General features: G+C 34.6%; 9 protein-coding genes and 1 long non-coding RNA gene across 10 annotated transcripts; 7 read left to right on the forward strand and 3 right to left on the reverse strand.

Annotated features, from left to right (window-relative positions):
- Positions 1–1,163: 1,163 nt before the first annotated feature.
- LOC108209852 (probable E3 ubiquitin-protein ligase ARI7) lies at positions 1,164–15,598 on the forward strand. The gene is made up of 15 exons (XM_017381003.2): positions 1,164–1,551; positions 4,433–4,557; positions 4,960–5,065; positions 5,151–5,241; positions 5,453–5,625; positions 5,911–6,015; positions 6,107–6,195; positions 7,296–7,403; positions 7,614–7,704; positions 7,797–7,886; positions 9,734–9,781; positions 10,300–10,371; positions 12,863–12,962; positions 13,066–13,189; positions 14,917–15,598. The coding sequence occupies exons 1-15, from the start codon at positions 1,399–1,401 to the stop codon at positions 15,071–15,073; spliced, it is 1,632 nt and encodes a 543-aa protein (XP_017236492.1). The 5' UTR covers positions 1,164–1,398; the 3' UTR covers positions 15,074–15,598.
- Positions 15,599–17,741: 2,143 nt separating this feature from the next.
- Positions 17,742–21,678, forward strand: LOC108206288 (uncharacterized). Its single transcript, XM_017376533.2, has 2 exons — positions 17,742–18,886; positions 21,257–21,678. Exons 1-2 carry the CDS (start codon positions 17,938–17,940, stop codon positions 21,322–21,324), a joined length of 1,017 nt encoding a protein of 338 aa, XP_017232022.1. The 5' UTR covers positions 17,742–17,937; the 3' UTR covers positions 21,325–21,678.
- Positions 21,679–21,834: 156 nt separating this feature from the next.
- Positions 21,835–23,550, reverse strand: LOC108206289 (F-box protein PP2-B11). The gene is made up of 3 exons (XM_017376535.1): positions 23,150–23,550; positions 22,819–22,937; positions 21,835–22,666 (listed from the first exon to the last, which is right to left on the reverse strand). Exons 1-3 carry the CDS (start codon positions 23,465–23,467, stop codon positions 22,162–22,164), a joined length of 942 nt encoding a protein of 313 aa, XP_017232024.1. The 5' UTR covers positions 23,468–23,550; the 3' UTR covers positions 21,835–22,161.
- Positions 23,551–30,488: 6,938 nt separating this feature from the next.
- Positions 30,489–33,369, forward strand: LOC108207015 (probable serine/threonine-protein kinase PBL25). Its single transcript, XM_017377479.2, has 5 exons — positions 30,489–30,950; positions 31,101–31,267; positions 31,392–31,581; positions 31,665–32,056; positions 32,403–33,369. The coding sequence occupies exons 1-5, from the start codon at positions 30,839–30,841 to the stop codon at positions 32,979–32,981; spliced, it is 1,440 nt and encodes a 479-aa protein (XP_017232968.1). The 5' UTR covers positions 30,489–30,838; the 3' UTR covers positions 32,982–33,369.
- Positions 33,370–36,939: 3,570 nt separating this feature from the next.
- LOC108208036 (uncharacterized) lies at positions 36,940–38,289 on the forward strand. Its single transcript, XR_010288754.1, has 2 exons — positions 36,940–37,077; positions 37,227–38,289. It is a non-coding gene; the product is annotated as an uncharacterized LOC108208036 (long non-coding RNA).
- A 929-nt stretch (positions 38,290–39,218) lies between these two features.
- Positions 39,219–43,509, forward strand: LOC108209959 (hypothetical protein At1g04090). The gene is made up of 2 exons (XM_017381178.2): positions 39,219–39,626; positions 41,623–43,509. The coding sequence occupies exons 1-2, from the start codon at positions 39,527–39,529 to the stop codon at positions 43,188–43,190; spliced, it is 1,668 nt and encodes a 555-aa protein (XP_017236667.1). The 5' UTR covers positions 39,219–39,526; the 3' UTR covers positions 43,191–43,509.
- Positions 43,510–43,583: 74 nt separating this feature from the next.
- Positions 43,584–47,103, reverse strand: LOC108208224 (MDIS1-interacting receptor like kinase 1). The gene is made up of 2 exons (XM_017378735.2): positions 44,325–47,103; positions 43,584–44,230 (listed from the first exon to the last, which is right to left on the reverse strand). Exons 1-2 carry the CDS (start codon positions 46,996–46,998, stop codon positions 43,821–43,823), a joined length of 3,084 nt encoding a protein of 1,027 aa, XP_017234224.1. The 5' UTR covers positions 46,999–47,103; the 3' UTR covers positions 43,584–43,820.
- A 3,588-nt stretch (positions 47,104–50,691) lies between these two features.
- On the reverse strand, positions 50,692–57,785 carry LOC108210258 (bifunctional TH2 protein, mitochondrial). The gene is made up of 6 exons (XM_017381565.2): positions 57,364–57,785; positions 57,165–57,273; positions 54,116–54,406; positions 53,611–54,025; positions 53,086–53,352; positions 50,692–51,307 (listed from the first exon to the last, which is right to left on the reverse strand). Exons 1-6 carry the CDS (start codon positions 57,648–57,650, stop codon positions 50,895–50,897), a joined length of 1,782 nt encoding a protein of 593 aa, XP_017237054.1. The 5' UTR covers positions 57,651–57,785; the 3' UTR covers positions 50,692–50,894.
- Positions 57,786–93,823: 36,038 nt separating this feature from the next.
- On the forward strand, positions 93,824–98,510 carry LOC108207322 (cleavage and polyadenylation specificity factor subunit 1-like; the record flags this gene model as incomplete). The annotated part of the gene is given in 9 exon segments (XM_064086821.1): positions 93,824–93,907; positions 93,984–94,049; positions 94,154–94,231; positions 94,929–95,150; positions 95,296–95,427; positions 95,692–95,868; positions 96,746–96,865; positions 96,868–96,933; positions 98,124–98,510. Coding segments are annotated over 9 exon segments (1,332 nt in total), but the record flags the coding sequence as incomplete, so codon positions are not given.
- A 2,595-nt stretch (positions 98,511–101,105) lies between these two features.
- On the forward strand, positions 101,106–124,523 carry LOC108209192 (cleavage and polyadenylation specificity factor subunit 1). The gene is made up of 26 exons (XM_017379975.2): positions 101,106–101,595; positions 102,828–102,971; positions 103,533–103,686; positions 104,938–105,070; positions 105,909–106,054; positions 107,602–107,697; positions 107,809–107,861; positions 109,791–109,922; positions 111,019–111,070; positions 111,156–111,275; positions 111,521–111,652; positions 111,755–111,883; positions 112,147–112,224; positions 113,174–113,317; positions 114,807–114,901; positions 116,570–116,766; positions 117,376–118,157; positions 118,915–118,995; positions 119,072–119,137; positions 119,243–119,320; positions 120,018–120,239; positions 120,384–120,515; positions 120,780–120,956; positions 121,871–122,056; positions 123,293–123,675; positions 124,030–124,523. Exons 1-26 carry the CDS (start codon positions 101,279–101,281, stop codon positions 124,142–124,144), a joined length of 4,344 nt encoding a protein of 1,447 aa, XP_017235464.2. The 5' UTR covers positions 101,106–101,278; the 3' UTR covers positions 124,145–124,523.
- The last annotated feature ends 19,656 nt before the right edge of the window (positions 124,524–144,179 follow it).

A 144,179-nucleotide genomic window follows, 5' to 3' on the forward strand; every position in this document is an offset into this window, starting at 1 on the left:
TTTTATGCATATAGATGGGGTCATGATTATTAATGAGGTTTTGGCCAATAAAAACCCTCTATCTCAACAAAAAATGATTGTTAGTATGTGCGCGCACATGCCAGAAAATGCGTAACTTTATTTATTGAATGCGTATGTTGCGTTGGATCTGTGGTAACACCATGACAGATCATATACCGAATGATACTTTTCGACGTCTTTTAGGTGTTGAGTCTATCTCTAAGAAGATAAGGGAGGGACGTTTACGTTGGTATGGACATGTTCGGCGTAAATGTAACTCAGCACCGGTTCGGAGAGTAGAACACATATTGGTTCGGGGCAAGAGAAAGAGGGGTCGGTCTCATCGGACATGGGCTGATCAATTAAGTTTGGACATGTGAGCCTTAAATCTCACGGGTGATATGACATTAGATAAGAATGATTGGAGACGGCGTATTAGACGTAGTTGAGACTAGGTCTCGTGGCTCATAGAGATTAGGAGGGTTATGGTGTTATGTTTTAAGGGAAGGGTTCAGCTCAGTCATTACCAGATGCATTCGTGCCAATCAAAACTGTTTGGGTAAGTCCCATGTGAAGAAAGCCATGGGCTATATTCTTATTTTAGCACACACTGTTTTATTTTTTGTGCACTAAGCCAGGGGTCTTCACGGAAACAGCCTCCTTACTTTAAGATAGAGGCATGACTGCGTATATCTGCTCGAACGGGATATATCGAGTATATTTGGTTTGGTTAGTTAGAGCATCTCCAACGGCGTTGGCTATAATCGTTGGCTAAATTGGACCTGTAAGACATTATGTAAAATTTGCTGAACCTGCAAGACATTTTGCTTCAATGGTACTGGCTATATTGGTTGGCTATAATTTAAAAATAGTATGTTATTAATATTTTAAAGTGTTAAAATAGAATATATCAGTTCAATATGGTAATAAATGATGTACAATCTTCCTACAGATTTTCTTACAGACCTGTAGAGGTTCGACAAATTTAGCCATCCATAAGAGGTTGGCTAAATTTATAGACAACAGGTGTGCATGGTTGGAGTTGAGTTTTTGGAGCTGTTGGCTAAATTTTTTTATTTTAAGGATGCCAACTCACTTTTTAGCCAAGGGTTTTAGATGGTTGGAGATGCTGTTATGTTCTGATTTTAACTCGAGGGTTTTATACGGTCGGCGAAGTCTTAAATTCTATAAAGAGAAAAGCAGAGGGAGTCGGCAATTAAGGTGAAGTGCGTGGCTCCGTAATTTGGTTGGCACGAAATTCAACACAAAACCTCGATTATACACCTATCCTCAAATTCTATTCGATCACCCCCCTCATCGTCTTCTTCTCTCTTGTATCTTTAATTCTTCGAGAATATATTAATAGCTATTAAATTATAACTCTGCCCTAATTGAAGAATGGGTTCGGAGGATGATATGCACGATTGTAACGATCTGGAGGAGTTTTACAGCAGCAGCGATAATGATGTCGAGAATGATTCCGATAATGATTATGTGTATGATAATGATTCTGATGATGCTTCCCCCAAACTCGTCTCTATTCGCCAGCAGGTTCGTCTTTTTATTTCAATAGCCTCTTTCTTATACTTCTATTATACATGGATGTGTTTGTGTTATGTGTCAGTGGAACTTGTGCTAATTACTCGCTCCGAGAGTTTAATGTGATCTTTAACCATCGACATATAAGAGAAGTTTTTTCGGGCATTTTTTTGCATATATGTTAATCTGAAACGAGTATCAAATAGTTAAGAAGCTGTAGAAGACGAGAAATCGCTGGATTGTCCTTCTTTAAACCTACTGTTTAATAGCTCCACTTGATAAGATAATAACAACTAAAATATGATCATCTTGCCTCTCAGCTGCTCTTTTGCCTCAAGATAACTTTTGACATCTTCATGTGGACCTTTGACTATCATTGCATGTGCCTACACCCTGAGGTGATAAAGTTAAACATGAACAATATGCCATGAGATATATGAACTCAGATATTAAACTATAATGTCTACATTTGTGATATCTATTCAATAACGAATAGTTAGACTAGTCATTACTTTATATGTTCCCGTAATCTTGTTCCCATTGCAATTCATAAGTATTTTGAAAATCCAATGATAAGGCGAATTTTCTATCATAGATGTGATACAAATTTATTGCTAAACATGACTTGAGAACTACTGAACATGGTGGTAAAAGCAATTTGTTACATATGACAATAAAGAGTCAACACAACATTATTATGTCTCGAATAGTATGCACTACATTTAGTATAGGAGATATTAGAATGCATTTCCTTGTCAAAGTTTGTTCATTATAAAGTTAAGGATTTATTTGGATCAAGAATCTCTTACAAATATGTTTTTGTACATCCTAGTGGGCCGAGGATATCACTCTGCGTGTTACTCAAAGAATATCTGTTATATATTTAAATCTGGAAGCACAATATAGTGTTTTAAGCTCAATTTTGATTATGTCGCCTTTGTGACCAGAGCCAGAAGTTATAAACATTCTATGTATGAAATGTTTAGTTGGAACTTAAATATGTATCAGTAATTACAAATTTTTGTTCGATTTACGGAACCTGAAATTTATCACACACAAAAAAAAAACTTTCGACAAACCAATACAATCATCTGACAAACTAATACATATATCTACTATATAAAAATCTCAAAATCTAATTCAACCGATACGCCCTTAGGCACGGCCATACATAACATAGAAATTACATGTGGAAGGAATGGACAGTCAGCTAGAGCAGCTAGTGAAGATAGGGCCCCATTAACCAACAAATAAGAGGCATAGTTACATGCTTAATCAGTTAGGCAGCCTTGAAGATAGAAATGAAACCCCAAGGAGTGGCCTAGTGGTTGTGAAGTGGATAATAAAGTGTCTGGTGATTTGTAGTTTGAGGTTGAGGATTAGATTCCCGTGAAAGGCAAACATTTCTTGAGATTTTTTTATTTTTGTCATGGTCCAATGTTTTCTTCAGCAACAAGAAGATAAAGTGAGAAGAGAAGTAAGGAGAATTTACTTAAAAGTTTGTCTCTCAAACTCTCCACATGTTGTGGATGGGGATAATTGTGGTTGTGGGTGTTTCTCTCAAATTTCTTCTTCCTTGTTTCCGTTTCAATTTTTCTGAGATAAAATTCGGGAGCACGCGAGAGAAACTAAACTCAAATTTTCATTATTTCTCTTCCCTTGTCAAAATCTTTTAACTCAGGAGCCCAAGAGTAATTGATGACATACTCATTTCTAGTACAACAGGTCCAGTTTTAGTAAAATCCAACTTTGATGAGGGTTTATATCTTAAACTATAACCATAAGCCGTATAACTATTCTATTAGTTGATCATAACCGCTGGCATACTTGTTTACGTATACAAAACAAGACCTAATTGTATATGTAAATTTTAGATATAATTATGAATATTTATTTAGAAATACTTAAGATTATATACCTTTTGGGATTTTGAGATGATGGTTACTGGTTAATGTTCTTTTAATAATTCTGAAGTCTTCTCTCCCATCCATCCAAGATAATACAAGAACTTCAGGTCAAATGTGCTGCCAACACATTTTTGGATAGATAGTCTTTCCTTCTCTCCACTAGAAGTGGAAAATGTTAAGAGTTGTCCCACATCGGTTGTAAGTGTTATGTGTATGCAGATATAAATTTAATTTTAACACTTATGGCTAAAGAGAGGGCAAATAGACAGGGCGAGATGGTAAAAGGGTATGAGGAAGCTTAGGAGCGAGAAAGAAAGAGAGTCGTGCTAATGAATCATGCTTATGGTGATTATATTTGATGTTGATAAAATTACTGATTATTTCTTGTGTTAGTGAATCATGCTTATGGTGATTATCGCCTTTCTGGTTGGTTATTATTTCATATATGGTGCAAATATTGTTGCTTTTGCTTAATGATGTAATGTAGTTGCTGTGCAACTGAAACTGTGGCCTAAAAGTGATCATTTACGCTTTATATGTTACTCTTCCCTAAATCGTGATCTCTCGCCTTTTTAAATTTCTTCAAGACTTCCTGTTTGGTGATCTGCTGTCTGTTTAAAATTCAAATTTATGAGCACTCACATTATAATTTTATGTGTAGTGGAACTGGTGCTGAATATTTTTTTAATGATTATTAAGTTAAGTTGGGTATCATTGCTTTAGATAACTATATATTTGGATTATTTGTGTCCTTGTATAATGATATTGCTCTCTACTCTAATCTCTTTATGAACTCACTATTTGGTACTATTACATTGCATCTTTATGTGATTTTCTTTTCTGGAAAGCTTTTGACATTATCAAGGCAAGATTTTATTTTTGACGTGTGGGTATATATGTTCTATTCTATAATGGTTGTTCACTTACGTTATATATGTAGTTTGTCATTGTTCTTATATGGATTTTGCACGGCATTTATGTTGCAGAAGAATTATATTGTCTTGAAGGAAGAAGATATACGACGTCGTCAGGAGGACGATATAGTAAGAATCTCTGCAGTTCTTTCCATACCAAGAGTTGCGGCATGCATGCTACTTCGCCAGTATAAGTGGTGAATCCCTTATATTTCTTATTTACTTGCATGTTCATATTTTTTTCCTATGCCTGATTCCACAAAAAAGTTAAACTTCTATATTTCATTATTTTACTCTCAATATTCTCTTTGTTTTTTTTCTTAAAAATAATTTTGTTTATGGATTATCAAATGCAAATCTCCTTTTACAAAATTTTGATTGTAGCTTTATTGATTAAATTGGAAAGAGGGATTATCATCTGATACTTTGAGGCTTGTTTATGTTTTAACTTGCAGAAATCTGATGTATAGACTGTGACTGGGGATTGTGGAAGTATATTAATATATAACTGTATACCAAATACCAAATATTGTGATATTACTTTTTTTGTATATATTAACTAGTGTCCGTGTATCTGATAAGAAAAATGGACTATGCAGGAGTGTTAATAATGTGCATGAGGCATGGTTTTCGGATGAAGATGGAGTTCGCAAGGCTGTTGGTCTAGTGGAAGAGCAAGCTGTTAAATCTCAAAATGATAGAGAAGTACACAAACCAGTTATAATAGTTGGTTTAATTTGTTGACTCATATCTCCTTTTTCTATTGTTGATGGCTTCACTTTTTTGGCAGCTTATCTGTGAGATCTGTTTTGAACCCTATCCAGTTGATAAGATTAATAGTGCAGCCTGTGGTCATCCTTATTGTGGTACATGTTGGGCAGGTATATGTCTCAGCCGTCGTTAACCTAAAATATCTTGGAGGTCTCTTTTACATCACTTGCTCCAGCTTTCTTATGACTGGTGTTCTTTCTGTTTTAGAACATGGCTAATTAGATTTAATTAGAAAGTCGATGCTAACAGGAACTTGGCTAATTTTTTTTTTTTTTAACGGAATTCTAATTGCATTTGTGTACTTTCTGTTTATTATTTTAGCATATATTAGCACATCTATCAATGATGGGCCAGGATGCTTGACGCTAAGGTGTCCAGATCCATCTTGTAATGCTGCTGTGAGTCAGGATATGATCAATACATTGGTGTCCAGTGAAGATAGGGAGAAGTATTACCGTTACCTTCGTCGATCTTATATTGAAGATAATCGAAAGGTATGCCTCTGTAAGCCTTTGACCGTTCGCTTCAACCTTCATCTTGTAGTTCAAGCCAGGATAAGAATTAGATAATTTATTAGGATGCTAAAGTATATTTTGGTCTCTTGGTTATCATATCCTTTTTTATTAAAGAAGGTATTTGTCCTTGTTTCTCCCACACAAATAAGTACTTAATTGAAATTAATACCTAAGGTACATCTCCGTCCAAATAAGCACTTAAATGGGATATATAGGCTATGCCAAACTCCCTCATATGTTTTTTTTAATATGTTATTTGTGCAGACCAAGTGGTGTCCTGCGCCTGGATGTGATTGTGCGATTGAATTTGATGTTGGAAGTGGAAGCCATGACGTGTCATGTCTATGCTCATATAGCTTTTGTTGGAACGTAAGTTTGTCTACTATTTGTTTGGTTTTGAATATATGATTTACCAATTGGATATGTGTCACGATGTTTAAGTTTCAAAGTGCTGTTGCAGTGTACAGAGGAAGCTCACCGTCCAGTGGACTGCGAAACTGTGTCTAAATGGATATTGAAAAATACAGCAGAATCTGAGAACATGAATTGGTATTAGTACTTCTCCATACTATTTTTTGGAATTTTTTTCACTGGTTATCAAAATTGTGCTTAAAGCACAGCAATTGGGCTTTGCTTTCCGAAGCGCAGAGCAAAGACAAAACCCCTCTTTATGCGCGTTCGATGCTGAAGCCCAAAGCGCAAAAAAGCTATAAAATTGCTCTTTTGTGTAAATGGGTGTTTCAATTAGATCTAACATAATTTTATAAGGTGGCTCAATATTTTATTCTATTCGGCTTCTTCTTAAACCCACTATACTAGACTTCTAGTCATATATACTCCTCTAAAAACCTAGCTGCCTTAGTCATCCTCCACAAAGCACCAGTAAGCATCTTGATCCTGATTCTGATGACGATTTTGATTATTTTAAAGTGAAGAAGTTGATGCACGAACAGAAATTTCATCCACTTCTAAATATATTATAGTACTATGAAACATGGGCATAGTTTTTTGTTTTTAGTTTAGAGATAGTAATTATCATGTCCAGTTATCTTATTACACTAAAATATGTATCGATTAATATAGTGCGCTTAGTTTACAAAAGCCCGCGCTGTGCTTTGCCTTTCTTCAAGGGAGAATCTTACTCTTTGTTGTGCTTTTGGGCTTTAATAGCACTTTTCACTTCCTGTTCGTGTGTTTATGGTCATGATCATGATCCTTTACATTTCAGATTTTTGTTTCCCTTCTTTTGGGAATCCTGCTGATTAGACTAGATTAAGTTTATAGGCCTCTACTTCAATTTTCCTAATCTAAGGATGTGTAGCTGATCTATCTTCTATTATAAACACGTGAAAATATTTACCATCTGTAGGAAATATCCATAGCGGATTAACATTTTGTATTTATATCATCTATATTGATGTCACACACCCGAGTATAAACTACTAGTAAAATCTTATTCTTTTGTAATATATATGCATCATAGAGAAGTCATGCATCATATAGCTGTAGCTATATAAATTGCTGCTGTAATATAATTTATTTCTAGTTAATTACGGAAATAAATCTTCAGTATGTTTGTGTGATTGTGTCTGAGTGATTGAATTTTTTCTGGCTCTGAAACGTTACATTGTTGTATTATTATTGCTCAGGATACTTGCCAATTCGAAGCCCTGCCCCAAATGCAAGAGACCAATTGAGAAAAATCAAGGCTGCATGCATATGACTTGCACACCACCCTGCAAATTTGAGTTCTGCTGGTAAGCATCAGGTCCTGTTAGATGTATTGCATGCTTTTCTTTAATTTACCGTGTTTAATATTTTTCTCTTTTATTATGTAACAAACGTGTGCATTAAGCTTTCACTTCCTATACTCTTACCTGTTGGTTGTGGCACTAGTTTTTATTAGCTTGACAGATACTGATTTTGCCTGTAGCAGATATTTCGTAATATAAACATTTGACATGCAGGCTTTGTCTTGGTGTCTGGGCCGAGCATGGCGAGAGAACTGGCGGATTTTATGCTTGTAATCGTTATGAAGCAGCAAAGCAAGAGGGAGCGGTAAGTTTCATGCTTTGATGTTATTGGACTACTATGTTTATACTGAGAATGAGTTATAATAATCCATCTCGTGCATGCTCTATTCTTCGCAGTATGATGAATCAGAAAAGAGAAGAGAGATGGCTAAGAACTCTTTGGAAAGGTATACTCACTATTATGAACGCTGGGCAACCAACCAATCGGTATGATCAAGTTTTGTCCCTGAATCTTTATTTGGTGCTGTTATACAACCTTATAATATTAAAGCTCCTCCAGATCTCTATTTTGGAATAGTTATTTACTCTTTGCATCATCGAGTTATAATTTTTTTGGCTATATTATAAATGTCGACAACTGATGAACTGATGGGCGATATTTTGCCATTTTGTATTAATATATCAAAAAAATAATTATTACTAATTTTAATTAAATAGGAATGAATGGGTTTTTGTAGTGTGTGCAGCTATGCATTGCGATAATACTTGATGTAGGACAATAATAACGTAGGAAAACAATTAAAGGTAAGTCTGGGTGGGATATCCACAACAAACTCAGTGGTCTAATGACAAAAACTAGGCTGTAATTAGAACCACATGAATTGTCACACATAAGAGATATATTCTCATATCAGTATTTCAAGCCCTAAAAAAAATAAAAGATTATATATCTCCTTACATAGGGGGACTATCTGAAATCTAGATTTTCTCGCGAGTCGCGATATAGGAGGAGAATTCAGAATTAATCCTGAAATTAAGAAAATTACTCTTATTTAGTATATGTTCTGGATCTGGAGGATCTTAAATCTATTCTAAAATCGAGGAAGCTACTCACATTCAATATATGTGCTTGATACCATATTAGTTATTTAAAGAATATAACCAACTTTATCACCTTGACTTTTGCATATTCTAAACAATCTAGGTTAATGGCGAACATCAATTTTCAACTTAATGAGTTGGAAGCAACTTTTTTGAGACATAGATCCTCCAAAGCAAACAATTCATAATTAATTGTGTTGAAATTTGATTTTTGAAAATGGCCTGATGATTAGTGTTGTCGAAAGTGTTATGCGCACCAAGGTGCGAAACCCCCCAGAGCCTAGTTGCGAGGCGCGAAAGCGACGCGTGTTTGAAGCGAGGTGCACATGTTCCAAAGATTTAAAAGATAAATTCCTTGGTCTTTTATGCAAAATTACTTAGCTTTATCACATGAGTTCATAATATATTGAATCACCCTTCTAGGGCAAAAGCAACCCTAAAATACAATATATTGATTCAAACTTAAAGTTCTTAGTTAAGTTCAGCTTGCTACATTGTTACTAGTAAAAACCTTCATTCATCATCTTCATCTTGAAAATTTTTATCCAAATGTTTTTGACATCATAGAGATTCCCTGAATCCCTTCAAGTTCAAATGCTTGTTCTCCCTTCTCTTCTTTGTCCTCATCTATTAAACATCTCTCACATGTCTCCATGAACCTTTAGCATAAGGTTGTTTTTGACTCGGGTTAGGTTTGGAGGCTGATTGTAATTTTAATTGTGACCTAGAGTTAATACAAAGGCTCTCCAATACTAAAAGCTTTGCTCCGAGAAATCAATAGCTGCTGAAGTTAATTGCTGCTGAATGATCTTCAAGTAGGGGTTTTTTCCTTTTTAAAGTGGCAGGAACATTTACTTTATCGGCTTTGACGTTTAATTATGTTTTCGTGCGCCTTGCTCATGCATGATTTCCGAGATTTCTTTGCTCCATCACGAGGACATGATGGTTTCCTAAAGGGGAAGGGGACCTAAGTAATTTCAGAGTCAGTTAAGTTCTGGACTCTGGAGTCTATAAATAGGTGTGATGTGTGCAATTTGAAGAAATGTTGAATGTTATATGAAAATGGAAGTAGCTTTCGCAATGTGCTCTGTCTTGTAAAACAACAATCTTATTCTGCAAAATAACTCGGATCTCTCTCTGAACTCTGTTATGTCTCTTTATTCTCTGTTATATTTTTAATTTATTGCCTATGCTTATCAATGGCTTTACATCTTTATCTTTTTTGATGGCAGTCGAGGCAGAAAGCAGTTGCAGATTTACATCAAATGCAAACTGTGCATGTAAGTGCAATTCTTATTATCTTAAGTTGTGATATAAATATGAATGAGGGTAATTGTATCACATGCGTAATTTATCATCGGTTTTTTACAAGTTCATATTTAATGTTTAATTATTGTGTTTGTATCTAAGTACACGTATTGTTCCACAGTTTTGGATATATTCCCTAGTGTTCTAACTTGGCAGGTGGTTCACATGTAACTCGAACAAACCAAACCTTACAAGGCTAAGAGATATATTAGAATATTGATGCGCGCGCTTCTTACTAAAATCTTTAAATTATGAATTTCAACAAAATAGTCAAGTTATATGTAACAGATATGCATTTTACTGTACAACATGAAGCTTTACTTTGTTAGGAGTATCAGCATATATTTATACTGAATTAGTGTATTGAGGTATCTTGTTTCTTTTGTGTGAACTTTTTGGGCTGCTGTATATCAGTAATGACTTCAATAAATCTATGTTTCCTGACCCCCCCTCCCCCCTCATAACTGTTTTTTTCATTCTTGTTCTCTAGCTTGAAAAGCTCAGTGAGAAGCACAAGGTACCAGAGTCTCAATTGAAGTTTGTAGTGGAAGCATGGTCACAGGTACGGCTGTTGCATTCTGATCAAATTCAAGCTTTAAATCCTCTTATATTCTCAGTAAGAGAGTCCGAATAAAAACCACATAAACTTTTTTATACGATACTCACTTCTCCTTGGCGTGTATGTTAATATTTATCTTCTATGTGTACCTCCAATCATTTGCAAGTTCTTGTAGCCGGTTAGTCTACATCTAACCTTAGTCTTCTGAATATTAACATTTAACAATGCACTAATACCAAGAAAAGCAATATATAGACATACACAGGAAACTAAGAGTGGAAAATATAAACATTATTAGAAAATTAGGGGAATTTTTTGTAGCTTGTGATTTTTAAATAGGAAAATATTAAATATACTGATCATAACCACTCAGAAGTCAGAACTAGTGCATTTAAATCTTGTACTTGAAGTCTATTCTGATTTATGTTATATGCATGATTGTTGAATTATGCTTCAATATGTGTCAGAGGCTGATTTGATGGCAAAATCGGTCCAAGTATGAATGTTAGCCATTGTTATGTGACTAATTAAGGTAGGAAAACTAGTTTTGCATTGATTTCTATATTCCTGTTTTTATTTTGTAAGGCTATATGAAGGGCATGATCCTTCGAGAATAAGATGTATCAAAAACAAATCAGGCATATATCATATATCACATCTTCTTGCTCATGTTTTTTTGTGTGATATCCCCTTTTTGCTTTTATAAATCAAAAAACCAACAATATTCCTTTTAAACAAACAACAATAGATACAAGAATATCTCTTCTGATGATATGACCTCAACTAGTTCTGGTCATATTTGCATCAATAAAGTCTATTCAATGTATCTCCCTCTGAGCGCGATGAGATCACTCAAGTGGTAAAGGCTTATCTCATGTCGTCTCAAGTTTTCGGTTTGATTCTCGCTCACCCCAAGATTTGTTAGAACAGATATTCATTTGTAAGGCATATAAGCCTATTATTCAAAAAAAATAAAAAATGTATCTCCCTCTAAAAACAAATAAAATTCAAACCTTATTATCCATGAGCCACCATCCAGGAGTGCACCAGGGACGAGATATATTGGTGTAGCACCGTCTGCGGTGATCATCTGCTTCCACAATGTGGACATGTAAAGTTAATTTATATATTTGGATTGATTTCGTAACGTATGTTATTCGAAGTCAATCGATCAAGTTCCTTATTTATGCTTTTAGTTCCAAATTTATCAGCCATCATATATTTGTACAGAAGTATGAATAACATTTATTAGTCGTTCTAAATGTTATTTATTATGAGGGCATATCAGCTAGAAACTTAGAAACTAAGGACACTTGTGAAGTTGTAAAAAATGTGAAAGTGACATTTTTCCAAATTTGCACAAGATAGTTTCAGCACATAATGTTGGTTAAACCTTGCCTTACCTTTAACAAGTTTCATATAGCGCCAACAATTCCTCTGGTTTCTTCGTTAGAGTAGAAACTTATGAAGTTACTTAATATGGTATGTTAATTGCAACCTTTTCGGAAGGGATCAAATGATCATATACTTTCAACACATATGATTAAAGTTCAATGCTTTGTTATATGTATTGAATCTTGTTATGCGTATTGGACATTAAGTATAGTGAAGTTCCAATAAGTTGCAAAAATGCCACTGTTTTATTGTAAGCAATAGGTCATAGTTTTTTAGTCGATTGCATGCTTAATGGCAGTATGGCACATTATGCCACTGAAAAGACCAACTGACCAGACTCTTAATACACCCAGAAAAGTTGGCAAGTTGTTATTATATAAGGTTGTCACGGCAGTAAGTTGGGTCGATGGAGGTAGGGCTGGGTTACTTGTCAACAAATAAATAATACTGCCTCCGTCCCAAATTACATGTCCTTTTCAGTTTTCTAGAAGTCAAATTGACCAATTTTTGATTAAATATTAAAAAATACTTGTTTATTATTTTAGAAAATAGAAAGTTACATTTTAAATTAGACTAGATGTACTTTTCAATGGTATAATTTTTTATTTTTTCCAATTATATAATACATATAAATTTGAGTCAAAGTATAGTCAGTTTGACTAGTCAAAAGTCAAAAAGGGACTTGTATTATGAATCGGAGGGAGTAATAAATAATATATTATCACATATAATATATATTATGTAATTGATGTTTACTTTTACACATGACTAATGAGTACTAAACTATTAATACAGTAATTACGGAGCTCCTGGTATGAATTCTTATTGATAAAAATTAAAATATCATTTTACAGATGAGCCTAAACTGAATCTGAAGTGAACTCTAAATAAAGCGAAGTTCAATTTGGTGGTGTACTTGTACTTCAAAGAATAATTATATGACCCAGAACCACCATGAGATTCACTATATGAATATAAAAAAAAACATATTCCTACCATTCGAGTCGAGTGTGTCTGGACACTGTCATATCAGTCCATATGCATATCACGTTTTGCATGATTTGACTGATTTTAACTTGATCAATTTTTATCCTGGCAGATTGTAGAGTGTAGGCGAGTACTAAAATGGACATATGCATATGGATTTTATTTGCCAGAGGATGAGCTTGCCAAAAGACAGTTTTTTGAGTATTTGCAAGGTATATGTGTGTGTGTGTGTGTGTATTATACTAAAGCATGTCACTAGCTGTGTAACATCTGTTCAGGCGTAGTTATCAGCTCATGATTACGATTTTTTATCAGGTGAAGCTGAGGCTAACCTAGAAAGGCTTCATCAATGTGCTGAGAAGGAATTACAGAATTACCTTGGTGACGGAACTTCTGAAGATTTTAATAGCTTTCGTACAAAACTGGCCGGATTGACTAGGTATGATTTGTCTTTAAATTTCTTAGCTGTTAGTAACAGTGCTCAGTCCTGGAAGTGAGTCCATAAGCTCTCAATTTTCGAAATGTTTCTGTTATCAGTGTTTGTTGAAAGTTATATTGGTGATGACCCATTTGAAAGATTGGTTATGGTTTCCAAAATATGCTATACTAGTGATAATAAACCAGGATCACCACTTGAAACTTCTTTGAAATAATCCATGTGGAAAAATCTTGCGGGAAACGAAAGCATGCATAAGTTTAGTGGGTGATCCCTTTTTTGGTAGCTTTCTAAAATGGAGCTCTTTTTGAAAGGAAAGATTTGTTGGATTAGTGAATAGTTGAATATGGCTTCATAAATGTGTTGGAGTAGTGTTGCACCTGGACTGTAAGTTTACTCTAATGGCAATAAGTTTAAGTGGTATTCTGGGGTTCGTTACTGGTGTTTGGGGCTTGGGCAAAGGAAGAAAACACAGGAGAAATATGGGTCATAGTCATAGGTTAAACAAGCTCCTTTTTGAGTCTGACATTGACTCAAGAACTTTAAACTGATCGAGATCCTTGCAAAACAAAAAATTAAATTTCTTATAAACCTGTAAATTTCTTATAAACCTAATGACATATACCCATAACCAGACTTGCACTAGATGTAAATTTTGCTGCGTGTATCTGGAGTTTCTTCAGATCTGTACCTGTACAATACTCGTGGTTGCACCAGATAATAATAAGCCCGTGCCACCTTGCATTATAGTTGATGCTTTTGACTTTAATATGCACTGTGATATGCTAGCTATTTATTAAGGTGCTATCTATGTAAGAAGGAATCATGATGAAGGAGAACCATAGTAGAAGTGATTACTTATCTGTGTAGTTACCTTTATCAATTCAGGATATCCAATTCTTGTCCTATTTGGTACAAGAAAAAGTATTAGGTTAGGAAACAAGTGATTAGTTACCAGCTGTCCTTATGAATTTCAAGAAAAAACAAACTTGTGATCTGTTAGAACGTCAAGGCTATGAACTATGAGAAGTATACCCTAGCTACTGTTGAGAGGAGTCAGAGGTACAGTAATACTTAAAAATACGAGTACATATTTCCTGCTGGCATGTTACTCCTATAATACCATATATTAACTAACTTGATGTTCTTTTTTATAAAATTTTAACAATATTTATATATAACTTATCGGTCGGTCCCTCCAAAATAGAAATCTGCATAGCCAATCAACTCTTTAGTCAATTCTAAAGTTTTTTACTAATATGATTTTGAATTCATTTACACATTTTATTCCTATGCTCAAAGTGAATCAGATTCATTTAAAATGGTTACACATCAAGGATATATCATATCTTCTTGCTCATCTCTTGTTATGCTATTCTTCTCCTTGTACTTGCTGTAAACCAAAAACCAACAGAGTGCAATTTGCTAATTTACCCCTTTAGTGTTTTACTGATTTAAACTATATTTTTATTTTTCAATTCTTGTCCTACATCATATAAGAGCTACCTTATTAATTTTTTGTAGGTAATAGCATATATTTATATTTTTAATTGGTTAAAGCTCAAGCAATTAGCTGCTCATGCCTCATAGTGTTTTTTTGGTAGTAATAACCATATTAAATTCTTTTTGCAAGATTTTATTTAATTTGTGTTTGATTCAGTTTGATTTCAAGAAGCTCTCAACATTTTGTTGACACATTACCTAATATGCTGAGGTGTAATTTGCAACAGTGTTACTCGTAATTACTTTGAAAACTTGGTTAGAGCACTAGAGAATGGCTTATCAGATGTCAACTCGACCGGAGCTTCTAGCATGAAACCTAGCTCAAAGTTTGTTGCTGGGAGTAGCAATGCAAAAAGTGGGAAAAACAGCTCCTCCAAAATATGATTCTGGCAGTTGTATTTGTAATCATTGCATTTATCCAGGTCTGCAACATGATAAACGTGCTAACACTAAAGCTGAATTATTCAAGAATATATACTTCGGAGTTATAGATTCTCATAAAACGAAGACCTCATGAAGCTGAGAAATAGAAGGGTTGGTAAACGCAAGTTCGTCCAATAGTCGTCATGATTGATTAGGCTGTGCAAGCAAGAACCACTCTGTTGTCCGATTTGTAGTTCTCAGTAGGTTGTGCAAGAAAAAACCACTTTGCTTTCTGATTTTAGTTGTCAATTGTTGCGGAAAGGGTTCAAGAATGAAACGCTGGGAAAAGGGGTCGACAGTTGTATATTGTTATATAGTGGTTGTTTCTGTACATAATTTCTATTTGCTTGCTTGTAATTTTTTTCACTTGTTGCATCTGCTCACTTGTGGACATGTGTTGTGGCATTGTCCATCGTGTCAAGAAAATTCTCTCTTTGCATAAATGTGGTGAGGGCCAATGCAATGAAAATCTACTGGTTTTTTTTTTTTTTTTTCCATTTAAGTTTCTCTGTTGATGGGTTTAATCAGAAGAATAGCTGAGAAAACATTAGGGGTGTGTTAAAACATCAAGTATATTATTAAAGTTTATGCTATTTGTTCTAGTTGAAGAAATTGTTTGTAGACATTGCTGGACCTGGAAGATCTGTTTCTTTTGTGATTGTGAACTGGCCCTTGTGTATTCTAGACCTATATTGTTTTCTTATGCCTCACCGTGAATGATGTTCAGACAAGAAGAAAAAGGAATTTGATTATGATAGGTGGACCGGAGACTTTGTTCATGGGTTGATTCAAAAGATTCTAGGGTTTGTTTGAGAGTGTTGTTTAAAATTGCTGTGATGTTAGAAAAATTATAAGAAGTGTACACAGAAAATCATGTAAATGGCGGGTAATATTTATATATTTTGAAATATAATAAAAATAATATAATGATTTTAGGGAGGTTTATAATGAACACTGCCAGTTTTTCGCAGAAATTGAATAACAGCTCTCTTCTAAAATAAGGGAGGAAATGCTCTATCCAAGCTATTTTCAGATCTACAAGATAGTTTTTTACTTTTTGGAAAAATGCTTTCAGACTTAAAAAAATAGTTTTCGACTTTGCAGGAAAAAGCAACTGCAATTATAATGGAGTAGTAGACTGTCAGACTGCTTATGGTGTGTTTTATTTCTTTAAACAACGTGGCTCGTAGTTGTAAATTGTAAGACCATTTCTAACCTATTAAAACTCTTAACTAAAATTTATTAAATCATATCATGAATAAAAATTATAGATAATGTGTGAAATTTACTCCACTCCAACAACATGTAACCTTGTCTAAAAATATAATCAATCAACTGATGTTGACTATATTTGACTATATTTGGCCAACCACTACAGGCCTGTACTAAAATTTGTAGTAAGATTTCGTATCATTTATTACCATATGATAATATACATTCTATTTATAACAACTTGAAAGAATAATAAGTTACTATTTCTGAAATATAGCGAACTAATATAGTCAGTACCATCGAAACAAAATGGCTTAGAACATCTCCAACAGCTTAGCTATATGGTGTCCTAAACTATTACGACATAAAACCCAGTTCCAGCCGAGTCCTAGCAATTCCTTAAAAAGTTAAGATGCCCATTTCATTCCTCATTTTTAAGGATTGCGGAACCATTTCTCATAATATTTTTAAGAATAAAATATTTACTTCTTTCTTTTTTCCCACTTATTCTCTCCTATCTCGTGCTTACAAGTTGAATATAATATTATAATAATAATAATAGGGAATACAAATAGAGAATGCTGTTGTAGTTTCCATTCAATAAAATGTAGTAATACCTTAAAAAATGCATATTTTATTATATATTTAGGGAACATGTTAGGATTCTGCTGGAGATGCTCTAACAGCTTCGACAAATTTTACATAATATCTTACAAGTCCAATTTAGCCAACATCGTTGAAGATGCTCTAATACAGTTATACAGGTAAAGCTGAAAAATCGATTTGCAACCGAACTGAAACAAAAATCAGTTGAATTCTAGGATATTTTTGGACCTATACGAAGAAAAATTTATTAGTTTGATTTAAATATTAAATATGAAGAATTAGAATCAGAAATAAATAAGAGCATCTCCAACAGTGTTGGCTAAAAATGGTTGACTATATTGAACTTGTAAGACATTAGGTAAAATATGTCGAAGCTGTAAACCATTTTGTTTCGATGATACTAGCTATATTGGTTGGCTATATTCCAGAAATAGTAAGTTATTATTTTTTCAAGTTGTTATAAATAGAATGTATATTATCATATGGTAATAAATGATACGAAATCTTGCTACAAATATTACTACAAGCCTGCAGTGGTTGGCCAAATATAGCCAACATCAATTGGTTGACTATATTTTTAGACAAGGGTTTTGTGTGGTTGTAATTTCACACATTATCTATAATTTTTATTTATGGTATGATTTAATGAATTTTAGATAAGGATTATGATGGGTTGGAGATGGTCTAACGTAATACAAAAGTTCAATATGATATATATATACCGAAATTATGAATTTATAAGATGAAATTATAAAGAATAAAATTAAAATAAATTTATATAGTTGAATATATAAAATATATATTGAATTTATTTTTATATTATAATAGTAAAAGTCCAAAATGGAAATTTGTGTGTTAGAATTTTGATCCTTACTCTTGGATTTGGTTTCTGTCATCTCTTTGTACATTGAGTTCTGTTATCACTCTCATCTATCTCTCCCTCTCCCTGTTCCATTTCTCTCTCTCTCTCTCTCTCTCTCTCTCTCTCTCTCTGTCTCACACGCACAATGAAGATCAATTTGATTGATGACACTGCACTCATTGAAACTACGTCAACTAAAAATGTCCTTGAAAAGGATAGAACAATTCTGGGTCTTCGTAACAGTGCTTCAAACAGTATTGTTCGTCAGGAAGTTATCAAAACTAGTGGAACCCACAAGAAAAGAAGCAGCCGCCCACATGTTTGTGGAAATGTCAGAATGAATCAAGAAAATGGTAATGTGGGTTTTACTGAGAGAGTGAAGTTTCAGGAAAATGAAATTCTGGGTTTTCATTGTGGAAACAAGAAAGTGACTAGGGGTTGTGGTCTGAAGCAGCAAGAAAGTTTTGAAGTGGAAGAAAATGTGATGGGGAAGAGTCGAGAAAGTGGACATTTGGGTGACATTGAACAGGAAAGAACATTTCGAGATGATGAAAATGTGGGAAGTAGTTTGAAGAAGCAAGAATGTTATGATGGGAATGGTTTTGAAGAGGAGCCAGAATTGATGGATTTTACTCAAAGGGTAAAGATTCAAGAAAAGGTCTCTTCTAGGAATTGCTGTCTCATTGGAGCTGGAAATATGGGTGGAAATGAGAAAGGAATGTTGGGTATTGATACAAAGCAAGAAATGAATAGCAAGACAATTCAAGTGTGGGTGGCAAGAGGAAAGGTGCACGACAATAATAAAACAACACTTAAGGATGGCAAGGTTTCAACAATTGAAATGTTGGAAGTTCAATCTGAAAATGGGAGTGGAAGGAAAATTATGGGAACTTTGATATGCTACTCAAGGAAACAGATGGAAGATCTGAGGTTTGTTAACATGGAAGAACAGAATAAGAAATGGTGTGCAATTTATTCTGAACTTGGACCTGCTGTGAAAAAAGAGTATGATGGCCTACTTGACTGTAGTCATCATCATCATCATCACTCTCACCTGGATATCAACAGAAAGGTCACTGCCCATGGAATTCTCGGTGTGTATCTCCTTCTTATTTCTTGTGCTCTTTTCGTCGGGATTTGCTTCGTAATTTTCGTAGCTGTGCTTTATTTGGCAGTTCTCCATTTAGGTTTTTTTTGGAGGTGCTATGCAAAATTGTTTATATATGAAGTGCTTCATTATGCAAATACATGTTAAGGATTTATTTTCGTTACATATATGAATTTTGACTGCATGACAATGAAATTATGATGCTGAACTTGAAAACATTGTACAATATGTATCACAAACAACAAAACGTAGACTTGTTTTGTGAGAAAATCTAGTTTTAAGTCGGAACTTTTGTTTTTGCAATGGTTGTGCTAATTAAAGAGACTTCAATCTAGTTTCTTCTCAAAATGTCAATTTATAAGTCAACAGTTTTGTTGCCTAAATTAGGAGTTTCTGCTTGCTTCTTTAAAAAGTTATCACTTTAACATTGATGGTAATATCTTCCCTTGTATAGTCGTCGCCTTGTAATGCACTGTGGTGAAAGTGTTATTAACTTACTCATGTAGGGCCTGTTGTGAAGTTGTGAGGAGTTTTATTTGCTAAATCATACATATTAAGGATCTAATTTCGTTTTTATATTTTAATATTTATCGCATGACAATATACTTGTAATGTTACACCAAAAAACATTGTGTTATGTTGTATCTGACAGATTGTTATCTGGACTCTTTTCAAATATACAGTTTTCTTGACCATAATATCAAGTTTTTCCTTGCTCTATCAAGAGTGTGTGTTATCACTTTTGACAGATACTTTACCTTGAGTCCTTGGTTTGTGTAGTCTAGGCCTTATATAGTATTGAGGTGAAAGTGTTGTTCACTTGCTCAATATAGGTCTAATTGTAATGCCCACCCCACCGCCCCCAAAAAAATCATATTTATATCAATATAATAATAGTATATCTCTAATATACAGTAAACATATTCATGTAATTATAAAAATAAATTCAATAATACGGTGCGTGGCACGGGAACTAATCTAGCAACAACTGAAAATCGAGATAATTGGTGACATAATTTAGTTGGAAGTTGGCCTGAATATGTTAATTTGTAAATCTACAGTTTTTTGATATTTTTCCTGTAATTAGGAAATTCTACCTGGTGTATTAACATTCTGCTTTATCAGTTTGGACACTGTAATACCTCAAGTCCCTGGTTTGTATACTACAGCTAGGCCTTATAATTTATTTGGATGAAATTTTTATTCACCGACTCAATGCAGGGCCTATCATAAACTTAGAAACCAACAACTGGAAGTTATATTTTGTTTTACCAACACCTGAAAATTGGCTGTTTTGTAACAAAAAAATCTGGTTTTAAGTTGGCAACTTTATTTTGGTCTGGGTGGGGGTAATCTGAGAGATTGTTATCTAGTTTCTTTTCAAATAAACAGTTTTCTTGCCTGTAATAATGAGTGTTTGCTTGCTCTATAAGAGTGTGTGCTATCACTTTTGAAATTGATTCTTTACCCTGAGTCCTTGGTTGGTATAGTCTAGGCCTTGCATTGTATTGAGGTGAAAGTGTTAATTACTTGCTCAGAATAGGTCTTAGTGCAATGTCAGACCCCCCCACCCCCTCCATAAAAAAAGAAAATCGGACAAAGACAGAGAAAATCTTATGTGGGAATTAATATTAATGTAGATCATACCTTATCTGATAAGTTTGTAATGCATTAGGTTTCTATTTCAATATGTCAAAGGAATGAACAGATATCATATAAAGTCTAGATTGATGGAAATGGAAGAAGGCGAGAAATGATGAAATCTATGTAGAGTATGGAGTATCAGTGTTCAGTGTAGCTGTTACTTGTATCTGTGTTTACGTAGTCTAGTTGTACAAAAAGTGTTATGGAAGACTTCCAACAAAGGTTATTTTAGGACTCAAACATGAAGGATACTCACCCTGTATGACAATTTACTACTAAGGATACTCACCCTGTATGACAATTTACTACTAAGGTTTCTCTTTGTATTTCTTAAGACCCTCAATTGGATGTACAAGCTGCTTGATCAAACCCTGGTATTTATGATGATAAAATGTTCAATTTTCACATTTGATTACCTAAAATCAGTACGGACATCTTGAGATTTATACATTTAAAATGCAACCAGCTGCGGCTCCTAAACTTTAATTGAATCTCCAGTCTTAGTTTAATTCATTAGTTCGTATACTACCAGTTGTGGCTCCTAAACTTTAATTGAATCTCCAGTCTTAGTTTAACTTTAATTGAATCTCCAGTCTTAGTTTAATTCATTAGTGCGTATACATGGAAGACAAGTTCCACCACTCTCGAACAATATACTTGTTGATAGCTTGGCTGATTTTTCTTAATAACGGTCCAATATTCATCTGTGCAGGTCCGATGGCTGTAAATGGAAGTTGGAACCCCTGGTATCTCTGTGCACCAAAGAAAGGTTTGAAATGATCCAGAAAGTTGCATTTGAAATCCCTTTACTTGTTTACATGCGCTTGTTATACATGTAAGGTTTGGCGTTCAAGTTTGTGCTTGTCAAGTACTACACATAAACACTGCAACTGTAGATATATAGATAGCAGATAGATTACAGTTAAGAAAGAGTTTGTGCTTGTCAATTACTACATATAAACACTGCAACTGTAGATATATAGATAGCAGATAGATTACAGTTAGAAAAGGGTAGTCGCTGTAATGTGATCAAGGGAAGTTACATTTTAGTGCAATTTAGAAGTGGTAGTATATATGCAGCAACAATACCTGTTGGTTGTAGCCTTTAAGATGTTCTTACTTTCAGTTCTGTTCTGATGGATCTTAGTTGACAATGAAATCATTTTTGCCCGATTAATATAATTAATTTTGTAAAAGAAAATATAAGTTTAATAATGTTACATATTTATTACCTTAATATTATGAAAAATGAATGTTACAAAGTCTAGAATTGTATATGACTACAAAATGTGAGAACTTAACAACAAATATTCACACATACTATTTTAGGTGCATAAATTACATGAGCAAGTTATTGTTCAAGACATAGTACAAACATCGAAGCTTAAAGTAGAGAGATTACAATGGAAGAACTTAGAAGAACAGAAACAACTTGTGGAAAAGAACATAAAAAGAAAATGAACAAATGAAAAAACCATACTAGTGACAGTTATAGGTGGATGGAAGGGGGAAGGGCTGGGCTGCCATCAACCTAGAGTAGTTTAACTGCAAACACAATCTAGCTTTTGTAGCCAAACCCAGCCAGCTACCTTATGTTATATATCTTTCTGATCGGGGCTAGTTCCCGCTCTTAGCTCGGATTTCGATGCCTTGAATAATGAGACCACTCTTCCAGTGTCCACCTTTAGTTTCCATCATAGTGATCTCTAATTCTCTATTCTCCCCTTCCTTGTGGAAGTATTGTGCCAAGTCAATTTCCAGCCAACCGTCTTTTCTAACCCTTGGACACCGGGTTTCAACGCCTACAGGGATTGGGATTTGTGGTCGTGGTTGGTTAGCTCTGTTACTATGAAGCAAACTTAACCGCCTAGGAGGAGGCATTCTCACATAATTTGCTTGCAGTCCACCTTCGGGGTCCAGAATAAAAGTGCACTTGACACTTTCTTCCCCGCTTAATCCAATCCAAATTTCTACTGGTTGGTGTTCAAACCCGTAGACTGCAATTGATGGCTTGTACACAAGATAAGCAGTGTAGTCTGTGTCCGGAGACAACAAAGAAGTGTTTATCCTTCCATGTATTTCAAGCCAACAAACACTTATTAGCTCAATTGCCTTGCCAAACCTGCGCAAGAACATGACAAGAATGAGATGATATATCAATATTCTTAGATCTTCTAAACTTTTGGGAAAAGAAATGTAAAATTAAAATTCTTCTGAATTGTGATACTTGTTTATATATATAGATGCATAGAAACAAGAGAGAAATTTTTGGACCTTGATTCCTTATCAATAGTCCACCTCCAGTACCTAGGGGTGTCACCCCACACTATAGCAAGTTCCCTTGCAGCTATCATAAAACATTTTTTCCCGGTCCACTTGTCCAAAGAAAAGCTCTGCAGAATATATATATAGGTAGTAAATTTATATGCATAACATATGACATAATTCAAGAGGGACAATACACAAACAAATAGAACAGAGATGACTCATCCAAACTTGCATATGGTAAGAGACTAGTATTATTTATTATTCCCTGGAAACATAGGAGAAGAAATTACTAGCACCAGAACATATTAATAACAAACCAGGCATGACTAAAAATTACCAGAGTGCCATTATCAATGACCAAAGGATTATCACAAAGAAAAAGATAGAGTTTCTTCTTGGGAGAGAGAGCCAGGTGATCAAGAATGTGTCGGTGAGCAGGCACGGCTCTGGAAATGAGTTGGCTGTAGTCACAAGGTAGAAACCTCTCCCAAACACCATTAGAATCAGCAATGGAACGGAAGGCAGGAGCCACTAGGGCGAGCCTACAGGCATCTGTGGGAGTTGTGTGAGCCAGCGTATCAGCTAAGCATCCTTCAGGTAACATGTCGAAATAATCGATCTTGTTACCACTTTCTTTTGAGGCTTGGGTAGCCATTTTCTTCTCGGGTGTGGAGAGTTTGGGGAAGATGACAGAGGTATTTATAGTGGTAAGGATGAAATGAAATACTAGGTGGTAGGATTTCCTGTGTACTTGTGTTCAGACCATGCACCGTCTTTATGTTTTTTTTTTCCTTTATGTTCGTAACTAATGTATGTCTGTTTCCTTTATTCTGATTTTTACTGGAATCTAAATGATAAGGATGGATACATTTTTTTTTATAAAAATTTTAAATCATATTTAAAAATTTAAATAAGTAACATATTCAACTAAAAAGTATTTTTAATATAATTTTTTTTTGTGAGGTAATAGTAATTAATGTACATATTGTATATGATATTTATCTCCATACATACACTAAAAGATTTATATATAAAAATAATTCAGGTAATATTCACAAAGTATGTGTTTGATGTTGGGAAAAACTAAAACTAATAACACCTTATATATTTTTATCAGAAATACTAAAAGATTCTATATTTTAATAATTTTGATGGAACATGTCATCGTTATCATCATGTGTATACATAATACTTTACATCTAGTTCTTTGAACATGAATTCTCTATATTTTGTGAAAATGGTCAACTATTCATCACTTTTAACTTTATAACAATAATATAATTAAAAAATAATTATAATTATTATATATAAAATGTAATAATTTTAAACATAAATATTATAGTATGAGAAAACATAAGCAGATAAAAAGACAAATTCAGTGTCTCGAGCAGATGATATCACGTGGGTTGCACTGTCAATTTATCCGATAAGCATCGATACTACATAGATAACACCTAGTGTCGACGTAGCCAACCAAATCCATACCACAACTTTTATGATGTTAAATTAAACGATGTAAGAAATGAAAGGGTCAAAGTTTGTTGATATTCGAGTTCCTGTAAATTGGTTTTTAAAGAAAATTATTTCTTATTTTTGTAGAGTTACCTATTTCAACAATGGCTAATTTTATTGTTATTTTCTGATTACATCTTTTTCATCAAATGTTATAAATTAAATATAATATATACTTCTTAAGTTCTTCTCATTTCTTAATAATTTTTTTTCACTGCTCGACACCCGTATTAGACTCTTATAAAACATGGTTCTGTATTTTATTTTAAAATTTTTTTAGTATATAAAAATTCAAATATCAAAGTTTATTCAAAAGAAAAATGATTAAAAATTAAGTTACGAAACTATGTTTTCTAATAGCACACTCATCAGGTAAACTTCCAGTAGGACAAAAGAGTAATATTATTATATAAGTAATTGAATTATCTTATTATGCAGAAAAAAATTTATTAATTCACTTGTAACATTAAGTTAACGAATTTAATTAAATGACAAAAATTGATAAGATTTCTCCGTGTAAGTTTTACAAATTTAAATAAAATTAATGTTGGGGTGAGTAAAGCAACTTTAAATCGGCTCTTTCTTATAAATAATATATAAATTATATTTGAAACGATAGAATACTACACCTGTGATATCATTTCTTATAAATAATATATAAATTATATTTGAAACGATAGAATACTACACCTGTGATATCATTATATGTTTCTATTAATTTATAATATATTAAATCTAAATATGTAACTTACAATAAAAGAAAAGATTGCATTTAGAGAAAAATAATATTGTATTTAATAAACCGATAAAAAAATAAATAGAAAACTATTAATATACACACATATACACACACATCAAATTATTAAAAATAAGAAAATAAATTAAAAATGGCAGAGAAATATATTTATTTATTTATAAAAAATTGAGGTAATGAGAAAGGAGTACAAGATCATAAATTTTCGGTTCTTTACGGTATTTTTTGACATTAATTTTGAGACTTGTAAATTGTATAATAATTTTTTAAAATTTTTTGCGAATAAAACTTTGACGTCAACTTTTTATTAGAAAAATTAACTGAAAAGATGTTATGAGAATATATTTAAGAATTTCAAAATACATGCAAGTAAAGCATTGTGTTTTAAAATTTTCATATTTTTGTTTAGTTGCAGCATTATGTTTAGTTCACAAAATATGTTTAGCTAAAGTAAACCATTGTGTTTAGTTGCACCATACTACAAACTCAAACATAAAGACACGAGTTTATAAAGGTGATTTTGAAAATATGTCACTTACAAGGACTTGGAGTGAAAAGATATTATATGTAAGTTTTATAAATAATCATTTTTTTATAACTTCATTGATAAATATTAATATTTTATATATTATTTTTTTAATTTTAAAAATCGTGACTAATGTTTCACATAATCATCAAACAAAATTCAAATTTTTATTTAACTCATATATGATATACCATACTTTTGGTGTTATTTTCTTCTATGGAATAAAATATTAAAAATCAAAATATCTGTGATAATGTTTGTAATTTAGTTTTGTAAATGCATAATACAATACAATAAGAATTTTGGCAGAATTTTAAAAGTGACAAAATAATTTTGAGCCTCAATTGTTCTAAGTTAATTTGATTTACCTCGTTAAAAATTTTAAAAAAATTATCAAAAATAATGTTTTCATAATTAAACAACATGAGAAAACACTCGATAGCTAAGAGGGGTGTATTCGATTGGGATTTTAATGGATTGTTTTTAGTTTATGGATTTTAATGGATTGTGTCTGATTTTGATTTTGTGCGGATTCTTGATAAAATGTTGCAGAGTTGACAGGATTTAATCACAATACTTCAAAATCCCATTGATTTTGATGGGATTTCAAAAAACTTAAAATACACTGAAGAATGCCGCAAAATCTATCATTTTATGAAATGGAAAAAAAATCCATTAGCATTTGAATACTATTAGATTTTAGGGGAATTATCTTGTATATTGTTTTTTCAATCTTATTTTCAAAAATACTACCTTATCCAATCTTATTTTCAAATCTCTAAAATATTTTCAAAAATACTACCTTTTTGAAAATATTTTCCAAAAATACGGTGGTTGCATATGCAACCATATATGCAACTACAAATCCTGATTTCGAGTTTCAGTTTTCAAATGTCATTTTCGACCTCATATTTGGAGTCGATATATATATATATATATCGACTCCAAATATGAGGTCGAAAATGACATTTGAAAACTGAAACTTGAAATCAGGAATTCAGTTGCATATATAGTTGCATATGGTTGTATTTAGTTGCATATGGTTGCATTCAGTTGATTCTATTGCAATCTAATGGCCCCGCCAGGGGCACACCATACATCCGTTGCTTACAGTTTTCAGTTGCATTTAGTTGCATATGAGGTTGCATTTAGTTGCATATGAGGTTGCATTCAGTTGATTCTATTGCAATCTAATGGCCCCGCCAGGGGCACCCATACTTCAGTTGGAACTTACAGTTTTCAGTTGCATTTAGTTGCATATGAGGTTGCGTGCAACCTCATATGCAACCTAATATGCAACGGAAAACTGTAAGTTGCAACTGATGTATGGGTGCCCCTGGCGGGGCCATTAGATTACAATAGAATCAACTGAATACAACCCATATGCAACCATATATGCAACTGAATTCCTGATTTCAAGTTCCAGATTTCAAATGTCATTTTCGACCTCATCGTTGGAATCGATGTATATATATATATATATATATATATATATATATATATATATAGGCTCATGATCAAATACAAACCAATCTTAAAATAAAAACTAAAAACCACTATTGAAACTCCTTTAAATATTAAAGGCACTCTCCTACACTTATAACCCAGCATAGCAAAACCAACCATCCCCCCATCTGCCCCAGATCTCTCCACTCGTTCTATCTCTGCTGTCATACCCAGGCCAACACTACCACCTACCTCACCGTCCCGATTTCACCATCATCTTCACCAACTCTGTCCCTTCCTCTCCCCGTCATCATTATCCTCGCCATCTCTCCGCCATCACCAAATACTGTACATTTTAGTGATCTGCGCTTGAGAGATTAGTGATATCCGCTTGAGAAATTAGTGATATTTGTTATAGTCTCAAGAACTTGATGAAAACTTCCAGATCTGTTCTTGTTTGTTGATTCTGGTGGTGGTGACGATGGTGAAGCTGGAGGTGGTGGATATGGAGGGGGCGGGGGCATGGGGGATGTGGGGGTGGGGTTGAGATGGCGTAGGTGGAAGTCGAGGTGGATGTATGGCAAAAGTAGGGGCTGAGATAGCGCGCGGAGGTGAAGGTGGTGGTGGTAGAAGTCGAGGTGGAGGTGGTGGTGGCAAAGGTCGAGATGAAGCTGGTGGAAGAGATAAAGGTGGGGTGGTTGTTGATATAGTTATAGAAATCGATGATTTATGTTGTGCAAATTAGTGATATTCGCTTTACAAATTAGTGATTTTCGCTTTATTAATTAGTGATATTCGTGAACTCCAGAGCAGATTCTCAGATTTGTTGTGTTTTAAAACCAAAATCACCTGTAAACGAGAATATCAGACTTTAAAACAGAAATTTTTTGCTTGAAACACAAATAACACGCTGTAGTTACATCTTGAAATCGAAGAAGATGAAGAATTAAGAGAAAGTGGGTTTGTGTTTAGTGCTAACTGTATGTATAGGCGTATGTATAGGAGTTGTTTTAATTGAACGCGCAACAGGTTGCAGTTTTGATGTAAAATAATGGGTTGGGTTTCATTGGGTGGGCTGGGATGTTCTTCATGTGGGCTGGGCCGGTGGTTTTTAGTTTTTATTTTAAAATGGTTTGTAGTTGAGTATGACTCTATATATATATATATATACATCGATTCCAACGATGAGGTCGAAAATGACATTTGAAATCTGGAACTTGAAATCAGGATTTGTAGTTGCATATATGGTTGCATATGCAACCACAGTATTTTTGAAAATATTTTAGAGAAGGTAGTATTTTTGAAAATAAGATTGGATAAGGTAGTATTTTTGGAAATAAGATTGAAAACGTGATTATTAATAAAAAAAAGCCCTAGATTTTAATGGATTTTAAACAATCCCAATTGAATACCATCGGATTTTAAAGCATAATTTAAAATCCCAATTGAATACCACCAGATTTTGTAGCATAATTTGAAATCCCAATTGAATACCTCAGTATTTTAATGAATTTCAAACAATCCCAATCGAATACCCTCGGATTTCATGAATTCAAAAAAATTCTTTAAAATCCCAATCCAATATACCACTCTAAATTTAAAAATCCAAGCATTCAAAATTCAAACTTAACATCATTCAAAATCCAAACTCCCATCATTCAAAAGTCAAGTCTTGAACATTATTCAAACAAACTTAGAATCATAACATAAAAACGAAAGACAGATAAACTAACATAACTTGAACATAAACATGATAACTTGAAAGAGGAATGGACAACTAAGTCTCATCAGAACAAAGCTCAAAAAACAGGAGCATATTTCAATTATGTTATTCTACTATCACCATCAATCTCTGACTCAGTAAGAGATGCATTACAAGTTTTGGGAACATTTTGAATCACATAAAAATTCCATAACTCTTTTCCAAGTTTTTAATCAATAAAACCAAATTCAAAAATCAAAAATCTGGGTCAAGGTTGTTAACATAATTCACAGTTTCCTCATCGATCATCACATTCTCTTACCACATTGCCAACAATCTTCTCTCTTCCAAGCTAGCTTAAACCCATAATAAATTGACCATATCTCAAAGATAATACTACTCATATATCAAATGGTGTTACGTAATTAAAGGGGATGGGTCATTGATATTTAGGAATTAAGGTTGAAAAGAAAGAGAGAAGTGTGCATGTGTGCATGCGATTTTTTAACAAATTATATTTTTTCAGAAAACAGAGCAATAATATTTAATAAGGTCAAATATTTATATTTTAAAAATATGATCAAAGTTGTATATGAGATTGCAAGAATGTAGTTGTTTTTTCACTTACAACAATAGCAATTGAAATTGCATGTATGATTGCACTGAATTTCTAAAAAACAATTATGATTTGGGCAATTCTAAAAGATTCCTATTTGTACCGAATAACAGGGACAATACAATTAATAATTGTGTTTAATTTCATGCATGTATTTATTTTAATAATCACAACACTAAAATTATTTTTGTGATTATGTGTTCTAGAATTTTCCCATTTGATGGTGTAATAAATTAGTAAACAAGGAATGAGCTTAATTTATGGGTGCCTGAACGGGTTTCAAAGCCTTATTTTTGTTATATTTTCGTAATATTTGTGTGATAACCTGAGAAGATGGTGCTGAGAAATGGAGTTTACCAACAGAAAACAAGACTAAGGTGAATACTGATGTTCCGATCTTTCTGTCATCCAATCGATTTAGCTTTGCTTTTGTGGCCAGAATGCGGTCTTTCTTTCATCTAATCGATTTAGCTTTAATTTTGAGGCCAGAAATCACAGAGGAAATTTGACTGAAGCCGGTCAAGCTGCAGATGTGCTGAAGCTCTGGGAATCAAAAAAGCTTTAAGTTGGATTAAGAACCACAAAATGAAAGATGTGATAGTAGAAACTGATTGTCTAGTAGGCAGTAGCTATCTAGCAGTCAGGGGTTCATCAGCCCTACTATCTTACTTTGGTGGAATAGTCGAAGACTGCAGCTTCTTATGGAGGAATTAAAAGACGAAGACTAACTTTTATATTTGTCCGCAAATAAAGTAGCTCACTTCCTACTGAGTTTCAATTGTTCTCCCTCCATCCTTATATAGTATATATATTAGGAGACGGGATGCGATACTTATTTTTAAGATATTTTTTAATAAATATTTGGATGTTAAATTTTTATTGAGAAAAAAAAAATCAACATATAAAATTGAACATTCTCAAAAAAAAATATATAAAATTGAACGAGACGGGAATAAACACAAGTAGAGAAAACAGAAGTAAACTAGAGAAGGGCTGATGGGACTCATTGCATGGCTAGTTAGATGACAACAAACAGAATGTCCATATATATCTCCCTTGTAATTCGGAATTTCGTAGTAAACTTTCAACCACAGGAAATGAAGCTTCTCCTTCTCCTTTTGTCCTCCAACCCATAATGAATTATTTCCAAGCAGGCTAAGCTGGTAGAGCTTAATTCTTTCCGGTTAGGGGTCCTTCAAATCCTTGAAGGGCCCTCGCCAGAATCCTAACACAGCCTTCTAGCCCCTTCACTTTGGTGAATCAAGCTTCACCTTATGAATATATTTACATGTTCTCCCATTGCCTTGGAAGATATATAATTCTAAGGTATTCGAACCAGTGGATATATTCAGGCTCCTGTGGTGCAAACGGTGATTAATCAATTTATCATTAGCGGACAACAAAGGGAAATACGTTACCTAGAACGTGTACATGTAATATTTTGCAGCTAGCGGAAAGAAGGTTTTAAAGATGAGTTGTTTTCCATGTTTTTCGAGTGAAAAATCGGATTCTATTAAAATTAATGAGCTTCCTGTAATTCAAGCAGCAGCCAAACCTGCATTACCATCTTCATCACCTGCAGGTATACATCTGTATAACTTTTTTTCTTTTTTCGGACAATTTAGGCTTATATGCGTTACAAATGAGTATGTGAGAATTGGATTAGTGGTCATTATACATAATGTACTTATCGTTCATATGTAACATGTTAATCTATGTGATAAACAATCAGGCAACGGTAATTGGGGAAGTCAAGAAATCGATGTCGGAAATATTGCAGCAAAGACCTTCACATTTCGTGAGTTGGCAAGTGCGACCAAAAATTTCAGACAAGAATGCCTCTTGGGTGATGGTGTATTTGGGAAAGTGTACAAGGGAACACTTCAGTCTAGTGGTCAGGTATGACTTGTAACCACTCCTCTGTGCCCAATGGACATATCTCTTATTAAAAAACTCTAGATTATATTGTAGTTCAACTAGAAGGTATTTAAGAGGTTTATATATTTGGGCATCTTCTGAATAGGCCGTAGCTGTCAAGAGACTCGACAGAAATGGAATGCAAGGAAGCAAGGAGTTCCTTGTTGAAGTTCTAATGTTGAGTCTTCTTAAACATGAAAATCTACTGGATCTAGTTGGATACTGTGCTGATGGAGATCAAAGGCTTTTGGTTTACAATTACATGCCATTGGGTTCCCTTGATACTCATTTGTTTGGTATATACGTGCATATGTTCGTCTCTCATTTTTACATGAATACGTGTTATTGTCCATATATACTAATTAGCCTTGAATGTCAGATGTTGCACAAGATAAGGAGCCGCTAGACTGGACAACAAGAATAAAAATAGCTGCAGGGGCAGCTCAAGGACTTGAATATCTCCATGATAAGGCGAATCCTCCCATTGTATACCGCGATATGAGAGCATCCAACATCTTGCTGGAAGATGATTACAAGCCAAGACTTTGTGATATTGGGCTTGCTAAGTTCGCACAGTCAGGGAATCCTTCTTGTACACCTCCAAGGGTGATGAACACGTATGGTTATTGTGCTCCAGAGTATACAAGAACAGGGCAGCTTACGTTAAAGTCAGATGTGTACAGTTTTGGAGTTGTATTACTAGAACTGATCACAGGACGTCGAGCCATGGATCCAACTCGACCAGTTGACGAGCAAAACCTAGTATCTTGGGTATGACTCTCATTTTTAAAAGATGAACCTCACTGAAAAATGTTTTACTCCCTCCGTCCCAATTGATTTGTCTTGTTTGACTTTTTAAGGTCGAATTAACCAAATTTTGACTGAAATTTATATATATATAATATTTAGAAAAAACTATGATAAATATATCACTAGAATCTAAATCTATTCTACTTTAAAATGTAATTTTTCGATTTTCAAGATAATGTAGTAATAGTTACTAATTACCAGTTAAAGTTTGGTCAATTTGATCAGAAAAAGTCAAACAAGACGGATAAATTGGGACAGAGGGAGTAATAGAAGATAAGAGTTATTTATGCATGGTATGCTTGAACAGGCACAACCTATATTCAAAAATCCTCAACGATTCCCAGAGATGGCGGATCCACTTCTGAAAGGTAAATATTCACTTAAAAGTTTAAATCAGGCCGTGGGGATTGCTGCTATGTGTCTTGAAGAGGAACCATCAGTCCGCCCTTATATTACTGATGTCGTGGCTGCGCTAACTTTCCTTGAAATGACACCTAAAGACGAAAACAATGTCAATGGAATTCCCGCTCCAGTTCCATCGCAGAAAGGTGAGGATCAATGTGATAAGGACGATAGCATATCTGATCATTCAAGTGAATACAGTTCTTCTGGTCGCATGGATGATCATCATGAAAGAGGAAGTTACTCATCTCACAATGATGATGACGATGACGATGACCTAGAGGAAAATGCAGAGGAGGAAGATGAGGACAATTATAATCACAGTGAAGGTGATAAAAACTATGATAATGGGAGTTCAGACGACCACTACACAGAATCATCAAAATCGCGATCCATGGACTACAGTGAGGAATTATCAGATGATGAAAGTATGTACTCATCAAGTACAAGAACCAGTACTAGTAGCAGAAAGGAGGAACAATGACTGTGAAAACAGAACACAAAAAAGTGAACCATAACGATGATGTTGCTTAGTTCAAGGCAGCTTAGTTCAATGGGAACAACATTAGCAGAGGAGATCAAACCACTGCAGTTTTGTTTACAATATAAGCCTCTGGTAGCTGCAAAAATCTGAATTTATATGCAATCACGTTGACATAAATTAACGTTGGTTTTGATTAAAAACTTAAAAACACACAATGTTTATGATTTTTTACTGTTTCCCACAATTTTGTTTTAATCTAGTGGATGTTTTTGTGTTGCAAGAAAAGCTGGCTCTCCCAGAGTGTCAAAGGATATCTTACTTTACAAAACTCTTGAATACACTAAAAATGTCTTCAAGAAAATTTATAAATGCAAGGTATAGTTATTCCATAGCTGATCGTAACTAGAAAGTGTGGGTGATATCCACTCGGACTTTTCACATGTATTGTTGAGTGATTTGAGAAATTAATGAATATCATTCTGTTTGTGGCATAAAAAAAAATAAGTATCTTAAAACTTCAACCATGGATATATTCTCAATGATGATATTACCACTTCAATTTACCATATCATGTAGTAAATTCTTTGTTGTCATCTTCATAGGTCACAATTGGGTCGACCCTCATAACCACATCCGTGAGTAGGGACTTATTACTTGTCATGTGTCCTCAATAGTCATTATCAAGAATCCACGTAACCTTGCTTCTTTTACCTATGTCTTGCAAACACAAATGGATTAAATTTTGTTTGATACCTAAACTTGCTTGGGTCCAAGAGGGTTTACCGGAAACAGAAGTTTTAACAATCTCCTTCTTAACCGATGTTGGTTCAGGGGTGACTGAACTCTTCTCTTTCCGAGCCTTAACCAGAGTGCTTTTAGGTTTAAAGTTCGGAGTCTACTTCTTAACATTAGGAGGACTATCTGTCAACCATAGTGGGTTTAGGCATGTTATCATTCAAATCAATAAATGCAAAAAAGGATGCATCAACCATAGAGAAGCATCTGGTCATCAAACTTAGGGGTAATCACAAAATGGCATAAACTACACAAATAACATGCACCGTACCAAACCACACCATAAAACGTGCTTTTTATTTTCGTAGTGCGGTTACGATTTAAATTTTTCATAAATTTCACAGTGCAAGTTGCGATTTGAGTTATTACTAGTGCGGTTCAACCATACCGCGCCGCAATTTAATAACATATATAAATATAATAATAATTATTAAATAGAATTATTTTATATACTTATGTAAATTATTTATAATTACGTTATGTTTATATTTGTTAAATCTCTTCAAATAATAGTTAATTATTATTTTATAAATCTAGGATTCCTATTGTACCAAATTTTAAAAAATGATTATATTATTATAATATGACTCTTAGTACTCATTATTATTATTGTTATTATTATTATTATTATTATTATATTTATACTCTTATATATTTTTTAGTAGTTGTGATAACTATGATGAATATCATATAAATTCATCATAAAAAGTTTTAATCATTATATATTTAGATTGTATTTATAATTTCAACTAAAAAGATTTATTCTTAAACATACAAACAACACAAGCCACATGATACTGCGATGTAACTGTTGTTTGATTTGCGATTTTAGAAAAAAATCACATCGCTCGCACCACGATCACCCTAATCATATTCATGACACGTTACATACAACCAATTTTCTAACATGATAAATGAACACATTTAAGTTTGAATGAATAGGCATGTTAAAGACAGAAGTACCTACAATTATTGCAAAATTTTCTTAATGAGAGGGCTTTTGAGATCTTAGGATGTGAGGGATATTTTTTTCCTTCTAGTGCTTGTGGAGCACTAGCGGAGATGAATATACTTATAGTTTCTTTTTTTATCTTTTTCTCTTCGGAACTCTCTAAAGAACTTTAATTGATGTCTGTTGCAATTTTCTTTTCTATCCTTTAACTATTCATAATCTCTTTATTGAGGTAAGTTTAGTTCTAATTATTAAGATTTCAGCTTGGTTTCTAAGTCATCCAATTTAGACCTAAAGAAATCCTCTATCCATGCATCACACTTAACCTTATTATCTAGATATTAATTTCATCCTCTAAGGTTAGTGATTATCAAATTCTTCAAGGTAAGTTCGTCTATACGATTTTCAAGCTTAGCTATCTTAAGAATTAATCTATCATTCTCTACTCCTAAAGCTGAAAAGCTAGTATGCAAATTATACGTTTTTAACCCTAGCTCATTAACAATATTCTTGTACTCCCTCAGTCCCTCCCATTTCTTATCGAATGGGTTGGGCACGGAGGTTAAGAAATATGAATAAAGTAGTTGAAAAGAGAAAGAAAAGTGGGTGAAGTGGTGGGATCCACTGATTTTTAATGTATAAAAAGGAGATAGTGGAGTAAAAGTAGTGTGAAAAGGAAAGAAAAATGGAGAAGTGGTGGGACCCATTAACCATATTTGGTAAGTTTTGAAATGTAAAGAATTGGATGTGACACCCCAAAAAAGAAAGTGTAAAGAAATGGAAAGGACGGAGTACTCAATAGTAGACATGTCAGATACATAGATAACAAGAGGTACATGAGATGATTGAGGTGAAGCCTCTATCGAGTCTACCATTAATACATATGCATGGTTATTCTAGCTTGATTCCTCGTTAAAGTTCGTGTTATTCATCATTTCGCTCAGCAATTTACGTTCTTTCTTTATACTTGGCAATTATTGTATTCAACTTTTCATTTAGTTTCTCATTCTCTTTCTTGAGATCTTCGTATGGGCTCTTTTTCTTATAAGGAACAAATATTTTTCGGGCACGAGCTGTTTTAGGTTTTCTGCATTTAATTACAAAGTACCCAAAATTATTGCAGTTGTAATCATTGCTCTTTGAGCAATAGCTAAATCCCGAAAAGTTTTTTACTCCAGTTCAGAAACGTGTTCTTACTGTTCTTTTTTGACACCTAGATTTCTTTCTGAATTTTAAATGTTTGAACTTAGCTATCATATAAATCATAATTTATCATGAAACCAAGTTTAGAGATTTTGATATTATAAATGATAGACTGTAAATACATACACAAACCAATGCTTAAAATAAAACTATAGAATCACTAAGGTTCTGTTGCAGAACTCTATATTTTTCATAGATTTTCAGGATGTACATAATTTTTTCATCGTTATGTGTGTTCAAAAGTAATTTCAAAATATAATACAAGACAATTTTTTTAATGTGGAGTTCTGCTACAAAATCCTAACTAATAGTAAAAATAAAGTAATGGTTCTAAGGGTTCTCTAGAACATGAACAACACATGCACATATAAACATAGTCATTTAATTTTGGAATAGAACCCTCGGGTCGCGCTCAAGAGAGAACCACTCCTTAAAATAGAACCATAGAACCACTAGGGTTCTGCTGCAGAACCCTAAATTTTAAATAGATTTTTAGGATCTAAATCTAAATACATGTTTTTTTTCATGTTTTTTCATCGTTGTGTGTGTTCAAAAATAATTTAAAAATATAATCCATAGATATTGACATTTTTTTTGTGAAGTTCTGCTGCAGAACCCCAACTAATACTTAAGTTCTGCTGCAGAACCCTGCCTAATAAGGTAAGGGTTCTATGGTTCTCTCTCTAATGGTTCTCTCTGGAACATGACCCATGAACCCTCACCTATATAACATTACTGTGTCACACATTTGACATAATGTCTAGTTCAACAAATCGAGTGGCTCAATAAAAAATATGGTACATTAATTTAAGTTTAAATTTTAGTTTTTTTTTTTGCCGAAAAATTTTAGTTTTTTTTAAATTAAAAGGAAATAGTAAATTCTGTTGTGCAGTTAAGTCTACAATATATCAAATGATATCATAAATTTTTTCTTGAACAAAAATATTGACATTCTTATATTATATATATGAAAAAAGTATTACTAATATTGATAAAGAATAAACTATATTGTATATGTACACAAAACAATCCCGATCAAACACAGAGAAAAAACCCTATCCCTCCGAGCTTCGACTGAATGCATCTAAGCGGCGACGCAATCAAGGGGAATCGCGTTTAGTTAGTCGGATATTCACTAAATAAGAGGTACGTACTCTTATCTTTATGTATGAACATCAGATCACGTATTCTTATATGTTCTTGTTCGGTCTATGTGTTGCTTTGCTTTCTGTTTATGCCTTTTTCTGTATCGTGTTTGCTTTCCTTTTGTTGTTAATTGTAGTTATTTGTCACAGTATGGAGTCATTGATAAGTATATATGTGCATCATCATGGGGAGTTGTCACATGTGCCAAAAGTCGAATATAAAGGGGGCAAAGTTGATTTTATTCTTGGTTTTGACACTGATGTATTTTCATTTAGAGACTTGGATGATTTTGCCGAAAAATATGGTTATAGCCCCACTGACTTGGTTTATTTTCAAACATCTGGAATGTCTATCGAAGGAGGTGTTAAACTATTGTATGATGATAATACTGTAAGAGAAATGGTAGATATTCACAAACCCTTGGGTAGGATTGATTTATATGTTGATCACTATGAATTTGATGAGGTGATTGATGTAGCCCACGAAAGTATTTTGAAAGGGAGTGAAAATGTTGAGTTGGGTGGAAATGAGGAGAATGAGGGGGAAGGCCTAAAAGGTTGCGGAGGAAGGAAGATTGGGAAGGTGGCAACAGGATCCAATCTTCTCAAGTCAAAACTACTGGACCTATCTTGCAGAGGTTTAGTAACCGAAGAAAAATGCATTGCAGTTTGTGCAAATCACCAGATCATAGAAAGATTAATTGTCCAACAAAGAGTCAACTACAAGACAATGATCAAGGCACTCAGACTCAACCACCTGGCAACAAGAAGACAACAACAAGAACTGAGAATGAGGTACGAGTGGTGACTCAAACAGCACAGGAACCGGTGGTGACACAGGATGAAAATCATGTAGTCGCACAAAAGAAGAAGACACCAAAAGAAGCAAAAAGACAGAAAATACAAGTTCGAAGAGCAGTAAAGAATGTTGACAAGCAAAAGTTGCCATTTGTGAAGAACAATGATCCTACAGGGGAAAATACATGCACTGGCAAGGACTGAAAGGAGTTATAACCAACCTTTTGTTATAAGTAGCAGAACCCTTGTTTATTTCGTTTGCTAAATTTTGGTTTATTTGGACACTTCAGCAGTACTTTTGCGCTAAGAGACTTGGAATGTATTTCAGTATGCTTGTTTGGATAACTTTAAGAAATTGGAAATGTATTTGCAAGTTTATTATGAGATGGTGATTTTAAGAATTAATTTTCATTTATTTTTGATGTATTCTGTATTAATTTTATCCATCTACCAGGTACATTAGTTTATGGAGTATATTTATGGACCACCTGCACTTAAAAATTCAAAAAAGTAAATATTTATGTTAGGCACATGTAGAACCTTATTGCTGGTTTTTTAGTGTCCAGGAAATGTGATCAGAGTTTGAGAGGCACGTAACTTGCTTGCGAGCTAACTTGAGGAACTTAGCTGGGTTATAATTTATAAATATATTACATTCAAATACATATAAGCTGGGATAATAACATGTTGCCACTGGTTTTGTCCACGTAAGAAGTAAAAGAGGTGTTACTTTCCACCGTGTCCAATTCACGTGTGCAACGTTACGATTTCCGTTTAATCAAAAAGTCAAATTAACGTTTGTTTCATTATCCATTACTAGAATGATGCATTTGAGACCCCGTTCAAATTGATTAATTTTTTGATATATGAGGCTCACTTCAGTGACTACTTTGATATTTAACCCCATTTTAAATAAAATAAAAAATTTGATCTTTTAAGAAAATTTACATCAGATTTATTTTTAGAATATAAGAATAGACTCGTAAAAGACTTTTGTATATTCAACACATTTATAATAAATTTTAAATATTAAATTCGTAGTAGATGTAGAGGTAGATGTGAGTAGTGTTATAAAAATTTCTCATCCATTGAAATTTTGATATGATTGAAAATTCAGGACTTATAAAAAATTTCAGAAATTTTGGATAGATTTTAAATTAAATAGATGAACCAGTTTGTTCGATTTTCTATTTATCTCATTTATCATGCATGTGAAATAAAATTCATTTTGATATTATTAAAAATTAGAAAATATAGTATATACAAAAAATTGCTGTGATAGTTACTCTAAAAATATTATTGTAGTGTTTAAGTTGCTGCTTGATTACGTATCCATAGCATATAAAATAGCATATGTTGAAGAGTATTTAGAGAGGAGTTTCCAAGATTCTCTCCATCAACAAACGATAACCCCCCTGTTGTTTATTTTTGTTAAAGCAAACTCTTTTTGATTGCTTCCACGTCCTTTTCTCAGCTTATATTTATACTTTTCATTCACAAATTTAATCAATCTCTCTCTCTACTGTTCTCTCTTTAATGGGGTTTTGATCTTTGCTCACAAAACTTACTTGTTTTAATCAAGATCAAAACTTTAGTTATTATTGTTGATAAGAGTAAGACTTGTATAGATTTGACTTAAAAAAAACAGAGAGATGTTTTGTTTGTGCAGGGAAAGTGAGTATGAAGATTTGTGCCCTTTGCAGCAACCACAGCCCTTTTCTCTTCCTAGTCCTACTCCACAATGGCCTCAAGGTATGTTTTTTATGCATCTTTTCTTGTTTTTGTAATTTCATGTATTCAAACTTCTGTTCTTGATCTTGTGATCCTGGTTTTAGTGATGTTATATTAGTGTTTTGAGATATATTAGAGTTAGATTCTTGCTGATTCTATGGATATGCTATGAAAGATCGTTCCATATTGGAGAAGCCCCCCTTTGACTTTTCTGCTCAAGTGTGTCTTGTAACTAGTCAATGTTGTTTCGATTTATTTCTCGACTTGGTCAAACTTTGAGCTTACTTAATTTGCTTAACTAACAACTTAAAACAATTCTGTTCGTGTCCGAGCATAGGTATCTCTTGTTAGTTGAGTTGTTATGGCAGTCATGTTTTGAGTTTTGACTAGTAATATGAGTGATTATGTTTGCTGAGCCCGAATCGGGAAATTGAATATCTCGGAACCTGATTTGCTAACTGGCATCAGTTTTTGGAATTACGCTCAAATTTATTTTTGGTAATTGTCGCACCTTGAAGTATTTGGCAGTTGTACAAGCAGAGTTTCTGTTTTGGGATTTCTATATCTGACCCATCGGAATAGGACTAGTCATTTGCGTGTTCATTATAGGCCTACAATAGTTTAATTTTGACTACTAGAACTTGTAAGGGTGATAATTTCTACTAATATTACCAAATACGGGTTTATTTAAATATCCTTCTCCTCTCTTCTTTACGCAAGTATGTAATCCTTACTTTCTTACAATGTGGAGAGGCAATAAAAAGTTATTGGAACAAACAGAGTGGAGCATAGCAAGGACCAACTTGTGATCTGTTAGGAGTTTAGCGACTAATGACCAGAAAATCAGCTGCATACTATTTTGAAAAAAAAATCAGATGCCAAATAAGGGGTGAAGGAAAGAGAACTAGGATCAAAAACTGGAATTTTTTTTTCGAATGTTGATATTATAGTTCTGTACATAGTAACCTGAAAGCTAAAAAAGAAAATAAGAAGTGCAAAAAGTTTACAAATCAACAGATAGGAGAATAAAGCTATTTCTTAATATTAAAAAACCATTTATGCATCCCAACCGTAGAAACTTTTGATGATCACTTACTACCCCAGGGATAGACATGACATGTATTCATCTCTAAACATGATGTTAGATTAGTTTGAGACTAAATCAAGAAAGAATGGGACTCATATTCGACGACCAATAAATTCCAGGTTCAAGTAGCTTATAATTCAATTCTGGATCCATCTCAAATCTCTATAAAAATATGAGTTGTATTCTTTCTGTGATGATTTAGGTGTGTCTGATTTGTTATATATTGTTTATGTGGTAAAGCTCTTATTTTGGCTTAGGGAAGTTGGTACATTATGGCATATAATAGTCAAATGTTGATTAGAATGTTAGATAATATATATATGTGGTGCTCATAAATATGGAAGATCAAAAGAGGTTATTGTATACAAGAATGTGAGTGAGGGATACACAATCCTTGTAATACATTTACTTGTAGTAAATTTTTGGTTTTTCCCTCTATAAAAGGTTTCCACCTTTGGTTTTATTGGTCGTTAATGAACAATGATTGTTTCTGTATGCGATCCAACATTTTGGAATGAGAACTAAGGTTCCAGGTGGAGATTGGTGTTGAGGTAGGCATAAATTATCTCTCCTAACTGAATAGTAGAGAGTCGTCTTAGATCAGAGTATCTTCTAGACAGTAGCTTCTCACTTTCCGTCTTACATTTGAATATTAGAGATCAGATTTTGAGTTTAGGGAAGGTCTGATTTTGTTTGCCTGGAGGTTTTTTGAGGTGCAACGTTCAGTCGCAGACTTATATACGTAATTGTAGGGCTAAGAAAAAGCATATTTATATAATTTCATGACTTGTAAGCTAATGTTGGATGATTCCATGTTTTTTATATTCAGCGCTTTTTAGAACTGGAATCTGAAAGATTATCCCTCTTGTTTTAATTTTCTATGTAATGTTGCTTAGCACCTGTTCTCAGTTTTATATACTATTTTCCCAGGTCAAGGTTTTGGCACAGGACGCATAAACCTAGGTGAAATTGAAGTTTTTGAAGTCACCACGTTTGAAAGTATTTGCAGCAGCTTAGTACGAAAGAAAGAGAAAGGTGTAACATTTTACAGACCTGTGGGAATTCCAGATGGTTTTTACAAATTTGGTGACTACTGTCAGCCAAATGACAAGCCACTTAGAGGATATGTTCTTGTGGCTGGAGAATTGGCTGCAGATAGACAAGAAGATAAATCTGCTTTAGTTAAACCTCAGAGTTACATTTTACTTTGGAGTTCAGACTCCGAAAACGGAGAACAAGTTTTTATTTGGCAGCCAAGGGCACCTGTAGGTTACAAAGCTTTGGGCTTTGTGGTCACAACTGAACCAAGGGAGCCTGAGCTTGAAGAAGTGAGATGCATCCGAGCCGATCTTACAGAGGATTGTGAACTGTGTAATTTGATGCTCGATACAGTCTCCACTTTGTCTAGTTACCCAATTAAGATTTGGAATACTAGATCCTGTGTAAGGGGAATGTTAGGCACAGGTGTTTCCGTTGGGACATTTTTCTGCAGTACCTACCTAGATTCTGGAGATGACATGAAAATTGTTTGCTTAAAGAATCTTGATTCCTCGTTACATGCAATGCCGAATTTAGACCAGATCCATGCTCTTATAAAACATTATGGACCTACAGTTTTCTTCCATCCAGATGAGGCTTACTTACCCTCATCGGTGGGATGGTTTTTCAAAAATGGAGCACTTTTGTATAGTAAAGAAAAAGCTAAGGGTGAAGCCATCGATTCTAGAGGCTCAAATTTGCCACGTGGTGGAGTAAATGATGGGAAATATTGGTTAGATTTGCCAGATGATGATGAGGCACAAGAGTATATCAAGAAAGGTAATATGGAGAGTTCTTTGCTGTATGTTCATGTAAAACCAGCTATAGGAGGAAGTTTCACTGATATTGTAATGTGGATATTTTGCCCCTTTAACGGACCATCTACTATAAAAGCAGGACTGTTAAATTTTGAAATGAGCAAAGTAGGTGAGCATGTTGGTGACTGGGAGCACTACACACTCCGTCTCAGCAACTTTACTGGCGAACTTTGGTATGTTTATTTCTCAGAACATAGTGGAGGTGAGTGGGTTGATGCCAGTTCATTGGAATTTATTGGGGGAAATAGAGCAGTTATTTATTCAGCAAAAAGTGGCCATGCAAGTTTCCCTCATGCGGGTACTTACATCCAGGGATCTACAAAACTTAATATAGGGTTAAGAAATGACACTGCTCGCAGCAATTATCTTATTGATTCAAGCACGAAGTATGAGATCATTGCAGCAGAATATCTTGGAAAAGGTATTATTAAGGAGCCAAATTGGTTACAATACATGAGAGAGTGGGGTCCTACCATTGTGTATGACTCACGTTCAGAACTGGATAAGATAATGAACTTTCTTCCATTTTTTTTCAAATTATCTGTGGAGAGCATAATAGAATTGTTCCCGACTGAGATTTATGGCGAGGAAGGACCAACAGGACCAAAGGAGAAAGACAACTGGCTAGGGGATGAAAGATAATTGGTTGTAGCAGTGACCTACTGAAGCTACTACTTGTACTGGGAGGGATCTTCCTCTCGCCATTTATTAAATTGCAGGAAATTACAGACTGTGGAAAAGCATATCGAGAAAAGGTATTATAGTAAGTTTGTCATTGTTTGGATGTTAAACTATTGTTGTTGTAGCATTGTGTGATTCAGTGGTAATATTTGCCAATGTATATAAACGTGAACATGTTCTTATACCCCATTTGTATGTATAGAATGTGAAGCTACATGGCTTGGATTGAATGTTTGTACTATGAAAGACTTGTGTTATTACATGAGTTCATTGTTTAAAATCTTTTGTCAAGACCATCTATAGGTAATGTGTTCAAAGCTATAATTTGTTTAAATCAAAAAATTCAATGCAGATAATTTATTGCAAAAGAAATATCATGGCAGGAAAAGATTATATATATACTTCTTTTTTGTGAGGGAAAAAGACTGTACACTTGGTTATTCATAGTTCTAGACAATTTTGAATAACATAACCAATACCATTTTGGACTGATTTGTGTGTGCTTATAGCAGCAAACATTCTAATCTTGACTTGCAATGGTTCCTGTTTTGCAATGATGAGTAAATAAATATATGCACTGTATACTTGTGCTTACAGAAGGCCCATCACTGGTGAGTTGCTGAAAACTGGCTTCTCTCTGTTAGAATTGTTAAGACCCCAGTTAAGAGAAACACTTTTCCTCCTTGGCTTTGCTTCTCCAAGCATTGTTATAATGTCTCTCATTGATGGCCTGTCCTTGGGTAGTTTAGCAGTGCAGATGAGTGCAATTCTGAGAACCAGCAGCATCTCTTCTTGTACATGTTTACATTGCCCTCCTATCTCAGGGTCTAATGCTTCATCCAGTTTCCCGTTGCTTGATGTTTTTCGGATCCACTCCACAATATCCACAGAGTCTCCGAATCCAGGGTCCAATGGTTGTTTCCCAGTGAGAAGCTCTAGTAGTACCACGCCGTAACTGTAGATGTCACTCTTCTCGTCCACCTTTAGTGTGTAACCGTATTCTTCAAACAAAACAGTTAAGATAGTGAGTATAAACTTGAATCAATGGTTTCCAAGGTAACTAGTTCACGAATTTCTTGATTGAATGGAACTAACCTGGTGCAATATATCCGTAGGATCCGGCTACCATAGAAACGGTCTCATTCTTCCTCAGCATTGTTCTTGCCAAGCCAAAGTCAGCAATCCTTGCATCAAAACTGGCATCCAGTAGAATGTTATTGCACTTGACATCGCGATGAATGATTGGAGGTCGACAATCATGATGAAGATAAGCTAGTCCTTGTGCTACGCCAACAGCAACATCGTACCTAGAAACCCAATCTACCAGCATCTTCCCCCTTTGTTTCCCATGCAAGGCCTCGCCAAGGTTACCATGAGGCATGTACTGATATATCATCATAACATCCTTCTCATTGTGAAGATATCCCAACAGTCTCACTATGTTTCTGTGTCTGAGCCTTCCTAAAAGATTCACTTCTGCGAATAAATCATCTCCACTTTCAACATCAGGATCATTCGATCTCCATAGCTTCTTAACTGCAACAACAGAGTGTGGACGATGAGTTTCTGCCTTGTAGACAATTCCACTGCCTCCCATTCCAAGCACATTTGATTCTTTTAAGCAAGTTAGAATTTCTGGACTGGTGAAACTTAGCCTCTGAAATGCTACAAGTCTCCATGGCCACTCCAAATCTCCTTTCTTGAACCAATGAATATATAGATTGCTGTATAAGAACCAGCTTCTATATGCCCATCTTGTAGCAAATAGTATGAGACCCAGGGACACAATCACAGACATTCCAACTAAAAATCCTAGGATAATGTGATGAATATGAACATTCCTTGTGTGCACTGTACTTTTCATTCTTTGAGAAGAACATTGGGGGAGTATTCCACCACAAAGTCCAGAATTCCCCATAAGATCATTTGGATTCATTGTCACTAACAAACCATTGGTTGGTACAGGACCCTCGAGCTTGTTGAAAGATAGATTGAGCATCTCAAGGGCAGGTGAGTTCCCGAAACTTTCAGGAATTCTTCCCACCAATGAATTTCTTGACAGATCCAGGATGGAAAGTGCCGACATTGTAGCTAATGGTACTGGAATTTCACCTGTCAATTGGTTGTTACAAAGATTCAGATTCACTAGCCTCTCACATGAAGCTATACCCTTTGGAATTTTCCCTGAAAAGTAATTGTTTGACAGATCAAGAACTGAAAGAGATGGGCATTCCTGGAACTGGTTCTTGATGCTGCCTGTCAAATTATTATTCGCAGCTGCAAAAGTTTGTAGTTGAGGATTTGAGAGAATTCTTGAAGGCAAGGATGATTTGAGGTGGTTCCAGGAGACATCGATGAAAGAAAGTGACTCAGAGAAAGCAAAATCATCTGGTATATGTCCAGTGAGGTTGTTGTTCGCCATCTCTAATCTTTGAAGTTTTGGCAAGCTTCCGAATCCTGATGGAATTGTACCGGATAAAATATTGTTTTGAATTCTAACTCTAACTAGTGAAGAGCAATTTGACAGACCTAAAGGAATTGCACCAGAAAAAGAATTATTAAACAAAATGAGTTTAGTCAAGTTGCCTAAAAAACACAGCCCCTCTGGTATGTCCCCATGAAATGAATTCGAAGACACGTCTAGCCATCTCAGCGGCGAATGCATCCCAAGGTTCATCGGCAAAGGACCTGTTAAAGAGTTTTTCCATAGTTCAAGAACTTCTAGTTTAGTCAACTCACCTATCTTGTCTGGAACAAGGCCAGAAAGTTGATTGCGCATAACATTTAACAGCACCAAGTTCTTCAAATTTGCAATTTCCTCTGGAATCTCCCCCGAGATTTGGTTATCAGACACATCAAAATACATCAAGGAAGTGATGTTTCCTATTGTAGATGGAATTTTCCCTTCTAAATTGTTCTGATACAGGTACAATGTGGTTAGTTTCTTGAGGTTACCCAATTCAGCTGGAATGGAACCTGTTAAGGTCCCTACTGCCAAATCAAGATACTGAAGATTGCTTAAATTACCAAACACTGATGGTATAGGACCTTCGAAGAAGTTGTATCCAAGAATCATAGTCTCCAGTGAAGAAAGTTGGCCCAGCTCCTCTGGAATCCTCCCTGTCAGATTGTTACCAGAAAGTCCAAGAAAAGTTAAATGCCTCAAGTTCTTGAAAGATTTTGGAATGGACCCCTGGAAGAAACTCCCGCGAAAATCAATGCTCTGAAGTCCTGTTGCATTGCCAAGATCATCAGGCAGAAACCCCACAAAATTGTTGCTGGAAGCATTGACTGCTGTCAAGTTTTCAGCCATCCCAAGTCCACTGGGAAAGCCTCCAACAAAATCGTTCAACGAAACATCAATGCTCTCAAGAAAAACCAAATTTGCCAGTGATTTAGGCAGTGAAGATGAAAATGCATTGCAACAAATGTTGAGTAGAGTAAGACTACTAAGTTGCTGGATATCATCTGTTACATGGCCAGTGAGGTTCATGCTTGAAATGTCCAGCTTTTCGACGAGGCCTTGTGGATTGCAGGACACACCAGTCCAGTTGCAATGCTGAAAACCAGTTTTTGTAGACACAAAAGTCCAGTCTTTGAGATGATCTAAAGGGTCAACTAGACTGGCTTTGATGGATAATAATGTGGATAACTCATTTGGTAATTCATTTGGTAATGCTGTGGAAACTGAAGCATCACAAAAGACAATGCAACAGTAGAAGAAGATGAAGAGAAGTTGTAGATTTGATTGCATAGTGATCCTCTTCATCTATGGACTGGTTTAGTTTTGAGTTGAGAAATAGTAATGATGAAGAATGTGATGCAAGAGGCTGGAAAGGGAGGGTGACATTATACACTGACATGAATGATTTGGTGTTTTCATATTTATTTTATGCAAACCAGCTCAACACATTAAAATTGGTTTTTCATAATTGTGTTCATGTGAGTCAATTATTTGTCTTAATAGTTGTACTTGTACATGTAATTTAAAATGGTTGGAGTATTTGTATTCTACATGTAGACAGCAAGAGACATGCATAAATTATCGAGAAAATGATCAAGTAATTGATTTGTTGTTCTATGATCGGATTTTTATTTATACTAGCCTCTAACCCGTACGAAGCACGAGCTGTTATATAATTCGTAATTTATTGTATAACTTCATATGTATGGAAAAAAAATATTAGTCGTGTGACAGATTAGAGTTTAAAAAAATATGTAATTATTCGTGTTTGTATTGAAAAAAAATATTCAAAATATTATTATATATTTATAATATCGTCATTATAATAAAGCAAACCTGAGGCTCGAAGGTTATATGATTGTGGTGTTTTGGATCGGTTTAAGACTTGTATTTATTATGAGATAGATTTTTAGTGTTGTAGTTTATTTTAAACTTGTACTTATAGGAGATAGATTTTTAGTCTTATAATTGTTTAAGACTTGTACCTATTAAGAGATAGATTTCTAATGTGATTCTTTTTGTTTTTAGCAAGATAATAATATAAGAATAACCAAAAAAACATGACCAAACCAAAAAATAGGAACAAAATTTAGGACTACAAACATGTTGGCTTTAAGACTTGTACCTGTTAAGAGATAGATTTCTAATGTGATTCTTTTTATTTTTAGCAAGGTAACAATATAAGAATGACAAAAAAATATGACCAAATCAAAAAATATGAACAAAATTTAGGACTATTAATTATACCATGTTGGCTTATTATAGTATAGTATAGATTTTTTGAATGGAAACCATTTACAAGTAGCTTAATTCCTTTTAGTAACTTCTTCATCTTACAGTTTTACGGTGGCCGTGAAATTTCAAAATTTGAAATCTTACATTTTACCTTAATGTAAATTCAAAAATGAAAAATATGCATTCCAAAATTTCATTAAAAAATATGGTCCCCCGGCTTCCATCGGTGGAAGGCTCAAATCAGTTAATTACTTTGTTTGCTTCATAGTTTTTAAATAATACTTCTCGGGAAACTTAGATATAAACCCATCGAAGATTTCGCCGTCTCTCTTCCAAGTCGGTGGGTTATCACTCCGATTTCTATTATTTTTGTGCATCTGTTCCAGATCTATTCTCGGGAAAATTTTTAGATCCGAAATCATCGGAGATTGCGCTGTCTTTCTTCTCTGTTTCAATCGGGTGGATTTTCAGTCTGATTTTCTTGTTTTTGTGGTTCCGCTCTCCAGATCTAAGGTTGTTTTCTCTCCCTCGCGAAAGCTTTGTTTTCGCTTCTTCATTGTAAGCGGGTGTCTTGATTTGATGATGCAAGTTTGTATGAAATCGCAGTTGTGATTCATAGCTCAAACTATAACTCTATTAGGGAATGATGAAGAGGGTACCGGTGATTCAACGAGTATGCATGCGGGTACTTGTATTCGTATATATTTTATCTTCAAAATATCGTTTAACTGTTTCTTCATGAGAACAGGCAGGCGATTGTAATTTCCAGTTTGTTCGACTCGATCATAGATGTCCCATGACTTTTTATTATTAGATTAACACTTTTGTTTTAAAAAAAATTCATTAAAAAGAATACTTTTCTTCCTTAAAATCATGTGCTCTTTTCCAATATATTGATAACTAAAATTGTTATTAAAGAATCATTCTTCAATCAATACTCGATAAAACATGATAATAATTTTATATCAAGTAAGTACCCTTAGTATTCTCAAAAAAAAAAAGAAGTAAGTACCCTTAGTTTTAATTTAATCCATGTATATATAAAATTACCAATTCGAGACCACCTATTTGCGAAGTGATGTGTAATGGCCCAATCCAATATACTTAAAAATATGAATGTCATTTATTTAAAACAAAGGGATTGATAACTTATAAAATTTCTCCATAATTTTGTTTGATTATTGAAAAAAACTAGTGAACATGACATTAATAGAAGTTAAATTTAAGCTTACCCAAAAAAGTAACACTAAGACTTATATATATTTATTTTTGGACGACTTAAAATATAATTTTGAATGAATATTAAATAGGCAACATTCTGATTTTTTGTTGTTACAGAACATGGCCTTTCTTTCCAATTCAATGATTATTGAATCAATCGACAAGCATTAGAAATGGTTAAAAATTATGAATGCTAAACCGTGTCTAAGTTAAGTATTTCACTTGAAGCGAATATGCATATTTGCATGATTTGTGATAATGTTATATATAATAATATTGTAATCAGCATGTTGGGGAACAGGCATTGCTGCACCCACATGCTTTTTACTATCACTTTATAGTTAGAACACATTAATATAGAGAGCCAGAATTTTGGGATGTTTGCGGAGTTTCCCTATACAATTTTATTTTTCGAATATTCTAATTATATTTATTCATTTAAAAGAAAATATCGTTACACTTATTAACATTTTTATCATCTATAGTATATGATATACTCCCTCCGTCCCGATCAATTGTATACATCGAGAGACGGGGACGCGGCACGGATTTTAATGTTTCAATAAAACATACTTCTGCAACTTATTTTTAAGATTTTCTTTTTTTTTTATAAAAATATAACATTTCTATTTTTATACAAAAAAAGAAAATTTTAAAAATAAGTTGTAGAACTACTCTCCCCTAGGTAGTTTACCTTGGGGAACGAGAGTTTGACACGCATTCTAATGCTCCTAGAATACATAGTTCTGTAACTTATTTTTTTAATTTTTTTTCTTTTGAATAAAAGTTTGATGTTTGAATTTTTATACATAAAAAGAAAATCTCAAAAATAAGTTATAGAACTATGTTTTATAAGAGCCTTAAAATGCGTGTCGAGCAGTGAAAAAAAGCTGTAAAGAAATGAAATGAGGGGGGCGGAGGGAATATGTTTTATAAGAGCCTTACAATGCGTGTCGAGTAGTGAAAAAGAAACGTATACAATTCTCATTTTTAAATTATAACCAATCAATATATGCAATACAATCAAAGCACAATGTCTGCGTTACATGTCTTACATGTCCATTAAATTTTACATAATGTATTAAAAGTCCAATTTATGCGATGATTATAATCAACCTCGTTGGAGATGCTCTAATAAAGCAATCTTGAATGTATTCTCTCATATGAGTGCAATTTGCAAGCTTATGAACAAATTTTTGGCGTGGAAGGTGCTTGAGTTTAAACTATCAACACCAAAGTGTTTTTCAAATACACGTTTAGGGCACAAAATTTATCTGTCACTGAACTACATAAACCGGTTGTTAAAGGCCGTGGCCGTCTACTATTTATCAACGGAGTATAAACAAAGCTTAAATCCCCCAACGCATAAAAGTGAAGTACATGCCTGTAATTATATATATATTATATATATATTCCACAAATATTCCCCATCAACCTATGACCCATCCAATTATATCTTTCGACTCGGCACCTAAAGAATGATATCAATCTGGAAAGTAACATAGTAGACATTTCGGAACATAAATTAGCTCTGCATTTGGATTATTGAAAGGGCCGTAAAATTAACCAGCTTGGAATACCTTCAGCCGAATGAATGAAAGGCAATTACATCTCTGAATCGCATATCCTCGTGAATAAAAAGTAAGGAGACGGGGACAGACTTTGGGCGCAATAAAACCAGCCACCAAGATTCAACTATTCTATATCATACTTCATATGCCAAGAGTTCATCAGTGCAAATTCTTCTATTTCCCCAAGATAAAAGCATTTATCTCGGCCCAGCTTTCCACTGTGTATAGAGTGCCAGATAGCCCTTTCCAACAAGCTGAGCTTTCTTCTATCCAATTCTTCTGCTTCAAAACTAAGCCAGGAAACAATGGTACAAAGGATACACCAAAATGACTCCCCACTCTCCTGAGGCTTGAACTTGAACCGACCACGATTCCTACATCTGCCTCCAGTAGACAAAGCAAATCACCAACTGAATCTCCAATATAAACGGTCAGTTTTTTTTTGTCACTGCGGCACTCATGCAGGATATCTTTGAAGGCTTGGACCTTGTCCAGTGGAGAGTGAACATTATCAATAATCTCACCAGTAGAAACATGTTCTTCATATGTAAATTCATTTGCATGCACATTCAGATCATCTAAACCCACTGCTCACAATTAAAATCAAGAGAACTCAGCAACAGAAAGAGCCAGGAGCATGTTCATCAATAAAAATTGAAACTAAAGCATGACTAGGACTAAATTGAGTAACACCAGATCTAATAAATGATTGTAATAACCAGATGGAGAGACAAGTCCATATATAGTAGTGCCAACCAAAGCAGAAAACGGCACATTTAACAAAGCTCACAAAAGGGCTCTTCCACCTAAAGCATTGTGTACAATCTGGACCTCTTCATCTCACAGGATAGCATACAAAGACATATTCTTTTTACTAATTAACAAAAAAAACATGTGCTGTATCTTTTTCTAAACCTTCAATTTCTTTCAACGCCATTCTAGCATTTATAATTGATTGTCAAGGGTCCAAACACTGACACGCGAAGAAAATAATAGTGCAAAGCACATGATGGATATCAAGTCCAAAATAGTGACACACAATAACCCATTATTGCGTTAAACGCTGATCAGACTTCCATCAGAGAAGTTATGGTATAGAGAGAGTATAGACTAAAAAGAAAAAAAATCCCTGTACATATATCTCTGGTTCATAACAAGAAAATTTGCGAGACGTGATCAAGAACAAAACTATGCATTTAGAACAAAAATGAGAGAGCTCAAAAGGCATATTAGATCACACGTATACACATATAGGGCTAACTTGCCGCACCTTGCAACGGTGAGGGAAATTATAATGGTGTTAAATCATTGTTATCATTAAGACGACTAGTCGACCCGAGGGTACTCAGATGGCGAGTTCCTCGAAGCTCGACTTGGCGCGAGGATAACCTCTCATATTATGGTGTACCATTGCCGACCCAATCAATGACTATATGCGAGAAAAAGATGGAGATGAAATAATATGATATTTGCTTGTTTTTTTTTTTATTTGGTTGGACATGGTAGATATTTGGTATTCGGATGCCATTATGTAGTTATTATGCTTAATTTTTCTCATTATTCTATTACTTTTGGTTAAAATTATGAAATTGATGTGTTAAATTTATATAAAATCTAGTAAATACATGTATTATAGAAGACTTCTCAACTTTTACGAGTAGTAGGACAACTTGTCGACCAGTCTTCTCAAAGGTACTCAGGGCGCCGAACCTTGACTTGGCTTCGTAATAAACATGTGTAAGCATATAGCAGACATGATCAAAACATTAGGCTGTATACGTAAGCTGACTTAGGACTCTCACCTAGTTTAATAGATTCTATCCACTCATGGTATGTAATCCCCATGTGGTCTGTTATTTGTTCTTTGGGTGTTAAATTTTTATTTTATAACTGAAATTGTCATACAAAGTAAAGGGGGTAAAACTATATCAACAGAAAGTTAAAAATGAATATCTTTTACAAACCATCATTTACTTATTTAAGTCAACTAAGAAAATTCTCAGACTCAAAATCAAACTCTGCAAATGATGTTACCTAAAGGCTGAGACATAGCAGTATGTGTAAGATGAACACATTAATTCTGTGAAGTGCAACATTATAGATCTGTTTCTGTAGAGAAAAACAGAAAAAGAATATCCTGACATCATAGAGAACCATATATATATACTTTTCATGAAATACAAAAAATAAATGATAAAACATAAATTCTAAGTAGACTATCTATACAACAAGGAAATTTACTTGACCAAAAACAAAGTCAACGTAGCAGTTGTAACAAGGGAGGAAAAAATCGATGTAGTGATTAATTACTAACTGTTCAGAATAAGTTATCCTCTTTAAATTTTTGAACTATAAAAGAACATACCTGATGAGAAAGCAGACCTTATGAGATCCCCACACCAACAATAAGAAAGGATATGGACATTTTTTCTCCAATTTTCATTTTCTATTATACTCTGGAAGAAACCTGGGCAACCCTCTTGGAGAATAAGACGTTCCCCAGCACGTTTTATATCATCAAAATACAGACCCTTTAGTACTCCAGATTCAATTACCCTTGTATTTGCCTTTTTCTCAAAATCTGATAGTTGCTCAAGTGCTTTACACAATTCGTCATAATTAAATTTCTCCCCTGCAAAATTACAGGAAGCAAATACCTGATCAGTAAACTGCTAGAAAATTACAGGAGCGGTGCGAGTACAGGCCACCAAAGTGTAATTTGGTCTATTACTTATGTTACTAATTAAATACTGTATCGTGCTATTCCTCCATCCAAAGAGTCAAAAAAATAAGCTATTTGATCTCCTTGCAAAACAGCTTATGCCTATGGCTAAACTAAAAAGACTATCCAACAAAAAATATGATTGTAAATCTATCTATATATAAATACCTATCTGACTGTGCAAAATGGTCTCAATGCACTGTTCATACTCCTCCGTATACTGCCCCGAAAGGACTCCCCATGTGCTTCTGAGGTCAGCTGATGGCATTCGAGCAATCTGATTATACACTTGATCCTGATCAGATCTAGGTGCGGTTACTATTGCAATCTCTGCCAAAATGGCAGAAGAATCAACAACAGTGCACGTCAAGTCAAAATCAGAAAATAACATTAGTTGATATTCTGAGGGATCACATGCTTTAGTCAGGGGAAGAACGGTCGGCTGAAGAAGCGGCTGAGCTGAAAATAATTCCAACTCAAGTTTCATAGCTTGGTAGTACAGATTTTCAATTATGTTAAGTTCCTCGCCTGTCAAAGTAACACTTAACCTATCCAGCAAGTCCTCAGTTTGCAGAGCAGATTCCTGAGTACAATATGTAGGAAAATATAAGTGAATCGAAGGCCTTTAAAATGAATTCTTTCAGAATTAACAGCAAAAGTATCCTTAGCAGACCTGAAATGCATTGCAGGAATAATTGTCGATCCACTTCTTGTAAGGGTGACTATTCTCATTCGAGTCTACAAATTGCTGGAGTTCTTTACCCAAAAAAGCATAGAGTCTCATACAGGGAGTAGTTGCACCAAGAGTATAAGCTGCAACTTTTGTTTTTTCAAAAGGAGTTGCAAGTTTGCCTGGACCTTTTACTCCTTCAACCTTTCCAGAAGCAGTTGCTAATATAAAGTCTGTGTACTTTACAGTTGCCGGGCTGAGGTTAATCTCTTTAGTTGGATCAGAACTCCATTCCTACATGGTTTGTATAGAACCATGAGCATAAAAATTTTGCAAAAATATATTTTACAGTGTTCAAGTACGTTAGAAGGCTGAAATTGTCATTATTACAGAAGCTGCTTCCATTCAATTACACAAGCATAAATGAAATACCACGTCAATCATTATCTACCCAGGACCCCACAGACCAAAAAACCGATGGATATATATTCTACTTGACTGATGCATTAAGCAAGCTTCTTTAACATTATTATTACATAGTGTACAATGTATTTACTGTATAATCCATCAAGCTACGTATAAAATATAGTAGATGGAATCAGAAAGCACAAACTGGGCACTTTTTGAAAGTTACCCTTTTACTGAGGTTCAATACTTTCTTCCCAACAAGTTGCTTCTACAAAATTTCCAAAAATTCCATGTGGTGATTTCATAGTTCATACATGATACAAATTAGAGAAGTGAGCAAATTAGGCTTCTTACTCCAAAGTTCAACATCTTTTGGCAAGTGACAGCACTTTATACAACATACTTCAAATTAATTGTAGCATTAGAGAGTTTCTCTACACATACAAAACTTGGAACTACTTATTAACATGCTTCTCTAATGTAAATATTTCAAATGAACACAACTATAACACTTGATAGCTTTGAGACATGCGGATAACTATATTTTTTAACGCAGGAAATATTACCATTGCCATATGTTAGTAGTAGTAAAAAGAAGCACAAGAGTCAAAGAGTACTTGTACTACATAAAGGATTAAACACAATATAACTGCTGGCTTACTGAGTTGCATGATGTGGTATACAAGAATTCTTACAAAACGATTTTTACACTTGTCCTTTTATCCCCATTGAAAGGAAATCAGGAATATTTATGACTGCACTAAGCTAATATGCTCCAGGACCTGTCTTCCGAAGATAAACGTTCTCACATCAAACGATAAAATATATGACTGCACTTAGCTGGTATGCTCCAAGACTTTAAAAAACATAATCTCCCAAGTATTCATATTAAAAATATAAATTGAGCTACAAAACCTTGAGGGGGGAAATCGAGATAATTCATCACTTGCAAACTTAGCAGATACGCACACATGTTGTGAAGGCTGCTGTTTAAAGTTAGCATTATACATACATAACCACTTGGTTCAATAGATAAAAACTGTTAAGAGCATCTCCGATAGTGTCAGCTAAAATGATACTCCCTCCGTCCCATTGGATTGTTAAGATTTTAGAGAGAGGGTTCGGCACGCATTGTTATAACTTATAACCAAGAGTATATGTTCTAATTATTATTGTTCCGTATACTCGAGAATCGAGATTCTTCCGCATTAATTGATGGCTTTTAATATTTTTGGGAAGAGAGCTCTTAAGACCTTTGTCTCTTGTTCAAAACAAAACATAGTATGGGATTTAAGACTGTGTATCTGTAAATGCTTAGAAACCAAATATAATTTCATCTCTTTTACAAGCATATTAGATATTATAACAATGTAAAGGTTCTTCAGATAACAATCATAACAAATGAAGCTACAACAGTGCCACCAAGATTGAGAGTTTCATGCTTCCTTATGTTAAGATATTTTTCTTAGCACTTCAACTTAAAACACACACACACAATCAAAAACACACATAGCAAAATAAAAATCTAATCGTAAACAAATAAATATGAATGCTATACCCTTCGTTGTTTATAAAAGTAAATGAGACTCAAAATATATATATTTGACAGAGTTACACATATGCTAGCACTTTTTCTAGCTCTGCCGCTTGAGAACTATGTTCCCCACACTTGGGTCAGTGGTGGGGATCCGAGAGTCAAGAGTCAGATTTTTTTTTTAAAAAGAATTAGGATTCTTTGATATGGATCCGAGGGCGGGAACTCGGTATAAAAACTTAACACAAGTAAAAATTTATATTGTTTGGTTATTATACATTCATAAACAAGTGTCTGTTGCAGATAAATCATATACATTTGTATGATTGTTAAGTGGTAGCATAATTTTAAGAAAATAACTTAAATAAGTCATCCATGGCCTTTGCTCTCTATGAACAAGTTGTGAGTAGACCTTCTATATATTTTAGAACTGAAATTTTGCAGCATTTAATTGTTCAGTTTTAATAAGGAGGACTGAACTCGGATCAAATGCCCACACCCATGTCATGTCCAAGTGACACGGGTCTGAGGACTAAAGATGGGAAACCAGGTTCATTATATTGCATGGTATATGCACTGGCATTATAGTCGGTGACATGTTTAGCCTGGTGTAACATTACAATTTAATTAAAGTGGATAATACCAGTGCTTAATTTTGTAAAATGTTATGCAGTTGTCTCCAACACAACTATAAGAAGAAGCACCTATGACATGCTCATAAGTTTATGGATCTGTGAGGGAATTTTTATTTCCGTACTCAGATAAGTAGTACACTGAATGTGATTTGCACACCATGCTCAGTATATGCATATGCATCAAAAATTCAGAGTCTTGATTCCAATACCAGAGAAACTTTAATATATCTCAAGTCTGAAGCTCCACCCAAACACCACAACAGGAAACGATAAAACAGTGCATAAAGTGCAAAACCACATAAAACCAATAGGGCATTCATTCCGAAACCAAGTGCATACTTTCCAACTCAATTCACTATATGGAACAACATAGCAGTCAATCCAACAGTGCCAGAAATTGACTTAATCACACAAACTTTACAAACCAAATAATACATAACAAACGCGAAACTAAAGAGGGTAATTAAGAAATTACTTGAACAAAAGAATCATGCATCTTGAGTTCTTCAAGAACACTCTTCCTCAAATCACTAAAATCAACCTTGGCATCATCATCATCGCAACATTCCTCCGCCAATTCATACCTAACCCCAAAAACACAAAATTGAAGAAAACCATCAAAAACATGAGCAACCCTCGAAAGCCCAGAATCAAAAAAGAGCAAGATAACTCACGCCTGGGCAAAAGCCTTGAGAAAGTGAAAATCTTGAGAAATATAATGCCTAAAAGAATCAAGAGAGAGAGTCCCAGAAGCCAAAGAGAGCACAAAAGGGTTATACAGAGCCTGAATTGACTCTTTGTGAAATTTGATCCACAATCTATTTGCAATTCCCACTTCACTAGTACTAGCCTTCGTTGAAGCCATTCTACTAGTACAGGTAGCGATGAATGTTTTAGTTTTTGAAAAAGTGGGAAAACTGAATCTTGATTGTACAAAAAAGATTTGAGAAATGGACTGCATCAATCAATCAATCAAGCATATATTTGTGTGTATAGATGCAGACACTGGGTGAGAAACTTTCGGGATTTAGGGATTTTACAACGACTTGAAATCTTTGCGTGCTTCGGTTCTATGTGCAATCTATGTACTACACATGCCCATATTTTCCTTGGTATAATAATTAATTTGAACAAAGTTCTATGTAATCCACATATTTACGTATCGTAGACCACGTATGTTCTGTAATTATAGAATGGCATAAAAACATTGCAAAATTTGTTATTTTGCAAATCATGTTCTATAAATATTATTATTTTGTTAAAAATTTTGACAATCCTAAACATTCTACAAGTTAAATAGTGAAAAACACATGATTCTGCAAAACATGTTAAGTTTGCAGAACATATTTACATATTATAGAACATATGTGTTCTACTTGTCGAACATAAATGATTTTCAATATTTTTCATGAAATAGTGTTATTTATAGAATGTATTTCATAAAATAACAAGTTTCATACATTTTGCAATATTTTTATGTCATTCTATAATTGCAGAACATACGTGGTCTACGGTACTACAGTAATATGTGGACTACATGGAACTTAACTCTAATTAATTAAACGATTTTTCTAACTCGCAACAGCATCTCCATGTCTCCAACCTTACAAATTCCTTAGCTAAAAAGTGAGTTGATATTCTAAATATAAAAAATTTAGCCAACCTGCTGAAAAAATTATACTCCAACCACATGGCCATGTGTCTATAATTTTAACCAACCTCCTATAGATGATTATATTTGTCGAATCTCTACATGTCTGTAAGAAATCTGTAGAATGATTGCACATCATTTATTACCATATTAAACTGATATATTCTATTTTAACAATTTAAAATATTAATAACATACTATTTTTAAACTATAACCAACCAATATAGCCAATACCACTGAACCAAAATGTCTTACAGGTTCAGCAAATTTTACATAATATCTTACATGTCCCATTTAGCCAACGATTATAGCCAACGCCGTTGGAGATGCTCTTACACCCACTTTTTAAACAAGGCGGCTGTTATTTTACACCAACTATGAGAAAGATTGTAGAAGGGGGGGTTGAATACAATCTTTTACAAATTTAAAAGATTCAAGAATGATACACTAAAAAACACAGTAAACAGAAAAACACCAAGTATTAAAAATACGGGTGGATTGAATGATCCACCCGTGAGATTTTATATAGAAGAATCTGTGGATTGTTTACAATTCGCACAGCTGCTGGTTCATCACTCAACAAGTTCTAACTCTCAGATTTTTCTCTCAAGTAATTTGAACAAGTTCAACTGATGCTACTAACTTGGTTATATACCCCAAGTTTTACAAAGCTTTTAGCTAGATTACAAAATGCACTCTAATCTAAAAACAATGCTGCACAACTTTGTCTTATGCATGCTTTCTGAGATGTCTTCATCTTTGACCATCATCTTGATTTGATCCAGATTGCACTGCATGAGATAAGAATGTTTCTGCTTCTTCTTTATTTTCCTAATTAGGCTTCCATGTCTATTTTAGTGTAATTCGATCCATGTGATTTGTCAGACTTAAGCTCTAGTCACTTTCAACTGCTCTTTACTTCATCAGTTGAAAGTTCTGGTTACTTTCAACTGCTCTTGACTTCATCAGTTGAATGCCCGGCTCATCAGTTGAATGAATTACAAACTTCATCAGTTGAATGCTGTTCCAGTCTCATCAGTTGAATTCCTCAGCATCATCAGTTGAACACTTTGTCTTCAGTTGAATGCTTGATTTTCATCAGTTGAAACATCATCCAGTCTTCATCAGTTGAATAGTTACATCTCATCAGTTGAATATCCTTCACTTAGATAAAATTACATGGCATTGGATATTTACAATTAGCCATCCTATTCTACCCATCCGTTGATAATTCCCAAAGACAAGAAACATAACAATTACAACTGAAATTTGATAAAGGTTCTAAGTAAGACATGTTACAAAATGTTTATGTTATCATCAAAAATTATTGATTCCTAACAATCTCCCCCAATTTATGACTGGAGAAGATGCAGACATAAATTCTACACTTGATGATAACAAAAACATTAATAAAATAAAATGCAGAATTTAAATACAAGAGTTAGAAAAGATTACAGATGATTATGCTCCTCTAGACTGAGCAGTTACTTGTTCCTAGAAGATCTTCTTCTTCTGGACTTAAGTTTTTCTTCAAGAATATTAATTTGCTTCTGAAAGATCCTGTAGAACCATTCTTCATCACTATCTTGTCTGTTGAGCTTGGATTGGAGAGTCTTCAGAGTATTCAAGCTAGCAACCTTGAGTTGATCTTTAGGTCTGAAAAATCTCCTAACACCTTGATTGTCCCTAAATTCCATAACTGGAGTAGGTTCATGATGAATTTTCTTTCCAGTGTAGGGAATTTTCAGCCTTCTTTGTAGACTAGCATCTGAGTTCCATTCCTTCCTGATCTCAAGGATTCTCTTTAGTACCATTTGCTTTGCAGGTGGTGTAAATCCTCCAGTCCTCTTCATAGATCCATATATTTTTGTTAGAGAACTGAATCCCTCAGATTTCAGAACTCTGTGAAGAGGCCAGATGACATCACCCTTGTTTTTGTAAGAGAATACCAATCTTTCAGGTAACTTTGAAGTTGCTTCTATTCCTCTTACTTCTTGAAGATCATCCAGCTCCAGCTCCAACTCAGAAATTTCTTCAATGTTAGCAATGATCAGATAGTCATCAGGATTTTCAGGTTCTTTTGGAGGTTTAGGAGAGTTAGCCATCTTCTTAGCAACAGACTTGACTTTCTTCTTTGGCTTGGAAGGTTCTTGAACAAGAAAAGCTGGAATTGGGATATCTTCCAAGTCAACTGGCTCCTCCTTTGGCATTATTGGCTCATCATGGAAGTTGACATCTGGATGTACCACTGTGGTGTCCTTGATTGGAGAAGAAGGCTTTGAGATAGGCTTTTCTGGCACTTCTTCTCTTCTCTTGGCTGCCTCAGGCATCTTAGTCTTAGATTTGACTCTCTTTTTCTTTGGAGAAGATTCAAGAGGCAATCTTTCCTCATTTAAAAGCTCAGCTGCCAACTCCTCTTCCAGCTCAATAGCATACCTTTCATCAACCTCTATTTGATTTAGAGAGAGTTGAGATTCAAACTCCTCTTTTTCACATTCTCTGGCCACCTCTTCAGCTTTAGCAAATGAGTAGTGAGGATGGCCAGTTCCAATAAACAGCTTCTGGCCTTCTCTATAGATGATGGCAAAATGAGCCTTTAAGGCCACATCTGCACAGTCTTTATAACTTTTGATTTCTTGGCCCAAAAGCTTGTATTCATTTTTGTCAGGCCTGGCTAGTGGAAAGTAGATTGAGCTTGAGTCTTTCCCAGGCTTGGAGTAACCACAATTGTTTGGAAACAGAATGGGCTTGAATTCATTCACAATTGATGGCTCACCCTTTTCTGTCTTGGAGGGGATAACAATCTCAGGTGTAATCACCCTGAGAATTGTGGTTGTGGTTGGAAAAGAGATTTGAGCTGTAGTGGCTGTAGAAGATGTGGAAGATTTCTTGCCCAGTTGAGCCACTCTCTTTGCAATGGAGTCCAATTCTTTCATCCTTTCAATCTTTTGCTTTTCCCTTTCAGTGTGGAAAGGAGGAGGAATTTGGCTGATCAATTCTGCAGGAGTTGGTAATTCTTTCTCCCCCTTTTTGTTAGCAGCAAGTGCAGGGGATGGACTGGGAAGAGAAACACCAGAGGCAAGAAGAAGATGTTGAAGAAGTCCAGTCTGAATTCTTTGATGCTGCAACATCTCATCCATTCTAGAGTTTAAGATATAGACATTTCCTTCCAGAGCTTCCACTTGCTTTTCCAATTGCAGTTGTTTTTGCTCAGATCCAGAAAGAGCTGATTTGACCTGAGCTGGAAGCTTTTCATCAATTTGTTTGGTCAGATCAGTCTTAACAGAGGCAATGAGAGTATTGAGATGCTCTATCTCTTTCTGAAAGTGGAGAGATTGATACTTGTGAAGCTTGAGGTTTTCCAGAGCTTGACTGGCAATGGTGGCAGAGATGGCTGAAGAGGAGGATGAGCTTCCAGGTTGTGATTGAAGAATAGTGGAGGCTTGCCTTTCCAGCTCCATGCTAACAACAATTGCATTGGCAGACTGCATGGAGAGCCATGAAGGTAGAGAAGTTGTAGGTTGTTCAACAAAGGATTCCTCAAGAGCATCATTGAGGTCTTCATCACTATCATCATAATGAAAATCATCTCCAGCATTGGCAGGCAGAGCTGTAAGTGCCTCCTTTGCTCTAAGCATAGAAGATGTAGTGTGAATCAGATTGAGGTGCCTCTCAGCTGCTTGATTATCCAATCTTGCAAAATCTTGAATGGAAGACATCCCATGAGTAAAAGTCTCAGGGTCTAGTGAAACACTATCCAAAATGGATCTATATTCAGCTTGAAACTCTTGTTCACTAAACCCTTCATTGACACCTGCATTTCTCTCAATATCTCTCTTTTCTTGCATCAAGGGCTCCCCTTGGCTCACCACACAACTCACCTCTCCCTCACTTACCCTTACTAAAGGGTCACTCTGATCCTTTCCTTTTTCCTGGCTAGAAGAAAATGCCAGACTCTCCACACCCTCTCCTTTTGCCAGCTCACTAGGCTGCCTCTCCACTCCATAGCTCACTCCACTCAATCCTAAAAGTGTTTGTGCTACCATGTGATCAACTGCTGTAGAAGAAGGTAAAGTAATTGAAGTAGTAGCAGTTGTCAACTGATGAGAGACATCAGTTGAAACATGAGTAGAGGAGGCATTCAACTGATGAGAGCTGTTAAGCAGATCAGTTGAAGGACAAACACTTGTCAACTGATGAGAAAGATCAGTTGAAGAAAATGAAGAAATAGGTTTAGAGGCTGTGACAGTTGAGTCTGTGGTGATTGATTTTAAAGGAAAATCCACAGAACACACTGTCACAGAAGAAGGAAATGGAAGAGAAAGATCCAACAAATCATCAAAATGATGATGATCAATCTCAGATGGGGGCTTCTCCATGAAATCCAAAGATGGAGAATTTACAAGTGTGGTGTGAATCAATTCCACATCCACAGAAGAGGTTGGGGATTGTGTTTGAGTTGTAGAAATAGTAAGATCATGAATATGGGTAATTGGATTTACTGAAGAAGGGGGCTGTGACTCCACATTTATTGGAGTCACATCAATCTGAATTTGAGAAATGACAGGAATACATTCCTGTGTGTGTGCAGAGTGCTTTGATTCATCACTTCTTTTCTTCTTTCTCCCATAGGCTTTAACAGGTGAAGAAGTGGTGTCCCTCCCCCTTTTTGACTGTGTCCTTGGCTGAGGACTGTTTTCAATAACAACATCCTTTTGGGAGGATGCTGCTAGGGATGTGCTTAAATCCATATTAACATCTACAGTCTTTTGGGAGACTGCAGAGTGGCTAGGCTGGTTAGCACTCACCTCTCCATCCTTATGCTTAGGGCTTCTTTGATGTTCACCCTTTCCCTCCCCCTCACAACCTCCAGTCACACTCCCCTCAGGTTTGTTTCTTTTGGTTTTTACAACAGGTGCCTTTTGGGAGGCATCTGAGGTTGGTTTAGAAGATTTGTTTTTAGAAGGTTTTGCCACTTGTGTGGACTGTTGATGGGCCTCTTCAACAGCCCTGATGGCAGAAAGCAAAGAAGGTGAGGGTTGAGAAAGAGTAGTAGGAAAGCCATGTACCTCTTTGTGCTTTCCAGCCTTCATTGTTGGCAGGTACACCACCTCCAAGGAGGGGTATAAATTCATCCTAAAGAGGTCTTTAAAGACTCTCTTTTCCTGCACAAAACTGGGAAGCTTGGCTTCCTTGTTAGTAATAACTAGCTTATCATTGAGATGATTAGCTAGCATCATAAGAAATCTGACATAATATATATTCCTGGGTCTATCAGTTTTATCACCTAGTTTCTCCCCAATTTCTTGGATCATCAAACCACCAAAGTTGAAATATTCATTAGTCAGGTACATGTAAAGCATTTGTAAGATCTGGGAAGTAAGGGCATTAAAATTACTAATTTTACCAGAAAATGCTTTAATAAATGCATCACATAAGTAACTCCATTCTCTCCTAAGACCCCTTCTTTCTATTTTACCTAAGGCATCAGTTGGCAAAACATAATTCATGGCATAAAGTAAATTAACCAACTGATTATCACTAGGCAAAGATAAAACAGTATTTTCAGGAATCTTAAAGCATGCTTTCATAACATCAGCATTGACAGAGTAAGTTTTATTATTGACAGAGAAAGTTAGAGTTTCATGCTCACTATTAAACTCTGCAGAGGTCCACATTTCCTCAACTATTTCATGGTAGATGATGGGAGCTTCAGTCATAGCATAAGAGAGCTGGCTTGACTTGATGAACTCCATCATCCTGTGATACTCTTTCTCCTCCACAGCCTTGGTATCCACAAATGACGCAAAGTTGTTCTTCTCATAGATAAACCCACTTGGTGCAGTGTACTTCTTCATTGGTGCCATTGCAGTTACAGAGAAAGCTTGAAGAGGAATTAGAACTTGTTTTTGCACAGAGAGAGAAGAGAGCTTTGAGAATTCGAAAGAGTAAGATGAAAAGAAATGAAAATAGATTAAAACACTTAAATACTTTCTCAGAAAATTGCTGTGATTGGCTGAGAAATTACCGTTGAGAAGAAATTACTCTTATTTATCTCTACAAAAATTACACACACGATCGTGTGTATAAAGTAAGTGAGAGACAAAAGAAATTTCAACGGCTCAGATCTGATAATGCTTTCAACGGATGAGATAAGCGCCTCTTTAAACTTCCTATTCAACTGATGAAGATCAGTTGAAGGCGTCTTCAACTGGTGTCATCAGTTGAATGAAAAACAACGCAAGAGGATATTGTTTCAAGCATCAGTTGAAACAATTTCACTAGTTCATCAGTTGAAATATTATAGACTTTATCCAGAATTATAATTAATTCAATTTTGATAAATCAAAATTAATCAAATTCTGGCTGCCAAATTACAGAAAAATTCACTCTAAATTAGGAGAAATTTAACATACCTAATTTACTTACCAACCTTGTGAATGTGGATTCATCAAGAGGCTTTGTGAAAATATCTGCAATCTGTTCTTCACTTGGAACAAAATGCATTTCAACAGTACCAGCCATCACATGTTCTCTTATGAAGTGGTATTTGATGTCAATGTGCTTGGTTCTTGAGTGTTGTACTGGATTTTCAGTTATAGCAATAGCACTGGTGTTGTCACAAAATATTGGGATTTTTGAGAGATTTAATCCATAATCAAGTAATTGATTTCTCATCCACAATAATTGTGCACAACAGCTTCCAGCTGCAATGTACTCAGCCTCAGCTGTAGAGGTTGATACAGAGTTTTGCTTTTTGCTAAACCAAGAAATCAATCTGTCACCAAGAAATTGACAGGTGCCAGTTGTACTTTTTCTATCAATTTTGCATCCTGCAAAATCAGCATCATGCCCTTGGAGCTTGCTTTAGTCCATAGAGTGCTTTTAATAAAAAGTAAACATACTCTGGAAATTCTGGATCCTCAAAACCAGGAGGCTGACTGACATATACCTCCTCTTCCAGTTCACCATTTAGAAAAGCACTCTTGACATCCATTTGATAAACTTTAAAATTTGCATGAGCAGCATAAGCCAGGAAGATTCTTATTGCTTCCAGTCTTGCAACTGGTGCAAAGGTCTCATCAAAATCAATTCCTTCAGATTGAGAGTACCCTTTAGCAACAAGCCTTGCCTTGTTTCTGGTGACAACTCCATTCTCATCCACCTTGTTTCTGAATACCCACCTTGTTCCTACAATAGTTCTGTTTTTAGGTTTGGGTACCAGCTTCCATACATTGTTTCTCTCAAATTGATTTAATTCTTCTTGCATAGCAAGAACCCAATCAGCATCTTTGAGAGCATCTTCTATGACTTTAGGTTCATCCTGTGAAAGGAATGCACTGTACAAACACTCATCTTGAGTTGCTCTTCTTGTTTGTACAGATGCATTTGCATCTCCAATAATTAGCTCAAAAGGGTGATCCCTTGTCCACTTTCTTTGTGGGGGAAGTGATTGTCTTGATGATGTGGCTTCATTGTTGAAGTTCAGGTTTCCATGTTGGAAAGCTCCCCCTAAATTTGACATCTCATTATTTCTAGACTGATTGAAACTTTGAGACATTCTTTCAACTGATGATCCTTGAGGTGTTTCAACTGATCCCTCCAATGTAGTTTCAACTGATGCTTCAGTTGAATTTCCAATTGTAGTTGTTTCTTGCACCAGAGAGTCATCAGTTGGAATATTAATTCCAGGATTAATTCCAACATTTTGAATAATGTCATTATCATCATCACTGTCATACAGATCACCTTCACCTTCATTCTCAAATCTGAGATTATCATGAAATCCTTCATCTGAGAATCCTTGAATCTTCTTATCATCAAAAACCACATGGATTGATTCCATAACAATGTTGGTTCTCAGATTATATACTCTAAATGATTTTCCATCAGAGTATCCAACAAAAATAGCTTCATCTGCCTTGGCCTCAAATTTTCCAAGATTTTCACCTTGATTTCTTAGAACATAACACTTGCATCCAAATACATGAAGAAAGCTAATTGTTGGCTTCTTTCCTTTGAAGAGTTGAAAGGGAGTTAGATTATGAGGTTTGGTAATTAGTGAAATGTTTTGAGTGAAGCAAGCAGTGTTCACAGCTTCAGCCCAAAAATAGGTTGGAAGTTGAGCTTCATTAATCATGGTTCTTGCAGCCTCAATAAGAGTTCTATTCTTCCTTTCAACAACACCATTTTGTTGTGGAGTTCTTGGTGCAGAGAACTCATGAGTAATTCCCTCTTCTTCACAAAATTCTTTCATCACAGAGTTCTTGAATTCTGTTCCATTATCACTTCTTATCCTTCCAACTTTGACATCTGGATTGTTGTTTAATGCTTTGATATGATTGATGATGATTTTCCCAGCTTCATCCTTAGAATGCAGGAAGAAAGTCCAAGTGAATTTAGAAAAATCATCAACAATCACTAAGCAATATTTCTTCTTTGAAATGGACATTATGTTGACTGGTCCAAACAAATCCATATGCAAGAGCTGAAGGGGCTTCACAATTGATGAAAGAGTTTTGCTTTTGAAAGAGCTTCTCTTTTGCTTTCCTAGCTGACAAGCTCCACAAAGTCCATCTTTGGAGAATTCCAGCTTAGGTAGACCTCTTACCAAGTCCTTCTTTACTAACTCATTCAGGGTTTTGAAATTTAGATGAGACAGTCTCTTATGCCATAGCCAACTGTCATCTGAGCTTGCTTTGCTGAGAAGGCAAGTGATAGATTCAGACTTTACAGAATTGAAGTCAGCTACATACACATTTCCTTTCCTTTGTCCAATCAGAACCACATTGTTGTCATCTTCTTTGGTGACAACACAGGCTGCAGGAGTGAAATTGACTTTGTAACCTTTGTCACAGAGCTGACTGATGCTAAGCAAGTTGTGCTTAAGACCAGACACCAATGCAACTTCATCAATGATGACATTCTCTTTAGCAATCAAGCCATATCCCATAGTATATCCTTTGCTGTCATCTCCAAAGGTAATGCTAGGGCCAGCTTTCTCCACAAACTTTGTGAGCAGGGAGGAATCACCAGTCATGTGCCTGGAGCATCCACTATCCAAGTACCACAAATTCTTCTTGTGGTTTCCCTGACTGCTGCTTCCAGTGTTTTCTTCTTGATCTGTGGAGTTGGCCATTAGAGCTAGATTGACAAACTCCTCCTCTTCATCAGAATCATCTCCAGCTGCCCAGTCATCCTTTGTGATGAATGCTCTTTCCTTTTGTTTGAGAAGTTCATAATATTTCTTTTTGTAGTCAATGTTTTCACTTGACTTTTTCTCAACTTTAGGCTTTCTGCACTCATTTGCAAAGTGACCTGCATTCCCACAGTTGAAGCACTTGAATTTTGATCTGTCTACCATGCTTCTATCAGACTTGGGATTGCCTTTAAAAGATTTTGCAGAATTAAAATTCTTTTTGAATTTCAGTTTGGAGAATCTTCTTGACAGGAAGGCTAGATGTTCATCAATTCCATCACTTTCTTCACCAGAGTCAGCTACTTCTTTCTCCTTTCTTCTTCCTTTGCTTGACTCTGAGCTCTCCTCTTTGACCAACTTCTCAGTTTCTTCAACTTGAGACTTTCCCTTGTCCTTGACAGTATCCTCCAGAGATGCAACTAGAGCCACAGATGAATGCCCTTTCTTTTGGCTTTTCTCAATCTCTTCATCTTGCTCCATTTCAAGCTCATAAGTCTTTAAGGTTCCATACAGTCTCTCTAGAGTATAATCTTTAAATTCTTGTGTATTTCTGAGAGAGACTGTCATGGGCTTCCATTCTTTGGGAAGAGCCCTTAAGAATTTCAAGTTTGAATCCTTAACTTGATATACTCTTCCAAAGAGCTTTAGACCATTTAACAGTTTTTGAAATCTGTTAAATGTATCACTCAAACTTTCACCAGCCTTGAAATGGAATGACTCATATTGTTGAATCAGAAGCTGCATCTTGTTTTCTCTAACTTGCTCATTCCCTTCACAGATGGTCCTGATGGTGTCCCAAACTTCTTTGGCACTTGTGCAGCTAATAACACTATCAATCATTTCTTGATCCAAACCATTGAACAGAAGATTCATGGTTTTCTTGTCCTTGTGCACTTCTTCAGTATCTTCTTGAGAATATTCATGGATAGGTTTTGGAATCATCTTACCTACCATGTCTTCACCATCAGCTCCCATACTTGTGCAGACCTTCATGGGGACATGAGGTCCTTTTTCAATACAGTTCACATAGCTTTCATCAATGGACAACAGATGCAGATGCATTCTCACTTTCCAGTGAAAATAGTTATCTTTGTCAAGAACAGGAATCTTCACTCCAGCATCCTTCTTTCCCATCTTTCTCTAGCAGTGTTGATCTTTTTCCCTGTTTGTTGGGAACCTCGCTCTGATACCAATTGTTATTTTACACCAACTATGAGAAAGATTGTAGAAGGGGGGGTTGAATACAATCTTTTACAAATTTAAAAGATTCAAGAATGATACACTAAAAAACACAGTAAACAGAAAAACACCAAGTATTAAAAATACGGGTGGATTGAATGATCCACCCGTGAGATTTTATATAGAAGAATCTGTGGATTGTTTACAATTCGCACAGCTGCTGGTTCATCACTCAACAAGTTCTAACTCTCAGATTTTTCTCTCAAGTAATTTGAACAAGTTCAACTGATGCTACTAACTTGGTTATATACCCCAAGTTTTACAAAGCTTTTAGCTAGATTACAAAATGCACTCTAATCTAAAAACAATGCTGCACAACTTTGTCTTATGCATGCTTTTTGAGATGTCTTCATCTTTGACCATCATCTTGATTTGATCCAGATTGCACTGCATGAGATAAGAATGTTTCTGCTTCTTCTTTATTTTCCTAATTAGGCTTCCATGTCTATTTTAGTGTAATTCGATCCATGTGATTTGTCAGACTTAAGCTCTAGTCACTTTCAACTGCTCTTTACTTCATCAGTTGAAAGTTCTGGTTACTTTCAACTGCTCTTGACTTCATCAGTTGAATGCCCGGCTCATCAGTTGAATGAATTACAAACTTCATCAGTTGAATGCTGTTCCAGTCTCATCAGTTGAATTCCTCAGCATCATCAGTTGAACACTTTGTCTTCAGTTGAATGCTTGATTTTCATCAGTTGAAACATCATCCAGTCTTCATCAGTTGAATAGTTACATCTCATCAGTTGAATATCCTTCACTTAGATAAAATTACATGGCATTGGATATTTACAATTAGCCATCCTATTCTACCCATCCGTTGATAATTCCCAAAGACAAGAAACATAACAATTACAACTGAAATTTGATAAAGGTTCTAAGTAAGACATGTTACAAAATGTTTATGTTATCATCAAAAATTATTGATTCCTAACAGCGGCACAATTTTATTGATCGCAATTTAATTGAAAAATGACTTCTATTATCATTATTTTTCATGTTCATGTCCCATATATCATATTTTATTAAAATGACAGCAATTATCACTTAGTAACATTTTATAAACTATTGTCTTAGGTTTATGTATAATAGGAAACCGCTACTTTGTGTAACGTTTTCGTATTATTAAAAACAAAGAGTTATACAATATAGTGTTTCAATTTGAATACTTAATGTCAAATTTATTCTAGACTTTTTAGTGGACATTAAAACTGAACCTTATTAATTCTGTAACGACTTTCAAGTTTAATTAATTATTTAACTTGAACCTTGTTTTATTAATTAATATTAATATGATTTCCAAGTTCTATTCTAATCAAATAATTCCGTGAAAATTGTACGATTGTATTGAACCCCCTTCTACAATCGTATCGGGACCTAACATATAACCTTTGACACTGCTCATGTTAACATGACTCAAGCCCCTGAAGAGATAATCTTTAAAATTCCAATCTCTGATGATCCAAAGAAAGCAATCACTGATACTACTCAAGCTGTTAAATCTTCCATAACCTCTGACATTGCTCAAGTTGACTTGCAAAATCTAACAATTGAAGGAAAAAAAACTTCTATGGAAGAAAGAAAAACCATCACCTGCTAGAGAAAATCAGATTTTAAAGAATATTCCAATTATTGGAACAAAAGCAAGGCAGGAAGGTGATAAAGAAGGATTATGATCAAAACATGCCAAGATGCATACTGGATAACATGTGGTTATCAGGGATCCATTCCTTTTAACTGATAAACCTGATGAGCTGGTTTTTGAAAAGTATCTTCAAAGGATGGAATCAGTTAGAGTCTTATTAGACTCTTTTCATGGAAACAAGGACAAAGAGAAGCTGACTTTATTTCTAGAGAATGGAATAGTGTACAAACTGGCTGACACTGATGTGCTCAAGAAGACATGGAAGGATCTGGAATACTTATATTTTGGAAGTGAAGAATGATGCAACTCAACGATGATCGGATTTTATAAAAAAGACTATGACAAACAAGAAAAGATCTTGTGGCATAAACTCTGATGGTATGTACGTCCCTAAGTATATATCAGAAGATGGTTAAGAGGTGGGAATGAAGCAGAAAAGCTCAAAGATGGAGACTATTCTCGTAGAAAAGGTGTTAGTCTACAATGATGAATCTTCAAAGCCTGGAATCATTAAGCTGAGAGATGGAATGGGCAGGATCAAGATAAAAGCTTTAAGAGTTGTCATCTATCAGACTGATGGAGATGATCTAGAGCTGAGATTCATCAAGTCCCAAATGTTTCAAACTCTGAAGACTTTTGAGAACCGACTAATCTCAGAATATGTCACGAATCACTACGCGTACAAGTTGATTGAGTAAATTTTTTAGTAGCTGAAGTAACTGTAAGTTGTAATTTAATGTATTGTTAAATTCCATAGATGCATTTGTACTTAATATTTTTGACATCATCAGATAGAACTTATACATTTTTACTTATGCACTAGTTGGGAGAGATTGTTAGATATATTTGATGATATTAGACTTAACTATTTGTTTAGTATAGGAACTATATATCAGAGTTTAACAAAAAATCAAAGTTTGCAGAGATGATGAAGATATCAGAGTTTACTCAAGGCAAATATTCTTCAAAATATGAAGCGGCTTATTTTTAGGATAGACTAAATAAAGAAGATATACTCCATGGAGATTCGACAGCTTAGGACTTCAGAAGATTAGTATAGGAAACTCTTATTGATATCTTTCGGAATAAGATCAATATCATATCAATCAAAAGATATCTTTTAACTGTGTGCTATATAAACATAGCTTAGGTTTACACTATAGGTGTCGAAACATATATTAAGAATATCATTCACTTGTAGCCTAGTAGCTCTCAGTGATAAACGAACATCTCTGAGAGAGTAGTTGAATTTTATTGTACACAGTTTTCATAATCATTAAAAGCCGAGTTTGATTTTTAAACATTGTTTTCATATTTCGAATTGATTGTATCCACTATATTCATCCCCCCCTTCTGTAGTGGCTTAGGGCCTAATATGTGTGTGTGTGTGTGTTAACTCATATATATGGTGCCAAGTGCATTTTACTTAGTTAAGTTGACTAAGTAAGGCACCTAGCGCCACAAAAATGCACATATATGTATATATGTATGATGGCGCTATGTGATAGTAAAGTGGAAAATATGTTAAGTCTTGGAGGACTTGGCACTAGTACACCCATTCCTCTGTGTAGGCGTCAGGTGGAAACATGTTAAATAATTCACTAAGTGTCAAACCTGGTGCTCCTCATAGTGTCTCCACTGTAGGAGGTGCCAGGTGAAGTGTTAGGATAATGTTTTAAGAGACAGACCTGACACCTGGCTCATACATTCCTATGTATGAGGTGCCAGGTGGTGCAAAACAAAGAAAATTGTCTAAGTAAATCACAAGTCGCCAATAAGAGTGGAAACCATGTACTAGGCGCTAGGTGAAGCTAACTCATGGTGTCACCATATGCATCTCTACAGCCATACAAAGGTAAAGGTTTTGAGGACCTAGGTCCTGGTTAACCATACTTGAGCATGGAAGTCTATAAATAAAGAAGCCAACTTCATTTTGAAGTTGAGCAACTACACATATTGTATTGTGCACATATTATACACAGATTCTCTGACAGCTTAGAAAGAACTATTGATAGACTAGATGAGAGTATTTTAGAGTTGTGAGACGTAGTCTTGTAGCCGACTTACGAGTTGGATTTATAGAACCCTCGAGGTTAATATATCAAATAATAATTATCCCAAAGTTGTTCGACTATTTATTTTGATTAAAGACGAACTAGAATGAAAATTCCGCCAATCGATTTAAATCGGACAATTTGATATAGATATGTTCAACACCTCTAACCCCCCCCCTTCTACGTCTACTTGGGACTAAAAGAGGGTCTAGGATATAAATCTGAAAAAATTGAATCTAGTTCTTATGAAAAGGTTATTGAGAACATTAGATCTAAGATCACTCCCATTAAATTTGTCCCTACTACAGATGATGATTCCAATCTATTTTTGAAAAGGGGTCAATATCCAAAGTAGGTACAAATGCCAATGTCAATATTAAATCAATAGAGAAGAATAAAAAGATAAAAAGAACATAGATGTTATTTGACAATGCAAACAATAAGTTATATTGTAGAAGGAGGGTTGAATACAATTTACAAAAATTATAAACTATTTTTGATTTTTTTCTAGACAAATTATATTCAAAACACAAGAGATAATAAAATCTAACAAGTAACTGAAAAGAACAAAGATCTTAAAAATTTCATGTGGGTTGTTTAATCCACCTGAGAGATTTTTCTATTAAGATTCTCCCAAGTAAAAATTACTTGGCTGTTTACAAAAGAATGAAGAGCATAAGTTTACAAATTCTTGCTTGTTATCTCTACTGCTTTGCTCTTCAGTTCTCATTGTTTGGATACATTGAAACGTAAATTACAATGTGAATATATACTAATACAAATTTGGGTAGCCTGTAAAAGCATAAACCTACTCTTTTTCTAATAGTGACAAATATAGAATTTCTTGGACTTGATAGTACTTTTGACAGCTTGAAATTCTTGTTACTTTGCTAAAAATGGTAGGCATCGAGGTTCTCAATATTTGACTAAACTTCTTTTAGTTTAGCTTCCAAAACCGGTGCATCACCTTTCACATCACCCATGTGACTTTTGTCCTTTTCTTGACTTGTAGTTGTCAATTGATAATCATCAATTGCTAAGAAGAATGTAGTCGTTTATAATTTTTTGTTCATCAATTGATAGCTTTACTTGCTTAGCCATTGATAGGATTGATGTAGCCGTTGATAGCTTGTTTATTCAGCCGTTGATGCTTCTGATTTGCCATTGATCTTCACTTCACTTGTATAGATTACACGACTTCAAATATTTACAATTATGCCACCCTATCTATACATCCATTGATATAACAACTGCTAATACAGATTGATCACTAATTTATTTATCAACTGCTAAGATACTACAGTCTTGTTATGGTACCACATAAGCCGTTGATGGGTTATCTAATCAATGGCTACTACAATAAGTATGCTAGCCATTGATCAGCTACAATTAAAAATTAACTAAGTACAAATAAAACCACTTTGTATCATCAAGTATCACATATTCCTAACGATAGAACTGTTTTCAAAAGGACAAATCAAAAAAAAAATAGGAATGGAAAGCAAGGGATTAATAAGGAAAATCACAATGATTATATTCCATTTGCTCCTAAGAAAACTTATTATAATTGTGGTAAATCTAACCATCTTGCTATTGATTGTAGGAAGAGTAAAAAACAAGACTACTATGTTACCCTCGTTTGATATTTGTGGTAGATCATTATTTTGCAAACCACAAAATCCTTGTTTGCATTATGGCAGTATATGGCATTCAATAAATACATGCTTAGATCGTCATAGTTTGTACCACAATTTTTATGATTCATTACCAAAATTTAATAAAGGTACAAATTTTAATAAAACTGCTACCGATAATGTAAAGCATACATCTTATACTAATGATATTGATAAGGTAAATCCTGACAAATCAAATCTTAATGGATTTAATCTTGATGGACCAAATACTGACATGAATTACTTTGTCAAAAAGATTTCTGTGGAGATAAATAAGATAAATGCTAAAAGGACCCGACATGTGTGGGTTCTTAAAAATCCTAATTAGTTGGCATTACTAACTGCAGGGCAACATGAAAGATGTTTTAGTTTTCGGCAGCAGATGTTTTAGACACATGACAGGAAATAAAGACCTGTTAGGTCCAGATACGATTGTAGAAGGGGGGTGAATACAATCGATACAAAAAAAATCGCGGAAGTGAATCTGATTGAATATAACTTGTTAATCAGATTATAATTAATTAATATAACAATGTTTGAAGTCGTTATATAATTAATATGGTTCAGTTTTAATGTCCACTAAAGTTCGTAGAATAAATTTGACAGGGTATATTCTAGATTTAGTGATTAAAACAACCGGGTTATCAAAGCACAGAAAACTGTGGATATAACGATCAAGCAAGTTACGAACAACTTGAAAGCTTTACAAATGCTTTGAATATCAAAGTGATGAACACTAAAAATGAAGAATGCAATGCCATATCTATAGGCAAAGCATTGTACTTGTAAGACAATGCAAAGACAAGACAATCTAGAAAGGAAAGACAATTTAAATGTCTTACAAAGCCATTTACATGGCAGAAAGACAATCTAAAGGAAGGGCAAGACAATACAAGAACTCGGTAGGACAATCAAATTGTCTTGGCAGGATGCAACCTTCGGCCAGACAATTTTGATTGTCTTGCAAGCATCCATTCCACTTCGGTCAGACAAATCTATTGTCTTGCAGGCAATTACAATGCTTCAGTAAGACAAATGCAATTGTCTTGGCAATTGACATTCGGTCAGACAATTGTTGATTGTCTTGGCTGTAGCTTCAAGGCTTCGGTCAGACAATCAAATTGTCTTGCGTGTCTTGGCAGATGAAGTTCCTCTCGGTAAGACAATCCCTGATTGTCTTGCTGAGGTGGATTATGTGATTAAAAGTGTGATTTTGAATGTAATTTGTAATTTATATTAAATAGAAAATTATCCACTTAATCATATAAATTCATAAATTAAATTAATTCGAGAGTGAATTAATTTAATAAATAAATTACATAATTAATATAATTATTTATGAAGTGAAATAATAATCTATTAAATATTTAATCACCTACTCTCCAGTAGAACAGCTTCCCGTCTTCTTTAAACTTTAATAACTTCTTCTTGAATTGTCGATCGATCGAACTACCACTTCTGCTTGACTTCAAATATTTAAGTTGAATAACTGATACACAGATATACTTTCTGGTTCATCTGTATCTAGTTAAATCAAATATTCTTTGTCAAATAAACAAATAAGAATTAGGTTTGTTCGTCGAGTCTTCGTCTTGTAAGTACTTCTTCAATAAATGGAATCTTCTGATAAAATAAAGTATAGAAACTTTATATCTTCTGAACTCCTGGACGTGCCACAAAAGATTATTTGTGCACTGAGGCTTGAACATATTAATGAACTTCTTTCAGTGGTGTGCAGCAGCATCCTGGAATTTATCTGACATATAATTCCCATAAATCATTTGACGTTCTTCGTACGGATTCCGATGACTTGCTATTTACTGAGCTTTCTTATCTGAGTTGAGTTGTACCTCTTTAAATACAAATAGGCTGAACATATGCCTTTCAAGACCTATTGTCAAAATTTGAGAGGAAAGCTGGCCCATCTATGTCCTACGGAGATGACAACATTAGACAAATATTGGGATATGGCAATATTATCATTGAAAATATCATCAGTAAAAATGTAGCTCTAGTGGAGGGACTACTAAAGTGCAATCTTCTGAGCATCAATCAAATCATAGATAGAGGTTATTATGTCACATTTTATCAGGAACAATGTGAAGTGATCTACAAGAAAATATTAAAGATTGCTCTTACTGGTTACAGACACGGTAACATATATAAAGTCAACCTTCAAACAATACTGATGATCATGAAACTTTCCTAATCAGCAAAGCATCAGTAGAATATGGTTAGAACTGGCACACGAAGCTTTCTCATCTCAATTTCAGCTATAAAAATGAGTTGGTCTAGAAAGATTTAGTGAGAGGATTACCTAAAGCTCTATACACGCTTAATTATCTCTATGATGCATGTCAAATGGAAAAATAGAGAAGAATTATTTTCAAGAGTAAATGAGGATCCTCAATAGACGAACCTTATCAGATGCTTCATCTTGATTTATTTGGTCCTGTAAACATCATGTCGATTGGCAAGAAAAGGTACACTCTAGTAATTGTTGGTGAATATTTGTAAATGGCTGTTGTCTCATGTGCCAAGTTCTCATCAGTTGGAATATTAATTCCAGGATTAATTCCAGCATTCTGAACAGAATCATCACACTCATCATCACTATCATATAAATCACCTTCACCTTCATTTTCAAATCTGAGATTGTCATGAAATCCTTCATCTGACAGACCTTGAATCTTTTTATCATAAAAAACCACATGAATTGATTCCATAACAATGTTGGTCCTCAGATTGTATTTTCGAAATGATTTTCCATTAGAGTATCCAACAAAAATAGCTTCATCTGCTTTGGCTTCAAATTTTCCAAGATTTTCACCTTGATTCCTCAAAACATAGCATTTACATCCAAATACATGTTGAAAGCTAATTGTTGGCTTCTTTCCCTTAAAGAGTTGAAAGGGAGTCAGATTGTGAGATTTGGTTATTAAGGAAATGTTTTGAGTAAAGCAAGCAGTGTTCACAGCTTCAGCCTAAAAATAGGTTGGAAGTTGAGCTTCATTAATCATGGTTCTTGCAGCTTCAATGAGAGTTCTGTTTTTCCTCTCCACTACTCCATCTTGTTGTGGAGTTCTTGGTGTAGAAAATTCATGAATAATTCCCTTATCTTCACAAAATTCTTTCATCATTGAATTTTTGAATTCAGTCCCGTTATCACTTCTGATTCTTTCGACTTTGACATCTGGATTGTTGTTTAATGTCTTGATGTGATTGATAATGATTTTCCCAGCTTCATCCTTAGAATGCATGTTATTTTACACCAACTATGAGAAAGATTGTAGAAGGGGGGGGTTGAATACAATCTTTTACAAATTTAAAAGATTCAAGAATAATACACTAAGAACACAATAGACAGAAAAACACCAAGTATTAAAAATACGGGTGGATTGAATGATCCACCCGTGAGATTTTATATAGAAGAATCTGTGGATTGTTTTACAATTCGCACAGCTGCTGGTTCATCACTCAACAAGTTCTAACTCTCAGATTTTTCTCTCAAGTAATTTGAACAAGTTCAACTGATGCTACTAACTTGGTTATATACTCCAAGTTTTACAAAGCTTTTAGCTAGATTACAAAATGCACTCTAATCTAAAAACAATGCTGCACAACTTTGTCTTATGCATGCTTTCTGAGATGTCTTCATCTTTGACCATCATCTTGATTTGATCCAGATTGCATTGCATGAGATAAGTATGTTTCTGCTTCTTCTTTATTTTCCTAATTAGGCTTCCATGTCTATTTTAGTGTAATTCGATCCATGTGATTTGTCAGACTTAAGCTCTAGTCACTTTCAACTGCTCTTTGCTTCATCAGTTGAAAGTTCTGGTTACTTTCAACTGCTATTGACTTTATCAGTTGAATGCCCGGCTCATCAGTTGAATGAATTACAAACTTCATCAGTTGAATGCTGTTCCAGTCTCATCAGTTGAATTCCTCAGCATCATCAGTTGAACACTTTGTCTTCAGTTGAATGCTTGATTTTCATCAGTTGAAACATCATCCAGTCTTCATCAGTTGAATAGTTACATCTCATCAGTTGAATATCCTTCACTTAGATAAAATTACATGGCATTGGATATTTACAATTAGCCATCCTATTCTACCCATCCGTTGATAATTCCCAAAGACAAGAAACATAACAATTACAACTGAAATTTGATAAAGGTTCTAAGTAAGACATGTTACAAAATGTTTATGTTATCATCAAAAATTATTGATTCCTAACAATCTCCCCCAATTTATGACTGGACAAGATGCAGACATAAATTCTACACTTGATGATAACAAAAACATTAATAAAATAAAATGCAGAATTTAAATACAAGAGTTAGAAAAGATTACAGATGATTATGCTCCTCTAGACTGAGCAGTTACTTGTTCCTAGAAGATCTTCTTCTTCTGGACTTAAGTTTTTCTTCAAGAATATTAATTTGCTTCTGAAAGATCCTGTAGAACCATTCTTCATCACTATCTTGTCTGTTGAGCTTGGATTGGAGAGTCTTCAGAGTATTCAAGCTAGCAACCTTGAGTTGATCTTTAGGTCTGAAAAATCTCCTAACACCTTGATTGTCCCTAAATTCCATAACTGGAGTAGGTTCATGATGAATTTTCTTTCCAGTGTAGGGAATTTTCAGCCTTCTTTGTAGACTAGCATCTGAGTTCCATTCCTTCCTGATCTCAAGGATTCTCTTTAGTACCATTTGCTTTGCAGGTGGTGTAAATCCTCCAGTCCTCTTCATAGATCCATATATTTTTGTTAGAGAACTGAATCCCTCAGAATTCAGAACTCTGTGAAGAGGCCAGATGACATCACCCTTGTTTTTGTAAGAGAATACCAATCTTTCAGGTAACTTTGAAGTTGCTTCTATTCCTCTTACTTCTTGAAGATCATCCAGCTCCAGCTCCAACTCAGAAATTTCTTCAATGTTAGCAATGATCAGATAGTCATCAGGATTTTCAGGTTCTTTTGGAGGTTTAGGAGGGTTAGCCATCCTCTTAGCAACAGACTTGACTTTCTTCTTTGGCTTGGAAGGTTCTTGAACAAGAAAAGCTGGAATTGGGATATCTTCCAAGTCAACTGGCTCCTCTTTTGGCATTATTGGCTCATCATGGAAGTTGACATCTGGATGTACCACTGTGGTGTCCTTGATTGGAGAAGAAGGCTTTGAGATAGGCTTTTCTGGCACTTCTTCTCTTCTCTTGGCTGCCTCAGGCATCTTAGTCTTAGATTTGACTCTCTTTTTCTTTGGAGATGATTCAAGAGGCAATCTTTCCTCATTTAAAAGCTCAGCTGCCAACTCCTCTTCCAGCTCAATAGCAAACCTTTCATCCACCTCTATTTGGTTTAAAGAGAGTTGGGATTCAAACTCCTCTTTTTCACATTCTCTGGCCACCTCTTCAGCTTTTGCATATGAGTAATGAGGATGGCCAGTTCCAATAAACAACTTCTGGCCTTCTCTGTAGATGATGGCAAAATGAGTCTTTAAGGCCACATCTGCACAATCTTTATAACTTTTGATTTCTTGGCCCAAAAGCTTGTATTCATTTTTGTCAGGCCTGGCTAATGGAAAGTAGATTGAGCTTGAGTCTTTTCCAGGCCTGGAGTAACCACAATTGTTTGGAAACAGAGTTGGCTTGAACTCATTCAGAAATGATGGCTCACCCTTCTCTGTCTTGGAGGGAATAACAATCTCAGGTGTGATTACCCTGAGAATTGTGGTTGTGGTTGGAAAAGAGATTTGAGCTGTGGTGGCTGTAGAAGATGTAGATGATTTCTTGCCCAATTGAGCCACTCTCTTTGCAATGGAGTCCAATTCTTTCATCCTTTCAATCTTTTGCTTTTCCCTTTCAGTGTGGAAAGGAGGAGGAATTTGACTGATTAATTCTGCAGGAGTTGGTAATTCTTTCTCCCCCTTTTTGTTAGCAGCAAGTGTAAGGGATGGACTGGGAAGAGAAGCACCAGAGGCAAGAAGAAGATGTTGAAGGAGTCCAGTCTGAATTCTTTGATGCTGCAACATCTCATCCATCCTAGAGTTTAAGATATAGACATTGCCTTCCAGAGCTTCTACTTGCTTTTCCAATTGCAGTTGTTTTTGCTCAGAACCAGAAATAGCTGATTTGACCTGAGCTGGAAGCTTTTCATCAATTTGTTTGGTCAGATCAGTCTTAACAGAGGCAATGAGACAATTGAGATGCTCTATCTCTTTCTGAAAGTGGAGAGATTGATATTTGTGAAGCTTGAGGTTTTCCAAAGCTTGACTGGCAATGGTGGCAGAGATGGCTTGAGAGGAGGATGAGCTTCCAGGTTGTGATTGAAGAATGGTGGAGGCTTGCCTTTCCAGCTCCATGCTGACAACCATTGCATTTGCAGACTGCATGGAGAGCCATGAAGGTAGAGAAGTGGTAGGTTGTTCACCAAGGGATTCCTCAAGAGCATCATTGAGGTCTTCATCACTATCATCATATTGAAAATCATCTCCAGCATTGGCAGGCAGAGCTGTAAATGCCTCCTTTGCTCTAAGCATAGAAGATGTAGTGTGAATTAGATTAAGGTGCCTCTCAGCTGCTTGATTGTCCAATCTGGCAAAATCTTGAATGGAAGACATTCCATGAGTAAAAGTCTCAGGGTCTAGTGAAACACCATCCAATATGGATCTGTATTCAGCTTGAAACTCTTGTTCACTAAACCCTTCACTGACACCTGCATTTCTCTCAATTTCTCTCTTTTCTTGCATCAAGGGCTCCCCTTGGCTCACCACACAACTCACCTCTCCCTCACTTACCCTTACTAAAGGGTCACTCATATCCTCTCCTTTTTCCTGGCTAGAAGAAAATGCCAGACTCTCCACACCCTCTCCTTTTGCCAGCTCACTAGGCTGCCTCTCCACTCCATAGCTCACTCCACTCAATCCTAAAAGTGTTTGTGCTACCATGTGATCAACTGCTGTAGAAGAAGGTAAAGTAATTGAAGTAGTAGCAGTTGTCAACTGATGAGAGACATCAGTTGAAACATGAGTAGAGAATGCTTTCAACTGATGAGAGCTGTTAAGCAGATCAGTTGAAGGACAAACACTTGTCAACTGATGAGGGAGATCAGTTGAAGAAAATGAAGAAATAGGTTTAGAGGCTGTGATAGTTGAGTCTGTGGTGATTGATTTTAATGGTATATCCACAGAGCACACTTTCACAAAAGAAGGAATTGGAAGAGAAAGATCCAACAAATCATCAAAATGATGATGATCAATCTCAGATGGGGGCTTCTCCATGAAATCCAAAGATGGAGAATTTACAAGTGTGGTGTGAATTAATTCCACATCCACAGAGGAGGTTGGGGATTGTGTTTGAGCAGTAGAGATGGTAAGATCATGAATATGGGTGATTGGTTGAGATGAAGAAGGGGGCTGTGACTCCACATTTATTGGAGTCACATCAATCTGACTTTGAGAAGTTAAAGGCATGAAGTCCAGAATGGATGCCTGTGTGTGTGCAGAGTGCTTCAGTTTGTCACTTCTTGGCTTCTTTCTCCCATAGGCTTTTATTGGTGAAGAAGTGGTGTCCCTCCCCCTTTTTGACTGTGTCCTTGGCTGAGGACTGTTTTCAATAACAACATCCTTTTGGGAGGATGCTGCTAGGGATGTGCTTAAATCCATATTAACATCTACAGTCTTTTGGGAGACTGCAGAGTGGCTAGGCTGGTTAGCACTCACCTCTCCATCCTTATCCTTAGGGTTTCTTTGATGATCACCCTTTCCCTCCCCCTCACTTCCTCCAATCACACTCCCCTCAGGCTTGTGTTTCTTAGTTTTTACAACAGATGCCTTTTGGGAGGCATCTGAGGTTGGTTTAGAAGACTTGGTTTTAGAGGGTTTTGCTATTTGTGTAGGCTGTTGATGGGCCTCTTCAACAGCCCTGATAGCAGAAAGCAAAGAAGTTGAGGGTTGAGAGAGAGTAGTAGGAAAGCCATGTACCTCTTTGTGCTTTCCAGCCTCCATTGTTGGCAGGTACACCACCTCCAAGGAGGGGTATAAATTCATCCTAAAGAGGTCTTTAAAGACTCTCTTTTCCTGCACAAAACTGGGAAGCTTGGCTTCCTTGTTAGTAATAACTAGCTTATCATTGAGATGATTAGCTAGCATCATAAGAAATCTGACATAATATATATTCCTAGGTCTATCAGTTTTATCACCTAGTTTCTCCCCAATTTCTTGGATCATCAAACCACCAAAGTTGAAATATTCATTAGTCAGGTACATGTAAAGCATCTGTAAGATCTGGGAAGTAAGGGCATTAAAATTACTAATTTTACCAGAAAATGCTTTAATAAATGCATCACATAAGTAACTCCATTCTCTCCTAAGACCCCTTCTTTCTATTTTACCTAAGGCATCAGTTGGCAAAACATAATTCATGGCATAAAGTAAATTAACCAACTGATTATCACTAGGCAAAGATAAAACAGTATTTTCAGGAATCTTAAAGCATGCTTTCATAACATCAGCATTAACAGAGTAAGTTTTATTATTGACAGAGAAAGTTAGAGTTTCATGCTCACTATTAAACTCTGCAGAGGTCCACATTTCCTCAACTATTTCATGGTAGATGATGGGAGCTTCAGTCATAGCATAAGAGAGCTGGCTTGACTTGATGAACTCCATCATCCTGTGATACTCTTTCTCCTCCACAGCTTTAGTATCCACAAATGACGCAAAGTTGTTCTTCTCATAGATAAACCCACTTGGTGCAGTGTACTTCTTCATTGGTGCCATTGCAGTTACAGAGAAAGCTTGAAGAGAAATTAGAACTTGGTTTTGCACAGAGAGAGAAGAGAGCTTTGAGAATTCGAAAGAGTAAGATGAAAAGAAATGAAAATAGATTAAAACACTTAAATACTTTCTCAGAAAATTGCTGTGATTGGCTGAGAAATTACCGTTGAGAAGAAATTACTCTTATTTATCTCTACAAAAATTACACACACGATCGTGTATATAAAGTAAGAGAGAGACAAAAGAAATTTCAACGGCTCAGATCTGATAATACTTTCAACGGATGAAATAAGCGCCTCTTTAAACTTCCTAGTCAACTGATGAAGATCAGTTGAAGGCGTCTTCAACTGATGTCATCAGTTGAATGAAAAACAGCGCAGGAGGATATTGTTTCAAACATCAGTTGAAACAATTTCACTAGTTCATCAGTTGAAATATTATAGATTTTATCCAGAATTATAATTAATTCAATTTTGATAAATCAAAATTAATCAAATTCTGGCTGCCAAATTACAGAAAAATTCACTCTAAATTAGGAGAAATTTAACATACCTAATTTACTTACCAACCTTGTGAATGTGGATTCATCAAGAGGCTTTGTGAAGATATCTGCAATTTGTTCTTCACTTGGAACAAAATGCATTTCAACAGTACCAGCCATCACATGTTCCCTTATGAAGTGGTATTTGATGTCAATGTGCTTGGTTCTTGAGTGTTGTACTGGATTTTCAGTTATAGCAATAGCACTGGTGTTGTCACAAAATATTGGGATTTTTGAGAGATTTAATCCATAATCAAGTAATTGATTTCTCATCCACAATAATTGTGCACAACAGCTTCCAGCTGCAATGTACTCAGCCTCAGCTGTAGAGGTTGATACAGAATTTTGCTTTTTGCTAAACCAAGAAATCAGTCTGTCACCAAGAAATTGACAGGTGCCTGTTGTACTTTTTCTATCAATTTTGCATCCTGCAAAATCAGCATCTGAATATCCAATTAGATCAAATCCAGAGTCTTTAGGGTACCAAATGCCAAGATTTGGTGTTCCCTTAAGATATCTGAATATTCTTTTTATAGCAATAAGATGTGATTCTTTAGGATCAGATTGAAATCTAGCACAGAGGCATGTAGAAAACATAATATCTGGTCTACTAGCTGTCAGATATAAAAGAGAACCAACCATGCCTCTATAATTAGAGATGTCCACAGATTTCTCATTAGGACTTAACTCTAATTTGGTGGCTGTTGGCATGGGAGTCTTAGCTTCTTTGCAATCCAATAAATCAAACTTTTTAAGTAGATCATAGATGTACTTAGTTTGATTTATGAATATACCTTCCTTTACTTGTTTAACTTGTAAACCAAGAAAGTAGGTGAGCTCTCCCATCATGCTCATTTCATACTGACTCTTCATAAGATTAGCAAACTTCTTGCAAAGTTTCTCATCTGTAGAGCCAAAAATTATATCATCTACATAAATTTGAACCAGAATAAAGGCACCATTTACATTTCTGTAAAATAGTGTTTTATCCACAGTTCCTCTGGAAAAATGATTATCTAATAAGAATTGAGACAGAGTGTCATACCATGCCCTTGGTGCTTGCTTTAGTCCATAGAGTGCTTTTAATAAAAAGTAAACATACCCTGGAAATTCTGGATCTTCAAAACCAGGAGGCTGACTGACATATACCTCCTCTTCCAGTTCACCATTTAGAAAAGCACTCTTGACATCCATTTGATAAACTTTAAAGTTGGCATGAGCAGCATAAGCTAGGAACATTCTTATTGCTTCCAGTCTTGCAACTGGTGCAAAGGTCTCATCAAAATCAATTCCTTCAGATTGAGAGTATCCTTTAGCAACAAGTCTGGCCTTGTTCCTGGTGACAACTCCATTCTCATCCACCTTGTTTCTGAATACCCACCTTACTCCTACAATTGTTTTATTTTTAGGCTTAGGCACCAGCTTCCAAACATTGTTTCTCTCAAATTGATTTAATTCTTCTTGCATAGCAAGAACCCAATCAGCATCTTTGAGAGCATCTTCTATGACTTTAGGTTCATCCTGTGAAAGGAATGCACTGTACAAACACTCATCTTGAGTTGCTCTTCTTGTTTGTACAGATGCATTTGCATCTCCAATAATTAGTTCAAAAGGATGATCCCTTGTCCACTTTCTTTGTGGTGGAAGTGATTGTCTTGATGATGTGGCTTCATTGTTGAAGTTCAGGTTTCCATGTTGGAAAGCTCCCCCTAAATTTGACATCTCATTATTTCTAGACTGATTGAAACTTTGAGACATTCTTTCAACTGATGATCCTTGAGGTGTTTCAACTGATCCCTCCAATGTAGTTTCAACTGATGCTTCAGTTGAATTTCCAGTTGCAGTTGTTCCTTGCACTAGAGAGTCATCAGTTGGGATATTAATTCCAGGATTAATTCCAACATTTTGAATAATGTCATCATCATCATCACTGTCATACAGATCACCTTCACCTTCATTTTCAAATCTGAGATTATCATGAAATCCTTCATCTGAGAATCCTTGAATCTTCTTATCATCAAAAACCACATGGATTGATTCCATAACAATGTTGGTTCTCAGATTATATACTCTAAATGATTTTCCATCAGAGTATCCAACAAAAATAGCTTCATCTGCCTTGGCCTCAAATTTTCCAAGATTTTCACCTTGATTTCTTAGAACATAACACTTGCATCCAAATACATGAAGAAAGCTAATTGTTGGCTTCTTTCCTTTGAAGAGTTGAAAGGGAGTTAGATTATGAGGTTTGGTAATTAGTGAGATGTTTTGAGTGAAGCAAGCAGTGTTCACAGCTTCAGCCCAAAAATAGGTTGGAAGTTGAGCTTCATTAATCATGGTTCTTGCAGCCTCAATAAGAGTTCTATTTTTCCTTTCAACAACACCATTTTGTTGTGGAGTTCTTGGTGCAGAGAACTCATGAGTAATTCCCTCTTCTTCACAAAATTCTTTCATCACAGAGTTCTTGAATTCTGTCCCATTGTCACTTCTTATCCTTCCAACTTTGACATCTGGATTGTTGTTTAATGCCTTGATATGATTGATGATGATTTTCCCAGCTTCATCCTTAGAATGCAGAAAGAAAGTCCAAGTGAATTTTGAAAAATCATCAACAATCACTAGGCAATATTTCTTCTTTGAAATAGACATGATGTTAACTGGTCCAAACAAATCCATATGCAAGAGCTGAAGGGGCTTCACAATTGATGAAAGAGTTTTGCTTTTGAAAGAGCTTCTCTTTTGCTTTCCTAGCTGACAAGCTCCACAAAGTCCATCTTTTGAGAATTCCAGCTTTGGTAGACCTCTTACCAAGTCCTTCTTTACTAACTCATTCAAGGTTTTGAAATTTAGATGAGACAATCTCTTATGCCATAGCCAACTGTCATCTGAGCTTGCTTTGCTGAGAAGGCAAGTGATAGATTCAGACTTGACAGAATTGAAGTCAGCTACATACACATTTCCTTTTCTTTGTCCAATCAGAACCACATTGTTGTCATCTCCTTTGGTGACAACACAGGCTGCAGAAGTGAAATTTACTTTGTAACCTTTGTCACAGAGCTGACTGATGCTAAGCAAGTTGTGCTTAAGACCAGACACCAATGCAACTTCATCAATGATGACATTCTCTCTTGCAATCAAGCCATATCCCATAGTATATCCTTTGCTGTCATCTCCAAAGGTAATGCTAGGGCCAGCTTTCTCCACAAACTTTGTGAGCAGGGAGGAATCACCAGTCATGTGCCTGGAGCATCCACTATCCAAGTACCACAAATTCTTCTTGTGGTTTCCCTGCACACATTTCACAAACAGATCAAGTTGATTTTGGTACCCAAATTGCTTTGGGTCCAGATTTGTTAGTCTTAGCAGCCTTTTCCACCTTCTCAACCTTTTCCTTGGATTGAATAGGTTCAATCTTTGGTTTTGGTTGAGAAACTGGAATATCAACTTTGTTTTCAAACACAGGCCTTTGAGTCATGCATAAATTGTTCATACCATGCAAGTTTGAATGAAATTGAGGCATGTTAAAGGCATTGAAATAAGGATTGAACATATATGGCATGTTAGGCTGAGAATAGAGATTGTGAGGCAATAAACCAGGCATCATATTCATAGCAGATAAATTCATGTGAGGAACAGATGTCATAGGAATAGGCAAGGATAAATTAGGAGCAACCACAGTTTTACAATTAGCAGATAAATGATTTACACTACCACACTTACTGCAGGTTTTCCTAAGAGCACTAGCATTGGGAGTGTAATTGGTGTGCTTGTTAACTCCTATTTTGCCATTTCTATTTCCTTTCTTCCTTTTAGTCTCCTCAGATTTATGCTCATTAGTATCCAAATTCTTCTTGTTCTTGTTACTAGAATGAAGAGTGTTATTAACACTATCACTGGTCTCAGAAGAACTATTCTCACCTTTAACAAAATTCTTTTTAACAGGACCATATTTCTTGTTAAGCTTCTTGAGAACATTCTTGTCAACTGATGAGTTTTTGTTCAACTGATGACTCTCATCAGTTGAGACTTTGTTCTTCAACTGATGATCATCATCAGTATTCTCATCACCTGAACTGTTCTCAGATATCTTAAGCACTTTCTTATTCCTCTTCCATTCATTCTCCACAAAGGTTTCTCTGCCTTGCATGTTAATGATATTGGTGGAAACATCTCTACCAGATTTCCATTTGGCAATGATCTCTTGTTCCTTATCAAGCTGCTTTCTTATGACCTCTTCTCTCTTCAGAACAACCAAGAGATCATCCTTGGCTGTCTGACACTCAATCTTCAGCTTCTCAAATTCAATAAATTGAGCTTCTAAGGCACTGTTTCTATCACTAAGAAAGGTGTTAGCTTCCTTAATTCTACTGTTTTCCTTAGTAAGAGATTTTAAAGAAACATGCAAATGATACAGTTCAGTAGACATTTCATTAATGGTAGCATTGCATTCATCTTTAGTTAACTCAACTAGGTTTGTAGTGAATACCTGACTACTGCTTCCAGTGTTTTCTTCTTGATCTGTGGAGTTGGCCATTAGAGCTAGATTGACAAACTCCTCCTCTTCATCAGAATCATCTCCAGCTGCCCAATCATCCTTTGTGATGAATGCTCTTTCCTTTTGTTTGAGAAGTTCATAATATTTCTTTTTGTAGTCAATGTTTTCACTTGACTTCTTCTCAACTTTAGGCTTTCTGCACTCATTTGCAAAGTGACCTGCATTCCCACAGTTGAAGCACTTGAATTTTGATCTATCTACCATGCTTCTATCAGACTTGGGATTGCCTTTAAAAGATTTTGCAGAATTAAAATTCTTTTTGAATTTCAGTTTGGAGAATCTTCTTGACAGGAAGGCTAGATGCTCATCAATTCCATCACTTTCTTCACCAGAATCAGCTACTTCTTTCTCCTTTCTTCTTCCTTTGCTTGACTCTGAGCTCTCCTCTTTGACCAACTTCTCAGTTTCTTCAACTTGAGACTTTCCCTTGTCCTTGACAGTATCCTCCAGAGATGCAACTAGAGCCACAGATGAATGCCCTTTCTTTTGGCTTTTCTCAATCTCTTCATCTTGTTCCATTTCAAGCTCATAAGTCTTTAAGGTTCCATACAGTCTCTCTAGAGTATAGTCTTTAAATTCTTGTGTATTTCTGAGAGAGACTGTCATGGGTTTCCAATCTTTAGGAAGAGCTCTTAAGAATTTCAGGTTTGAATCCTTAACTTGATATACTCTTCCAAAGAGCTTTAGACCATTTAACAGTTTTTGAAATCTGTTAAATGTATCACTCAAACTTTCACCAGCCTTGAAATGGAATGACTCATATTGTTGAATCAGAAGCTGCATCTTGTTTTCTCTCACTTGCTCATTCCCTTCACAGATAGTCCTGATGGTGTCCCAAACTTCTTTGGCACTTGTGCAGCTAATAACACTATCAATCATTTCTTGATCCAAACCATTGAACAGAAGGTTCATGGTTTTCTTGTCCTTGTGCACCTCCTCAGTATCTTCTTGAGAATATTCATGGACAGGTTTTGGAATCATCTTACCTACCATGTCTTCACCATCAGCTCCCATGCTTGTGCAGACCTTCATGGGGACATGAGGTCCTTTTTCAATGCAGTTCACATAGCTTTCATCAATGGACAACAGATGCAGATGCATTCTCACTTTCCAGTGAAAATAGTTGTCTTTGTCAAGAACAGGAATCTTCACTCCAGCATCCTTCTTTCCCATCTTTCTCTAGCAGTGTTGATCTTTTTCCCTGTTTGTTGGTAACCTCGCTCTGATACCAATTGTTATTTTACACCAACTATGAGAAAGATTGTAGAAGGGGGGGGTTGAATACAATCTTTTACAAATTTAAAAGATTCAAGAATAATACACTAAGAACACAATAGACAGAAAAACACCAAGTATTAAAAATACGGGTGGATTGAATGATCCACCCGTGAGATTTTATATAGAAGAATCTGTGGATTGTTTTACAATTCGCACAGCTGCTGGTTCATCACTCAACAAGTTCTAACTCTCAGATTTTTCTCTCAAGTAATTTGAACAAGTTCAACTGATGCTACTAACTTGGTTATATACTCCAAGTTTTACAAAGCTTTTAGCTAGATTACAAAATGCACTCTAATCTAAAAACAATGCTGCACAACTTTGTCTTATGCATGCTTTCTGAGATGTCTTCATCTTTGACCATCATCTTGATTTGATCCAGATTGCATTGCATGAGATAAGTATGTTTCTGCTTCTTCTTTATTTTCCTAATTAGGCTTCCATGTCTATTTTAGTGTAATTCGATCCATGTGATTTGTCAGACTTAAGCTCTAGTCACTTTCAACTGCTCTTTGCTTCATCAGTTGAAAGTTCTGGTTACTTTCAACTGCTATTGACTTTATCAGTTGAATGCCCGGCTCATCAGTTGAATGAATTACAAACTTCATCAGTTGAATGCTGTTCCAGTCTCATCAGTTGAATTCCTCAGCATCATCAGTTGAACACTTTGTCTTCAGTTGAATGCTTGATTTTCATCAGTTGAAACATCATCCAGTCTTCATCAGTTGAATAGTTACATCTCATCAGTTGAATATCCTTCACTTAGATAAAATTACATGGCATTGGATATTTACAATTAGCCATCCTATTCTACCCATCCGTTGATAATTCCCAAAGACAAGAAACATAACAATTACAACTGAAATTTGATAAAGGTTCTAAGTAAGACATGTTACAAAATGTTTATGTTATCATCAAAAATTATTGATTCCTAACAATGCAGGAAGAAAGTCCAAGTAAAATTTGAAAAATCATCAACAATCACTGGACAATATCTTTTCTTTAAGATTGACATGATGTTGACTGGTCCAAACAAATCCATATGCAAAAGTTGAAGTGGTTTCACAATTGATGAAAGAGATTTGCTTTTGAAAGAGCTTCTCTTTTGCTTTCCTTGCTGACATGCTCCACACAGACCATCTTTGGAAAATTCCAGCGTTGGAATTCCTCTGACCAAATCCTTCTTTATCAACTCATTCATTGTCTTGAAATTTAAATGAGACAATCTTTTGTGCCATAGCCAACTATCATCTGAGCTTGCTTTGCTGAGAAAACAAGTGATTGATTCAGACTTGACAGAATTGAAGTCAGCTATATACACATTCCCTTTTCTTTGTCCAATTAGTACCACATTGCTGTCATCTCCTTTGGTGACGACACAGGTTGCAGGAGTGAAATTGACCTTGTATCCTTTGTCACAAAGTTGACTGATGCTAAGCAAGTTATGCTTAAGACCAGACACCAATGCAACTTCATCTATGATGACATTCTCTTTTGCTATCAAGCCATATCCCATAGTATATCCTTTGTTGTCATCTCCAAAGGTAATGCTAGGGCCAGCTTTCTCTACAAACTTTGTGAGCAGGGAAGAATCACCAGTCATGTGCCTGGAGCATCCACTATCTAAGTACCACAAATTCTTCTTATGGTTTCCCTGCACACATTTTCAAAAACAAATCAAGTTGATTTTGGTACCCAAATTGCTTTGGGTCCATATTTGTTAGTCTTAACAGCTTTTCCTTCATTCTCAACTTTTCCCTTGGATTGAAGTGGTTCAATCTTTGGTTTTGGTGTAGAAATTGGAATATCAACATTGCTTTTAAATATAGGCATTTGAGGCATGCATACATTGTTAATACCATGCAAGTTTGAATGGAATTGAGGCATATTAAAAGCATTGAAATATGGATTGAACATATATGGCATGCTAGTCTGAGAATATGGATTGTGAGGCAATAAACCAGGCATCATGTTCATAGCAGATAAATTCATGTGAGGAACAGATGGCATAGAAATAGGCAAGGATGAATTAGGAGCAATCACAGTTTTACAATTAGCAGACAAATGATTGACACTACCACATTTACTGCAAGTTTTCCTAGGAGCACTAGCATTGGGTGTGTAATTAGTGTGCTTATTGACTCCAATTTTACCATTCCTATTTCCCTTTTTCTTTCTAGTCTCTTCTGATTTAGACTCACTGGCATCCAATTTCTTCTTAGTCTTACTACTAGAATTGTGAGTGTTGTTCACACTCTCACTTGTCTCAGAAGAATTACCCTCACCTTTAACAAAGTTCTTTTTAACAGGACCATATTTCTTGTTAAGTTTCTTGAGAGCTTTCTTGTCAACTGATGAATTTTTATTCAACTGATGACCTTCATCAGTTGAAACTTTAGATTTCAACTGATGATCATCATCAGTATTTTCATCAGTTGAATTAGCATCTGACATCTCCAGAACTTTCTTGTCTCTCTTCCATTCATTCTCAACAAAGGTTTCTCTACATTGAATGTTGATTATATTAGCAGAAATATCTCTTCCAGATTTCCATCTGGCAATTATCTCTTGTTCCTTATCAAGCTGTTTTCTTATGATCTCTTCTCTTTTCAGAACAACCAAAAGATCATCTTTGGCTGTCTGACACTCAATATTCAGTTTCTCAAACTCAATAAATTGAGCTTCTAGAGCCTTGTTTCTGTCACTAAAAAATGTATTAGCTTCCTTAATTCTACTGTTTTCCTTAGTGAGAGATTTTAAAGAAACATGCAAATGATACAGTTCTGTAGACATTTCATTTATAGTAGCATTGCATTCATCTTTAGTTAACTCAACTAAGTTAATGGTAAATACCTGACTACTGTTTCCAGTGCTTTCCTCTTGATCTGAGGAATTGGCCATTAGTGCTAGATTGACAAACTCCTCTTCTTCATCAGAATCATCCTCAGCTGCCCAATCATCCTTTGTAATGAATGCCCTTTCTTTTTGTTTGAGAAGTTCATAATATTTCTTTTTATAGTCATTGTTTTCACTTGACCTCTTCTCAACTTTAGGCTTTCTGCATTATTTGCAAAGTGACCTGCATTCCCACAGTTGAAGCACTTGAACTTGGATCTATCTACCATGCTTCTGTCAGACTTGGGACTGCCTTTAAATGATTTTCCAGGGTTAAAATTCTTTTTGAATTTCAGCTTGGAGAATCTTCTTGACATGAAGGCTAGGTGCTCATCAATTCCATCACTTTCTTCACCAGAATCAGTTGTATCTTTTGCTTTTCCTTTTCCCTTGCTTGATTATGTGCTTTCTTCTTTGACCAACTTCTCAGTTTCCTCAACTTGTGATTTTCCTTTATCCTTGACAGAGTTGTCAAGAGATGCAACTAGAGCCACAGATGAATGTCCTTTCTTTTGACACTTCTCTATCTCTTCATCTTGCTCCATTTCAAGCTCGTAGGTTTTCAAAGTTTCATACAGTCTCTCAAGAGTGCAATCTTTAAATTCTTGAGTGTTTCTGAGAGAGACTGTCATGGGTTTCCATTCTTTGGGAAGAGCTCTCAAGAATTTCAAATTTGAATCCTTAACTTGTATATTCTTCCAAAAAGTTTTAGACCATTTAACAGTTTTTGAAATTGGTTAAATGTGTCACTCAAACTTTCACCAGTCTTGAAATGGAATGACTCATATTGTTGAATCAGCAGCTGCAGGTTCATCACTTGAACAGTTTCTAACTCTCAGATTTTCTCTCAAGTATTCGAACAAGTTCAACTGATGCTACTAACTTGGTTATATACTCCAAGTTTTACAAAGCTTTTTAACTAGAATACAAATTATGCACTCTAATCTAAACAATGCTGCACATCTTTGTCTTATGCAAGCTTTCTGTGTTGTCTTCATCTTTGACCATCATCTTGATTTGATCCAGATTGCATTGCATGAGATAAGAATGTTTCTGATTCTTCTTTATTGTTCTAATCAGGCTTCCATGTCTATTTTAGTGTAATTCGTTCCATGTGATTTGTCAGGCTTAAGCTCTAGTCACTTTCAACTGCTCTTTGCTTCATCATTTGAAAGTACCTTCATCAGTTGAACGAATTTCAAACTTCATCAGTTGAATGTTGTTCCAGTCTCATCAGTTGAATTCCTTAGCTTCATCAGTTGAACACTTTGTCTTCAGTTGAAAGCTTGGTTTTCATCAGTTGAAACATGATCCATTCTTCATCAGTTAAATAGTTACATCTCATCAGTTGAATATCCTTCACTTAGATAAAATTACATGGCATTGAATATTTACAATTAGCCACCCTATTCTATCCATCCGTTGATAATTCTCAAGGACAAGAAATATAACAATTACAACTGAAATTTTGATAAAAATTCTAAACAAGCATGTTACATAGTGTTTATGTTATCATCAAAATTATTGATTCCTAACACCAAATAACCCAAGAGAAACAGCCCCATAACTTAAGCAAACTACACCTCATCATAATATTAGGACGAGGAATTTACCGGGTTTTTTGTGACAGTTATGTGATGGACCTATTGTTGCCTTCACCATTCTGCACAATGTTTACTGTAATCATGGGATCATCTATGTTACACAACAGGTATGAAATTTTAGCTTTGTTTTTATACTCTCGTTCATAAAAGGTTTCTTTTCAATTTATCTATTTTTCTTGACAGGGTACATTGAAAATTTGTCAACTTCCGTCTTTATTATGCTATGACAACTATTGGCCAGTACAAAAGGTTTGGCATCATCTTTAAATTTGTTTATAGGTCTTTAAGAATTTATCATTGTTAAAATACAGCCATTTTTCTTAACATTAATTTTCCTAAATTTTTTTGGTCAGATTCCATTGAAGGGCACACCCCACCAGGTCACTTATTTTGCTGAGAAGAATTTGTACCCACTTATTGTATCAGTTCCAGTAAGTATATCATCTGGCATCGAGTCCATTATTGGTGAAAGAACAGATCCGTAAATTACTCATTGTTTATAAGCTAAAAATAACACACGTTTAGAAATTTTTTTACTCCCTCTGTCTCATATTGTTGTCCACGGATGAAATTCGACATTTTATTCAGTATCACTTAAACAAGCGAAAACTTTGTATAAATATGTATTAGTTTTCATAAAACTTAACAAAATCAAGACTCAGTTTCCGTATTAACTGAATGGGGACAAAATTATTGGGGTAAACATACAAGGAAATGAGGTAAAGAAAAATGGGAGGGATGGAGTAGTAAAGATCCATGACTCCATGATCAGTCTATCTTTTCATTTAATGCTTCATTTTTCTGTTATGCTGGTTATAGTTTCTTTATTGCACTTTATGTCATGTATATTGTGTGTACTATCTTCTTTTGGAATTAGTTCGCTCGATGAATGTAAGTTAATACTAGGAGGCTTTAGTTTGGTATGTCTATTCAGTATTATCACTACTCTACTGTTGATGTTGTACTTTCTGTAGCCACTTACATTGCTCACAGTGTATTAAAATATTTTGTTACATTAATCAAATGATAAACATATCATATCTGCGTCTTTATAGACTTTTAGAGTGTTTTTTTCTGCTTGAATCCTCTGGACCATCACTTGAAAATTTTGTTAAACTCTTATTGCAGGTTGTTAAGCCATTAAATCAAGTCTTATCATCTTTGGTTGATCAAGAAGCTGGTCATCAGATTGAACATGATAATTTCTCTTCTGATGGAACCTACCCAGTAGAAGAATTTGAGGTTCGGATCCTGGAACCAGAGAAGTCTGGTGGTCCCTGGCAGATCAGGGGTACGATTCCCATGCAAAGCTCTGAAAATGCGTTAACTGTTCGCGTGGTTACTCTATTTGTAAGTCTTAAGGTTATCCTCACATTTTCTTTATTTTAAGATATAAACCTTCTTTTTTAAATGAGAATTGGAATTCTATGTTCCTATGAGTATATTAATTACCATTCTCATTCTTCTATACTGATTTCTATGCTCTTTATAACAGAATACAACAACTAGAGAAAATGAAACACTTTTGGCCATTGGGACTGCCTATGTACAAGGGGAGGATGTTGCTGGACGAGGGCGTGTACTCCTGTTCTCTGTAGAGAGAATTGCTGAGAGTTCTCAGACTACGGTAAATGTTTTAGTTATTCAATCTTCTTATGCATACTCCAGTTTTTACATCTATGTCGTTTGAAAAAATATACACATGTCCTATTGTACATTCTGCATGAATTTCACATACGTTAAAATTTCTATTGGTTTCTGGTTGCTTTTGATATTCTTTTTTGGGTTTTTGGATTAGTATGGTCTTTTGGTATACACTTCTTGATATACAGTTGTTTCATATTCACTATATCATTCATTCATGTGTCACACATTTGCATGTTTCTTCCAGATTTCCGAGGTTTACTCCAAGGAGTTGAAAGGTGCTATATCTGCCGTAGCTTCACTTCAAGGTCATCTGTTGATAGCTTCTGGTCCAAAGGTTATTTTACACAAGTGGACGGGTTCTGATCTGACCGGGGTCGCCTTCTACGATGCTCCCCCTCTTTATGTCGTGAGCTTAAATATTGTAAGTACCATTTGCCCATTTGTTCCTCACTCTTCTTGTTAATCACAGAATCTGAAAATTCTCTTCAAATTATCATTTTACAGCATATAGCAGGGTGTCAGCAGATAAAGATATTTCTGAGAAACTTATACCAATGTTAGCATAAAAGCTGTTACATTTGTTTCTATACAAAATACACGTGGCACAATATTAATGCAGGGTTAACAAGTACTGTCTCATGCCCAGCCTTCATGCAATATATTCCTCTCTAGTATATGAAACTCAAAAAATCTCTTTACTGCAACATGGCTGCTTTTCTCGGTTTGTAGCCCTTAAAAAAGAAGAAATCAAGATTTTCATTTTATGTGTATAACTGTACTCAATCTGTAGATCTAGTAAAAATACATGTCAGGTATCTAAGATTCATTTTCACCCTCAAACTGTGTAAGAGTATTGATTCCATATATTAGGAGATGTAATGGTGAGGAACAATAAGTTAATTTTTGTAAAGTAACTGAATAAGTTGTTTCATTTTTTGCCTGTCAGATCGTTTGCAAGGATAAACACTGTCCTGTTCATTAATTAATCAGAAAAAAATACTTTTTTCTTCACCTGTTACCTGTAAATGCAAATAATAAGCTTGTTGCTGTTTCTTTTTTAGTTATCTTCATTTATTGACTGTAATAATCAAACTTGTACTCAAAAAATTTTCATTTAAGGTTCCACGATACTGATTTACAATTCGAAAAGTTTACAGCTCTTTTAAACTACAATAATTTCTGATATATAGCTTCTCTGCACTTGCTGACATCTAAATATTAGAAGCTCTTAACACCCAATGTAGGGTTTGGTTGTTGTGCATGTAAACTCATGTTCTCTATGTTATCAAATATTTTAGGTGAAGAATTTCATTCTTCTTGGGGATATTCACAAGAGCATTTACTTTCTCAGTTGGAAGGAACAGGGAGCTCAACTTACTTTATTGGCCAAAGATTTTGGCTCACTTGATTGTTTCGCACAACAGAATTTCTAATCGATGGGAGTACTCTTAGCTTAACAGTTTCAGATGATCAAAAGAACGTACAGGTTAGTATGTGTAACTATACGAGTACTCGTGATGTTAGAGGCACTTTACGATGACAAGCAATACTTACTAGAATACCAGTTGTTTTGCTTTGTTCTAGACATACTAGATATCTTTGCTTACACTATAAATCCCTGAAGAACTTTTCTTTGCTGATAGTTGCTTACTTGCTTAAATCAGTTTACTGTCTAACACCTAGCCTCTTCCATGAAAGTGAAAAGAGTTATCCACTAGGTAACAACGTAAAGGATATGAGTTTGGTGACTTTGGGATTTTTTAGTAGATAACTTATATTTGCTGTGACAACTGAACTGACAAAACCTAGTGGTATTAATTCCATCTTAGTCATGTCGCAGCTGCTCTTTCGTTTTCCTTTAAATTTTTGTATTGAGATTAATATATAACTGAGTTCGTGTTGTAAAATTTAATAAATTTTAATTCTTTCATTGCAAGATACGTTTATTAAACAACAAAACTGCAACATGGACTTTACAACTGCAAAAACAATCACTAATTTAGCTTAAAACAGTTTGAGTTAATTGTTTATACAAAATTGCTTATAAAATGATGTGATTTTCATCATTTGTCTTCTGCAGATTCTATTATACTAACTTGTTAGTATTCTATGAATTTAATTATTATTGATGTTTTCATATTATGATGTGTTATTGGTAGTTAGTATTTAGTAAAATATATTATAGTATATAGTTTTTTTTTTTGCTAAATATATAGTATATAGTTTTGTAACTACTATACTACATATGAATGCCTTAGGCCTATACAGAGGCCATATCGCCATATTGTTGTGAAGGTCCTTCAGCACCATATACTGACACAACCAGAAGTATATAACATTGTGCAACACATTCTAGTTCAAATAGTTGTAGTCAATAAAATACTACTGAAATCAAATTGTGTTGATATTCTATATATCTTCTTGGAAATCCCCCCCCTCCCCCCAAGAAAAAAATAATAATAATAAAATAGTAATAGTAGTAATTTGACCTCCTAATTTGCATTGCCTTCACACTCACGACACATGTCGGTATCAGTGTTCTTTTTGGTCAATAATCAAAATATATCCTAGTTAATTACCATGTTTAAGTTTAGTTGTAGATTAATGAAAGTTGTGAAGTATTCTTAACTAACATTCCAGATAATGTATTTGGATTTCTTGATTGTATTAAAACAGATATTCTATTATGCACCCAAGATGTCAGAGAGCTGGAAAGGACAAAAACTTCTTTCTCGAGCTGAGTTTCATGTTGGTGCTCATGTTACCAAGTTTCTGAGGTTGCAGATGCTTCCTACACCTGATCGAACCAATGTTGCTGCAGTCCCTGACAAGACAAATCGTTTCGCTCTTTTATTTGGGACTCTGGATGGCAGTGTCGGATGTATTGCACCTCTAGATGAATTAACATTTCGTAGACTTCAGTCCTTGCAAAAGAAACTTGTTGAATCTGTGCCACATGTTGCTGGAATGAATCCAAGATCTTTTCGTCAATTCCATTCGAAAGGAAAGGCTCACCGGCCTGGTCCAGACAGCATAGTTGACTGTGAACTTCTTTGTCAGTAAGTACTTGTATTTCCTGCACTTTGATTTTCAGTTGGAGAACAAAAATCTATTTAGTATACTACTGTGGGTGGTTTTGTGCTACATTTTGTAAGTGAATGTTTCTATTGGAGCATGGTCAAAGGAGTTCTTTTCCGTCATTTTGGGTTTATGGTTTTTTTTTTTAATTTCTGGTTTTGTCTCTGTAAATGGTATCGATGATCAAGTTGGCGGCTTAGCTGTGTTTCAGATGTTATTATAGACCCCCACACCTTGTAACACCAGACATATGGGGTCAATTTTATGTTCAAAAGTTTGTTACCAACAACAAAAATCTTCTAACTGATTTAAGAAATCCGTCTTCTAAATTTTGCAGGTTTGAAATGCTTGTATTGGAGCAGCAGCATGAGATTGCTAATCAGATAGGGACAACACGTTCACAGATTGTGTCAAATTTAAATGATCTTGCTCTTGGTACAAGTTTCTTATGAGGAACAGCCTGTTAAATGACAAACTGCAGGGAATTAGCGTGACAAATTAGGTAGACCACTGACGGGCTATATACCCTAGCTTCTTGTTTGTAAATTGTGATGAAATCTCTGCAGAATTGTAATTGGTTGGCCTTCTCTGTCATCTAGCTGGCTAATAGCATTTGTTGTAGAACATATGGTGTAATTATTCTTTATCATACAATTAGAATTCATAGTTGCTAAATACAGTCATTTTTGTTTTGTGCAGTTCGCAGAGATTACAATTGTGTCCTTCCTAAACTTCTGTGCCATACCATGATACAAAAGAAAGTCAACCCCAATTTTTTGTGCACCTTGAACAGGATTAATGTATCGCGCACTAACTAATTACTCCATTTAATTATCTTTTTTCAACTATTAAGTGATGCATGAATATTATTTAAATTATTAGGCTCTAATGGGCTAAAATCTCCATAACTTAAAATATTACAAAGTTAACACTAATATTTGATATGTTATTTTAGTCAAAATAAAAAGTACTTGGATTTTTTTATAATATAACTTTTAGTTGGCCTAAACCTTTTAACATGTATTAAGAATTTACAAAGATAATTTAATTGTATAAATAATCTTTATTCATATAATTTTTATTTTAACTTTATGTATAATTATATAATTTAAATATTTGACTTTATATATAATTTTATCAACGTCTTTATTTTTTTATCGATGTGTTTAATTTTTTTTTTTACTTTGTTCATTCTCATTTAATCAAAACAACTTAAAATTTTGAAACTCTACCAACACGACCAATTTCCAATAATATAAAATATTAAAAATTTAACACTAGTGTTTAATATAATATTTTAGTCAAAATAAAAAATACTTGAATTTTTTATAAAATAACCTTTAGTTGGCCTAAATTTTTTATTAAGTGTTAAAAATTTAGAAAGATAATTTGTTATATATAATTTTTATTTAAATTTTTGTTTACTTTGTTTCGGTATGTATGTATATATGTATGTAAAAATTATCATGATTGAATTATTAACTCATATTATATTCTTTAAATATTGTAATCATTATTTTAGATCTCTTTGAACAAAATTGTCGGGTTTTGATTCAAATTTCATGAAAACTATGGATGCTACTCTAAAAGCTAGAGTCGGGAGTGGAAGTAGCTGTATGTTTTTATTTTTAATATTGAATATTGTCACGTATTTTAATATATTTTTTAAATACATTGTTAAATATGAATTATTAATATAAATTTTAAATGCATTTTAATGTGTTAAATGTTTCTTCCCTTCTTTAATTTCCTATTCTTTTATTTAAATAAAAACTTGAATATATATATATATATATATATATATATATATATAATAATCCATCCAAAAATTCATAATTTATTAATTATAATTTAAATCTTAACACCATTTTATTAGTATTTTAGTTTTGATGATTTGGATTTTAGTTAAATTATATTAACTAACTAATTATATCTTCTAACGGAAATTTAGCTTTCACAATTTATTACCTATCTATAAATATTTTTCTGATATTAATATGTGACAGTTTATTATTCAATTAATTTTAAATCAAAATTTTCATATTTCATATATCTTCGTATGTTCCGTAATAATTCGTGTTTGTAATGAAATCGAACACGTTGGAGTTAAATTTCGAGTAGAATACGTTATAATTAAAAAGTAGCGTCTCTAATTATTCATATTTATTTTAGACAAAAGATATTCAAAATTGTATATTTATAATTAGTTATACATTTATCTATAAGTATTTTTTAATATTAATATATGTTATTACCAGTAGTTTCACCTTTTTTCAACTAATTATAAATTATATTTAAAAAGATATTAATATACATAAGGAGTGTTTTAGTATATGAAACTGTTTAATAGATATCTACTTGTAGACTTTTATTTTTAGAAGAGAGTACCAAACCAAACTTACTTTCATGTCATGCACGAGTCAGTGTCCATGCAGACTACTTTAATAACAACCGTTTGATTTAACGTTTTATTTTTTAAAATTTTGACGGACTGATATAGTTTTTGAAAATAATATTTTAAATTTTATCGAAAATTGAAGAATGACCGGCATCGGTGGATAATTAACCCATTACTTTCCCGTTCGATAGAAGTATGAAGTTGTAATTCATTCCACAGCCCCAAATCAGTGCTTCTCTACCAATACAAACAAACACACCCCGCCTTAGCCTCAGGGTTTAACCCCCTTTCTCTCTTCAAAACCCAATCTTCTTCTCCTCCTCCAAACCCTAGAAATCAAATTAAATTCCGAACAATGAGCTACGCAGCGTTCAAAATGATGCACTCTCCTACCTCAATCGAGACCTGCGCATCAGGTTACATCACACACTCCAACCAACTCCCTAAACTCCCTTCTATTCAGACCGAAGACTCCGATTGGCTTTCGATTAAGCCAAATGTCACCGCTTCGATACCGAATTTAGTTGTCACCGCTGCGAATGTTCTCGAAGTTTACGTAGTTAGAGTTAGTGAGGATAGTGGTGGTAGTGGTAAGGGGAGTGTTGTGGACAAGCGCGGTGGCGTTATGGATGGCATTTCCGGTGCTTCGCTTGAGCTTGTTTGTCATTACAGGTGCACTTTCTACTCGTAATGTATTGTATATAAATTGTGATATGTATCTGCAGTGGTATGATTACGAGAGAATTTGAACATTGCAATGTAGCTTATTGTATTGATATGTGCTTTATTGTCATTAGAGCTGTGTTTCTGATATGTGGTGTTGTGTTATGGTTATAAATTGCAATGTACATTGTGTGTGCATGATAGGCTAATTGGTGAAGTAATATTATGATAGAATTTGAATATAAAATATAGTTTATGATTCAAATGTAGCATTAGAATGCACTAGTTGTAAATATACGGAATTAAATTCTCTTAGCTCTGTTTGCATACCGGAAAATAACTTGATTTTAGAAAATATTTTTCCATTTGACTCTATCATGAAAAATTATGCAAATTTTGAGAAAATGTTTCCTCTTCTGAGAAGGGAAAGTCATTTTATAGGAATTTTCCTCTGGAAAATTTCAATTTTCCCAGAACCGGGGTCATAACAATTTCTAAATTTTCTAAGTTTGTTTAAACTCTGGAAAATATTTTCTTATATGCAAACACACATTGGAAAAGTAGGACCTTATCATACTTTTAGGATTAACTTTTTGTAATTTTTTTTGTCAATAGGTGCATTTTGGATACATAAAGTTTTAAGTATTGTTATGATATAGATTATGACATATGTTGTGTGTGGACATTATGCTATATGTTAAAGAAAGAAAATGATAGAATTTGGATATGAAAATATAGTTTATAATCTAAGTATGAAATTTGGTTTAGGAGAAGTAGAGTTCACTAGATGTATGTATATGAAGTAAAATTCACTTAAAATACATTTGGTTAAATTGCAGTGCACATTGGTGTTTATGGTGCCTATCGAACCTATCCAATATTTGTTTTGTGGCATAATTACTATAAGTACCTATTAAACTCTCTCTCGTAATAATGATATGGATGTAAGAAATATTGGACGAAGTGATTAATGGAGCTAGGCTGTAGACTGAGCTTCCGGCGTTTGATTAAAAGATTAATTTATCTAATATTTGATAAGTAGAACTGTGACTATAAGTTCCTTTTTATGTTTATATCATCATTATAATAAGAAGTGTTGTAAAAAGTGGTAACTGGAGCCAAGCTGTTGACTGAACATCTGTTTTTTAACTAAAAGATTTACTGGTGCTTGTATTTGATTTGTGGAACTGTGACTGTAGTCTGCAAGTTCTTTTAACATAGATTACTGAGACAATCTGCAGGTTACACGGCAATATTTACTCCATGGCTATATTGCCTTGTGGGGGTGCTGATGGCAGAAGGAGGGATTCTATAATACTTACATTTGATGATGCAAAGATATCCGTATTAGAATTTGATGATTCAGTCCATGGATTGCGCACAAGGTAATTCAAATGTTGATAAGCTAATTTAGGTGCTACTACATATATTCCTTTACTCTAATTTTGATATAAATCTTTGATTGTTACGGTACTAAATAATGATGTAAAGGTGGATAAAAGAAAAAATTATAAAAAGATAAGTTGGGGAAGAAGTAACCCCATTAAATCCACTTGCCTTAGGGTGACTCAAAAGAGAAGCATCTGTTTTGATCGTAACCCATAACTAGGGAGCAATCTCAGTTTCAGTGATAAATTTTTAAGATTAAAATCTCGCATCTCCTCATGCAGGAGGAAAAGCCTAAAACTTAACCAATGACAATGCTAATAACATGGAAACAAGTGTAATCAATTGCTGCTTTTCACTAATCTACAAACATGGTAGATAAAAAACAAATCCTTTTATTACTTTACTTCCATAACCTAAAATATTTCCTCTGTATAATATTTTAAGTATCTATTATAAATGAAATATTATTTTAATAGAAATACTAAGTATTTCCTTTAGTTTCTTGCTCATCATCAAGTACCAATTTATCAGTATATTTTTTTTATATATTTCTGTAGTTCAATGCATTGTTTTGAGGGTCCAGAATGGCTTTATTTGCGAAGAGGTAGAGAAAATTTTCCCACAGGACCACTGGTAAAAGTTGATCCGCAAGGAAGATGCGCTGGGGTGCTTGTTTATGGCTTACAAATGATAGTCCTCAAGGCCTCTCAGGTTTCTCTTAGTTTTTACATTCTGATAAATAATTATAGTTATTCTTTTACACTTAAAGATAAGTTCTTAAGAATTCTTGGACATGGTCATACTTTGACATTTAAAAATGTGCCAAGGTTGGGGCAATTATACTGTATGTTATTAATCTTTGACTTAAATATGGAATTCCATTTGTTGGTCAGCTCATCAAGTAGTGTTATATACAAGGGGATATGACCTACAACCATAACATGGTCCTCAGAAGGTCTTGCGGTTTACATAATTTTACAATACCTCTGGTACATATTACACACTAGCTTAATACTAGTATGCCCGTGAGAGTTAGATTATACAAAATTGGGTGGTGACAAATTGGTTAAACCATATCCTATTGAGAATGTTCATAAAGGCCCTAAAGAAACTTTAGGTCTGCTGTGTGGTTTTGCAAGTCCAGAATTGATAACAAGAGAATGATTTTGGCTTTGGAATGCAAGAACCGAGGACCTTACTAAGCCTCGTTTTGACTAGAAATAGGAAGATACCTTTGAAATGGATAAAAGCCTCTTGAATTTCTATAAGCAAAGTGTTGTCACAATCTTCATTAATTCAATTGCACACGATGGTTAATCTTGAAAGTGATAGAAGGGAGAGTTCAATTATATAATCAATATTGCTTTGTTTGTGCATGTCATGCGGTATTAAGTATTCATTAGTTGTATATGTGGTACTAAGAGCAACTTCAATCCAACACTATAACGCTATTATAGTGTAAAACCAACTCCAATGCAACACTAAAATGGCGTAAAGTTTACACTAAATGGATAGTGTGACACCAAATTTGGTGTCGAAAGTACATTTGGTGTAATTTTTAAACCAAATTTGGTGTCTTTCATAATTCCAACAATGGCCTTGCTTTTGTTAATAAAACAAATTTGTTCCCTTTATGTCATAGAAAGATTCCTTTTAGTGTAAATTATAGTGTCAAAAACAAATTTATTCCCTTTATGTTATAGAAACATTCCTTTTGGTGTAAATTATAGTGTCAATGGGTTGGAATGCATTTTATAAATGATGTGATTTTGACACTATTTTTAGTGTAAGTTATACTATTTAAGTGTCATGGGTTGGAGATGGTCTAAAGCATGACTTTTGTAAGTTACTTTGGAATCATGTTTGTATGTATTACATATTTAGGACCTACTCTAAATAGTATTGGATTTTATAATGTTGAGTATGCTGTTATGATCAGAATTTTTGAATTTTGGGTTTTAGGCTGGTGGTTTTGTTGGTGATGACAGTACACTAGGTGCTGGAGGTGCTTCCTGTGCTCGTATTGAATCGTCGTACATAATCAGCCTGAGGGATCTGGAAATGAAGCATGTAAAGGATTTTGTTTTTATAAATGGTGAGACTATTTGTGCACATTCTGTAATGGTGCATTTTTTCTTTGACCGAGTTTCAAATTAGTGGTGATATGAGCAGTTCAATTCTTTTACTTGTCCTAAACAAAGGTTTCTATATTATAAAATTATCTGGCTATTACACCAAGACAAGATGGGGAAAGGAGAAAAGTAGGAAAATATGTAACGTTTTTAAATTGCTCTATGCATTTTCTAAAAGATGTTCAGCCTGATGTTCTGTCAAGATTCTGGCATTCTTTTTTGTTTTTTATAATTATAATTATAATTTGAACTTGATACTGTAGCTAACAATTGATATAAGCTTTCATCACTCACCCTTAATTGTTTAGATGTTCATGTTATAATAGAAACGTTTATCTATTTTGATTGAGACTTGGTAATAAAATATAAATACCAATTTTTTTTTGTAATGTGAACTATGATAGTAGACACTCGAAGTTCTACTCAGAATAAACGTTGATATCATGTGCGGTGAAATTGAAGATAAATATAGATAATCAAAATGCAAGAACTAGAAATTTATGCAAGTCTTTGCGTTTTAGTAATTAATAAGTTTGATCAATTTAGGAGACATGAAATGTAGCATAGCTGAATTCGGAAATATGTCGGTGCTTCTGGCTTTGATTGTGGCCATCTTTCTAACTTCTGGCCGTAAAAGCTAAAGCAAATAGCACCTCAATGGCTTGTATAGAAGTTAAAAATATCATGGCATGGTGTTACAGTTGTGCTTGCCTTGATATGTCGCACATGTTTATTGGGTTTGTTAATTTATAACCAAATGTATATTCCATGTTACTTAGAATTTCCTATTACTTTATATAGGTTATATTGAGCCCGTATTGGTTATTCTATTTGAACATGAGCTTACTTGGGCTGGAAGGGTCTCCTGGAAGCACCATACCTGCGGCATTTCAGCACTTAGTATTAGCACGACTTTGAAGCAGCATCCATTAATATGGTCAGCAAGTGTATGTTCCTTTTGATTTTGACATATGCTTGATATTTTAAGATATTCAAGTAGCCGAGCTTCTATCTATAAATAGCTTTGGTGCAACTGTCTGGGCTCAGTAGCGTTTCTTTGCTGCATTTTGATTGAGTACATATGTGCTTGTTTGGTGTGTTCTTGGAGGCATTTTAAAGACCAAACAAATCTGAAAATATCTCTCATTAACGAATTCACCTTGCAAATATAAGTTTATATGGTCTCAAAAGCAATAGCAACCTAGCTTTTACAAGAACATAAAGTTGTGTTTAAATCTCAAGGCGCGAATTTATCAATTGATAAACAGTAAACGCAGACTTGACAAGCCCTCTTAATGTCTCAAGCAAATACCTGAGTTGAGTGTGCAATGCCAAATTGTGCAACATAAAGATGGGCCAACAGAATTTAATCCTGGATTTGTACCATCTTCAATTTGAGATTTATATTAGCCTAACTGAATTATCATATCAAAGTGGCATTTTCTTTGTTTTGTGTTTTCATATTATACTGGAGCCAATAAAATTTCAGATCAAAGGTTTATGATGCAGTAAAACAAAAAAACTGTATATGAACTCATACCTTAATGTTTCTCCTGGATAAGAATATTAAACACTAATTTTCAAAAATGTTTCCTTTTACTTATTACTTATTTGATTATGTAGCTTAAGTTTCAGGGTCCATGTGATGGTGGACAAAGGTGGAAAAGGGGTAAACAATGGGAAAATTACCTGTGCTCGTAGAGAATTGGGTGTCACAAATAAGTCCTTGGATGTATCAAACAATTATGAATTCATATATTCATCTATATTCAACAATAAGAGATTTTAAGAGTTAAATATAGATAAATCATTACTTGGGAGCCAAGTAATTTCCCAATGAAAAGAAAACTAAATTCTTATTAATATCTTTTACCATGACTTATTGTAGAAAACAAATCCTTATACTATTCTACCAGAATGTTCCTCATAACTTAATATAATTATAATACCTAATCAATTATAATCATTATTATTCATAAATAATAACGTATAATACATTAAAATTAACTTATTAATACCTTGTTCCCCATCAAGCTCCTCCCCTTTAAAAACAACTCGACCACTCTCGTTGCTCAGACTCGGGTATGGAGTGTTGGACATGACACACATCCGAGTGTCGGACTTGGAAATGCTTAAAGTTTAGGACACAAGAACCCCTTATGAATTTCAGATACGAGTAAGGGGATATGACATAATGGACTAATAATATATGTGTATTATATATGATATACTTAAGTGCTAGGTTATGTCGTTATTGTCCCTTATGAATTTATTAATTTCTTGTTCATCAGCAACTGCGGTTAAATACAAATTTATCCTATTTGTGGTATCATTTTTTTATTAATGTTATCTATTTTTGAGAAAACAGGTTCTAAAAGTAGAATATCTATGATTCTTGAATGTTGTGTCATATCTTTTCTCTTCTTGTATTGTCATTCTTGAAAGGTTGGCAATTTCTAGCATTTATACTGACTCACATGTTTTCTTGTTCTAGAATCTTCCTCACGAGGCATACAAGCTTCTTGCTGTGCCCTCTCCAATTGGTGGTGTTATTGTTATTAGCACGAATTCTATTCATTATCATAGCCAGGTAATTATTTGTTCATATTATAGCAATTAAAAATTCCATTTTTGCATCTTCTTGTTTCCTATTTTTGCTCTCTTTGTTTTCTTGTTCTAAACCATCATTTCACTTGGCCAGTCAGCATCATGTATTTTGGCTTTAAACAACTTTGCAGTGTCTGTTGACGGCAGGTCAGATTTTCTACTACTTGTGTTTTCTTTTCCTGCCTTATTTCTTCTTCTAAATCTCACCAATGGTTTTGCAATTTTGAGTTTGTCTTCAGTCTCTAAGCGTAAAATGTTTTGTTCTTATTGAGACCTGTTTCAGTTGTACACTTCCACAATAAGATTTATTTTTCCTATATCTTTTCATAGAATCTTGTATTTGTTGATCAGAATATCTGATGCACCAAGTATATCAGTCTTAAAAATAAGGCTTGTTTTACATACCTTATTGAGAGGTGATCATTACTCAAGTTATTTATAGTGATTTACATGTGAGAATATTTTTTACTACATATAAGTTATCAGATATATTGATGGTTCAGTTAATACTGTCTGAATTGTAAGTTGTAGGAAATAAAAATTAAACATATAATTCTTGAAGTTGCATGTACTTACTGACATTTTGTCAGTTTGAACTTGACAGTCATGTTAATTTGGACTGATTTTTTTTTTTTTTTTTATAAAGTTGTTGGTTAAACATGCGCAAGTGACTTTGGATTTATTAATCTGTGAAGAGGCAATAAATTAAAGAATTCCTTACTCCTGATAGAAAGATATAATAAGTATACAAGTATATAACACAACCTTGGCAAAACAAACAGAGATAAATAAAAGAAAGCCAATAACAACTGAATTTCCTTCTTTGTATACATATTTGGGGGATCTTGTCAAGAGGAGTCTGACTAGTAACAGTGATAGTATCATTAAGGATATTATAACTAGCAGTAGTACTAGCTCACTAAGGGTAGTTTGGTCATTTGACGGAATAAGTAAGCCTAGACTAGTACAAATACCAAACTCAGGTTTCATTTTATGATGTTGAACACTATCAGAAAATGAAATTAGTTTCCACCATCTCTTTCTCTCTCTAAAGTTCTGTTTACTTTCTCTCTCTAAAACTGATTTCTGTGCTTTGTATGTGCAAATCTCTCTGACTTCTCTATCTCTGTGACTTAATTCCCTCTCTTTCTCTGTTTTTCTGTGATCTCTACCTAGAATCTGTTAATTCTCTGCCTTTATTTTTGTATTTCTAAACCCTAGATCCTGACAGATCTATATAATCCTAATTCTCGCACTCGAACACGTGAGAATTCTGGTCCCTCCAAAATAGGAGATTATTGTATTTTGCAGGTGATATATCATTTTGTTTTCATATATGTGTTGTTTCTTTTTGAGACTATGTTCCTCAAAAAGAATTTCTGTTGATACTTTAAAATTGGGGAAATGCTCCAAATAAAAGACATCATTTTATCTTAACAATAGGCTCATACAGTGCTCGACTACTTGGCTCCTCCATCTGTAGTCTCTACTCTTCTGGCTAAGCTCACTACTTCTTTGTTAAGAAATAAAGAGCAGTTTCGGCACAACTTTGAGGTTCAGGAAAAACAATGTAGTAGTTTGGATATGCCCAAAACTTACTACATCCTTTTTTTTTTAAGTTTCTAACGAAAGTGTAGTTACTTGCAGGATTAAAATGTCACGATAGATCTAATATTTTCTTTGTTAGCTTGTTGCGGTCATATTTTTGTTTGATTATTCATCAGTGGTGTACTACTTGTCATGTCTGTTTGTAATCTCCATTCATCCAGTAAGCTTGTCATTTGTCATTGCTTATATTAAGAGTTGAACGCTACTTTCAAACTTTGATTTTAAAGTGGGACGATGTAGTATTTTGAGTTCAATTTGGATTTAATATATACTAATTCTTGACATTTTAGCTCCTATTTAGTTCAAATTCTAAGTTGCCTCTGTAGTTTTATTATATTCAAGGGTTTTCCTTATCCTGTTGTAATCTTACTTTGTTAATTGTTGTTGTGTTAGTGATTAAGACTTTCCTAGCATATACAGAACAGTAGATTTACATCTTATATAAAGTAATACCTTCTATCCTGCCAGTCAAGAGACAACAAGATCAAATTTCAGTCTGGAGCTAGATGCTGCTAATGCGACTTGGTTATCAAATGACGTAGCTATGCTTTCAACAAAAACTGGGGAACTGCTTCTGCTGAAACTTGTTTATGATGGACGGTGGGTGTCCTTATATTCCTCTCATTTTTCTGTGGCAAATTATCCTTCCTACGACCCTAATGGATTTTTATTACTTTTCTACTCCCTCTGTCCCAAAATAAGTGTCACTTTGACTTTCTGCACGTAATTTAAGGTGCAAGGAAAACATACTTCTATACATTATTTTCCAAATTTTCTTTTTCTGAATAAAAATATAGATGTTAAACTTTTTTTAGAAAAAGAAAATTTGAATAATAATATATAGAAGTATGATTTTTTTGCACCTCAAATCATGTGAAAAAAGTCAAAGCGACACTTATTTTGGGACAGAGGGAGTAATATTTACTGCCTTCTGTCTTTACTAAACCTTTCATAAAACTGCTCATATCTTATTTTCATTCTACATTGAATTTTTCCTAAGGAGATTCTGTTGAAGCACTATATTTTTTGTCTGCCTTCTCTTGAGCATAGATACTCTATGAGGTTTATGTGTTTAGAATCTGTCATTAAGGTTACTCTTGGGCTGTTTTGCAGCAAGCAAAATTCTGAATATTTAGACATTTAAATTTAATGAGTATAAATTAAAATTTTTCTGCGAAGACTTTTATGGTTTATGGTTTAATTATGCAACTTTTCACTTTGGGTAATGAATCCTTTAGTAGTTATTCAAGGTTTAAAGTCTTCTCTTTGATATTGTGGAAAGGGAGTGCCTACATGAAAAATTTGATAGTTGATAACGATAGAGATTTGACAATTTCATAACATTTGCCAACTTTTCTTAATGCTTTAAGTTGTACAATACTCAAGTTGACAATCTTGTATATTGCGAGTGTCTATCCTCTTCTAGTCAAGCCAAGGAACTAATATGATCTTGTGGTGTTGAAGGTTTAATGTGGAAGACTTTCATTTGACATTTCATTGTTGATTATGTTGAAGTTGTGTTCAGGTCACGAAAAGTGATGGAAGTTGAACCCATATTAATTTTTCCAACAAACTTAGATCACAAGGAGCCACATATAACTTTTGAAATTTAGTCGATGCATAGACAACATTTTGTTTGTTCTTTATTTCTATAAATGAGTGACTTAGTTTTTAAGGTCTTTCTTTCCTTCCACAGGGTTGTCCAAAGACTTGATTTGTCCAAGTCTAAAGCTTCAGTGCTTACTTCAGTGAGTATTATATCCTTGACCAATTATGAGTTGTTGGTAGGACCAATGGGTTTATCTGTTCTTATTTGGTATTTTAATTTTTTAGGGTATCACAACTATTGGAAATTCATTATTTTTTCTGGCTAGTCGGCTGGGAGATAGTTTGCTTGTGCAGTTTACATCTGGTGTAGGTGCATCTACGTTGCCTCCTGGTATGAAAGAAGAGGTGTGTCCAAATATCTTCGAAGTGTTCTGGTCCTATGCACTTTCATTATTTTTTTATAAGTTATTGGCCTATCAAATCTCTTCTTTTGAGTTTTGACTATGTAAATTTATTGTTTGGCTGTGTATGAATGGAAGATGTTTCTGAAAATTTTAATATATAATATATTAATTGTTCAGTATTAATTAATTCTGTAATAGACTTTGGGACTTTGGAGATAGTAAGCTTCTGTTTTGTTAACCATACAGGTTGGAGATATTGATGTTGATGTTCATCAAGCAAAGCGATTAAGAAGGTCCTCTTCTGATGCTTTGCAAGACATGGTCAATGATGAGCTTTCTTTGTATGGTTCAGGTCCAAATAATGCAGAGTCAACCGAGGTTTGTCATTTTTTGATAAGAGCTCCAGTTTTGTGGATTTCATGTCATGCCCTGTACGAAGGCATGTATTGTTTTAGTAATTAACATTTTTGATTTGTGCAGAAAATATTTTCGTTTACTGTCCGAGATTCTCTGATCAATGTTGGCCCTCTGAAAGATTTTTCTTATGGTTTACGAATTAATGCTGACCACAATGCAACTGGTATTGCTAAACAAAGTAATTATGAACTGGTTAGTTTTGCTGGTTAGCTTTAACTTTATTCAAGTTTTTGTTAGAAGACTGTAACTTATTATGTTCTTTCTTCGTGTTGGCTGGTTCTAATAGTACGATTACATTATTCATGTTTGTCTTGGATATATATCTGCTATGGCTTTTGCTTCCTCAATTGTTACTTAATTGATTTATTCTTATTAGTCCGCTTTCATGAAGTTTTGGATTTGCAGATATAGATGAGAATTTAGAAGTAACTGTTTTTATTTGCAATATTTTATAGGTATGCTGTTCCGGCCATGGAAAGAATGGGGCTCTCTGCGTGCTTCAAAAATCAATTCGACCTGAAGTAATCACTCAAGTATGTCTATATCTGTAGTTCCCTTTCAGTTATTTTTTTTAAAACTTATTGGAATCTTCATTTCTGGAAATTTTAATTTCATGAAAAGTAAAGAGTGTAATTAACTATTTAGCAAAGTAAAGAGTGTAATTAACTATTTAGCAAAACAGTAGTGGAACGTTTGCAGTATGTTTTGAGTGGCTAACTTTTCTCAATATTTTTATTTTACAGATAACATTTAGCCTTTTGTTTTTATTACTTGTTCTTTTTATGTTCCTACAATTTTAGTAGGATTCAGGAACTAGTGACGTGTAAATTTCAGTATCAGACTGCAGCTATAGTTTCAGTAGGATTTAGGAACTAGTGATGTGTATATTTTTCTTTTTATTCCTTCTTAAATTATCTTTCTACCAAACCCATCTATAGTGTCACCTAAATTTCTCCTTTTGATATTCTGAATTTCATATCACAATGTGTTTTCCTGCAATGTAAGATGAAGTAGGATATAATCATTTTAATTGTAATGTCTCTACTCTGTAAATAATCAAACAAGTTGTAGCTTGTTATTTTGCCCAGAAATTGGTTAAAGACCTGAATTTCTTAGTTCTAGTTGACCATATTGTTTTTGTACCAAGGTTTTTGGCTTGGATTATAGCATGCAGTTATCCTCAAGTTTAATTTGTTTAATTAAATCAACTAAGAAGATAACACTTTTTATACTGTATTTGTCATTTGCTGATATAGATGGGGTGCACAGTTATCGAAATGACATTTTCATTTACCCACACACAATACTTTTTCGTATATAAAATTTTCGAATCCGCCCTTTCTTTGGGCTTCATAGTGCATAATAGTCTGCGCCTATATGGAGGAGTAAACTAATACACATCATTGTGTGTCTGACACAAATGCCAATATATCCTATCAGAATGGTTTGATTATAATGTATATGTGACTTGTATTTTTGAAGGAACCTATACCTGGTTGCAAGGGACTATGGACTGTTTATCACAAGACCTCGCGCAGTCATACTATTGATTCTTCTTCCAAGATGGCATCTGATGATGATGAATATCATGCATATCTGATTATTAGTCTGGAGAATCGTACTATGGTAACATTACTAATTTGTTATTTGCTTCTAGTAGTTTAAGTTGCAGGTGTAACCTATGATTTTGCTGTTGTGTATATAGGTTCTTGCGCAAAATACGTGTTGTTTATATGTTATATGAAATATTTATGAGGAACAAATATTGGAGGATTTTTCTATTTCTTTCACTACGAGTATTTTTGTTTTCATTTTATTTCTTGTAATATATTCAAAATCGTTGAATCATTGTTTTGATGTGCCTTTAAACAGTTTTAGTTGTTTTGGTGTCTATTGCTTCCCTATACGGTTGTAGGAGTTGGTAGAGTGTCTGAGCCTATGGGTCCAGTCTCCATTCAGAAGGGCCTCTTCCAATCTGTGCAAGTGGTTATTTGCAACTTTTTTAATCACAAACATCACTGTGCATGAACTGTAGCAAGGGAATGCTTGTTTTGGGTGTTCAACTGTATTTAGCATGATGAACGATATAGTTATCTTATTTGCTGTTAATTTGGAGTTATAATGGTGCTATTGTATTTGCTGCTTCCTTCATCCTAATTGCTTCTGCCACACAAGGCTTGCTATATTTAAGTATTATGAAAGAATGCCACATTGTTTTAAATTTGTGTGCAGTTGTTTCATATAGTTTACAGGTTGAAATTATTTAGCGGTTACAGAACTTTTGTTGTTTTTCTTGCCATTTTTATAATTAATTCATTCCTCTTCCCTAATCATCTTTGAGAGAGGCTTTAAAAAGATGTACTGACCCCAGGGAGGGTGTAGGGGGAACCGAGCCACTTTGCTCTCTGTACAGTCCTTTTTAATTATGATGGTGCTGTTCGTGCATATAGATTGAGTTCGTGCATACAGATGACTTGATGGCTTGTAAAATATATACCTTATGATCAGTTTATTCTGTCAAGTATATGCATCTATCAATGTGCTAAAGTATTCAATGGTCATTGATGGCTCGTAATATATATACCTTATGATCAGTTGACGGGGTTGCTGAAACTGTACGTGAGTTGTAATATTCTGGGACGTAATAGTTAATATGGAATAGCTGGAAGCTTTTTCAAATTTAATTTGGCGATGAAATGGTTTTTTTTTTTATAGGCCCTGTTTGGGAGTTAGCTGTTAGCTGTAGCTGATTGAATTAGCTGTTTTGACTAGCTGATTGAATTAGCTGTTTTGACTAGCTGATTGAAATTAGCTGTTTTGGAAGAAAGTGTTTGGTAAATAGCTGATTGAATTAGCTTTTTGTACTTTACCGAGACACATTGCCAATCATCTAATTGAAAAAGCTCCTCCCAATAGCTTTTTCAAAATTAGCTTTTTGGATCCAAAAAGCTATTTCAATAAGCTAACTACCAAACACTAACATTAGCTTTTTCATTTGGTCAAACATCTAATTTGATTCAAAAAGCTAATTTCATCTCAAAAAGCTAACTTCCAAACACCCCCATAGTATTTGCTGTATGCTGAGGGTATTGATTAGCAATTATGTGATTCATAGGTACTACAAACAGTCAACAATCTAGAGGAGGTTACTGAAAGTGTCGATTATTATGTGCAAGGAAGTACTGTTGCTGCTGGAAATCTTTTCGGACGGTAATTTTACTTTTTTATTTTTGTCCTTGGACTGTGGATTTTTACTTCCTAATGCAGCCATGGGTGATGATAATAACCTATGATAATATAGGGCTTAGTGCTCTTAAGTATATACTCGCCTCACATAGGTGAAATAGGAAGGATTTATAATGTGAATACAGGGAGGGGATTATTGCAGAAACAGAATTTTATTGTATGGACTAATTACAACCATTCCATTAATTTATACCATGTACTTAGATAAGTCTCCTAAGTACTTTTCTCTGTAGTGTCATGATATCCAAACTATTCACAGTATCTCCTGAGTCGTGTGTCAAAGAAATGTTATATCTGTAATTTTTTGATTAACTAAGATGTGGAGAGATTTGTTAGGAACCGAGAAGCAATAGACCCGAATTAAGGAGTTAGAACACATATTTAGGTAAGGAATTGGGTGACTAGAAAGAGACACTTCATGATCTGTTAAAAGAATTAGAGTATATTTAGGAATAAGTTGGAGAGAGATAAAGAAATCTTTCAATATTTATAATGCCTTTCCTTTATTTTTTATTGTTTTTTAAAGTATACTTGTGAGCACATGAACTGAAAAGACAACAAGAAATCCTAATGTTACCAATAGAAAAGGACTACAGGATAACTGACCAGACTAAAGTATGCTCAAGCTAATACAATGCGACTCAAACCAATACAAAACACTAGATTCTGGATGCTGCTTGTGTATTTTTTACAGTCTATCTCCTATGTCAATTTTTGTAACACATCGTCAAGGATAAAATCTTGGGTTTGATTATCAGTTTGCTCACTGAAGTGACCTGCGTTACTTATGAGTGAAGTAATTGAGGTTTCAGAAGTAACTTTGGTAACTAAAATGATATCTTACCCTTCAATCTTGCAACTTGTTTTCATCAGAAAATAAAATTCATAATGAGGTGGAGAGTAATCAGCTTATTGTTGGAGGTATCCAACTGCCTTGTCGTACTTAATTTACAGTAGTAAAGACTAAAGAGTGCATAAATATTATCTTGGACAAATACAATTTATGTTGGTGTTGCACAGAAATTTGATGATATCATGTTTTCTTTATGTACAGGTATTCTATTTCCCTCATAGTCATAGTAGTCCAACCATCTTTGAAAAATGGAACAGTCGTAGATATTGGGTTGATTATCATTTTGCTCACAGTGATCGAGTGACCGGTGAAACTTGCTATTGTAAAGTAACCGAGGTTCAAGATTTCAGAAGTAACTTTAGTGATCAAAATGACATTTAACCCTTGAATCTCGTAACTTGTTTTTATTAAAATTTAAACTTCTCCATAATGAGATGGAATTACCTTTAATGCTTTTAGCAGTTTTTTTGGACAGGTAAACAGATAACAGTCAACCATATGTTGTGTCATTGAGTTGATTACAGAAAAGAAAATTACACTATGATTGGTGAATTATAGCCCATTAACTCAAGACCTTGAAAAAGTTTATGTTGTCCGTTCTGACCAAGTGGTGAAACTCTATTGTTACAGATGTATTAATTTTGTAGACCCTTGTGTAGCAATAACTAGATCTTGCTTAAACAATAAAGTATAATCATCTTTATGTTTAGGGATTATAGTTATTTTTTCTTGTGTACTTCAAGAGGTGATTCCAGACTTCTAACTTGAGCTTTGAACAGGCTTAGAGTAATACAAATCTATGCTCGTGGTGCTCGAATTCTTGATGGTGCTTTTATGACTCAGGAGCTGACCTTTAAGGCTCCAAACTCTGAATCTGGTTCAGGGTCTGAGAGTCCAACAGTATCATCGGTTTCTATAGCCGATCCTTATGTGCTTCTAAGAATGAATGATGGAAGTATTCAGCTTATTGTTGGAGGTATCCGACTGCCTTGTCATACTTATTTTACAGTAGTAAAGAATGCATAAATATTATCTTGGACAAATACAATATGTTGGTGTTGCACAAAATTTTAATGCTACCACCATGTTTTCTTTATGTACAGTTCTTTATTTTCCTCACAGGAGCCTAGCCATCTTGGACCCCCCCACCACCTATCATGCTTTCTTAGTGTGCAGTTCTTTCATTTTCACTTTGTTATCTTAAAAAAAGACTTGCATTATACATAAGTTTGTAGTCTGTTTTTTCTGCTAATATGATGTTCAAAAAGTTGTGGCAGTATTTCATATATTCCTTTGAAATTCAGACACCTTTTTCTCCTTTAAAGTCGCCAAGGGCCCAAGGAAAAGGTTTGGCCCACATATTATCCCAGAAAGAAAATGAATATTCGTGTTTGACATTCAACTCCCACTATATTAGAATTATATTCGGGGGAATCAATAATCTTAGAACTGTCCTCTCGTCTTTCAATTATGCACACACAGCTAGCTAGTTTCACATATATCTATCTGAGGGTAGGTCATGAAACAATCACCTAAATTGTGTGTTTCTCATATAAATTTGACTGCATTTTATTTCACGCTGCAGATCCTTCGTCTTGCACGGTCTCTACCAGCTTCCCAGCAGTATTTGAAAATTCGAAGAAATCGATAGCATCGTGTACACTTTATCACGATAAAGGTCCAGAACCATGGCTTCGAAAAACTAGTACCGATGCTTGGCTTTCAAGTGGTGTAGGGGAGGCAATTGATGGCTCTGATAGTACACTTGATCAGGGTGATGTATACTGTGTTGTTTGTTATGAAAGTGGTATCCTCCAAGTATTTGATGTACCCAACTTTTGTTGTGTGTTCTCTGTGGATAACTTTGAATCAGGGAAGGCCTACCTTGGTGATACTTTTGTTCAGGAATCAGCTAATGATTCTCAAAATCATCTGAGAAAAAATTCCGAAGAGACTGAAAACGGTAGGAAAGAGAATAACCAGAGGATCAAGGTTGTAGAATTGGCCATGCATAGATGGTCGGGGCAACATAGTCGTCCTTTCCTTTTTGGAATCCTGACCGATGGGACTGTTCTTTGTTACCAAGCTTACTTGTATGAAGGTTCAGAAAGTTCTGTTAAAATTGAGGAAATTGTTCCGGTGCATGATTCTGTTAACCTTAATAATGCAAGTAGTTCTAGATTGAAAAATTTGAGATTTGCCCGTGTCCCATTAGATACATATATAAAGGAAGAGATATTGCCTGAAACTCCATCTCCAAGAATTACAACGTTTAAGAATGTTGGTGGGTTCCCAGGATTGTTCATAGCTGGGTCAAGGCCGATTTGGTTTATGATATTTAGAGAACGACTTCGGATTCATCCACAGGTGTGCCTCTGATTATGTATATATAATTTTCTTAAACTATAATTATCTTTGGAGTAGTTGGTCAGTCTTATGTATACTTGTACCCTGTGAATGTAGTGTTTAGTTGCCAAATTAGAGGCAAATGTGATAAATTTCTGTGTTATGATAAACTATGTGTAGAATATGGTTTCAAATTGAAAAACATTAATGCACTTGATGCTTAATATGTAATCGGACATCATTAGGACCTTTATTGGTATATTCTTTATAGTATTAATTGTCTGGGCTTGTTGATGCATCTGGTGAAAAATAATTAACTAAATAAAGTAGTCACTCTTTCAAGATTGTGATCAAGTACATTGTTGCAAAGAAAAGGGAATAGGTAAATTTTTATTCTAGCTGATTTGCAACAATATTATTGCAGCTTGCCCGATACTAAACAATTATTTCTTTAAATTAGTACAGTACTGGCTGCTGCTAGTTTTTTTTGGTAGGAATGCGCATAATAGATAAACTCTTTATGAATTGAAAACATCTCTTTTTCTTTTTTGTCATTTTGAGTTTGTACTTTGATTCACTTCTCAATTTTGTGCAAAAATGGCTCATTCAAAGCCCTATCACTGTTTGTTGCTGCTCTGTAAGATTCCTATTAAGGTTATGAATATAGCCACAGTCTATTTTTCTTTATTTTTTCATTTGAATTGCAAATATTATGATAAGATGATGCCATTACAAGTTCTTACATAGCGTCATCTTTAATTTTTTTTTTGTGTGACAGTTATGTGATGGACCCATTGCTGCCTTCACCATTCTGCACAATGTTTACTGTAATCATGGGATAATCTATGTTACACAACAGGTATGAAATTTTAGTTTTGTTTTTATACTCTCGTTCATAAAAGGCTTCTTTTCAATTTATCTATTTTTCTTGACAGGGTACATTGAAAATTTGTCAACTTCCGTCTTTATTATGCTATGACAACTATTGGCCAGTACAAAAGGTTTGGCATCATCTTTAAATTTGTTTATAGGTCTTTAAGAATTTATCATTGTTAAGATACAGCCATTTTTTTTAACATTAATTTTCCTAATTTTTTTTTGGTCAGATTCCATTGAAGGGCACTCCCCACCAGGTCACTTATTTTGCTGAGAAGAATTTGTACCCACTTATTGTATCAGTTCCAGTAAGTATATCATCTTGCATCGAGTCCATTATTGGTGAAAGAACAGATCCTTATATTACTCATTGTTTATAAGCTAAAAATAACACACGTTTAGAATTTTTTTTACTCCCTCTGTCTCATTTTGTTGTCCACGGATGAAATTCAACATTTTATTCAGTATCACTTAAACAAGCGAAAACTTTGTATAAATACGTATTAGTTTTCATAAAACTTAACAAAATCAAGACTCAGTTTCCGTATTAACTGAATGGGGACAAAATTATTGGGGTAAACATACAAGGAAATGAGGTAAAGAAAAATGGGAGGGATGGAGTAGTAAAGATCCATGACTCCATGATCAGTCTATCTTTTCATTTAATTATTCACTTTTCTGTTTGTGCTTGTTATAGTTTCTTTATTGCACTTTATGTCATGTATGTTGTGTGTATTATCTGCTTTTTGAATTAGTTCGCTCGATGAATGTAAGTTAATACTAGGAGGCTTTAGTTTGGTATGTCTATTCAGTATTATCACTCCTCTACTGTTGATGTACTTTCTGTAGCCACTTACATTGCTCACAGTGTATTTAAAAATATTTTGTTACATTAAACATATGATGTACATATCATATCTGCGTCTTTATAGACTTTTAGAGTGTTTTTTTCTGCTTGATTCCTCTGGACCATCACTTGAAAATTTTGTTAAACTCTTATTGCAGGTTGTTAAGCCATTAAATCAAGTCTTGTCATCTTTGGTTGATCAAGAAGCTGGTCATCAGATTGAACATGATAATTTCTCTTCTGATGGAACCTACGCAGTAGAAGAATTTGAGGTTCGGATCCTGGAACCAGAGAAGTCTGGTGGTCCCTGGCAGATCAGGGGTACGATTCCCATGCAAAGCTCTGAAAATGCGTTAACTGTTCGCGTGGTCACTCTATTTGTAAGTCTTAAGGTTATTCTCACATTTTCTTTATTTTAAGATAGAACCTTCTTTTTTAAATGAGAATCGGAATCCTATGTTCCTATGAGTATACTAATTACCATTCTCATTCTTCTATACTGATTTCTATGCTCTTTATAACAGAATACAACAACTAGAGAAAATGAAACACTTTTGGCCATTGGGACTGCCTATGTACAAGGGGAGGATGTTGCTGGACGAGGGCGTGTACTCCTGTTCTCTGTAGAGAGAATTGCTGAGAGTTCTCAGACTACGGTAAATGTGTTAGTTATTCAATCTTCTTATTGCTACTCCAGTTTTTACATCTATGTCGTTTGCAAAATTATACACATTTCCTATTGTACATTCTGCATGAATTTCACATACAGTGAAATTTCTATTGGTTTCTGGTTGCTGTTGATATTCTTTTTTGGGTTTTTGGATTAGTATGGTCTTTTGGTGTACACTTCTTGATATACAGTTGTTTCATATTTACTATATTATTCATTCACGTGTCAAACATTTGCATGTTTCTTCCAGATTTCCGAGGTTTACTCCAAGGAGTTGAAAGGTGCTATATCTGCCGTAGCTTCACTTCAAGGTCATCTGTTGATAGCTTCTGGTCCAAAGGTTATTTTACACAAGTGGACGGGTTCTGATCTGACCGGGGTCGCCTTCTACGATGCTCCCCCTCTCTATGTCGTGAGCTTAAATATTGTAAGTACCATTTGTCCATTTGTTCCTCTCACTCTTCTTGTTAATCACAGAATCTGAAAATTCTCTTCAAATTATCATTTTACAGCATATAGCAGGGTATCAGCAGATAAAGATATTTCTGAGAAGCTTATACCAATGTTAGCATAAAAGCTGTTACATTTGTTTCTATACAAAATACACGTGGCACAATATTATTGCAGGGTTAACAAGTTCTGTCTCATGCCCAGCCTTCATGCAATATATTCCTCTCTAGTATATGAAACTTAAAAAATCTCTTTACTGCAACATGGCTGCTTTTCTCGGTTTGTAGACGTTAAAAAAGAAGAAATCAAGATTTTCATTTTATGTGTATAACTGTACTCAATCTGTAGATCTATCATTCCATATTTGTATCTAGTAAAAATACATGTCAGGTATCTAAGATTCATTTTCACCCTCAAACTGTGTAAGAGTATTGATTCCATATATTAGGAGATGTAATGGTGAGGAACAATAAGTTTATTTTTGTAAAGTAACTAAATAAGTTGTTTCATTTTTTGCCTGTCAGATCGTTTGCAAGGATAAACACTCTCCTGTTCATTAATTAATTAGAAAAAATAACTTGTGTTTGGAAAGTTATTTTATCTTCACCTGTTACCTGTAAATGCAAATAATAAGCTTTTTGCTGTTTCTTTTTTAGTTATCTTCATTTATTGACTGTAATAATCAAAGTTGAATACTCAAACAATTTTCATTTAAGGTTCCACGATACTGATTTACAATTCGAAAAGTTTAAAGCTCTTTTACACTACAATAATTTCCGATATATAGCTTCTCTGCACTTGCTGACATCTAAATATAGAAGCTCTTAACTCCCAGTGTAGGCTTTGGTTGTGCATGTAAACTCATGTTCTCTATGTTATCAAATATTTTAGGTGAAGAATTTCATTCTTCTTGGGGATATTCACAAGAGCATTTACTTTCTCAGTTGGAAGGAACAGGGAGCTCAACTTACTTTATTGGCCAAAGATTTTGGCTCACTTGATTGTTTCGCAACAGAATTTCTAATCGATGGGAGTACTCTTAGCTTAACAGTTTCAGATGATCAAAAGAATGTACAGGTTAGTTCGTGTAACTATACGAGTACTCGTGATGTTATAGGCACTTTACGATGACAAGCAATACTTACTAGAATACCAATTGTTTTGCTTTGTTCTAGACATACTAGATATCTTTGCTTACACTATAAATCCCTGAAGAACTTTTCTTTGCTGATAGTTGCTTACTTGCTTAAATCAGTTTACTGTCTAACACCTAGCCTCTTCCATGAAAGTGAAAAGGGTTATCCACTAGGTAACAACGTAAAGGATATGAGTTTGGTGACTTTAGGATATTTTAGTAGATAACTTATATTTGATGTGACAATTGACAAAACCTAGTGGTATTAATTCCATCTTAGTCATGTCGCAGCTGCTCTTACATTTACCTTAAAATTTTTGTATTGAGATTAATATATAACTGAGTTCGTGTTGTAAAATTTAATAAATTTTAATTCTTTCATTGCAAAATACGTTTATTAAACAACAAAACTGCAACATGGACTTTACAACTGCAAAACAAATCACTAATTTAGCTTAAAACAGTTTGAGTTCATTGTTTATACAAAATTGCTTATAAAATGATGTTTATAAAATGATGTGATTTTCATCATTTGTCTTCTGCAGATTCTATTATACTAACTTGTTAGTATTCTATGAATTTAATTATTATTGATGTTTTCATATTATGATGTGTTATTGGTAGTTAGTATTTAGTAAAATATATTATAGTATATAGTTTTGTAACTACTATATTACATATGAATGCCTTAGGCCTATACAGACGCCATATCGCTATATTGTGGTGAAGGTCCTTCAGCACCATATACTGACACAATCAGAAGTATATAACATTGTGCAACACATTCTAGTTCAAATTGTTGTAGTCAATAAAATACTACTGAAATCAAATTGTGTTGATATTCTATATATCTTCTTGGAAATCCCCCCCCCCCCCCCCCCCCCCCCCCAAAAAAAAAAAAAAAAAAAAATAAAATAGTAATAGTAGTAATTTGACTTCCTAATTTGCATTGCCTTCACACTCGTCCTCTTTTTCAACTTCATTACACACTGGATTCCTGTATAGAACATTAGAACCACATGACACATGCCGGTATCAGTGTTTTTTTGGTCAATCATCAAAAGATATCCTAGTTAATTACCATGTTAAAGTTTAGTTGTAGATTAATGAAAGTTGTGAAGTATTCTTAACTAACATTCCAGTTAATGTATTTGGATTTCTTCATTGTATTAAAACAGATATTCTACTATGCACCCAAGATGTCAGAGAGCTGGAAAGGACAAAAACTTCTTTCTCGAGCTGAGTTTCATGTTGGTGCTCATGTTACCAAGTTTCTGAGGTTGCAGATGCTTCCTACACCTGATCGAACCAATGCTGCTGCAGTCCCTGACAAGACAAATCGTTTCGCTCTTTTATTTGGGACTCTGGATGGCAGTGTCGGATGTATTGCACCTCTAGATGAATTAACATTTCGTAGACTTCAGTCCTTGCAAAAGAAACTTGTTGAATCTGTGCCACATGTTGCTGGATTGAATCCAAGATCTTTTCGTCAATTCCATTCGAAAGGAAAGGCTCACCGGCCTGGTCCAGACAGCATAGTTGACTGTGAACTTCTTTGTCAGTAAGTACTTGTATTTCCTGCACTTTGATTTTCAGTTGGAGAACAAAAATCTATTTAGTATACACCTGTGGGTGGTTTTGTGCTACATTTCGTAAGTGAATGTTTCTATTGGAGCATGGTCAAAGGAGTTCTTTTCCGTCATTTTGGGTTGATGGGTTTTTTTTTATTTCTGGTTTTGTCTCTGTAAATGGTATTGATGATCAAGTTGGCGGCTTAGCTGTGTTTCAGATGCTGTTATAGACCGCCACACCTAGTAACACCAGACATGTGGGGTCAATTTTATGTTCAAAAGTTTGTTACCAACAACAAAAATCTTCCAACTGATTTAAGAAATCCGTCTTCTAATTTTTGCAGGTTTGAAATGCTTGTATTGGAGCAGCAGCATGAGATTGCTAATCAGATAGGGACAACACGTTCACAGATTGTGTCAAATTTAAATGATCTTGCTCTTGGTACAAGTTTCTTATGAGGAACAGCCTGTTAAATGACAAACTGCGGGGAATTAGCGTGACAAATTAGGTAGACCACTGACGGGCTATATACCCTAGCTTCTTGTTTGTAAATTGTGATGAAATCTCCGCAGAACTGTATTTGGATGGCCTTCTCTGTTATCTAGCTGGCTAATAGCATATGTTGTAGAACATGTGGTGTAATTATTCTTTATCATACGATTAGAATTCTAGAGGTAGTGCTAGACCTGGAATTAGAGCGAAAACATGTACCTTTAGATATATTGTGTAAGTTTGTTGTAGAATCATAGTAAAGACTTGTCTCGTTGATTGTATTGAGTCGAGAATAGAAAGAAGATTTCAAATTTTATTTTCAAATAACAAGTCTTAGTTTAATTAGTTCTTGTACTCCCAACACTCGAATCAACTATTTCCGTTTTCATCAATTATGTCACGTTATTCGGGAATTTATATTGTGATCAAATTTAGATTCCTTAATATTACTGAATAGGATATAATAAAATACCACTAAAATAGTGGAGACGCCATGGATGATGGCGATGATATTTTTTTGTTCTTTTATATACATATCTTCATTTCAGGGGAGTGAAAATGAAATGGATACTGCAGTAACTTTGTTCATTTCAAAATACAAGTTACTTGGAAAGACTTGGTCTAAAGTGTATGACAATTGACAACTGACCTCATATGTCCATGCAAGGGTGACATTTTTTTTTGTAATACAGGGGATCAGATTCTCAAACCTTCTTCCCTCGTATAAATCTCTCTTTCCTTGTTAACAATAAATTTATCTTTTCGTTTGTAGAAATGATGAGCTTGACAAGGCCGGACCTAGGTGTCTCCTATATAAATACTTGGTAGCTTACTGTTAGGTGGTCTTGTGTTCGATTTTCGACTTCTCCGAGTCTTACAAACATTTGTACAATTCTTCAATATAGAAATAGAATGAATTTTACTGCACACTATATCCTAGCAAGTAGCAACAAACCTTGCTATTTGCATCATAATTTACAAATATATTATTTTGTTGACCCGAATGGACACACCACAACTGATAAAATCATTTTTCATAAAAACAAACCAATTCAACTCTTAACTATTCCAAACGGGCACACCCGTGACCATCCATCCCATAATTAGAAACCTTGCTAGCAGCCATGGGAGTAATTCTCCTCCTAGCGCCACTTGCCTTGATTCTAATGGAAAAATTGATAATTCCATTCCGTTCCATATTATAACTCAAAATATGCAAATAATTTTGCGGTCCCGTGAAATCAGACGCCGGAATCCGCGCCCTCCCGATAAATCTATCGGTGCTAGCTGAGACCTTGCATTGCACGTCAATGTTGAGAAAATGTACATGCATGGTCATTTGCACGTCAAGCTTTTCGTTCCATGCAGGGTAACTTCCACCTGTCATGTCCAATTTTGTTGTGTTAAAATTCTGTGTGGACCGTCACAAATGTGTTCCTTTTCACCGATTTTTTCCTGTTGATGCGAAGACCTTCGCAGGAGATAATTGTGATTTCAAGAGTATAAGACGACGGGTGTTACTTGTAATATATCTAGCAATCAACCATAGAGATATATATCATATTTTTCCGGGGAAGATGAAGAGAAAGAAGCGGGAAATAGATCCGTTGGTTCATGAGATTAATGCTTTGGAAAAGTCCAAGTAAAAGCGTAAGAACAGGGGCCGGTTTTTTCTACTCATTTTCGTGCCCCAGCCGTATAGTACAACACAGCGAGTTGACCAAGTCAACAGAGTGGCTTGTTTTATCGTTTTACAGTATATTTTTGGTACAATTTGCGCTAAGAAGCCAACAACAGTTTCAAGTTGCTGAGAAGATTCGACTTGCGTCGACTTACCAAACACGTAGTTTTAGGACATAATTGTATTTGCTCATATATTTCACATCTATTTTTCGCAAGGCATTGTGATTACAAATATGTGTTTTTAGGTCATTAGTTTAAATTATTCTAGTCCAACTAACTCGAAATGATAATTACTTTAAATTCATTTTCATTATATTATAATATTTTATAAATAAATGAATCATATTGAAAGAAATGAATATTTTAAAAATTATAATATAATCCTTAAATTTAATGAAAATAATATAATTATCGGAGAATTATAAACCCTTCAAATATGATCCGGAGAATAATTTCTGCTAGTTTTAAAGTGAAATGTAATTATTTAAATATACGATGGAAGTGCCACGAGAACAATTTCTATTAGTTTTTGAGTGAATATATCTAACATCAGTATTTGGGCTTTTTGTAAGCGCATTATTAGTTTTTCGGTGAATATATGTAACATCAGTATTTGGTTTTTTTGTAAGCACAAGCAAATAAATAATGTATACTAATTTGCTAGCACTTTTGGACCGATTTGTGGGGGGTTGTTGGGTCCGGTATGCATCTAGTAGTGGGTTGAGATGTTATAAATGGTACCAGAGCGAATTTATGACATCCCAAGCCCACAACTAGATGGATACCAAACCCAATAATCCACCACAGGGCGGCCAAAAGTGTGGGATGTTACAAACACCCGTTCTTATATGTTTGACGTCTAGTCGAGCCTACCATCAAACTTACAAAACCCGGGCAGTGCCTTTGCACTCCCGGTCAGGTAGAGCTCTGATACCATTTATAACATCCTAAGTCCACAACTAGAAGCATACCGGACCCAACAACCTACACAGGTCAGCCCAAAATTACTAGCAAATTGGTATACATTAGTTATTTGCTTGTGCTCATAAAAGTCAAATACTCTTTTATCTAATCGATGTGGAATGTTACAAACACCCCCTTATTAAATGCTCAACGTCCTCGTTGAGCCGAAAATCAAACTTACAAAACCCGGGCCCATAACCCCATAACCCCCCTCTTATATGCTCGACGTTCTTGTCGAGCCAACAATCAAACTTACCAAACCCGGGCCTATAACCACAGGTCCCAAGATCGAACCCGGCTCTGATACTATTTATAACATCCAAGCCCACAACTAGATGCATACCGGACCCAACAACCCACCACAGGTCGGTCCAAAAGTACTAGCAAATTGTTATACATTAGTTATTTGCTTGTGTTTATGAAGGGCCCAAATACTCTTTAATCGATGTGGGATGTTACAATATACTATGGAAGTACTCCCTCTGTCCCATTTTAATTGTTTTTAACTTTTGTACACGTATTTTAAGATGTTAAAAAATCACATCTGAACATAATTATTTTTTATAAAATTTTTATCAAATAAAAGTTTAGAATCTAAACTTTTCTTTGATATAAAAATTGAATTTTTTTATTGAACATAAATATTGTTTTTTACATCTTAATTTACGTGTCAAAAAAGTCAAAAATCAGGTAAAATATGCAAGAGAGAGTATTTAAATTTGTTGCGTGAATCAACGATATTGTGTGAAAAACCGAGCACGTTGATCCAAGTTGATCCTGAGAGAAGAGATGATACTAGAGGTGGCAATATGGTTACAAAAGCATATATTAATTAATCCAAACCAAACCAAAATTGTGGATTTAGATCCATATGAAATCACATTTTGAAAAATGAATATGGTTTGGTTTCTTGGCTTACATTTCTAACAAAATATGGATCTAATCACATTAGTGTCTCTCTTTGAAAAAACACTCCCTAATACACACCATACTACAACAGTACTGCACTCCTACTACCCCACTCCAACACTCCTTTGCGAACACCACTCCAGTCCTCACCATTTCACGTAAGCTTTAGTTAAACCGATTAAAGCTCTGGTGGTAGCTGATTGTTTTAATCAATTAATCTAGTTATAATAGCTAGTTTAATCATATTTTATTAAAATACAATTTTAAATGGAATTTGATTTTTCAAATTACGTTTAAATGACTATAAATAAATATGATCCATAATTTTAATCAAAACCATAAAACCAATCCAAAACCATAACCATATTTAATGTAATATAGTTTTTAGATGGTTTTGGTTCATAAACCAAACCAAATCCATATTATTGGGTGCAAAACCAAACCAAATCCATATTTTGCAAGGTCTAGATGATACCATTGCACTAAAAAGTTACAGGAACCAAAAACGCATTTCTCTATTTTCTAGGAAGTAGGTATTGAGAAGTTTGGTAAAACAAACACACCACAAAGTTAAAAAGAAAGGATCTGATCCATCAAGGCCAGGAACAATTCCTCTGTATAATAACAGAGGACACTACTCGAGTCAACATATTATATTGCCATGAAAAAATTCTTATACTTACAATAAGTATTTGCCGGAACAGTGTATGTATATTTATTACAGAGTGTATGTATCTATTCTATTCTCCGATTCCCCCCTCTGTGTGTTAGTTGCTCTGTTTATATAGGATTCTGACACATGACTTCTTCATGCTTGCTGTTTGGGCTTATTCTTCTTTGGGCTGCCTCTCACTCTAGGCCAAGGCCCAACAGTATCATTTTAGCAAATGTAAAATAATATATCTACCAAACACATATATTGTACAGATTTGATTAGAGGTCTTTTTTTTTTTTTGCTAAACATTAGAGGCCTTTTGTTTATTATACAACACACAACTAAGCAGATAAAATACATTTATACTTTAGATAATTTGGTCAGCCACGAAATGAGATATAGTAGAACATGAGCATTCTGCAATTCTGCTTGTTTATTTTTCAAATTAGGTAAAATGTATTATGGCTGACTATATCCCTCCTAAATACTACTCCCTCCGTCCCATTTTAATAGCCTTTTTAGAAATGAATTGTTGTTCCAAAATAAGTGACTTTCTCTTGTTTTCATGCATTATTTGATAGGTGAATTTCTATTCTACCCCTCATTAATGCAACTTGTATTTTCTATGCAATATAAATAATAGTTTAGTTTGACTTTATTAAGGGTAACTATGTAAAATTATTCAAATAAACATCTCAATAAATGTAAAAATTGGTTTGTGTGCATCTCTCTAAAAAAGCAGTTAAAATGGGACAGAGGGAGTACCACCGTATGCTTAATTTGACAAAATTCTGAAGCAGCCGGTTTGATTTATATTTAACTACAAGATTAACCAAAATACGCCACTGACTTTAACCTCAAAACTTAGTTTAAGACTACCACTGAAAATTTCAAACCTCAAACTGGAATGTGTTGCCCATTCGTGCAAGAAACTGTGAACTTTACAACATCCAAAGGTGTATTAGAATTAACTAGCTTATAACCCGTGCAATGCAAGAGCGGTTATTATATTTGTTATTTTATTGTATATATTTTAATTTTAAATAATTTTATTATGAAAATAGAATTATGATAGAATAATGAGGTTAAATAAATCTTTTATTTAACAGATGAATAAATTCTTAGTAGTTAAATCCGTCAAATGGCTGATTAAAATTAGGTCGAACATATATATTTTAATGAGAATGTTAAAATATGTTTTTATATGTTATAATTTAAGAAGACGTATAAACCTAAATACAAACCAACCAAAAAACTTTTAATATTTCGTTATTAATAATTAATAATATAGTACAAAACATATTATAAGTTAAAAGACGCATAAACCTAAATAACGACTTGGGTCGAATATCAACCTCCTTACCAAACTCGACTCATCAACCAACTGGACTTTTTATATTTAAGCTTTAATAATATAATAATATATAGTATAGTATATTTGGGTTCTTCGTTGTCTTCTGTTTGAGTCATTATTTGTGTGTTTGAGTGTCTCGCTTTGTGCGACGTGTCTCGCTTTATGCAACGTGTTTGTCTTGAAAATGAATTTTACGGTGTATTGGGAAATCTGGAGAACTAGCTCGCATCAACAACACTTTCGGCAGGTCTATAGCTGGTATCCGGCAGGTAGATAGCTGGGGTGCGTTTGGAACGGTAGTGAAAATCGCACGTGCTCACCTCTCATAAAATATATATGTTCATAACATGAGGCCAACCGAATCCACTGAACATTGTACTATTAATGAAATTCTGTGAGGGTCAATTGTGAAGCTACTGATTTCGGAGGAGATGCTGTTTGGATTGCACAAGAAACCATCATCTTCATTTTTAATTTTCAGAATAGCCCGCAAGTGTTGGTTCAACTGATTAAAAGATGGGACTTGTATCCTCTTGGTCGCAGGTTCGACTCCCGAAGGGAGCAGAATTTGTGATTATGCCTCTTGGACCAGAGCCTGTCACTTAATTGCGGTTGACCTGGTTCACGTAGTTTGCAGGCTATTACGTGAGCTCGTGGGTTTAACCAGTGCGCACCCGAAGGGTAGCGGCTGCGGGTTCTTAAGTAAAAAAAATAATAAAAATTTCAGAATTTTTTTATTCAGTTAGTTAAGCAATTCGGAAACAAAGCGGCTAATTATTTAGCTCGTTTATTTGTTTTTCAACCTGGTTGCATGATCAATTGGGGGTTTGTCCCGATTGAATCTCTTTCGTATTAATGAAATCTACTCTTAATTTTGGCAAAACAAAAATATATACTATAGTATATATTTATAATACTACTTTTAAACTAAAACCATTTGAGTATTTAAAAATAATGTTAATGTATTTTGGTTGGAAAATATCACCTGTTAATTATTAATAATTCCATATATATAATATTATATTCTTATGTGTGTGTGTTGTCGTGTTATTGTAGAAGATCAAATTTTTAGTTAAAAAATCTAAAAAAGATAATGTGTTTGAGTTAAAAAGGTAATTACTAATTACCATGTTTCTCGATGTTATTTTAAAAGATTGAGTTTTTTTTGTTTTAGTTAGAATGGATAATTGTCATGTTGTTCAATATTATTTTCAGGAAGTTGAGTCGTTTTAGTTTTAAAATATGAAAAATATAATAGTTTTAGTTAAATAGGATACTTGATTATATAAATATGCCCATAATTCGGCCCAAGTACCGATCAACCAAATTTTTAATGTTTCGGCTTTAAGAGTATAGCATAGATAGTATAGATAAGCTTAAACTCTCTGGTGAACTCCTACAACATAACTAATATTCTTCAACTACGGCCACTGATTTTTATTACGGTATAATTCAATATACAATAAATTCCAATTATCTCATAGTTATCCTTTTAAGTATCAATCTTCCAATAAACCAGTTCCTGTAAAGTGAAGAGAGACGCCGTCTTCCACCAGACTTGCTCCAGGAACATAGAGGCACTGCCTCAACCAGCTTAAGTGAAGTTCTACAACTCAGATGAATTTTTCCTGTTTACGAGAATGAAATTAATTTTCTTAAAGAATTTCCCAAGTCCTAAGTCTGACATATTTGATCACAGCAAAAATGAATCAAATTCGAAAGATTTTTTACATACCTATATACCAATGTATCTTTGAATTTTATGTTGTAATTGAAATCAGAACTGGAGATCAGAGATTGGTAAAATTTATCGGTCACAGCTAAATCAGAAACATGGACCAATTGAGTGCTCATCACATTTTCAAAATGATAACAATTAATAAAAACAGATATAGACAAGTTAACATAGATTACTATAGGGACACGACTGGGAAGATGAGAGCCAAATTTGAAGGAGTGGGATATTTGGAGAAATAGCATTCCAGAACTTTAGTTACTAATAATTAGAAAACATAAAAATATAATTCATTAATTTTAGCAGCACATTAAAATAAAAGATTCTAGAAGACACAAGATTAAAAGCAAGAAGGATAACAATAGAGTATAATATTTGATAAAAGACACTCCTATGCAGAAATCATAGATTCATCACTCACCATCTAAACTTGTTCCTCTCTTAGGAAAAAGAGATAAACAAAACACTTCCGATATATAAATTGAAAGGACATCTTCGATAAAAAGATTATTTTGATATTTGCATAACTTACATAAAATTTAAATTCACTTAGAAATCTCTCCAATAGGACATCTTTATTTAATTGATTCCGTCAAAAGTCAAATAGTCAAACTAGCTCAAAAAGAATTTCTGAAATTATATTTATATCATATAAATATAAATGATACTCATTGTTTACAAAAAGATTTCAATATTTTTCCAAGGATTATTCAAAGTTTTTACACCGCAATTTATCGGACGAGAAATATCGATTAATGGTATCTTCTTGTTTTACAATTGCAAAAGAAAAATGCAAAAGAAGCTTGAATAAGGAATATACATCCATTATATTCTTTGGAACACTCTTTTGACATTTATTTGAAAAGACAAAAATTTATTAGTCAAGTCTTACTTTTTAAAGTAATTTATTCCCACTTATGCAATTTATTATTTTACGGAATAAATTATTTTAAAATCTCAAAATATTTCCTTCAAAATTTAAAATATTTTATCTTCAAGGAAATATATTTCAAAGTGTTCACTCAAGTCAAAATATTAGCCAAAGTTCTGTTCAAACTCGCAAAAGGCTAATCGTATTTTATTCAAACCCGAAGACTAGTTTTTATTATTTTAAATCCAAATAAAATATTTTACTTGCTAGAATGACTTGAAACTTGAGATGAATCATTTGAATAATGTTTTTGGTGCATAGTAAAATCTTTGTAATTTCTGAGAAGTTCGGCGCGGACGCTATTTTTAGGCGCTGACTGAGATCTTTGACTGGACGTTTGACCAAGTCAACATTGACCAAAATTGACCAAAATTTCCAGATCACAATTTTCCAATATTCTATGATTTATCATATTTTTGGTGTAATTTATTGGAGGTTTTGAAAAATCGTCGCATTTAATAACGATTCAAAGTTACGTTATTAATCGAATTCCCGGGAAGCGTGCTTGTCTTTTAGTGACACAACTCAGCTGAGATATCTCCCATAAAGTTGTTTGTCTTATTGTGCAAGTGGCCAACAAACACAACCAAACCACAATCCACACTCCTTCAATCTCCACCATTTATTTTCCTTTCATCTCAACCATTCACTCCACCCACTTACCTCTATAAATACCAACCACCCACACACCAAATACTTCTAAGCTGAGAGCCAAGAAAGCTGAGATTTTTATAAGTGTTCAAGATTTTCATGTTCATACTCTCTCTCTTAAATAGTTCATCTCCAAAACCTTCTCTTTCTTAAATATATATTGATATATACAAGGTTTTAATTCTCAAGCTCTAACCCACCGAGATAGCTCACCCACAACCACTTCCAAGCCTCCGTAAGGGCTGCTTACGTTCGTCCAAGTGCTCAAAATCCGGACGAACCTCCGGCGAATTTTTCCGGCGAACTTTTCCGGTCATCTCCGGTAAGTTGTGTCTTAACCGACCATTTTGTTTTAGAACTTTGTACTTAAACTCTCTTCATCTTACAAGTTCTTCAACAAGGTTCTCTAAAAGAGACCAAAAGATCCGAATTTGTTCGAGATATAGAAGATATATATCTTTCTCTTTTTAAAGAGAACAAAGAAAGAACATCCGAGGAAGTACTCGATCTCTTCAAAGAGACAAAAGATTTGAACATAGTTTCAAGAGTACTTAATCTCTACAAGAGATTTGTGATAAAAGCACTGTCGTCCTTCCATCTATCACCTTCGTGTTGTGTGGAAGAAAGATTTACGACAAAAGAGCTTTTAATCACTATAACTTCAAAAGCAAAGTTTAGCAACTTATTTGTTGTTATTATCTCGGCTAAACTTTGAAAAGCTAAACAAAGCATATTCGATCCCGCACTAACTTAACTTTATTATCTCGGGAAAATATCGAATATTCTGAACTATTGTTCGACGAAGCTTTCTATATCCTAAACTTCAAAGAGCACAACTAAAAGAGGCTAGCCACCCACATATTATTTATCTCGGCTTTATCAAGTTGTGCAAGAAGTTAAAGAAAGGATAATTTACAATCTTCGAGATCTTTCATTATATCTCTAAACGGAGCTTTGTAAACCAAGTATTCTTTGATCATCATTTGAATCAAAAGAAAAGAATACTTGTGAAGCCTTAAGCATATTTTGCTTAATTGAAAAGGCTTATTTAATTACTCCCAATTCATCACCCTTGGAGTAATTAAACGTATACTTGATCTTGTATTATAGATCCAAAGAAAATATACTATACTTGACCATAATATTCATAACTTGAATATTATTATCATCTCTGAACTAGTACAGTAACATACTAGTTCAAAACACATCTTTTATTACTTATTTGTTGTTTGTAGATATTGTGTTCTAACTTTTGCAGTGAGGTGAAGTGAGGTGAGGTGATTCTTACTCTAGGACCCAAGTCCTAGACGTACTAACGGGGAGTTAGTCAATTCGCTTTCGTTTTCTGCTGTCTCTGTTTTCGTTTCTGAGTTCAGTTCTGAGTTTGTAAGTCGAGTCCTTGTGCTTTCTGTGTTTCGATGTCGCTGAGTATAGGATCTGTTCTTCAGTTCTGTTTGTACAGGGTTTAGATTTGTGGTTTTATGGGTCGAGTGAGTGTAGTTTGCTGAGTTATGATTTAGTTCAGTATATGAGTTTTGGAGTTGTCTATTTGTATTTAGAGTTTTGTTTGGGAGAAGACTGTATGGCTGCTGTGCTTTTTGATTTGCTGTGTTTTTTTTGATTTAAATTGAGCTGGTTTTTGAGTATTTGCTTTTGTCTCATAGTTGATTTGAGTATGCGAATTGCTGGGTTTAGTTTGTTGCTGGTTTTAGTCGATTGTTTAACCTGTTCCGAATATTTGTTTTAATAAAATAGAGTAGTTCGATTTCTTGATCTAAACAAATTTTCTAAACTATTTTTTTTCTTTCGAGAGGTTTAACTAGCTTAACTAAAAAGTTCAATTTATTTAGTGTTAATTAATTAGTTTGATTAATTTTTTTTTTTAAGGCTAGACAATTTAGATTTAATTTTAGAAAAGAAACCCATTTTCATCGATTAATTGTTCTAATTCGCCTAGGTTAAGAATTAAGGATTTGCGTAAAATAATATAATCTCTGTGGACGAATCATTAAAGTATTAAAACGACGATTGTGCGCTTGCAATCAAAATCATTATTTTTCGCACATCAATTTATTTTGTATTTTTCAAAATTAATTAAGAACAAATATTTGAATTTAAGTTATTTTATTTTAATAAATTAAAGTTAAATTCATTAGTATTTATATTTAATTCAAGTGGAATTTTACAAAAATATATGTGTAATATATATTATTGTTTTTATATTAGATTTTTGATTCTGTGTGCATTATGTTTTACCTTTAAAATAAATCAAAAATCATAATTTATATTCTTTTGTTTTTCGGTTGAAAAACTCGGCAAGACAATTTGTTTAATTGTCTTACCGAATTTTGTTTTTTACTTCAAATAACTCAGCAAGACAATTAATTAAATTGTCTTACCGAGTTATGCCAACTTCTCTTATATGCTATTTAGCCACGGCAAGACATTCTTAAAGATTGTCTTCCCGCATCTAACACCTTCCCTTTTCAAATTCTCGGCAAGACAATCGCCCCTATTGTCTTGCCACTGCACTTCATCTTCTTCTTCACCTACACAGCTTTATACATGCATATACACACGGTTTTTCAAGTTTTGATCAAAAACTTGCTGGTTCTTCTTGAGTTTTTCAAGTTTTGTGGTTAAAAACTTGCTGGTTTGGATTAAACTCTCCGAGTTGTACCGTTACTCTGCCGATTTTTTGACTCAAATCCGACCTTGATTTCGTTGCTTTTCGAACTGATTTGCTTAATTCGTGGTGTATTTGACCTGGGTTTGTATCTTATCCGCGTGTTTGTGATCAGTTAAGCTCTTGGTGTGTGATTTTTGAAGTGAAGAATCAAAACCTCTTTTGGTGTTCTTGCTAAGTTTAGGGTTTTTCGAATATTGTGGAGAATTTGGTGAACATTTAGACTGATTTTAGTACCCTTACTTCGTGATTGAATTGGACATTGAATTTGTCACACCTAAAAATTAATTAAATTTTAATTTGGAATTAATTAATATTTCGAATTATTAATTAATTAATTAATCATTTAATTAATTATTAAGTGAAATTTGCGAGACATTTGAGAATTATCATCTTGTTTGAAAAATTCTCGCTTAATTCATCTTTTAATTATCAAAATGGTTGACAAATTCAATATAATGGAGACCAATTATAACGGATATCAGGACCCGGAGACGTGCCCTAAAAGGTTTAGACTCTGGATTCGGGTTCGGAACGAGCAATGTCTGGCTAGCACCGCTATCACTGCTTCAGCGGAGCTTCAAGTGCAACCACTCTATGACTTCTACTCAACGACACTGAATACTACATTGTTGGATAATTACAGGCTGACAAGAGATATACGAGTTGGTGACTCCAATGGACGGAGGAGTATCACGATTACATCTGATGATGTGAATCGTATTTTGGGATTCCCTCGGGCAAACTTTGCTGAAGTCCCTGAAGAACCGGAGTTGGTACAGTTCTTTCAAACTATATTGTACCAAGAGGACATTAATCTACCAAAGATAACAAAGGACAATCTGAAGCCAAAATGGGAGATCTTCTTCGACACCCTAGCAAAGGTGTTCTCTCCAACTGATCGCAGAAACTTCCACAACACCTCCAACATTCTTCAAGTGTTTGGTCTCTACATTGCTTTCAATCGACCAATCGACTTTGGTAATATTGTTCTGAAAGAGATTCTGACAAAGCTGGGTCCACTTGGGAATCATTTTGTGGAAACAAATGACAAAGTTGAATGCTTTTATCCACGATTCCTGATGCATTTCTTGAATGATAAAATGACGGAAGCTGACAAGAACTTCTACTTCAATTCTGAGAGAGCCTCTGTCAAGCAGGCAAGTACCAAGTTGATCAACAAGCTAGCTAAGGCCATGAAGTTCAACCGCATTCCACTTGTTGTCACTCCATAAATGTCTGAGAGGTTCAATGCTCAGTTGATTCCGTTTCAGTTTCAAGTCGCTCAACTACAGCAACAACAACAAGAACAACAGCGACAACAGCAACTGCAACTACAACTACAACCACCACCAGAACCAGAACCTCAACCTCAACACATCAACCATCACCTCATCAATCCCCTCAACCATCACCTCAACAATCACCACCCCTCAACCATCACCTCAACAATCACCACATCACTCCCCTATACATCAACAACCATCAAATTCATTTGAAGATGAGCCTTTACAATACGATTTCTTTGAACCACAACCATCTTCATCTGAACCCATATTACCATTCCACTAATCACAACCAATCCCTCAAACACAATCAGCCTCCCAATCTCTACCTTCTGAGTCTGCCATCAACTCTGGGCTCCAAGCCTTCCAGGACGATCTCCAGGTAGCTCAGGTACTTTCTGACTTCTAATGTAATTTTAATATTGATAACTCATATTATGGTTGTGACTTTGATTTGTTTTGTCAGCCTTCCAGCAATGAACCTGACAACACACAGATTCACATCCAAGCTGATGTTCTATTCAACAAACTATCTCTTCTCCAAATACTTCAACCAACACTACTATGCAACTCATTAGGAAAGTTGGCAGGAAGAGGAGTTCGAGTAGTTTGATGGGTCAACCCGCAGCTCTGTCTTCCCAAAAGAAGCAAAGGTTGGAAGCCTCGGAGATAACTACAGCCACATCCTTGCCTTCCCAAAAGGGCTTGGACACTGAAAAGGCAATAAAACAGTCTCTGGATTCATTCTCCCCATAGAATGAACCCATTGATATTGACCGTCCGGCCACAGTATCCTGTACAGAATCAAGCACTGCTCTAGCACTCACGCTAGTGCAAAATCAAACTGAAACATAGGTTACTACACTTTCTGAGAGCACAGTTTTTCAAAATCAAGTTACTATGTATGAAAAATTTTCTGATCACTCTTTCTTTTATGATCAGGAGCAGCTTGGCAATGTGCAAGTACATCTGCCGTCAATGGCATCCGGATGACAATTTGTACCTCCAATACCTTTGAATCCATCTCAGGGAACATTGGTAGTATGTACAAGAACAGCTGGAGGGTTGAATGAACAGAGTGATTTAAGGCAAACACCAAGTGATACACATGCACGTGAGGAGAGTGAAACAGCTCTGAGTGTACGTGAGGTTAGTGAACACACCAACACTGCTCTGTTTGAAGAACAAATGGCAAAGCTGAAAGCTGAACTTGCCCGAATGGCCGAGGTGAATGAAAGATTGAAAGGTGGACAATTGGTCACCTTAGAAAAGAAAGCTGAGGAACAGCCATCTAGTTCTTATAGAGATGAGCTGAAGGAGGAGGTTCATGAGTTGTCCACCAGAATCAATTCCAATCATGAGCTATATATAACAAAGTTTGATGTTATGGAGCAAACTCTAGCTCAACTGCTCAATCTTTTGCAAACTTCAAAGTCTAATGCTCAAGATTCTGGAGAGGATCCCTCAACTATGGGGGCGAATATGGACAAGGGTGGAGACGACAAAGGAAACACCTTCAATCAAAGTAACAAGGGGCACAAATACAAATACTTCTGATTCTGCCCCTGGAAAAAGCTCTGAAAAGTCTGAAGGCAAAGAACCAATGCATCAACATGACAATGTCTTCAACTCAAATAATTATGATGCCTATCCCAAAGACATGGATGATGATGATGTGTTTGATTCCACTTACTCTCAGGCTCTGGAAGAAGGAGCTTTTGAAAGGCACATGTTTAGCCTATTTGTATTTAAGAGTATTAACTCAACTCTGATAAGAAAGAAAGTAAATTAGCAAGATCTACTGAAGGAATCCGTACGAAGAACGTCAAGTGATTTATTAAAATCATATGTCTGAAGAATTTCAGGATGCTGCTGCAAACCACTGAAAGAAGTTCATTAACATGTTCAAGCCTCAGTGTACAAATAATATTTTGTAGCACGTCCAGAAGTCCAGAAGGTATAAAGTTTTAATACTTTATTTATTCAGAAGATTCCAAACTATTTCTACTGATGAAGATGAACTACGAAGACAAAGACTCGACGAACAAGCCACTTCTCAAATGTTTATTTGATAAAGAATATTTGATTCAGCTAGATACAGATGAACCAGACAGTACATTTGTGTGTCATCTACTCAGATTAAATATTCTGCATCAACAATAGGTGTTCGTTCAATCAAGACAAAGAATCAGATCTTTTAAAGGAAGTCAGAAGACCTGCTGCTGAAGTCTGTGCTCAATATAATTATTCTTTTAATTTATTCACATCTCAAAATAATTATATAAGTTATGTAATTTATTTATTAAATTTATTCACACTTGAATTAATTTAATTTATGAATTTATATGATTAATATAATTAAGTGAATAATTATTGAATTAATTATATTAAAGAAAATCAATTTATATTGATTTTGGGCACGGTTTGACAATCATATAGATTGTCATACCGCACCTGGAATGTGTCTTGTAACAGTTGGCATGACAATGCCATAGTTTGTCATACCGTGTCAAGTGGCATGACATAACCTACATTGTCATACCGATTTGTTCTTGGCATGACAATGCTATACATTGTCATACCGATTTGTATTAGCATGACAATGTCATGTTTTGTCATACCAAACTAAAGTAGTATGACATTACTTTGCATTGTCATACTGCCTCTTACTTAGCCTCCAAGTCTTATGTCATACTACATTGTCATACCAAAAATTGTTTAGTATGACATTAGTTCACATTGTCATACCGATTTCAATTGTAGTATGACATTAGCTCACATTGTCATTCTGATCTTTGTAGCATGGTCATACCATGTTTGTCATACAAGTTCAAGGTGTTGCCTATAAATATGGCTTCAACCTCTTCATTAGTTGTTGTTCAAAGCCTTGTAAACTTTCAAGTTGTTAGTAACTTGCTATTCGTTATATCCACAGTTTTCTGTGCTTTGATCACTCGGTTGTTTTATTCCGCTAAGTTAGAATACTTCCTGTCGAATTTATTCTACGAACCAGTGGACTTTAAAACGAACCATATTAATTATATAACGACTTAAAAAATTGTTATATTAATTAATTTAAATCTGATTAACAAGTTAAACTCCGATCAGATTATTCCGCCGCGATTATTTTGTGACGATTGTATTCAACCCCCCCTTCTACAATCGTATCTGGACCTAACAATTGGCATCAGAGCAGTTGATACCATTTTCCGTATCAGATCCTATACACACTCTGTAACGTCCAAATATTTTTTATTCGAATTAATTTTATTGCAAAAATTAATTCTGATTTAAAATATTTTTCTGTCAAAAATCCAAATCTCATCCAAACACTATTCACTTCAAATCCTTAAACATGAGTACACAAAAGATCAGTAACATTAAAATCCCACCGTTCAGCAAGGAACACTTTGGCCTATGGAAGAGGCACATGTTATTATTTCTTCGCACAGCCTACAGAAAATATATCGGGATATTAAACAAAGGTGTTTCTATTCCGATGAAAGTCATATTAGCACACGAAGAAGAAGGTGTGTTAATACCTCATCAGACCATTCCGAAAGAACTTCATGAGTATACAGATGAAGAGGGTGAACAGATGAACTTAGATGACGCTCTTCAACTAATTTTGGTAGAATCTCTAGATCCAGTAATGTACAATGCTGTTGTTAATTGTACGAACACCAAACAAATCTGGGATACGTTAGAGATCATCAATGAAGGCTCAGATGAAGTTAGAGAAAACAAGAAAGAGATACTGATGGCTCAGTATGAACAGTTTGGTTCCAATCCCGGAGAAGGGATTTCAGAAGTGTTTATCAGACTTAATAATAATCTGATTAATAATCTAAATTTAAATGGGAAATACTACGACAAGAAAGAGGTCAACATGAAATTTCTCTTAACACTTCCTGAACATCTGGAACACAGAATCACAGCCATCAGGGAAAGCAGAAATCTGAATGAGATATCTCTGGAGAGACTCTACGGAGTGTTGAAAACTTATGAACTTGAACAAGTTCAAAGTAAACAGAGATATGGCTGGGGTAAAACACTGAACCATTCGAAAGCTCTAGTTGTTGAATCACCTGTACCGGAAGAGAAGAAGGATGTTGTTGTTCCTTCTAAAACCACTCAGGAATTTGTTGTACCTGAGATGGGTCAGACTGCCTCTTCCAGTGGTGACGAAGAGTTCTATACAATGGAAGAGCTAGAACAATTAGAAGATCAATCTTTATCTCTGTTTGCCAAGAAGTTTGGAAACATGAGATTCAGGAAGAATCCCTCCTACAAGTACAAACCTACTGTGAACAGGTTTCAGAAAGGAGGTTATTCATCTTCTACGAGCAAAGGAGGATACAAGACTGGGATGGTGGATAGAAGCAAGTTCAAATGCTTCAACTGTGGTGAACCAGGACACTTTGCAACTGAATGCAAACAGCCCAAGGTTTAAGGAAAGAGAAAAGATTCCTACGACGAGCTGAAGCAGAAGTATGATGCACTTGTGAGAAAGCATCAGGGTACTTCTGGAAATCAAAATTACAAAAGCAAGTCTTATCTGGCAGAAGGGAAAAGCTGGGATGATACAGATAGTGATGAAGAGGAGCAGCTAGGGAATGTTGCTCTTATGGCTAATGCTGGATCATCTTCACCTCCTCCTTCTGGAAGCTTTCAGGTAGATCCTACATGCCCTAAACATTTTATGCAATTAGGACTCGAAAGAGATGATGCTATTAAAAAGTTAAAAGCTTCCAATCTTAAAATTGATACACTAGTCTTAGATATTCATGCTTATAAAATGAATGAGATGAACGTATTAAAACCTAAAATAGAACAACTGACTATGGATTTAGGATTACAATGTGGTAAAGTCAGAGTTCTAGAGAAAGGTGAGATTGCTTTAAGACTTCAGCTAGATGAAGAGAAAGTGAAATGTAAAGCCTTTAAGGATGCCTCCACTATAGTCAAAGAACTTAATGATAAACAAGAGATCAAGAGAACTGTTGGAATAGGTTTTGACTATAACAAATCTGTAGGTAAGGCTAGTAACATTACTCCCTTTAAGAAGAGTCCTGAGGAGAGAGGGATTCCTTTTGTTTTGAAAGATTCCCCTAAACCTTTGTTTAAAACCTCAGAAGCTGAACCTCTTTTAGAGACCCCTGTTGTCATTAGATATGAACTCAAACAGGAAGACCTTAAAATGAAAGAGAGTAATGAGAAGAGAGATGAGATCCTGACATCACTGAAACCAATCAAAGTGAAAGGCAATGTTAGGTTGCCTAAAGCTGGTTTAGGTGTCAACTCTGAGAGAACTAAGTTCAACAAGCCTAATAATTTTGTGAACAGTAAGAACAGAGATAATAGATGTCATTCTACTGAGAACTTTAAATCTGTTAACAATGTTAGAGTAGAATCTATTGATGTTCCTACTACTGTGACTGATATGCCTGTTGCTCCTGTTTTTGATGCATGTCATAAATGTTGTGGTGTTGATAACTGTATGCTTTGTGCTTTCAATACAATGTCTGCTTATTTTAGAAATTTGCATGCTAAAAATGAAAACACATCTCCTAGACAACACACAAACAATAAGCATGCTAGATCAAAGACTGCTAGTCCTCCTCGTGTTAGGAAGGAGACTTATGTTCCAAAGCCTAAAACCAAGGTTTATAAGGCTGTTGTTAAGGAAGTAAGTTCAGTCAAGAGTGAGCCAAGTATCAGTCCAAGAGGCTCTGTTGTATTACCTGATAGAAATCAGTTCTTTAAGTTTGCTGGACCCAATCAAGTGTGGGTCCCAAAAAAGGTTTAATCAATATGTCTTTTGCAGGGTGCCAGTGGAATTGTTCGTGTTACCTGGGTGCTTGACAGTGGAGCGTCAATGCACATGACTGGCAATAGATCCCTGCTGGAAGACATAAGAGAAGGAGCTGGCCCTACAGTCAGTTTTGCTGATAATAGCAAAGGTCGTACTGTGGGATATGGCAAGTACAAAATTGGAAGGATCATCATAAAAGATATTGCTATAGTTGAAGGACTTCAACATAATCTCCTGAGTGTCAGTCAGTTTTGTGACAAAGGATATTATGTTCATTTTGAAAAAGAGATATGTATCATTAAACATATCAAGGATAAGCGTCCTTCACTATGTGGCATAAGGAAAGGCAACATATTCGTAGCTGATTTGTCTTCAGGACCTGGAAACGAAGTTCACTGTTTCTACGCCAAAGCATCTGCTGAAGATAGTTGGTTATGGCATAAGAAGCTCTCACACCTCAACTTCAAAACCATGAACTCTCTAGTCAAGAGAGATCTAGTGAGAGGCTTGCCGTCCCTGGAATTCTCAACTGATGATCTTTGTGAAGCATGTCAGAAAGGAAAAGCGAAGAGAGCATCTCACAAAGGCAAAACCATCAATACCATTACAAATCCACTTCACTTACTGCATATGGATTTGTTTGGCCCCGTAAATGTTGCATCTATTGATGGAGGAAGATATGCCTTAGTCATTGTGGATGACTTCTCGAAATTTACTTGGGTTTACTTCCTGGCTTCTAAGGATGAAACCCCGATGACAGTGATTGATCATATAAAGTCAGTTGAATTAGAAAAAGGTGTGCCAGTGAAAGCTGTAAGGTCAGATAATGGCACTGAATTCAAGAATGAAACTCTAATCAACTATTACTCTGAAAAGGGAATTAGAAGGCAGTATTCAGCACCAAGGACTCCACAGCAGAATGGAGTCGTCGAAAGAAAGAATCGTACACTGATTGAAGCTGCAAGGACTATGATTGCTGAATCAAAGCTTCCACTGTACTTTTGGGCTGAAGCTGTGTCTACTGCCTGCTATACTCAGAATAGAACTTTGATCAACAAGGATCATATGAAAACTCCATTTCATTTGTATAAAGACAAGAAACCATATGTCAAACATCTTCATGTCTTTGGAGCCAAGTGTTATGTTCTCAAGGATGGTGAAGAAAACTTGAATAAGTTTGAGCCAAAGGCATCTGAAGCAATTTTTGTTGGTTATACAAATAATGCTTATAGTGTTTTTGTAATTAATACTCTGTCAGTGAAAGTTAGTGTCAATGTAACATTTGATGACACTAAACTACCAAGTTTACAATCTGCTGATCCATCTGAATCTC

The sequence above is a fragment of the Daucus carota genome, chromosome 2, assembly GCF_001625215.2.
Source record: "Daucus carota subsp. sativus chromosome 2, DH1 v3.0, whole genome shotgun sequence".
Lineage (NCBI taxonomy): Eukaryota > Viridiplantae > Streptophyta > Magnoliopsida > Apiales > Apiaceae > Daucus > Daucus carota.

What these genes read in the sequence shown, in the direction of transcription:
- LOC108206288 (XM_017376533.2), top strand. Translation starts at nt 17,938, where the DNA reads ATGAAGATCAATTTGATTGATGACACTGCACTCATTGAAACTACGTCA. An exon ending in CACTGCCCATGGAATTCTCG is followed by an intron (nt 18,887 to 21,256) that starts GTGTGTATCTCC and finishes TCATCTGTGCAG; the next exon opens with GTCCGATGGCTGTAAATGGA.
- LOC108206289 (XM_017376535.1), bottom strand. Translation starts at nt 23,467, where the DNA reads ATGGCTACCCAAGCCTCAAAAGAAAGTGGTAACAAGATCGATTATTTC. An exon ending in TCATTGATAATGGCACTCTG is followed by an intron (nt 22,938 to 23,149) that starts GTAATTTTTAGT and finishes TATATTCTGCAG; the next exon opens with AGCTTTTCTTTGGACAAGTG. An exon ending in ACTATTGATAAGGAATCAAG is followed by an intron (nt 22,667 to 22,818) that starts GTCCAAAAATTT and finishes GTTCTTGCGCAG; the next exon opens with GTTTGGCAAGGCAATTGAGC.
- LOC108209959 (XM_017381178.2), top strand. Translation starts at nt 39,527, where the DNA reads ATGTTTTGTTTGTGCAGGGAAAGTGAGTATGAAGATTTGTGCCCTTTG. An exon ending in TACTCCACAATGGCCTCAAG is followed by an intron (nt 39,627 to 41,622) that starts GTATGTTTTTTA and finishes CTATTTTCCCAG; the next exon opens with GTCAAGGTTTTGGCACAGGA.
- LOC108209852 (XM_017381003.2), top strand. Translation starts at nt 1,399, where the DNA reads ATGGGTTCGGAGGATGATATGCACGATTGTAACGATCTGGAGGAGTTT. An exon ending in GAATCTGAGAACATGAATTG is followed by an intron (nt 6,196 to 7,295) that starts GTATTAGTACTT and finishes ATTATTGCTCAG; the next exon opens with GATACTTGCCAATTCGAAGC. An exon ending in TGCAAATTTGAGTTCTGCTG is followed by an intron (nt 7,404 to 7,613) that starts GTAAGCATCAGG and finishes TTTGACATGCAG; the next exon opens with GCTTTGTCTTGGTGTCTGGG.
- LOC108208224 (XM_017378735.2), bottom strand. Translation starts at nt 46,998, where the DNA reads ATGAAGAGGATCACTATGCAATCAAATCTACAACTTCTCTTCATCTTC. An exon ending in CTACGGATATATTGCACCAG is followed by an intron (nt 44,231 to 44,324) that starts GTTAGTTCCATT and finishes TTTTGTTTGAAG; the next exon opens with AATACGGTTACACACTAAAG.
- LOC108210258 (XM_017381565.2), bottom strand. Translation starts at nt 57,650, where the DNA reads ATGCAGTCCATTTCTCAAATCTTTTTTGTACAATCAAGATTCAGTTTT. An exon ending in TGCATGATTCTTTTGTTCAA is followed by an intron (nt 54,407 to 57,164) that starts GTAATTTCTTAA and finishes CAAACCATGTAG; the next exon opens with GAATGGAGTTCTGATCCAAC. An exon ending in AAGGTCTGCTTTCTCATCAG is followed by an intron (nt 51,308 to 53,085) that starts GTATGTTCTTTT and finishes AATTGTGAGCAG; the next exon opens with TGGGTTTAGATGATCTGAAT.
- LOC108209192 (XM_017379975.2), top strand. Translation starts at nt 101,279, where the DNA reads ATGAGCTACGCAGCGTTCAAAATGATGCACTCTCCTACCTCAATCGAG. An exon ending in CTATTCATTATCATAGCCAG is followed by an intron (nt 107,698 to 107,808) that starts GTAATTATTTGT and finishes TCACTTGGCCAG; the next exon opens with TCAGCATCATGTATTTTGGC. An exon ending in ATGATCAAAAGAATGTACAG is followed by an intron (nt 122,057 to 123,292) that starts GTTAGTTCGTGT and finishes GTATTAAAACAG; the next exon opens with ATATTCTACTATGCACCCAA.
- LOC108207015 (XM_017377479.2), top strand. Translation starts at nt 30,839, where the DNA reads ATGAGTTGTTTTCCATGTTTTTCGAGTGAAAAATCGGATTCTATTAAA. An exon ending in ACCATCTTCATCACCTGCAG is followed by an intron (nt 30,951 to 31,100) that starts GTATACATCTGT and finishes ATAAACAATCAG; the next exon opens with GCAACGGTAATTGGGGAAGT. An exon ending in CACTTCAGTCTAGTGGTCAG is followed by an intron (nt 31,268 to 31,391) that starts GTATGACTTGTA and finishes TCTTCTGAATAG; the next exon opens with GCCGTAGCTGTCAAGAGACT.